This window comes from Mus musculus, chromosome 13, assembly GCF_000001635.26.
Source record: "Mus musculus strain C57BL/6J chromosome 13, GRCm38.p6 C57BL/6J".
NCBI lineage: Eukaryota > Metazoa > Chordata > Mammalia > Rodentia > Muridae > Mus > Mus musculus.
This window is the reverse complement of record NC_000079.6, coordinates 46,659,643-46,802,929: the sequence shown is the minus strand read 5'-3', so window position 1 is coordinate 46,802,929 and position 143,287 is coordinate 46,659,643. Positions and strand designations below refer to the sequence as shown.

Below are 143,287 nucleotides of genomic sequence, written 5' to 3'. Positions count from 1 at the left end.
TTACAGTTAGCTCAAGTGTTACCCAAAGGCAAACCAGGAATTCCCTGTGAGCCCTCAGGCCTGTCACAGGAAGCAGAGGACCAGGCAAGATTCTGAGGCAGGACATGTTTCTTCCTGGAAGAGGCCCCGAAAGGCACCTGTGTAGACTCCCGTCCCTATCAGCCACTTACAACCTCTTGCCTCTTCTCTTGGCTCCCCAGATCCAGTTCAAAATGTGGTTCAGGTCCTGGAGAAGCAGTACCTGGAAGAGAAGCGGACCGCCCTGGAGGAACAGCGGCTCATGTACGAACGCGAGCTGGAGCAGCTTCGCCAGCAGCTCTCTCCCGAGAGGCAGCCGCCCAGCAGCGCCTCAGACCGTCTGGCCTACAGCAGCCAGACAGCCCAGCAGAAGGTGACCCAGTGGGCCGAGGAGAGGTAAGGATAGGCACAGACCCCAAGTCGGGAATGAGGGCTGCAGGCCTGGAGAGGCCTGTGAAGGGAGGAGAGACCTGGAAAAATGAGATTGGTGGCCCGGATCTAGTTTGGCTCTTGGTGTTTTGTTTCAGAGATACTACCCCATCCTAAGTTGTTCGCAGTAATGCCAGCTGCCACAGACCGCCCCTCCCCCCAGGCCCCTAATCTTTTACCCTTTGGTAAAGTGCCAAAGGAGAGGGCCTAGATTGGTGGGCCCTGAGACAGCTGAAGTGTGAGTGACTCTTCAACAACAATCTGAAGACGCAGACAGAAAGCAGGGAGGTTGGCTGGTTGGTTTCTTTGCCTTTTTCTTTCAGAAGGAGGTTTTGGTGGTTGAAAGCCTGGCCTTTTCCCAAGCTAGATGCCCACTGCCACTGAGAACACCCCCAGTTCCAGGGTAGCAGAAACAGGAAGCTGGAGAGGAGAGGAAAGTGTGTTTGGAAGCCTGTGAGCAGGCTGTTTTGTTGACTCTGGAAGTGACTTACAGAGGAGCTGGAAGGGTTCTGTCTAAGCCTGAGATTGAGCGTGTAGGAGATGACAAGCAGGGCCTGTCAAAAATGACCAGGGATGCTTGGAAGGCAGAAAGACTGTCAGGAAGGAAGGAAGGAAGGAAGGAAGGAAGGAAGGAAGGAAGGAAGGAAGGAAGGAAGGAAGGAAGGGGAAGGAGAGGAACAAAATATTGTGGCAGCCCTGGCTGGTCTGGAACTGGCTATGTAAACCAGGCTGGCCTTGAATTCACAGAGCTCTGCCTGTCTCTGCTGCCAAACGTCCTAGGATTAAAGACATGCACCACAATACCCAGTGCCTAGGTTTGTGTCTTTGTTTAACACCAACCCTCAACCCCTCAATGTTTTCCCCAACTTTAGTTCTCAGTGAGTGACCTATCTGTGGACAGGAGGGAAAACTTCCTAAAAGTAGTTTTGTAATTGTCAATGGTATTGGTTACCGTTTCCTGGCAGTCCCGCACGCTGAGAAAGGAACGGAACTCCGGCTCACTTCGCCTGTGCGTGCTTTCTTTTCTTCAACGTTGCAGGGATGAACTCTTTAGGCAGAGCTTGGCCAAGCTTCGAGAGCAGCTGGTGAAAGCCAACACTTTGGTGAGGGAAGCCAACTTCCTAGCCGAGGAGATGAGCAAGCTCACTGACTACCAAGTGACTCTGCAGATCCCTGCGGCCAACCTCAGTGCCAACAGGAAGGTAGGCATGGCCCTAGGGAATGGGACCACATGATGGAGGCTGGTAAATGCTGCGGATCGGAATCTATAGATCACCTCTGTGGGCAGGTCCTAAGGGGGTCCGGGGGGGCGGGGGTTGGTATTTACCCATGGGTAAGCATACTGGGTAAACACCCTTAGAAGGGACAGAAACAGAAGGCTAGGAGGTGGTGTGCATGCCTTTAACCCAGGCTCTCAGGAGGAAGAGGCAGGCAGATCTCTGAGTTCGAGGCCAGCCTGAGCTACAGAGGAAGTTCCAGGACAGCCAAAGCTATAAGAGAAACCCTGTTTTGAGAAGAATGAGGAGGGCAAGGGGGAAGAAAAGGATGGAAGCATAATTTGGTGGCAGAAGGACTTTCTGACTTAGTCACTTCCTTGAAAAGATTGAAACTAGGGACTCAGAAGATAGCTTCGCTCACAAGCTTGATGACCTGGGTTCAATTCCTGGCTCCCGTGTAAGAATGGAATGCGACACAGAGTTGTCCTCAGACCTCCACAGGCTCATAGTGCCCAACCACATCCATCCACCCACAGTAATAATCGAAGTTTCAAAAGAGTGAAGTTAGGCATACATGTGTGTTTATGCATGGACATACATACATGTGTAAGTATCATGCCTGCCTTCCTTCATGCAAGCACCCCTTCTGCTGTGAGGGTGTGTGGGTGTGCTTGCTTGTCCCACCTTTCTCTGAGTGGACTCTGAGAAGGAGAAACATCTTGGAAACCTGCTAGCACGCACACAGAACTCCTTAGAGCCATCTGGAGGTCTCCTATCATTACAACATCAAGAGTTGACTGTAAAAGAGTAACCTGGAAGAAAATGAATTTTCATCTTTTTTTTTTCCTGCCCAGACAGCAAGTTAAAAGGAAAGTTGTGTGTGGGGAGTGGAGAGAGAGGGCTCACTCAGGTAACCACTTACTACTCTGCCAGAGGACCCAAGTTTGGTTCTTAGCACACACATGGTAGCTCACCATTATCTGGAACTCCAGTTGCAGGGGATCCAATACCCTCTCCTGGCTCTGAGGCACCAGGGACACATGTGCACATACATGCATGCAGGCAAAACACACTTGTACCATAAAATAAAGTCTTTTTTTAAAATTTTAAGAAAGTGAGTTAGGGAGTATCTTATTGGTCTTTAGAGTTCTACATCCACAGACAGAGGCATGTGTGTACCTTCTTTCTGTATATGAGAATTTTTTATAGTCCTTTTCTTCTTTAAGACTGATTGATTGATTGATTGATTGACTGATTGATTGATGTGTGTACCTTCTTTCTGTATATGAGAATTTTTTAATAGTCCTTTTCTTCTTTAAGACTGATTGGTTGGTTGGTTGGTTGATTGATTGATTGATTGATTGATTGATTGATTGAGACAGGGTCTCATAATCGCCTGCTGCCCTCAAACTTACTAAGTAACTAAGGGTGACCTTGAACTTCTGCTCCTCCTGTCTTTACCTCCCAAATGTGGTCATGATGAGCATGCACTACCACATCTGTTTTAGATGAAGCTGGGGCTGTAACCCAGGGCTTTGTGCTAGATAAGCCACCTGAGCTAAGCCAGTGTGCTAAGTAAGTCACCTGAGCCACTCCAGCCCTCACGGTTGAATCTGTGTAACAAAAACTTGAAGTCCCCTTGCAATTGAATAGTAGTCAGAATATGATAAATCTGTGTGATGAATTCCTATGTTGCTATTGGAAAGCAAGATTATGAAGAATATCCAATGAAAGGAATTGTGAGGTAAATATACATAGATCTATAGATACATAGATATATGTAGAAAAGAAAGGCCAGGGCATTCCCTAGGTGGTAAAGTTTTACTGTCTTTTGTAAACTTAGAACCTCACAATAGTATATACAGTCTTTAACTGTGGGGGGGGAGGCGGGGTGTTGGAGTCATGTCCGCTCTGTCTTCCATCACAATACAGAGAGGCGCAATCGTCAGCGAGCCCGCCATCCAAGCCAGGAGGAAAGGGAAGGGCACCCAGGTCTGGACCATTGAGAAGCTGGAGAATAAGCTAATTGATATGAGAGACCTTTACCAAGAATGGAAAGAAAATGTTCCTGAGGTAAGAGAAACAGAGCATGAAGGAGACTTGGCCGAATGAAGACCACAGGTATAATGGTTTGGTCATTTACACTAGGGAGATAAAATGTGATCTTTAAGGGCCAATCGCACGTGATTCAGTCCGGTGGACACGGAATCCAGGAAAGCCAGGCGGGACTTAGTTTGCGTTGTGCTCTTTGACTTTCAAGGGAAAAGAGGAGAAAAGAAGTCGCTCCAGGCATGCGCAGTCGCTCCGTGCTATCAGTCCGTGTCCTGGAAAATTACACCGGCCGAAGCCAGTGTGGATTTCATCTTCATCCCCGTCTGCGCATGTGCCCCTAATTGTCTGTGCCCCTAGCTGTGCTCAGGGCTGGGTAGATTTCTGAAGTCATCATAGCGAATGTAATGTTAAGCTTTGCTTTTAATATTTGATGTTAGTAATAAAAAGGAAAATCTGGTGAAGGAATTGGTGTAAGTCACAGGGCATGACGTAAAGCAGGCTTCAGGCGTGGGGTGAGTGAAGCTGGGGCTCCTCTGCGTGAGCGTCCCCTAGCAAACACGCCCCGCTCGTGTGCTGGGTCTCTGTGGGCACGATTCTGATTGCACTTGCTTATTTTTACGAATGCTTCCTCTAAACGTTTTTAGTGCTAATTTGAAATAACATCATTTAAGTTGATGCGTTGTTTCCTGACTTCTCACCCAATGACCTATTCTTTTTCTCAGGCCAAGAGGCTCTATGGGAAGCGAGGTGACCCTTTTTATGAAGCGCAGGAGAATCACAACCTCATTGGTGTGGCTAATGTGTTTTTGGAATGTCTCTTCTGTGATGTGAAGCTTCAATATGCAGTACCCATCATCAGCCAGCAGGGGGAGGTAAGGACACGCCAGCCCCTAGGAAATGACAGAATAGGAAATTTTGTTTAATCTCTTGCCTTGAGAGAGATCAAGAAGAGGTGTGTGTGTGTGTGTGTGTGTGTGTGTGTGTTGCTCTTCTTTTGTTTTATCCCTCTTAATATAAGTCAGGATTAAGCCATGATCTTAAAAGATAACACATTTCATATTTGTGGTTCAAAAATTTTTTTCTGTTTTAATTTTGGTAATAAGTTTTGCTCTTTGCTCCATATTAATTTTTTCTTTTAAAAACCACCTCCAATGATAGCCATCCACGCCAGTTCCTTCCTGGATCATAGATGTCCTTTACAAGGTATTGCTTAGATTCAGGAGTGGTGGTGTCTTCCTTTGACCCTAACACTTAGGACAGAGGCAGGCAGATCTCTGTGCCAGCCTGTTCTACCAAGTGAGTCTGAGGACAGCCAGGGCTGCACAGTGAGAACCTGTAAACAAAGAAATGAGAAAATAAAATAAAAAATAAAAAACCTCAGAAGATTATTCTGAAGCCCTAAGTAACAAAGAAGGCAGCCTTTGTTAGTCTCCTTTAGACAGCCGTATTTCAACAGTGTGAGTGTATTTGCCCTTTGTGGGCCTTGGACACGTTAGAAGACATTCATGTGAAATTTTTAATTTTTCCTTAGGTCCATTTTTACTTTGACAACTTTATTATTTGATTATACTGTGGCTACAGAAAGACTCAAATAAAATGAAATTCACCCAGTACCCCTCTGACCGACAGCATAATAAGATTGTCTATAGTCTCTTCTCGTCTCTTTGTACGTTTGCACTGCTCTTAAACCAAACCAACCTTGCAAACTTACCCATTTTTCCCATTTCGTATTCTGGAGCGGCCATTTTATTATGTGAAAATGTGCTCTTCAGTTTATTGGTTCCCAACCCAATTGTAGTGGAAACATACCTTAGCTCTAACTTTTGGATATTCAGTTGCTTGGACTATCTTCTGTCATAGTTAGCACTATACGGCTCTGATCTTGTTAAAGAAAATGTCCTGGAGCACCCAGGTGCATCTGTCTATTTAAGCTTGTGGTGTGTTCCAGCATACGGCCCTCCAGAAAGAGTCCATTTCTCTTTGTATTTGTTGGCAGCATAGGGGATGATCACTTCTTGTGCCCCCCTCCCCCCCCCCACACACACACACTACAGTATAAGATTTTCCCCAGAACCCACTGGCTGTTTGCTGGTCTCCTGTATTCTGCAGTCTTAGACACCATCTTCTATGGGTAAAGGCATGAAAGCTATGTGTCTTAGATTCAGACTTCTATCCAACTCATCAACTGGTGTTTTTCTCTTTAGTCTCAATCTTTAACTCCCTAGTTTGTTTTATATAACGTATAAACTTGAACTACAAAGTTATTCCAAGCTGGGCATGGTGGCACACGCCTTTAGTCCCAGTACTTGGGAGGCAGAGGTAGGTGGATTTCTGAGTTTGAGGCCAGCCTGGTCTACAAAGTGAGTTCCAGGACAGCCAGGGCTATACAGAGAAACCCTGTCTCGAAAAACCAGAAGAAAAAAAGTTATTCCTTGGGATTCTTAGAATAAGATATGGTTTACAAAGGGTAGCTGGGAATAAACCTGGGTTCCCAGGGTGGGATATAAGTGTGTGTGTGTGTGTGTGTATGTGTGTGTGTGTGTGTGTGTGTAGGAGCTGGGACCTTCTGGATAATTCTGCCCCAGTGACCACCAATGCATCTCTCATGCTAAAAATATAACTTAAGTGACCAGTGTAGCCTGTGACTGAGGCCCTCTTTAAGGGCCTCTTAATCTAGAGTCCTGGGCAGGCTCTGGGTATCTGAAATTATATCACAATGTACTCAGGGGGCCCATAGATGGCTCAGCAGGGTAAAAGCGCTTAGCCATGCAAGCCTAATGACCTGAGTTCAGTCTCCAGTTCTCAGATTGGAAAGAGAGAAAGGACTTCTAAGTGTTTCCCTCTGACCATCACTGTGGCACGCTTACACCTGTAAGCACACACACGCGTAAATACATAAACACGTGTTCAGTCCTCAGACGAGCACCGTATGAAGCACTGCACTGTGCTTCTGCCCCTCGGTACTTCTACCTCTGAATATCGCTTGTCAGATATCACCAGCTGATTTCTCTCAGATCCTTGGCCCTGGTGCCAGTTGGTATGTGGAAGTCTGAGCATTAAACATAACCCTTAGCCTGGGGTGGTGGCTTATCTCTGCAATCCTAGTATTCAGAAGTTAAGGCAGAAAGATTGTGCATTTGAGCAGACTGAGTCATTTCCAAAAGAAGGAAGGAAGGCTACCATACCGGACCTGCTCCAGTGAAACGCTACCATGATCAGAAATATAAACATCCTAATGGCAAATGGAGAGCAGTTATTTAGGGGTAGGGAGAATGTCTCAGCAGTTCAGAGTGGCTTGCTGCTCTTAGTAAGGGCCCAAGTTCAAGTCCAAGCTCCCCAGTCAGATGGTTCACAGCTGCCTATGACTCCAGTTCCAGGGGCATCTGATAACCTTTGGCCTCTTTGGACACCAGCACACAAGTGCACAGACCTACACACATACGCATAATTAAACAATAAGTTGAACAAAAGAATCGTTACGCAGAGTGGACATTGGGGGGAGACCTGCCTATCATTGAAGCACTCTAGAGGCTGAAGCAGGAGGATTCCACAGTGAGGTCAACCTGGGCTATAATAGTGAGACCCTGTCTCAACAAATCAAAACCTTGAACAAACAAAGGAACAAACAAACAAACAAACAAACAACTTTCCCATGCTGGATGGCTTTGTTCCTGCCATCTCTTCTGGTAAGAGCCTGGTACCACCCCACAAGTCCGTTTTCATGCAGCTCCATGTTACACCCCATCCTCCCTCCTTGAGCCGGGGACCATGTCTGCCTAGTGCACTGTGGGAAGCCCAGTGCTTGGCAGTTTCTGCCCCCATCCATCCTGGGTAAATACTCGCTACACGCATGCGCACACATTTGTCCTATGCACACCCAGTACCTACACCTTTCTGTTATGTCGACTGCTCCATCCTGTCATTGGCTCTCGTTTCTCGTTCTCTTTCTGCATTTAACCATGAGTTCACTAGCAAGAGAGCCCACTCCCTGGAGTTCCAAGATTACCCAAGCACGGTATCAAAGAAATGCATGCGCAACTATGTAAACAAGCACGAAACCGAATGTTTCAGTTAGAGTATGATAACTCCCTGGAAGCTGCTCCTTGCCTGAGCTGAGGAAAATGGATACACCTAAGGAGAGTTCTAGAAAGCAAGTTGGGAGGAGCAGATTTGGTTCAGAGTAAGAAAGGAGGGATGCGGTTATCATCCTGAGTGAAGTAACCCAATCACAAAGGAACTCGCACAATATGTACTCACTAATAAGTGGATATTAGCCCAGAAACTTAGGATACCCAAGATATAAGATACAACTTGCCAAACACATGAAATTCAAGAAGAACGAAGACCAAAGTGTGGACACTTTACCCTTTCTTAGAAATGGGAACAAAACACCCATAGAAGGAGTTACAGAGACAAAATTTGGAGCTGTGACGAAAGGATGGACCATCTAGTGATTGCCATATGCAGGGATCCATCCCATAATCAGCTTCCAAATGCTTACACCATTGCCTACACTAGCAAGATTTTGCTGAAAGGACCCAGATATAGCTCTCACTTGTGAGACCATGCCGGGGCCTAGCAAACACAGAAGTGGATGATCACAGTCAGCTATTGGATGGGTCACACGGCCCCCAATGGAGGAGCTAGAGAAAGTACCCAAGGAGCTAAAGGGAACTGCAACCCTATAGGTGGAACAACAATATGAACTAACCAGTACCCAGGAGCTCTTGTCTTTAGCTGCATATGTATCAAAAGATGGCCTAGTCGGCCATCACTGCAAAGAGAGGCCCATTGGACTTGCAAACTTTATATGCCCCAGTACAGGGGAACGCCAGGGCCAAAAAGGGGGAGTGGGTGAGTAGGGGGTTGTGGGGGTGGTTATGGGGGACCTTTGGGATAGCATTGAAAATGTAAATGAGGAAAATACCTAATTAAAAAAAAAGAAAAAAAAAAAAAAAGAAAGAAAGGAGGGATGCAAGGGCAAGCGTGGGCTTGCCAGGCTCTGGGTGGGTGGGTTTGGGGTCTCCTTCCTGGAAGTGGCTTAGGAGGGAGCGTCTCCCACTGCCGGAGATGGACAGCCAGAGCTGTAGAGTGAATTTCTGTCTCCTGCTAGCATTGCCCAGGGTATACCTTTGAACTATGCTCCTGTTCCTTGACCCAGGTTGCCGGGCGCCTCCATGTGGAGGTGACGCGCATTACAGGAACCATTCCAGAACGCATGGCGGAGGATGACTCTTCAGAGAACTCTAGTGAGAGCGGGAGTCTTGAAGTGGTCGACAGCAGCGGCGAAGTCATTCACCGGGTCAAAAAGCTGACATGCAGGGTGAGAGAGCAGTGATTGGGGCTCATGTAGACCCTGGTAATGCCAGGTGAGAGGGCATTCATCAGGGGGCTCAGATTGCTGGGTGAGATGGCAGTGATCTGGACTCATGTAGACCCTGGCAATGCCAAGTGAGAAGGCGGTGATCAAGGCTCAGGTAGCCAGGTGAAACGGCAGTGATCTGGGCTAATGTAGACCCTGGCAGTGTTTGATGAGAGGGACTCTCGTAGACCTTGGAAATACCGGATGAGAGGGCAGTGGTCTGAGCTCCCGTAGAACCTGGTGGGTGAGGGGGGCGGTGATCAGGGCTCATGTAGACACTGGCAATGCTAGGCTATACCCACAAAGTTTGATAAGATTTCATTTAGTACTATGCAAGTTTAACTGTCTGACAGGAGATGTGGCTGTGAGCAGCACTTCTAGAATTCTGTCGTGACAATTGTTTGAAATCCCCCCCCTAAAATCCCCTCTCTGCATTTTGTATCTAGACAAAAGTGATTTCATGATGCCTTTCACATACCCAAATCCTCTCAAATCCCTTATGCCCTGTGCTTTCGTATATTCTATCTATACACATCCTATCTACACACTTCAAATTATCTCCAATAGAACAGCATGCAGCGTGGTACAAATGTGGTGTGTGTGTTACATCACAGTACCAGTTACCTTTGATTTTAAGATTTTATGTAGTCCTGGCTATCCTGAAGTTTACCATGTAGACCATGCTTGCCTCCAATTCAACAGAGATCTGCCTATTTCTGCCTACTTCTGCCTCCTGAGTGCTGGAATACTCACCACCACACCCAGCATCAGTTGGTTCTAATTTTCTGACACAGCCTAGAGTCACCTGATAGAGAAATTACATCAGACAAATTGTCTGGTGGGCCTGTCTGTAGGAGATTGTCTTAATTGTTAATTCCTAGAAGAGAGCCCAGCCCACTGTGGGAGGCACCATTCCCTTGGCAGGTGGTTCTGAGCTAAACGAGAAAGCTAGCTAAGCATGAGCCAGCCAGCCAGCAATATTCCTCCATGGATTCTCCAAGTTCCTGCCTGGACTTCCCTCAGTGACAGTCTGTGTCCGATCAGCTTGAAATTAATTCTTTCTCCCCCTTAATTGCTTTCGGTTATGGATTGTACCACATCAACAGAAAGCAAACCATAAGTTGCTTAAAGAGTAATGACAAGAAAAAGTCTACATGCTGTCACGACAGTGTAGTTGTTTTGGGTGTATCTGGTCTGTTGGTTAAACCACAGCTGTCAAATCTATAAATACAGAAGGCCGTGTGTATGGCTGCATGGAGAATTTATTAGTGAGTTGTGGTTTTTTTCTAATAAAAGTCAAATCTGTATCAGAAACTAAGTCACGAGTAAATTAGACAGGAATGTGTTTGGGGTTCCTTTTTTTCTTACTAAGTTTGTATTTTGTCGTTAGAAAACTGTGGTACAGGTTTTGTTTTAGATGGAACACTCAGGATGGTGGGGTGACTCATCAGGAAAAGAGGCTTGCTGCCTAGCCCAAGAACCTGAGTTTAGTCTCCAGAACCCACATGGGAAAGGAAGGAATCGACTCCCGTAGGTCCCTCCACCACACACACGGCACATGTGTGCACATAGCAAGGCGAATATAATACAATACAATACAATACGGAACTATATTATTTTCCTTACAATTTCTAGTGGATAGGTTCATACACTAGACATGACGGTACATACCTTTAGTCCCAGCACTCAAGAGACAGAACTGGGCAGATATCTATGAGCTAAGGAGTCCATGGTTTATAGTTTTAAAAAAAGGCTGAGCTGGGATTACAGCTCAGTCTGTGTGAGGCTCTAAGTTCTCTGCAAGATAGATGGATGGATGGATAGATTAGATAGATAGATAGATAGATAGATAGATAGATAGATAGATAGATAGATAGATAGATGATAGATGATAAATAGATGATAGGTAGACAGAAGATAGATGATAGGTAGATGATTGATAGACAGTAGATGATAGAAGATAGGTAGATGATACATAGATAGATAGATAGATAGATAGATAGATAGATAGATAGATAGATGATTGGTAGATAATAGATAGATGATAGAGAGGTAGACAGAAGATAGATAGAAGATAGGTAAACAGATAGATGATTGATAGACAGCAGATAGATGATAGATAGATAGATAGATAGATAGATGATAGATTGATAGGTAGGTAGATAGATCAATAACAATGAATGGTCTCAAATATTTCCAAATGATGGCTCAATTATGTAGTCCTGGCTGTCCTGGTATTGATCCCCTGATTTGATCCCCTCTTAGAGATGACTGAACTATGGACAGATAAATATTTTTGTGTTTCTTTTTAAAGATGCATAATTTATTTTTAAAATCTCTTCAGGTGATAATTAAAGAGGCAACCGGGCTACCCATAAGCCTCTCAAATTTCGTCTTCTGTCAGTACACGTTCTGGGACCAGTGTGAGTCTACAGTGGCTGCTCCAGTGGTGGACCCAGATGTGCCCTCCCCGCAGTCCAAGGACGCACAGTACACGGTGACCTTCTCTCACTGTAAGGTACGGAGACAATTACAAAGTGAGGTACCAGGCCAGGGATGACACTCTACAGTGACATGTGAGCTGAGGCCCCTCCGTCAGTCCCCAGTAGCAGAAACGCCCACCACAGAGCCACTGTCAGCTGCATGATGGGGCAGTGGAATTGGGCACGGTCTTTTAAAAATCTGCTTTTTATTTATAAATAAAGAATAAAATGTGTAGTTTTTGCAGTGAACTCCACAGCATTGTGTGTAATTCTGGGGTTTGAACAGGACACCTTCCAAGTGTTTTTTGATTTCTTGATTGTTTTCAAGGACCAAAACTTCCTCATTAACTTAAAAAAATAGGAGAATTTTTATTATTACCCGGCAGCTTCAGCATTTTAGTCCTTTTCTCACTCAGCTCCTTTTCCTTGCTCCTCCCCCTCACACAGAAGCCCTTCTTCCCAGCAGGTCCCTCAGATTTCACACCATCTCTTGCTGTGTCTGTCGGCCACTGAGTCCAGAGGTTCATGCCTGAGCGTGAGTGGAAAGTTATGGGCTGACACATGGGCAACCTCCTGTTGTCTACACCGCTGAAGGAAATAACACCCCTTCTCCCCAGATTTGTTAGATCACTACAGAGTCCTGCTCTGTAGCTCAAGCAGGCCTAGGACTCGATATGTAGCCTACTCCATCCTTCAGCTCATGATGGTCCTCCTTCCTCAGCATCCCGAGTGCTGGGGTTACAGGCAGGAGCCCCAGGCCTGGCTAAGATCTACTTCTAACTTGTAAGTTCTCTCCATATGTGGTGGCACAAGAGAGCTGAGACAGCCAGATCACAAGCTCAGAGGCAGGAGAGCCTATTGCAAAAAGAAAAGTTTGCCCTATAAGTTTTTTTGGTTTTGGTTTTGCTTTTCTTCTTCTTTTAAATATAATATACCTTATTGGGCTTTGTACAGCTCAACTGTTCTGCATTACAAATTGAAATAATATGGGAACATATAAAAGGAAATCTGAAAGATCCCATCTTCCAGTCTTACTCTGCCCAGGTGTAACCATCAATGATATTTCTCCTTGTAGTATATTACCTTTGGTTTCATTGTATTTTATGTTTTCTGGGATGGAGTCTGCTGAACTGCCATGTCAGCCTTGAGCTCCTGGGCCTGCTCTATCCTCCTGAGTAGCTCAAACATCGCATGCATGACCCTGGGTTCTGCCACATATTTTAATAAGCTATTTCCTGAGTCCCTGCATCACCTTTCTGGCTTCTGCTGGGCACTGTCACCTAATGAGTTCTTAAAAACAGACTCTGCCCTCTGGTAAGGCTCCTCCCAGATGGCCTGACCACACTGCCTCTCCGAACACTGTAGCTGTTCTTTCTGGCTCCAACTTAGAAAACAAATCCCTGTTACCACCTGCAAAATGTCCGACATACAAGACTCTCAGGTCTTTCTTTTTTTCTTAAATAAGGTTTGCTTACCTACTCACTCAGTGTATATGAGTGTTTGGCCTGTGAGTCTGTATGCATGCCATACCCACGGCCAGTGTTCCCAGAGGCTGGAAGAGGTGTCAGCCTGTAGAGCTAGTAACCATCGAGCCATCCTCCCTCACCCCGAGCCTGCTTGTCTCAACCTGCATTTGCCACACCACATTCTCAGAAATCTTTAGTGAGAATGTTGACCTGCAATATTTATTTCTTAATACTTAAATTAGCAAACAAGAGTTATAGGCCTTACAATGGCATTTTCTTTTTCTTTTCTAAGATTTATTTTACTTTTATGTGAGTACACTGTAGCTATCTTGAGACACACCAGAAGAGGGCATCAGATCCCATGACAGATGGTTGTGAGCCACCATGTGGTTGCTGGAATTTGAACTCAGGACCTTTGGAAGAGCAGTCAGTGCTCTTAACCACTAAGCCATCTCTTATTATGGCATTTTCATATGCCTGAGTCCTTTTACCTTGTTCTGTTTCACCCCCTCTCCAACTTTGCCTTCACCCATACCCTTCCCCCACACACTGGTTCCTTTCTTCTCCTAAGTAGAATCCTCACCAACACACACACACACACACACACACACACACACACACTTCTGTTGTTGTTTTCCTAATAGTCTTTTAAATCGTCGCATTCCTTCTTTTTATCCACTGGGCTGTTTACATCAGTAAGACAAAGGCTAGATTTTAACTGTGTGCTGTTTAACAACTGTTTAAATACCCAGGGATCTCAAAGCCCCTGGGCTAGTGTGTGGTTTTAGAGGCTGTTGGATTTTTGGGTTTTGGTTTTTTTAAAGATTTATTTATTTTATGTATATGAGTGCATTGTTGCTATCTTCAGACACACCAGAAGAGGGCATCGGATGGTTGTGAGCCACCATGTGGTTGCTGGGAATTGAACTCAGAACCTCTGGAAGAGCAGTCAATGCTCTTAACCACAGAGCCATCTCTCCAGCCCTGGATTTTTGTTTTGTTTGTTTTTCTTTTTTTTTTACTTCTAAAGTATGTAGCTTGGACTAATTGACCGTCACGTTTCTTTTCCTTCTAAAATTCTGGGTCTGTCTCCAGATGAAATAAGAAAGTAGGCAGTATAAGTTCAGTCAACTTAATAGCTGTTTCTGGAAATGAGTCAGGCAGAACTGCACCTGAGACTCCGCTCGGGCACCCCAGGAGGCCCATGGCAAGGAAAGTGGCTTGGCTTTGAGCCTGCGGAATGTTCCAGGTGACCTGCCACCGTTCTCAGGGAACTCTGCAAATCTGCACGATTGTAGGTTGGTTTTGTAGAGTGAGAAACTGCAGTGAGACACTCAGGGGCAAGAGCCTACACCATGGAGGAATCAGATAGTTGGGAGTCCCTTACTCAGTAAGTCTCCAAGTGCAGCAAGGGTCACCTGGAGGTCAGAGTGGCTCATGGGAAATGACCGTGAGCCAACGGAAGAGAACGTAAATCCTGGCTTTGCACCAAAAGCCAGAAGTTGGAATTCAGACAAGTTGCTTTCTTCATTAGACCCAAGTCACCTCCTAGGTCCCTTCCAGATCTAACACCCTGTGGCCCTTCATACTTTTCTACAGAGACAGAAAAGATGGGGTTTACGTTCGAGAGCAGGTAAGTGGGTACCACTATGTCTGACTCTCAGTGTGCTCTCCTGCCTTCTGCTTGTCCCAGGACTATGTGGTGACTGTCACAGAAGAGTTCCTGGAGTTCATTTCTGATGGTGCGCTGGCGATTGAAGTGTGGGGCCACAGGTGTGCTGGGAACGGAAGCCCCATCTGGGAGGTGGACTCGCTCCATGCGAAGACAAGGACATTGCATGACAGGTGTGTTCTTGCTGTGAGCATGAGACCCGGGAGTCAGGACCAGCTCATGACCATAAGTGAGATGAGAGGCTTCAAATCCTGGGGCTTCGAACAAGTTGCTCCTCCTTTGAGGCCATTTCCTCCTTTTTAAATTAGAATTCAAGGAGGAGCAGGCAAGCATCAAAAAACACTGTGCAAAGTGAGTCATGGCAACAGGAAACTGAAATAAATGTTGTTTATATGGGAAAAAAATCCTTTATTTCACTTTACATCATATACAAAAATTGCTATGAGACAATCATATATTGATTTTTAAAGTTATTACATTATTTATTTGTGTGTGTGTATGTATGTATCTGTGTGTGTGTCTATGTATCTGTTTGTGTGTGTCTGTGTGTGTGTCTGTGTGTGTGTGTGTGTGTGTGTGTGTGTGTCTTTGCATCCCAGTGTGTGTCTGTGTACTCACAGGTAGAGGTCAAAGGATACCTTGCAGGAGTCTGTTACCAACTTCTACCATTTGGTTCCCAGGACTTGAATTCAGGTTATCTGGGTTGAAGGCACGCCTCTTTACCTACAGGGCTATCTTGTTGACCCAAATCACAAATTTAGATGTGAAGCAAAACCCTATAAAACTGGCAGAAGAAAATAGGATATCTTTTTTTGTTGGTTTTTTTGTTGTTTTGTTTTGTTTTTTACGAGACAAGGTTTCTCTGTGTAGCCCTGGCAGTCCTAGAACTCACTCTGTAGACCAGGCTGGCCTCGAACTCAGAGATCCAGAGATAGATAGATGGATGGGTGGGTGGGTGGGTGGGTGGGTGGGTGGGTAGATGGATGGATGGATAGACAGACAGACAGACGTATGCCATCTGTTTGTCTGTCTATCTATCTATCTATCTATCTATCTATCTATCTATCTATCTATCTATCTATAGGGCTAAGCATATGGGGCCCTGCATAGTGGCTTATGCCTTTATGAGTCACAGCACTCAGGAAACAGGCAGCAGATAACTGTGAGTTCAAGGGAAGCTAAGGCTATCTAGAGAGACCCTGTCAGAAAAAGAAAGAACCATTCATCCATTGTGTCAATGTGATATAAACCAGACTCAAGAGTCCATACCACATGGTTTTGGTTTTAGGACATTTTAAAACAGGCAGAGCTAACTTGAGTTTGCCAAAGCCCCTGGGATTCTATACCCAATCTGTGTTCGTCACTTAAATGTAAGGTCTGGTTTGGTTAAATAGCCTAAGAATCCATACCACAGGGTCTCTCGAGTGTGAAACGAGGAAGGAACCTGCGAGGCATCCCTGGCACAGCGCCTCCCTCTCAGTACGTGCTCAGTACGTGCTCAGTACGTGCTCCGTGGTTGGGTTCGTGACTGTTGCCCGTGGTGCCCCTGGATGATACATTGCCTGCTGGGATGTGGTTTCTGCAGGTGGAATGAAGTGACCCGGAGAATAGAGGTGTGGATCTCCATTCTGGAGCTGAATGAGCTCGGGGATTATGCCGCTGTGGAGCTTCACCAGGCGAAAGACGTCAACACCGGCGGCGTCTTCCAACTCAGACAGGTATGAAGTTTGTCTGAGGGTTTCCACTGCTGTGAAGGGACACCATAACCAAGGCAGTTCCTACAACGGCGAACAATTCTTTGGTGCTGGCTTACAGTTCCAGAGGTTCAGTCCATTATCATCGTGGCAGTCTGTGGGCAGACATGATGATGGGGAAGCCAAGAGTTCTACGTCCTACATCCTGGTCTGAAGGCAGCCAGGAGGAGACTGTGTCACACTGGCCATGACCTCAAAATCCCACCTCCACAATGACACATTTCCTCTAACAAGGCCACACTTCCTATTAGTGTCACTTCCCATGGGCTAAGCATATTCAAAGTATTATGAAGTATTTCTTGGGGTTTTTTTGTTTTTCTTTACTTTTTTTTTTTAAGATTTATTTATTTTATGTATGTGAGTACACTATAGCAGTACCGATGGTTGTGAGCCTTCATATGGTTGTTGGGAATTGAATTTTTAGGACCTCTGCTCTCTCTGGTCAGCCTGCTTGCTCAGTCCCTGCTTGCTCTGGCCCAGAGATTTATTTATTATTATACATACATACACTGTAGCTGTCTTCTGACATACCAGAACAGGGCGTTAGATCTCATTACAGGTGGTTGTGACCCACCATGTGGTTGCTAGGATTTGAACTCAGGACCTCTGGAAGAGCAGTCAGTGCTCTTACCCGCTGAGCCATCTCGCCAGCCCCCTGTTTATTTATTTTTTATTAGATATTTTCCTTATTTATGTTTCAAATGTTATCTACCACGAAGTCTTTTGATGGTTTGTTTTTCATGTCTCTTTTCTACTCCACCCTTTTTTTGTTGTTTTGGTTTGGTTTGGTTTGATTTTTTATGGTTTTTCGAGACAGGGTTTTTCTGTATAGCTCTGGCTGTCCTGGAACTCACTTGGTAGATAGACCAGGCTGGTCTCGAACTCAAAAATCCACCTGCCTCTGCCTCTGCCTCCCGAGTGCTGGGATTAAAGGCGTATGCCACCACGCCCAGCTCTACTCCACTCTTAGAGTTCCTGGGAATACCCTAATTATTTGTATGTCTGTTCTCAAACCATTTCCCCTTGTTTCCTTCCTCTTTCCCCATCCCTATTCCTGACATCTTCGCTTCCTTCACCTCTGCAGGGTCACTCCCGTAGAGTGCAGGTCACAGTGAAACCTGTACAGCACTCAGGGACACTGCCACTCATGGTTGAAGCCATCCTATCAGTATCCATTGGCTGCGTGACCGCCAGGTCCACCAAGCTGCAGAGAGGGCTGGACAGCTACCAGGTAAGACACGTGTCTGAAGTACTATGTACCGGAGTCTGTCTGGGGGTGTGGCTTGCTTGGAGAGTGCTTACTGAGCTGGAATCTGTACCCAGTATTTTAGAAAATGTTATATATATATATTTTTTTAATTTTAAAAAAGATCAACGGATTACAGCGATGGCTCATTGGTTAAGAATGCATACTGCTCTTACAGAGGACCCAAACTCAATTCCCAACACCTATGTTAGACAGCCCATAACCCCCTGTAACTCCAGCTCCTGTGGGTCTAACACCTTCTGGCCTCCAAGGGCTCCTGCACATACATACACGTATCTACACTCAGACATATATACATACACATGTTAAAAAATACAATATATCAATTAGAAAATGAATAATTAAAATCAGTGCAGACAAAAATTGATGTACAATAGAAATCCTATTTGGGAGGACAAGAACCTGGACTGCGCACCTTCCTCCGGGTCTTATCTCCAACTTTTGCCTTCCCCTGGATAAAATGCTGTGTTTGACTAGTGTGGTTAGTAAGGTTCACTTCTCAGCACTCCAGTGGTCACCTGCTTTGAGCTGCTTCCATTTTAGACCCTGCTCAGTATATGTGAATGTTACCGCTGCCCCAATCCTCTTGCACTGGTACCAGAAAATTGAACCTGTATACCGTCACGTTAAACCAATCTTTTTTTTTTAATTAAATATTTTCCTCATTTACATTTCCAATGCTATCCCAAAAGTCCCCCATACCCTCCCCCCCCACTCCCCTACCCACCCACTCCCACTTTTTGGCCCTGGCGTTCCCCTGTACTGGGGCATATAAAGTTTGCATGTCCAATCTTACTGCTCTCTTTTTGTTACTATAAAAACTATGCACGGGGGCTGGAGAGATGGCTCAGCGGTTGAAAGCACCGGCTGCTCTTCCAGAGGTCCTGAGTTCAATTCCCAGCAACCATCTGTAATTGGATCCGATGCCCTTTTCTGGTCTGTCTGAAGACAGCTTCAGTGTACTCATATAAATAAAATAAATAAATCTTAAAAAAAAAAAAAACAAAAACCCTAGGCACGTGATCGCTTTGTCCATTAAATCTCCATTCCTAAAGTCCATTGTTCTCATTAAGAAATGAAAAGATGCTGGGTATGGTGTGACGTGCCTGTCATCCCAGCACTTGGAACGTGGAGGTTCCTTCTCAACTGCAGCTACATAGTTTGGGGCTAGCCTGAGCTACATGAGACACTGGAGGGTGGGCAGTGCAGAAAGCTAGTCTGTATGTATCCCAGGAGAAAAAACTCTTTCTACTATGGTTTGGACAAATGTATGGGATCCAAAGGACTGGGCACAATTGGACTGGGGTCCCCTCTTGTCACATGTGATAAAGAACATCTCTCTGACTTGCAAGAAAATATCTCCCTCTGTTTTTCTAAGGAGTCTGGGTACCAGCTTGGCCGATCCTGAAAAATGGTTATCTTCTTCTATGGTTTCTCTTTGGTTTTGTCGTTGGTGTTGGGACAGATTTTCTGAGAGCTGGAGATCATTCAGAGTCCTGGGGCTTTGTTAGACTCTGCTCTCTTCCCTTTATACCAAACATCTCTGCAGCTCAGGGTCTACATGCGCCCTTCAGATAGAACAAAGGTACAAGGAGATGGGGTCTGTGGTCTGAGGCACTTCTCTACCAAGCTTGTGTGTTTATAGCCTATGAGTAAGGAATTAAATTGTCCTTATCCGTGCTCTAGGGCATAGCCAGTCCCTAGCAGAGCCAGGGACTCCTAGAGTGGCCACAGGAGTGGGTAGTTGGGGTGAGCACAAGACTCAGAGTCAGGAGACCCAGGTCCTCCATCCACTTCTGGTTCACTTAAACACCGAATTCTTCCTCATCTAAAATGATGAAGTAGACTCTAATTCTCAGAGTTTCTTCCTGCAATAAAACTGTGGCTCTGTCCACCTCCAGTGTCAGATAAAACATGGAGTTCAGGTAACTTAAGTTTGACTTCCACAAAGAAAATCATCAGCTTTGCTAAACAGTCCCGATTTCGAGAGTTTTATAAGAATTCTTTGCAGTTTTTAAATTTGTTATTATTTCACATTATGTGTATGGGTGTTCTGATTATGTGTATGTCTGTGCAGCATGGTGTGCCTGGTGCCCGTGGAAGCCAGAAAAAGATTCTTGAATCACCTTTTGAGTGCTGGGAATCAAACCTGGGTCCTCTGGAAGAACAACCAGTATTCTCAACCACTGAGCCATGTCTCTAGCCCTTGTTTATAGTTTTTTTAAAATAGCTTTACCTGTTGAGTTAAAACTGATTTAGGGTGGGGATGGTGGAGGGAGCTGGGCATAGTGGTGTACACCTCTGGAGAGCAGAAGTATTCAGATTTCTCATGTAAATTCAAGGCTGGCCTGGTCTACACATTGAATTCCAGGCAAGCTGGGGGGATGTAGAGAGGCCCTGTATAAAAAAATAAACAACAACAAAAGAACTGATGTTTTGTTAAAAATGTGGATTTGAAAGAATGAGCTGTAGCCCCGGAGCTGCAGGTATCTTAGGAGCATCCTTCCCTAGGCTGGATGGTAAGACACATGCTTATGATAAACATGCGTGAGATCCTGGCCTCAGTCCTCCGCACCTCAAGAGAAAAGCTGGTGCTTGTCACACAGAATCAAGCTGTGGTCATGTTCCTTCTCTTACCATGTTCAAGGTCATATCTAGAGACTGCCGTGGGCTCGGTACTTTACGAGCTTGCTTGCTGAAGCCAATGCACTATACAACAGTGTTGTTGCCTGAAAGCTCAGGCTAGGTTTGGGTTGATGAAATTAGCTTTTTAGTCTAAAATGTGATGCTAGGTTATAGTTGTCCGTTCTTTGGCACAAAGAAAATCAGTTCATGATAAATTCGTTCAGCCTTCAGCTACCTCTTAATACATTCATCTTGGAACTGCTAGTGATAATATAACAGGCTTTAAAAGACATATATTCTGGTGTGCATGTGAAAATGACTGTTACTACATTTTAATGACTCTAATATCTTCTCATGCCACTAAAAAAGGTTGTTATAAGTTTAAATAAAAGATTTCACTGGGACTCTAGCTGCATATGTATCAAAAGATGGCCTAGTCGGCCATCAGTGGAAAGAGAGGCCCATTGGACAGGCAAACTTTATATGCCCCAGTACAGGGGAATGCCAGGGCCAAAAAATGGGAATGGGTGGGGAGGGGAGTGGGGGGGGAGGGTGTGGGGGACTTTTGGGATAGCACTGGAAATGTAATTGAGGAAAATACGTAATAATTTAAAAAAAAAAAAAGATTTCACTGGGCATAGCAAAACATTCCTGTTATCCCAGAATTTGGAAGACAGAGGCAAGGGGACCAGTGTGTAAGTTCAAGGCTAACCTGGTCTACATAGTAAGTTCCAGTCCAACCAAGGCTGCATAGTGAGACCCAGTCTCTAATGTGATGATAATAATGATGAAGAGGAAGAGGAGGAGGGAGGGGAAGAAGAAGGAAGAGGAGGAAGAGGAAAAGGAGGAAGAGAAGAAGGAGGAGAAGAAGGAGGAGGAGAAGCAACAGCAGCAATCATCATCATCATCATCTTCTTCTTCATCATCATCATCTTCATCATCGTCATCATCATCATCATCCAGGATTTCTGTAGTTTCCTTTCTAAGGAAAATTGTCTCTACCCAAACTCCTGGTTTCAGCTCGGTTCTTTATCTTGCCTAATGTTTTTACCAAAATTGTTACTTTGGTTAATTATTGTGAAAGTCAGCCATGCCTTTGGGGCAGTTGTGGTCCAGCCACCATGGACACTGATAGCAGGTACATTCCAGTGGCTCAGCTGCCCCTGCAGGCGCCAGCATAGGACATTGTGTGCCCTTAGTCTCAGGTCCTCAGGCATTCCTGTGGCAACTTCATCCCTGAGTGATGGACTCCAAGGAATGGCTGCCGGGGATGGAGACTAGAGTCCCAGCTTCTGTCCTGAGCGGCCACCATCTGTAAGATCCTTGGATTCATTGTTTCATCCTGTAGGGTCTCAGTGAGAAGAGAATCTCTAAGTGGGCACAGTAGGTTTTCTGTCTTGCTAAGATCATCCCAAACTTCACCCGTGACAGCCTGCCTGGAATACATGTCACCCATGACAGCAGCACAAGGGCTGGCCCAGTGAAGTCACTTTCAATCCTTTTCTAAGAGAATTTTCTTTTAAAATATTTGTTTTCCTTACTTTAAAAAAATAATAATTCTTAGGGTGTTAAAATGATTCAATGGGAAAGGCACTTGCTTCCAAAGCTCCCAACCTGAGTGTGAGCCCACCCAGAACCCACACTCACAGACAGACAGATACACAGACACAGAGACAGACACACAGGGACAGACAGATAACAGAAGACAGACTGAGAGATAGACAGAAAGACAAACAGACACAGAGACAGACAGACAGACAGACAGAAGAATTTAATCCTACCTAATCTTTTGGGATTCAGTGAAATGCTTTATGGTGCTAATGTTGTGTGAGGCCTCCGTTGTAATGTGTTAAATTATTCTCCCCGTGCTGTTTGAGAGAACGAAATGCATGTCCTTTCTGTTTATGTTTTCCCCACCAGAGAGATGAGGAGGATGGCGGTGATATGGATAGTTATCAGGTATTGCCACCGCTGTCAATCCCGTGCATGGGGCACAGCTCTCGCTAATCATCAGCCTTCGCAAAGCAGAGGCCAGGGAGGTGGGGACAGGGCCACAGAGTGAGAGCATGTGGTTTCTCACTTGCTTTTGGTTTGCTTCTTATGTGATCAAGGACACAATATTATTCTCCCGATTTTCCAGTTCCAAATCTGTAAGCAGACGCTGCACTGTTCACTCTGCCGGCTCCAGTGCCCAGCTAGTAGAGCCTTGCCAAGCGAGACTGTGTGGCTGTATTATGATGAATGACCTCAAAAAGCACACTGCTTCCTGTTCACAGCCTCCTGGTCCACTCTTGTCTGTCCTCCATAAAGTCCACTTTGCCTCTCCCTTCTGGAAGATGAACGTTACTCTGAATGCCAGTTGACCTTTAAAAAGCACTTTTATTGGGCACCAGGCTTGGAGACTACGTACAGACCTTTGTTTTGTTTTATTAACCAGTTTCCTCTCGTTGGGGTCAAGCTTAGTTCACCATGTTGAGAGTTTAAATAGCAGCTTTCTCTTGTTGGACGTAGAAAAGAGGTGGGTGAGCAGATGTGACATAGATAATATACCCAGGCAGCCTCAGCTAGCCCGGCAACCACAGAGGATGGTGGGGGCGTGATCAAAGCAGCTGGCAGAGATGAAAGTTTCAGGCATGATTTCCCAGTCTTTGTACTGCCTTCCCACTCGGGTGGAAAGAACGGGTTCTCGGTGAGCCTTCCTGTGTGCCGGCTGTGGGGACTCTGCAGGCACGGCTTCTGAGTTCCATCTATCTACTCTTAACTATCAGGATATCCTTCTTAGAGTTAGGCCAAGGAGCATTAGGGATAAACTGATGAGTTTTCCTCCCCTACTTAAAATTTTACTAAAAAAAGGCTGAAAGTGGACAAAGCCAGACCTTGCAGGCAGAAGGTCAGCATCCTCTCGGGTCTCAGCTGTGCCACCAACTAACACCTTCCAGCTTTGGGCATGCTTCCTGCCGTGTTCACAGTGGAGTCCGGCGGCTGCTTCTGGGATCTCTTCTAGCATGGCTTCCCGCATGGGAGATGTTTGATTAGCCTTGTGGTGACGGTTGGCTGTGAAATCTTTGCAGCGAGTTCTGGAGGTTTTCTGCTGACCTATTCATTGCCTTTCGGGGGAAAAAATCATGTATTAATAATAAGGCTATTGAACTGTGAGCTCCATAAATGCCTGTCACTCCCTACCTACCATTTGATGTTCTGCGCTTTGGGCTTTGCTTATGGTATCCTGCTTGAAATCACACGTCTTTCAGTGAATCCCTATCATACAAATGCACACCGGCATGGCTGTGCATACATATAGCAAAAAATCATCCCGCAGTGTAAAAGCATCCTGTTTTAGCATCCTTTGAGCCTGTCTTGTCTTCCAGTGTAACTTCTGAAGATCCAGGGGCTCTGGTTTCTGGGTACCAGCATCCTTGGTCAGCATGGAGCATTGAACCTCTGCTTTCTCACATATCAATTAATCACTGTGACATTCAATGGCTTTTCCTAATGAAAAGTTCCCCAATCTATTTAAATGTCTTCTTTAAACAAAACAAGCCATCGTCTTCATGTTCTATAGAGAAAAAAAATCTCCCCTCTCATTGTCAGGAAGAAGACTTGAATTGTGTAAGAGAGAGATGGTCCGATGCACTCATTAAACGACGGGAATACTTAGACGAACAGATTAAAAAAGTCAGCAATAAAAAAGGTATGTGATGGGGTTCACAAGATGGCTCAGCAGCTGATGGGACTTGCCACCAAGCCTCACAACAGGAGTTCAATCCCCAAAGCCCAACTGGTAGAAGGTGGGAACTGACTCACAGCCACCCTCTCATGTGCACATGTGCTATGATGTGCTTGTCCCATCCCCCACACTAAATAAATGTTAAAAAAAAAAAAGTACATGGGAATAAACTCTTCCAGGAGAAGGGTTTTTTTCAGTATTTTACAGTAGCCAAGAGGAAGAAAAAAAATGAAAAAAGAATCCTTGTGAGTCATGTGTGTGGTAGCTTATCCCTTTAATCCCAGCTTTTGGGAGACAGAGGCAGATGGATCTATGTGAGCTGAAGGTGATCATGGTCTCCATAGTGAGTTCCAAACCAGCCAAGGCTGCATAATGAAACCCCTGTCTTCAATGAATGAATGACCAAGCCAACCTTGTGCTCTGGCTTTTACTTCATGGTCACTCATGTTATAAGCACATATGCACGCTGCTCCATTTCACGTCGATAAAATTCTCCTTGGAAAACCATTCTTAGCTCAGTGAGTGGCGTATGGTTATGTTTGTGTGCCTTGTCCACTGATGAAAATTCAGTGAGTGTACCTAGGTGTCTTAGTCAGGGTTTCTATTCCTGCACAAACATCATGACCAAGAAGCAAGTTGGGGAGGAAAGGGTTTATTCAGTTTACACTTCCACATTGCTGTTCATCACCAGGGAAGTCAGGACTGGAACTAAAGCAGGTCAGGAAGCAGGAGCTGATGCAGAGGCCATGGAGGGATGTTCTTTACTGGTTTGCCTCCCCAGGCTTGCTCAGCCTGGTCTCTTATAGAACCCAAGACTACCAGCCCAGAGATGGTCCCACCCACAAGGGGCCTTTCCCCTTGATCACTAATTGAGAAAATGCCTTACAGCTGGATCTCATGGAGGCATTTCCCTAACTGAAGCTCCTTTCTCTGTGATAACTCCAGCCTGTATCAAATTGATACAAAACTAGCCAGTACACTAGGCAACCCCAGAATTGAGTTAGGAGCATGAAGGTTTAAAAATGTATCCAGTAAATCCTTTTCACAATGAGCATGAAGGAAAACAAGAGTTTTACAGAGCGAGGTATCTGAGACTTTGAAATTGTCTATCTTTTTAACGTGGCTTCTCACCTTATAAGCCACGCCACACCACACCCAGTAATGAACTGAAACATTCTAGCAAGTGTGTAAAGTAGATATGGTGTGTATTTCTATTCCCCCCCCCAGATACAGCTCAAGTAACCCCCTACACACATACACTTATACACAGAGACACATATACACACACCCAAATTCAACACACACACAGACACACATCCACACATACTCTCACTCACACATAACACTCACAGACACACACTCACACAGACACACTCACACATATATACACTCATACACATATATACACACATACATATATACACACACTCACACGTACCTCCTAGTCACTGCCCCTGTTCTGTGCATTTCTTCTGGCCTCTGCTCCCTAGAGCTGGTGCCCCATCCTATCTCAGGCTTTCTTCTGGAACATGATAGACATATAAACCATTCCAGACGTCCCAGAGTGAAAATCTAGCTGTGTTAAATGTGGCAGTTGCCCTTTCTCTTGCTGGCTGTTAGTCATGATCTTCTGTCACTCTACAGAGAAAACAGAAGACGACATGGAGCGGGAAGCCAGGCTGGTGGAGCAGTGGGTGGGGCTGACAGAGGAGAGGAATGCTGTGCTGGTGCCCGCCCCTGGCAGCGGAATCCCCGGGGCACCTGCTGACTGGTAAGGCCGCTCACCCTTCTCTGTGCAGGCTGGCAGGGTGCTGGGCATTGCCTGTGACCAGAGCGTGCAGATAGCTTTTCAGGATCGACTAGCTGCAGCTGAGGGAAGGGCCGCCCTTCTCCAGCACTGACTCTTCTCTTTCTAACTTCTCTGTCTCCTTCCAAAGGCCATCTGACTGGGAGTAAAGTTCCGTTTGCATTCCCCTGTTCTTTTGCATAAACAACTTGGATCCTGTCTCCTCCCTCTAGACTGAGAAGGAGGTGTCAGGACATACCGGAAGAACACAGGAAATAGGTCCTGTTTGCCCTGGCCTGTGCTTAATGTGACCAGTATTAATGTGACAGTGACCAGTATTAATGTGACAGTGCGATGCTTCTCATGCTTCCTAAGCCTGGGACACTTTTCCAGTTCCTCGGGCTGTGGTGACCCCAGCCATAACATTATCTCATTGCTACTTCCTGACTGTAGTTTTGCTACGGTTAAGGATGGTAAGGTGGGTGTTTTTGGAGATAGAGGTTTGCCATGGGGGTCGAGACCCACGGGTTGAGAACCACTGCTATAGAGTAAGCACTGAAGCATGATGGGATAGGTCAGTGACCTGAGCACCCAGCCAGTACTTGGTCTGCTCCTAAGAAACAGCCCGTTGTCTGTCCTCCAGTCTAGAATGAAACACGTGGCCTGGCTACAGTGTCCAGCTTCAGCCCTTGTTTGTTTTGAGTGGGTACGGAGTTAGGGTCTCGCATATCCCGTGTAGCCTCAAACTTGATAGGTAACCAAGGATGGCCTTAAACCTCTGATCCCTCTGCCTCCACCTCCCAAGTGCTGGAGTTGTAGGTATTCACCACCACACCCATTTTATACAGCTCTGGAGATTTCATCCAGGGCTCTGTGCGTGCTAGGCAAGTCCTCTGCCAACGTAGTCACGGCCTCTTAGTTGTGTTTCTCAGACTCCTTTCTGCCTTTAATCCTGATATGTAAGTGGGGCTGTTTGTGTACTGTCATGAGACTTAGAGAGAATACATAAAGAGGTTTGTTCCCTTGATATAGCATATATATTGTAGTGCATATTGTACATCTACAGTACCTCTTGTGCATACTTATGTAATGGTAGCTAACTCTCATTCTCACAGCAGAATCATGCCCTAAACATTCACTTACATACTATAGGGGTGACAACCTTATCCCTCACTTGATGCCCGGTCTTTCTGCTGGAGGTGGGCTCTACAGGTTCCCTGTCCCCACTGTAGGGCATCTCATCTAAGGTCCTTCCCTTTGAGTCTTGAGAGTCTCTCACCTCACAGGTCTCTGGTATATTCTGAAGGATTCTCCCACCTCCTACTTCCCAAAGTTGCCTGTTCCCATTCTTTCTGCAGGCCCTCGGGGCTTCAGTCCTTTTCCTACACCCAATACCTGATCATGTCCCCTCTTCCTCTCCCTGTTCCCTTACCTACCCAGGTCCCTCTCTCCCTCCCCCCTTCTGATTGCTTTGTTCTCCCTCCCAAGTGGAACTGAGGTATCCTCACTTGGGCCCTTCGGCTTGTTAACCTTTTTGGGTTCTGTGGACTTTATTAATCAGCAGAATACATAACACACTTATTCTTACGCTTAAACTTTGCTGTTGAATTTAGGGTCCCACCTCCTGGCATGGAAACACACATCCCGGTTCTCTTCCTGGATCTGAACGGTAAGTAGGCAGGCACTCACCCATCCCACGATTGTCGAACTCAGCTAAGATGGTTGTCTCCTCAGACTTGGGGTATTTTGGTCATAAATTGCTTTGGCAGCTACTGATAAGACAAACTAGGTGACAGTGTGGCTTTGGTCACATGTATCAGCATGGCCCGTGGTCACTGGAGGACAGATGCTCACAGGAAGCAGCCAGGACTTTGAAAACAGGAACACAAAGCGTGTGGTCTGATATATCAGTGACCAGTTTAACCAGAGATTCTGTGTCATGCTTGACAAGGGCTAAGGGATTGCATGTCTGCCTAGTGCCCTCAGCCCTCAACCCCCAGCAGTTTGAGGACCATAAATGACCTTGGTCTCACCTTGAACTGAGGGTATAGCTCATTAATAGATCGCTAGCCCAGCATGCAGAAGTCCGTAAGTTCAGACTATTCTCCACCACCACCCTGTACAGTTTTGAGGTCTGGCATCCTCCAAGCTACTTGAGAAGCCAAGACAAAGAAGATAAAAGCTTCCAGGCCAGCCAGGGTAACTTAGAGTCTGTCTCACAGTAAAAGTGTCTGTGTTTATGTGTGGAGGTGGGGTTCAGTGTAGCTCAGCAGGTAGAAACACAGGAGCCTGACTACCTGAGCTTGACCCCAGATGTTACCCAGTAGGAGAGAACTAACTCCCAAGAGCTGTCCATGAACCTGCAAGTAGACAGTAGCCTTCGTGTAAATAAATAAGCTCTTAAGGGGACAGGTTGGGTATTTAGCTTGGTGGTAGAGCAGTTGCCTAGTGAGCTCAGCCTCCAAGGCTGAGAAGGGTAACAGTTGCTCTTGAATGTGGAAGGGACAGTGGTCTTCAGGGTGCGTTAGAAGCGAAGTCCCGTCTGTATGAACTCTTAGGTAGAATTCACAGGTGGGAAAGAAAGCAGGCACGGTAGCACACACTTTTAATCCCAGCACTCAGGAGGCAGAGGGAGGTGGATCTCTAGCAGTTTGAGGCCTGCCTGGTCTGCATAGTGAATTCCAGGATGGCCAGAGCTGCATAGCCCTTGTCACAAAAATAATTGGATGGATAGATGATAGATAGATAGATAGATAGATAGATAGATAGATAGATAGGTAGATGCATTTAATATGAGTTTAAGTTTAGGGAATGTATTTGGGTAGTTCGAGGGTAATAAGACTACACATGGGAGATGCTCTATCTTAGAGGGTGCTCCCAAGGGAACTTTTTGACTAATGTGGTTATATTTTAAAACAATAATAGCTATTGAGAATCTTTGAGAATCTATTTCAGTTTCAGGATATGAAATAAAAGAATAAACAAAACCAGAAGTGTCCTTTATCTACCTTATGAGTATTTCGAGGCTGGGGTGTAGCTCAGTGATGGAGTGTCTTTAACCTGCATAAGTTTGAATTCAGTCCCTGAACCATCACAATTTTATAAATCATAGTGTGTGAAGTAAAGGGGGGTGGGGCAGGGGCTAGAAGAAGAGATCTCAAGGTAGGATGCAGAAGAGAGGGTAATGGACTACATGTCATGTGAAACCTATTGATTTTTAGGCTGATTTTTTTTCAACTAATAAAAAAACAATAAAGTACAATGTGGAAAAATAAATTTAAAAGGCATATTTTCCAATGTCACTATTGCTTAAAAGCTGAGTTTCTTTGCTCTGTTTTCATCCCGTGCCTTGACCTTGGTCAGCGGATGACCTCAGTGCCAATGAGCAGCTGGTGGGCCCCCATGCGTCCGGTGTGAACTCCATCCTGCCCAAGGAACACGGCAGTCAGTTTTTCTACCTGCCCATCATAAAGCACAGTGATGACGAGGTAACTTACCCCGGGCTCTCTCGGGTCTTCACATGAGCGCAGGAGCCCCACCAGCCTGATAAACGGCTGTGGTCAGCTCTGGGAGAAGGGGATGCAGGGCATTGAACAAATACCACCATTCCAAAGAGACAAAGGAAGACATCTGCATGACAACAGCAAGTAGGGTTGTCTTAGTCAGGGTTTCTATTCCTGCACAAACATCATGACCAAGAAGCAAGTTGGGGAGGAAAGGGTTTATTCGGCTTACACTTCCACATTGCTGTTCATCACCAAAGGAAGTCAGGACTGGAACTCAAGCAGGGCAGGAAGCAGGAGCTGATGCAGAGGCCATGGAGGGATGGTACTTACTGGCTTGCTTCCCCTGGCTTGCTCAGTTGCTCTCTTATAGAACCCAAGACTACCAGCCCAGAGATGGTCCCACCCACAAGGGGCCTTTCCCCTTTGATCACTAATTGAGAAAATGCCTTACAGTTGGATCTCATGGAGGCACTTCCTCAACTGAAGCTCCGTTTTCTGTGATAACTCCAGCTGTGTCAAGTTGACACAAAACTAGCCAGCACAAGGGTTGCTTGACTTTCTCTGGGATGTCCACTGAAGAGGCTTTACTTCTGTCCCCCAACTTTCTGCTACTCCAAGGTTTCAGCCACAGCCTCCTGGGACTCCTCTGTGCACGACTCTCTTCACCTGAATCGGGTCACACCGCAGAATGAAAGGATCTACCTGATCGTGAAGACCACCGTGCAGCTCAGCCACCCGGCCGCCATGGAGCTAGTGTTGCGGAAGCGGATCGCGGCCAATATTTATAACAAGCAGGTAGTGATGGGACTGACTGGCCATAGAGCATCCAAAGGCACAGTTTGTCTCCTCTGGGTCACGTCATGTTTTGTAACCTTGGTAGACAGCAGTGACCATGGTGGCCAGATGTAGACCGCAGAAGGAAACTCTAGCCCCAGACTCTAATCTTATCACATTCACTGGTTAGGATATCCAGTCTTTGGGGCTCAGCAGGTAAGAGCCCTCGCTGCCCATATAAAGAATTTGCTTCCCAGTACCCGTGTCAGGTGACTTACATCCAGCTCCAGGGGATCTGACACCCCCTTCTGTCCTCCTCAGGTACCCCACACACGTGTACACACTCACACACAGACAGACACACATACAAATAAAATGGACCTTTTCTTGAAAAAGAACTACAGTATTTGCAGGCAGCAGCTATAGCTAACTGTGCTGGTAGCAGCTGATATGGGAGGCCCAGTCATGTCAATGGCAAGGCAGATTTCTATTGCTTTGCCAAACTCCACGATAGAGGTGCTGTCTACAAACTGACCTCTCAGTGTTCTTCACACTGTCCTAGGACAGCTGAATAAAGTGCCCCTGAGTGCTGGGACAAAAGGTGTGTGTCACTACACCAAGTGGGGACAAGGTGTTTTAAAAGAGGTTTATCACTTTTATATATCTTTTTTGCACTTGGATACTGTGAGGCCTGTGTGTGGAGGTCAGAGGTCAGTAGGCTCCTCCCACTATGTGGGTCCCAGGGATCAAACTCCAGATGCCTCTATTCACACAACCATCTTGCCAACCAGAGTCGGATTTCTAGGTTTAATGTTTGGTTTAGGTTTTTTGTTTGTTTTCTGCCCTTTTCTTTTTCTTTTATTTAGTAAGTTACTTGAGACAGGGTCTCATCAAGTAGTGCAGCCTTGGCCTCAAGCCAGTGCATTCACTGTGTGACCAGATGAACTTTGAAATGGAAAAAGGACCCTCCTGCCTCAACCCCTCACATACTGGGATTTTTAGATGTGAGCCGCCATGCCCAGCTTTTTTTAAGTTCAGGGGTTTTGTTTTTTTTTGTTTTTTTTTTTCTGTTTTGTTGAAAATATCTATTCTATTTGAATAATTTATAATACTTTTCCAGTTGGCAGAATATGAAGTGTTCATCTTAGATTTGTCACACAGTTTAACCCAGCTTGCCTTTCCTTTTCTACCAGAGTTTCACCCAGAGTTTGAAGAGACGAATATCACTGATCAATATATGTTACTCCTGCGGCGTGACCTATGAGATAGTATCCAATATCCCAAAGGTAACACCTGCTGCTGTTTCAGATGCCACTGTGCGAGTGTAAGGGGAGCGGTAGCTCTCAACGCTTTGAGAGCACGTGGAGACACTTCCGGAAACACCATTCACAGAAAAACAGTCGCCTCCTTTCTGTGCCTTAGGCGACCGAGGAGATTGAGGACCGGGAAACCCTGGCCCTCCTGGCAGCGCGGAGTGAGAACGAGGGCACTTTGGATGGGGAGACATACATCGAGAAGTACACGCGGGGCGTGCTGCAGGTGGAGAATATCCTGAGCCTGGAGCGGCTCCGGCAGGTGCGTAGCTGACTGTCTAGCCCTGAGGATGCCATTGCCAGCTTTCCCCAGCTATGGGCAGAGATGAAGCAGACACCTCTCAGAGTTGCTCAGAGAAGGAGTGCGTGGGTAGCCATTTCCTCAGTGAAAGGACTCTGACAAGTATGTGTGTGTGTGTGGTACATGTGGGTGTTTGTGTGTTATGTGTTGTATGTATATAATCTGTGTTGTACATGTGTGGTGTTTGTGTATGTGGTGTGGTGTATGTTGTACATGTGTACTGAATGTACGTGTATGTTTGTGTATGTGTATGTGCTATGAGTGTCTGTGTGCATGTGTGTCTGTGTGTGTGGTACCTATGTGTGTTTTGTGTGTGATGTATATATGTTGTACATGTGTCTGTTTGTGTGTAATGTGATGTATGTGTATAGTGTATGTTGTACATGTGTGTTGTTTGTAATATGTGGGGTGTGGTGTACATGTGTGTTGAGTTTATGTGTATGTTATGTGTATTGTATGTGTGAGAGCTTTGAGGTATGTGGGTGTGGGTGTGTGATGTGTGTTGTATGTGTTTGTTTCTTTGTTTTGATAAAAGGATCTTGTCCTAGAGACCTGCCTGCATTAGGACTCAATATGTATACTAGTTGGGTCTCCAGCATGTAGCTGTCCTCCTGCCTCTGCTCTCAAGTGCTGGATTATACATCTGTGTTGCCACACTAATAAGCCCCCAAGTACTAGGTTCAAATGATGTAAGTACATTCATTATATGACTTAATGGTCAAGATTACCTTGGGTGGAAGTTCTGTTGTAACTTCTTTTTCCAAAGAGAAAATTGAGGCCATAAGAAGTTACCCAGCAAGGCAGTGGCCTATAGCCCAAGTAGATGGGCTCCCAAATCCTTATGTTAAGCCGTATTTTGTTACTTTATTCTTAATATTTAGGCATTTAAGTTGCCAGACTGATGTGTGATTTAAAGAAACTCATCAGAGTTGGTGGTGTGCTTGCCCAGCATGCTTGAGAACCTGGGTCTGAACTCTACACGACCTGGGCATGGTGGTCATGTACACTTGGAATCCCAGCATGTTCGAGGTGGAGGCAGGAGGCTCACAAGTTCAGTTATTTTTGGCTACATGAGTCTAGCCTGACCTAGGCTGCATGAGATCCTCCATATTAGGAAATAATAATAATAATAAATAGTGCACTAGCAGCAGAGCTGAGACAGATGTATAGCGTGTGCATGATCCTTTGGGACCAGAGCTCACCTGACTGTGCTCTGGGTGACTAGAGAGGTGCAGTTGGTATTTTTCTTTTTCTTTTTCTTTTTCTCTTTCTTTTTCTTTTTCCTTTTTTGAAAAAGATTTTTTAATTTATTTTATGTGACTACAATGTAGCTGTCTTCAGACACACCAGAAGAGGGAGTCAGATCCCATTACGGATGGTTGTGAGCCACCATGTGGTTGCTGGGAATTGAACTCAAGACCTCTGGAAGAGCAGCCAGTGCTCTTAACTGCTGAGCCATCTCTCCAGTCCTTTGGTGTTTTTCAAAACAATCTCCTTTTAGTGTAGAACATACTGAAATCTGGACACAAAAACCCAACAGCATCACTTCCTAGGGTGTTATTTCCTTCTTTTTCTGCACACTTGCATCAATTTATAGCATGTCTTCTGCTCAGCAGCTTTTCTGGTTTGTGTTTTGAATTTTTAATGTATTTGAAAGATTGGATCTTTTTTCCTTCCTTCCTCCCTCCCTCCCTCCCTCCCTCCCTCCCTCCCTCCCTCCCTTCCTTCCTTCCTTCCTTCCTTCCTTTTTTGTTTTGTTGTTGTTTTGAACACATTTGGTCACAGTAGCAGTCTTAGAAATATTGATTTCTCTGTGTGTGTAGCATTGAAGTGGTTTTTACATTTGTGTTTTCTGAATCTTCTAAAGTAAACACGTGTCTGTCCAGTTTATAGCCATACGAGACAGTCTAGATATCTGTTATCTCTGCTTTGCTGTGTATTTACAGGCTGTCACGGTGAAGGAAGCGCTTTCCACCAAAGCGAGGCACATTCGGAGAAGCCTCAGTACACCGAACGTTCACAACGTGAGTACACGCTGCCAGGGTCCGGCTGCTCAGGGGACTTACCCCAAGATTTGGGGGTGGAGGATCTGAGACCACAGGGGGTTGGCGCTTACATGGTGGGAACAGAGTACACAGTACTAGAGGTGGGGCACCCCAGAGGGCAGAGCCTCTTCTAGCGGCAGGGAGGTGAAAGCAGATTAGTGTAAAGACCACTTTACAGCAGTGTCTTCCTGGGCACAGCAGTGTCTTCCTGGGCGCAGCAGTGTGAAGGAAGACCCTTCCCTTCCTAATGTGAGGACTGGCCAAAACGTCACGCGGCACTCACTACCCAGCAGGTCCTGAACACAATACAAACATTAGAAGCAAATAAGAAGAGGTTGGATGAAGCCTTAGACCAGGGGTTCTCAGCCTTCCTAATACTGCGACCCTTTAATACACTTCCTCATGCTGTGCTGACCCCCAACTGCACAATTTATTTCTGCTGCCACTTCATACTGTAATTTTGCTACTGTTATAAATCATAGTGTAAATACCTAGTATGCAGGATATCTGATATGTGGCCCCTGTGAGAGGGCCATTCAACCTTAAAGGGGTTCTATCAAACAAAAGGAAATCCCAGGCCCCAGCAACCACAGGCTGAGAGCCACCACTGCGTTAGTGTGTACGGTGTTTGCCACACAAGCCTGTGTTTGGATTCCTGGCATTCCTGGATAAAAACCTGACATGGTGGTGTGCTCTTGTAAACCCAGTGATGGGGTGCAGAGACAGGGAGATCTCTGGAGTGTGCAGGCCAGCCAGACTAGCCACAGTGGCGCATTGTGAGTTCAAAGACCCTGTCTCAGAAAAGTAAGGCAGAAAGCAACAGAAGGCACCTGAGGTCAACCTCCGTCCTCTACGTGGGTGAGCGTAGGCACACACGCACATGTACACTCACTGCACTATACTGACAACGTAAAATAGGCAGCGAGAGACTCGTGAGTTATAAACTGAAAGCATTCTCCCAGGCTGAGGGTGTAGGTCAGTGTAGGTCACTTGCCTATCGTCCGCATGCCCAGCCACCATCTTCAGGACTACAGAGGAAGAAAAGAAGAGATACCTGCACGCTTGTGTGCGCAAACACATGCATACCATTTTGTCTTCTTGGGTGTCTTGTTTTGTTTTGAAATAGGGTCCCATTATCTAGCCTTGGATAGTCTCAAACTCACAGAGATCACCAGACTTTACCACCTAAGTACTGGGACTAGAGGTATGCACCACTATGCCTAGCTAATTGAAAAAAAAAATTTTTTTAAGGCACTCTACCAATTAACTGATTTATCAAGGAAGACCTTATAATACAGCTTAAACGTATATAGAAGTAACTGATAATAAAAATATATATAACCAACAGTTGCGGAATATAAATATTGGTACTTAAATGGAAATCATTAGCTCTAAAATGCCTACTTCACTACATCCCAGTGAGAATTCTAGACAGTACAAGAAATGAAAGAACAAGAATATTATTAAGAAACCTAAGAGCACTGCACTAAATCTTTCCCAGGCCTGCTGCTTGGTGCCGGTCTGGGGACAGACAGTGCTATACTAGAGCAGAGGAAATCCAGACAGGTCGTTTCCATCTGCCTGGGGCCTGTCTCTACAACTCTGCCACACTCCCTGAGAATGGAGACAGTTTTGAAGATGCTGAAGCTAGGGGTGGGAACTTAGAACAGAAGATATGTCTGGACCAGCAACTCCAATGCTAACTCCACTTCCCACAGGAGTGTGGGATTATAGTGTAGCTTCAGAGGTCGAATAACGCAGATGATCAGTCCAGCGGGGAATGTTTTTCTTGGTGTTCTGGACTCTGCTCCAGAAGACGACTATGTCTCTGCATTATATATGTCTTCATTAAAGATTTAAAAAGAAAGAAAGAAAGAAAGAAACATAAGTGCAGGAGAGATGGCTCCGTAGTTAAGAGCACTGGCTGCTCTTCCAGAGGAACTGGGATCAATTCCCAGCAACCACATGGTGGCTCACAACTGTCTATAACTCCAGTTTCAGGGGATCTGGCACCTTCTCAGAGATATACATGCACCAGTGTGCATAAAATAAAAATAAATAAATCATTAAAAAAAATAACAGTGTAAGGGGCTTGTGAGATGGCTCAGCAGAAAAAAGCACAGGCTGGCTAACAACCAGAGATCAATTCCTGGGACCCACAAGGTAGAAAGAAAATACCAACTCCTACAAGTTGTCCTCTGGACACACACACACACAGACACACACACACACACGCGCGCGCGCGCGCGCGCTCGTGCACTCATGCACGCATGCACAGCCACAGCCACACAGTACTTGCACAATAAAATGTAGTGAAAATGTTCAGAAATGTATATAACTTAAGAAGAAGAGTTTACAAATAGATCTGGGTGCAGCGGTACACTCTGTAACCACAGCACTCAGTGGGCCAAGTCAAGCCAGCCAGGGCTGTGTAGAAGTCTAAAATAAAAAAGGAGCGCCGGGAAAGTTTGGCACATGCCTTTAATCCCAAGGCAGGCAGATTTCTGGGTTCGAGGTCTACAGAGTGAGTTCCAGGACAGCCAGGGCTAGACAGAGAAACCCTGTCTCGAAAAAACAAAAGTAAATAAAAAGGGAGGAAGCATCCTGATCAATGGTTCGACATTTATTTGATGTACATGTACCCCGGAACCAGAGCATAAAATAAGACACTTGTAAAGCTATTGTTCAAGGGCTGAGTATGTGTCAAAGCTCTAGCTTTAGATAATAATATTAAAGGAGAATGCCTTCCCCACCAAAAGAAATGCTAAGCTGGGTGGTGGTGGCGCACACCTTTAATTCCAGCACTTGGGAGGCAGAGGCAGGCAGATCTCTGTGAGTCTGAGGCCAACCTGGTCTACAGAGTGAGTTCCAGAAGAGCCAGGGCTACGCAGAGAAACCCTGTTTTGAGAAAGACCAAAAAAAAAAAAAAAAAAAAAAAAAGGAAAGGAAAAGAAATACAGCAGTGTCCCAAATGTGGAAAACTTTACAGGAAAAATGTCACCAAAGAGAAGCAACTAACATAGAGTCTAGGAAATAAACTTTAAAAAGCAAGAACAGGGCTGGAGAGATGGCTCAGTGGTTAAGAGCACTGACTGATATTCTAGAGGGTCTGAGTTCAATTCCCAGCAACCACATGGTGGCTCATAACCATCTATAATGGGATCTGATGCCCTCTTCTGGTGTGTCTGAAGAAGCTACAGTAGTATACTCATATATATAAAATAAATAAATACTTCTTTTTAAAAAAAAAACACAAACAAACTCAAAAAAAATTTTTTTCTTGATAGGACTTTTTAAGATCGTCCTAAACTCTTCATGTATTTTTTTTTAAGGCAGGAGCGGCTAGCAGCTTGAGGCCAGCCCAGTCTACCTTAGTGAGAGGCTGTCCCATAAAACAAAAACAGAACAGAAAGAGAGTAATAATCTTGAGCCCAGGATGTGAGGACGCAGCCTCAGTGGACAGAGATAGCAGAGGACCTGTCTCAACATGCTGTCTCTGGGTTTCTAGTCAGTCTCACCAAGTAACCAAGAGAGGGTGACCTCAAATTCGTAATCCTCTTGCCTCAGCCTCCCTAAGAACTAGGATCATAGGTTTATGCCACCACACCTATTTCATCATACTTTGTAACTGAAAACACAAGTTAACAAGACAGATAACAAGATGGATCAGCTGATAAGGGCACTTGCTGCCAAGCCTCATGACCCAGGATCAGTCCCAGGACCCAGAGGGTGGAAGGAGAAAACTCATTTCTGAATTATCTTCTCTGACTTGCACATGCATGCCATGGTCTACACAGACAGACACAGACACACACTCATACACAAATGTCAAATAAAAAAGCATTTTAAAATATTAGAAGCAGGGCTGGAGAGATGGCTCAGCAGTTAAGAGCACTGATTGCTCTTCCAAAGGTTGCGAGTTCAAATCCCAGCAACCACATGATGGCTCACAACCATCGTAATAAGATCTGATGCCTTCTGGGGCATCTGAAGATAACTACAGTGTACTTGCATATCTTAAATAAATAAATCTTTAAAAACTATATTAGAAGCAGCCTCGATAGCCATCTGTAGAAAAATGGAACCAGAATCATTACGCAATAAAGCACCATGAATACTAAATAACATAGCACCTACAATGTGTAAAATATGCAAATTAGTACTATTTAGTATTTATCTGCATATGTCCTCATGTAATTATAGAGATGTGTGTGAAAGTAATAAGCCCCAGTTTGAGAGCAGTTGTGGTGCCTTGTGAGAGAAAGCAGGAGCAAGGGAAGATGGTCCAAGTCTCCTATCCATGCCAATATATTTATAAAGTAAAAAGAAAATTAATAGGCATATGTGGTGCACGCCTGTGCAGGAGGCAGAGGCAGGAACACTGCAAGTCCAAGGCTAGCAAGGGCCAGGGTGAAACCTGTCTCAGAAGAACCAGATGATCATTAGATACGTGAGACATGTTGGTAAAATGTTCGTCTCTCGCAGGTCTCCTCTAGCCGGCCAGATCTCTCTGGCTTCGATGAAGACGATAAGGTACGTATATAGTGCATATCAACACCAAAGTTCTTGAGAAGATACTGTGTGTCCAGGTGTGTGTATGTGTGTTAAAGATTTTATCTTATGTATGTGTTTGTCTCCATGTATGTCTGTGCCGTGCTTTCATGCAGTGCCCATGGAGGGCAGAAGAGGACCTTGGGTCCCCTAGAGTGGGGGTGACAGACGGTTGAGAGTCTATTTGTGGGTAGAGCAGAACCCAGGTCTCGCGTTTAGCCACTGAGCCACCCCTCCAGCCCCTGTGCTTACAGCCTTTGCTGACGTACTTGAGAAACTTAAACTTCAGTCCTTAAAGTCAGCGCCAACCCCTCAGAAGGTGAATGAGTTTCAAGGAGAGATTTCCCTGTTAGAGTCAGCGTCTGTCAGCCGTGTGTCAAATAAGCACACCCTCCAGCTTGCTGTAGACAGCCCCAACTTGTGCTGCTTTCCAGGCAGGATTAGGACGAGAAAGGTCACCTTCATTAAAAAGTGTTTTAGTCTGGTCTTGAGTTAGAGGGCATGGTGTCTAGTCCTTTAAACCCGGCCCTCAGCAGGCAGAGGCAGGCAGATCTCTACATAGTGAGAGCCTATCTCCTAAAAACAAAACAAAACAAAATTTCATTACTGTGTACAATTCTATTAAATCTTAAACTAGAATGAAATGCTAACAATTTGTTCGCTCTGGTTTTAGTGGTATTTGTTTTAATCATGGTATAATCATCATTAGATACATTTGAGATGTTTTGCAGTAAAAGTAGTTTTAAAAAATAATTACAGGGAGGGGGCAGTGAGCAGGATGAAAAGTGAACAAGTAAAAATAAAGAAATAAAATATATTTAATATGTTATGTTAATATATTTAGTAATATATACTTCATATATTAATTTTATAACATATATATATATTAGAGTAGAGTTGGGTATAGTAGCACACGCCTTTAATCCCAGCACTTGGGCGGCAAAGGCATATGGATCTCTGAGTTTGAGGTCAGAAAGGACTACACAACCAGACTCTGTCTCAAAAAAGAAGGAGAAGGAGAAGGAGAAAGAAAGGGGAGAAAAGTGAAAAGAAACTGAAATCCAGGCTGCTTTTCACATTTTTTTTAGAGTGACTTCATCGAAGTTGACCTATATTTTTACTTTGCAGGGCTGGCCCGAGAACCAGTTAGACGTGTCTGACTACAGCTCCAGCTACCAAGACGTCGCGTGCTATGGGACTTTACCCAGGGACTCACCTCGCAGGAGCAAGGAAGGTAGTGATGGCAAGATTGCTCTTGGTGGTATTCCTTTTTAGCTGGACTGTGAAGCCAAATTCCACTTACGCAGATGCTCAAAAACTCTCATCTTAACCAGAGTTAACCCATGTCCACTCACGGGATTTCTTTTTGCTGGGTGTCCAACATATAAAAATAATAGTTGTGTGTATGCATATGTGGTGCCAGGAATCAAAGCGTGAGCCTCAGGTATGCTCAGCACGCTCTCTACTGCTGAGTTCTCTCTCCAGCCGAAAAGAATACTTTCTGTATGGGATTTGAAATTCTCAGGCTCATTATTCAGTTCCCCGTGTTCTGACCTTGTTCTGAGACATACGTGATTCACATTCAATTTTCTTAACCCGAGGAGTATTGACCTATCTCATCTTTTTTATACTCAAATGTTTGAAGGAAACTTGAGTCCAACACCTATCACAGGGTCATGACTGAAAGCAGCAATGAGTTAGATCAGGGGGCATCATTACTATGTAAACACACAGTCTCCCCGGGCAATAGAGAGTCCCACAGTCGATAGAAACGGGGGTCAGTGATTAGCTTCTGTCTTACACTTTACCAAGAATCAAGAATCAGTTAGCAGGAACTGGAAAGAGAACAGAAGGAGACAGAGGCCAAACAAGGCATGAGATCAGTATAGTCTTACATAGCCACGTAGCCCAAGGAAAAAGGGATCTAAGAGAAAGTGTATATAATATTCGTTCGAATTCGTGATAAATGTCAGAATATACACGAATATTATAAAGATCTTAGGAATTCAGAGGTGGAAAGTCGTCGTCGTGAGCTGGAATTAGTCTGATCAGAGGAGCTTCAGCTGGATCTTGCAAAGAGTTACGGGGCTGGAGCGGCAGCTTGGTGGTTAGAGCACAGACTCTGTCGCAGAAGACCCAGGTTTGATTCCCAGCACCAGCATGGCTCCTTAAAACCATTTAAAACTCCAGTCCCCGGGGATCTGACACCCTTTCCTGACCTCCCTGGGCATCAGACATGTATATTGTGCATGGACATACATGCAGATAAAGCACCCATGTGCATAAAATAGATAAATCATAATATTTTTTTAGAAAGAAGGTTTGGTTTCTTGTTGCTGATTCTCTCTCACTCAGCAGCCCTTTAATACTTCTTTGTGGCTATAGATTTTATTGACTCTACTTTATCATTGCATTTATTTCGCTTATATTGCATAAGTGTGAGGGAGTTGGGGGTGTATGTCACAGCACACATGTTGAGGTCACAGGACAATTTGGGGGAGTCAATTCTCTCTTTCCATCACCTGGATTAAAATCCACTCAGGTTGTCAGGTTTGGTAGCAAGCCTTATCCATCTCTCTAACCTGATTACTCCCTCGTCCCTCAGCCGTTGGGAGGCTGAACTAAATGCGCGCACACACATACTGTTTTTGCTGTTGTATCTGATAGCATCATGGCTGCGGGTGCTTACTTTCCATGGCTAGGACAAACTACCTTAGAAAAACTCACCTGAGAAAGGTTTGTTTGGACTCACGACTTCAAAGGTTTTGATCAAGGGTCGGCTTGCTTCATGCTTTGGAGCAGAGGCAGAGCAGAACACCAGAGTGGTAAGGGGCTATAATGGTGAATGCTTCACACCTCAAGAAAGAAGGGAGAGGGCTGGAGAGATGGCTCAGCCATTAAATATAAGAAAGAAGGGAGAGAGGAGAATCCTCGGACAAAAGCTCACCATTCAGAGGCATACGCCTAGTGACCCTGTTCCCTGCAGCTCAGCCCAGTCAGCCATCTGTCTGCATTGATGAAGCTAGCCCCCTCCTGATACCATCAGTATAAAAGTGGAATTGAGCTGGGGACCAAGCCTGTGTAATGGCCTGGCTCCCTGTGCGCCTGCGACCATGCTCGGCTATCTGAAAACTCATGCCCTCTTTGTATTCCTCAGGTTGTCCATCAGAGAATCCTCATGCCTTAACAGTCAGCCCTTTTAAAGCGTTCTCTCCTCAGCCACCAAAGTTCTTCAAACCCCTCATGCCTGTAAAAGAGGAGCATAAGAAAAGGTTGGCCCTGGAAGCCAGACCTCTCCTAAGCCAAGAGGTAAATGTTCGACTTCTCTCTACTGTGTAGCACTGCTTGGAATGGTGCAGTCTTCAGAGAGCAGTGGTTGGCAGTCGAGTGTTGGATGCTGCATGGAATTGTGCATGCATTAAGCCCCTTCTCAGAAGCCTTTCTCTCAAGCATGCAGGGCTGTGACAGGAGGTTTTAATTATTGTTGCCACGGTTGGCTTCTCTGTAGCAATGACGTTTTGGTCTTTTGTATCCTTCCAGAGAGAAGGAGGTGCCCGAAAGGCATTTTGAAACTGTAACAGGCCTTTATGTGTCCCCTTGTTGATAAAACTAATGTCTTGCCTTGCCACAGAGTATGTGCACGCCTTTAAGACTTTACCTGTAGTTTAACTCTGACCCGTAACATTGGCTGCTGTGTCCTTCACATGTAATAAAAGTGTTGTTGTTGCTCTTTCTAACATGCATGTACTTGGTAGACATGTTGGCTGTGACCGTCTCCTGTGTGTGATGCATCTGTGTGTCTTAACCTTTGCAGAGCATGCCTCCATCCCAGGCACATAACCCTGGCTGCATTGTAACCCCAGGAAGCAATGGCAGCAGCATGCCAGTAGAACACAGTAGCAAACCCGAGAAGAAGATTGTAAGTTCTGCAATGTTTCTATCATATCACCTGGTGGTGGGTCTGAAGCCCTTTCCCAATCCGCCATCCAAATGCTTTCAAAGAAATTAAGACAGGTGCTGAGTCCTGACTTTACAAATGAAGTGTTGCTCTTGGTAATGCCGTTTTTGCATGAGTGCAACCTTGAACTGTGATTTTTTCCCCCTCTCTCTCTCTAAGTGTGCTATTTTATTTAACTCCTTTCCACATCATCTTAAGTTTCGTAGCTAGTGGGGGGAAGCACCTTTGATGGCTCTGGTCATTATAAAGAAAAGTGTAACAGCAAGATCAGTTTAAATAATACCAAAATCTCTCTAATGTGTCTACGCACATTGCCCAGATTCTGAAGTTAATCTACCTAGAGGAATTGCATTTACTTGGCGTAAGTAATCCCGCACTTAGTTGTGGGTGTGTTTGAAAGCTTTCTTGTGTGGCTGCTACCAAGATACCTGTGTAGTTTGTAGCTGCTCTGCCCAGTCATCCTTCCTCAGCTCGATCCCCCCAGCACCAGCAGCTTCTGTTTACCTACCTGACAAAACATTCCAACCTGGTTCTTCTTGGCCTGGCTTTTAGATTGGTGAATCTGTGTTACTCAGCACAAGTAAGGTAGACCTCTGCCTGCAAAACCTTGGTCTCCAGCATGGTTCCAAAGCTGCACGTTCTAAGTGCTGGGAGGGGCGGCTCACACCTGAGATCACACGTTCAAGGCCGGCCTGGTCTGTAGAGTGAGCAGTCTCCAAATAAATGAATAAAGTGAAACAAAACCTATGAAATGCCAGTTTTTCAAACACCATGGTTCCTGGTTACTTTTCGTTATAAGATACACCTCAATTTAAAACCAATTTTTTTTTCTAAACCTGTAGGTGTGGAAGTCTGGGAAGAATCATGTGATGTGATTTCATGGTTTTCACTCTCCTGTGCCTTCCTAGGCTTGAGCAGGGGGTGGGGGGAAACCCAGCCTGGGCAAGAGGAAGCTGTTTGATGTTTGCTGCTGCCTATGACCCGCTGTCTTAAGCAGTGTGGGGAGTCTTATTCCCAGGGTCAGGCCCACTCATGGTGCATCAGTGTGAGACCGTTAGTTGCGCCATGCGCTGTGCAGACACTAACTGCATCTTCAGCTGATGCTGCAGCAGGCCACTCATCTGCATTCAGCTGATGCTGCAGGGGGCCGCTCATCTGCATTCAGAGAGGCAGTTAGATCATGAAGCAGTGACTACTGATCCTAACCGAGGGGAGGAAGAGCAGCCATTCCCTTCCTTAGCCACTCGTGTTCCTAAGTTCTGTTTGCCTGCTCTATCTAGCTCCTCATGGGGAAGAGGGTAGCATGCCAGAGACTGTTCCTTCACCTGCGTGGATGTTAAAGAGCCATCCCCACTTAACCTCACCATCCCCTCTCTGAGTGTAGAAAATCACTGGGTGCACTAAAAGGGCCAGTGGCTGTGCCTTTACCCTTCAGCTTGTCAGGATGTGTGTCTGATAGAGCCATTTATTTTGCTCCAATACCCTCCAGAGGCTGCCAGGAGCACCTTCTAGTGCTATCCAGCACGCAGATGTGCAGTTCACACAGCTTGCCCCACAGTTACTCTCCTGCCTTTCCTTTAAAGAGCTTAAAACGAAGCCCATCTCAGCAGGCAGAGTAGAGGACCGCACCAGATTCTTTTGACCCAAGACATCTTGAGCAGTACTTGGGCACTGTGTGACCAAATGCATCATGTACGGCTGCTGAGCAGGGTTGACTGGTATCTTTTTGTTCCGGGAACAAGACTAGAGAAGGCTGCCTCTGCTGGCCTTAGAGGCATAACTGCTGCGCATGCCTACTACGCATGCGCACTGCGCTTGGGGCGGTTGCACTATGTTCTCTTTGGCGGGTCTTCCGGAATGTTTTGGTAGTCTACGTGGCTCGCTTGTTTGAGCTGGGGGCTTTTATTTTCTTGGGAAAGCTTTTATTTTATTTCCCCTCTCATAAATTGACATAAGCTATTCCCTTCCTTTTTGTCATCGTTGTTGTTGTTTTATTTTGTTTCTTTGTTTTCTGAGACGGGGTCTCAGTATGGAGCCCAGGATGGTCTTTAACTTGCAACCCTCCTGCCTCAGCCACTTGAGTACAGGATGGCAGGTTTATGCCACCAAACTTGGCTATGACTGACTCTTGTAGCTTGTGTCTGATCACTTAAAAAGATATACAGGCATATGCCTTATCCTGTATAAATAAGATTTAAAAGGGGGGGGGGGGAGAACAAAAAACAAACAAACAAAAAAACCCAGCATTTTTCCCCCCAGGCTTTTATTTTTATCTCATATCGCGGTACAGGGTATTAGACCCAGGGCTTCTGCCAGGCGAGCTCTCTGTCCCTGAGCCATATCCTTTGCGCTTTATTTTTTTAATTGTTTTGAAACAAATTCTTGCTAAATTTCCCAGGCTGTCTCACTGTGTAGCCAAGGCAGTCCCCAGACTTAAAATTCTCTTGCCACAACCTCCCAAGTAGTTGGGATATCACACGGGCACCACTAGGAGCAGCTTTGAGCTCGTCTTTTCTGAAGTCATGAGGCCTAGGGAATAGGAATAAGAAAGTTGACCCTTTCCCCTGTATCCACAGTCCCCATCTCTGGTCCTGCAGGCAACGTGGCTTTCTCCTCTCATTTCACTGAAGAAACAAAGGTCTGGGATGATTGAGCAATTTGCCCCAAGTCCTGGTTACTGGAAGCATAAGACAGAGAGATTCACATCCTGAGTGCAGGTCTGCGCTCTGCCTCAGAGCCCCCCGGGGGTGAGGGGGATGCATAGCTGTGCTGGTAGCCATTTCTGGTAACCCTCCACAAGCCGACTATAGTGACCGCAGAAATTACATTCCCTGTGGAACGCTCCCTACCAAGGGTCCCTCTCTTTAAAAAAATCAAAGTACTTTGTCTATGGATAAATATCACCTTCATACGTTAAATGGGGCAAAAAATAAACGCGCAAAGATGAGAGCTTCAGAGAAGCCGAGCGTTTGACCCGGTGTTCCGCCTTTGGGTCAGGCTCTAAGGGTTGTAACCTTTCTTTTGCTCGTAAGCCATCTGTAGTAAGTAAGGGACTCAGTTCAGTGCCCTTTAAGATCTGGTGTTAAATGAGCACACTGTGCTATATGCTATCTAACTAAAGTCCCCACTGTGCACTGTGAGCCAGAAACCTTTTTTTTTTTTCCCTCCTTGAAAACATTTCTCAAGCAAACTTTTAGTCTCCTTTTAAATGTTAGAAGACATTGAATACTTACTGAGGATTTTGGTTTTATTTCCTGGCATAAGTTGTCCTTATCCCGTTAGCCTGATTCCTATTTATTTATTTACTTATTTATCTCCTAGAGTTCATGGGTGCTTCATGTTTCCCAACTCATTCTCAGCCTTTAGGAATAATTTTTACTTCCCAAGTTTGCCACATTTCTACCCATTTCTACACATTAAACTAATGGTCGCTTATGTCATCGGCAAACAATACTTTAGAAAGATGCAAGTTCCCCAGACCCTTAATCCTCATTTGCAAAATTGCTTTTTCTTGTACAACAAATTTTTTTGGTGACCAATTATATTGGGTACTCTTGGGCTTGGAAAATTACATTTTTTTAAGCTTAAATTAAAAAAAAAAGGAGTAGTAAAACTTGAAATTCAACTTTCAGTCTAAGTATAATGAATACAAAAAAATCTAAAAAATACAGGAAAGGGTGGGTGTTTGAGATAATCTGTCCAGCCTCTGTTTTTTGTTTTGTTTTGTTTTGTTTTCTTGTTTTTGTTTTTTATCAGCATCACAGCCCAGAGGAAGAACACGCCATCCCATATACATGGCTTTTTTTTTTTTGGTTTTGCTTGCTTTATGTCTTCATAATGCTAGTGAACAAACTAGGTGCCTTGTGTATGCCAACTAGTCCTTTACCAAGAGAGAGACACTCCTCCCAGCCTGTACTGGTCACTTTTCTGTTGCTATGATAGAGAACCAGGACCCAGGGAACTTATAAAAGAAATCCTTGACTTGGGTTTACAATTTTAGAGAGTTAGGATCCATACTGGCAAGACAAGACAGATGGGCAGGAAGAGCTGAGAGCTCACATCCCAGACCCCAGGCAGGAGGCAGAGAGAACTTGCTTCAGGTATCATGAGTCTTTTGAAACCTCAGAGTTGGCCCCTGGTGACACACTACCTCCTCCACAAAGCCACACCCCCAGCCCTTCCCACACAGTCTCACCAACTGAGGATCAGGCATTCAGTTGGATGAACCTATGGGGACTGTTGACATTCAAACTACAACACGGCTGTTTTCAAACTACAAAGTCATTCAAACTACAACCACCAGTTTTTAAAATACAAATGCATGATATTGATTTAGTTGTGTGTGCAAGCCTGTGTGTGGTGTGTACATGCCACAGCACACGTGTGTGTGTGTGTGTGTGTGTGTGTGTGTGTGTGTGTGTGTGTGTGTGTGTAGATGAGAGGACAGCTTGCAGGGATTAGTTCTCTCTTCACCTTGTGCACCCCAGGGATTGAATTTAGGTCCTCAGGCTTGGCAGCAAGCACCTTTACCTACTGAGCCATGTCATTGGCCCTACTTTGAAAGAAAGAAATACAGATAGGAAGGAAGAAAGGAAGGAAGGAAGCAAGCAAGCTACCTAATTTTAAAAGCATCTAACAATTGGGATACAAGGGTAATAGCTGAGTCTGATGGCACACACCTTTAATCTCTTCCTTGGGGAAGTAGAGTCAGGCTGATCTCCATGAGTTCCAGACCAACCTGGTCTATGTAGCAATTTCAGGCCAGCCAGGGCTAGACAGTCAAACTTGTCTCAAAAGAAAACAAACAAAGAAGATACAAGGACAAAACGAGTATGCCCTTGTCAAAAATTTTGTTTTGTTAATTTCAAAAACTTTTATCATGTGATATTTGATACTTATCTTTAAGACTGGTAATTTTTTTCAAGTAATTTATACTCACTTTTTTTGTTTGTATTTTGTTTGTTTTTGTTTTTTGAGACAGGGTTTCTCTGTATAGCCCTGGCTGTCCTGGAACTCACTCTGTAGACCAGGCTGGCCTCGAACTCAGAAACCCGCCTGCCTCTGCCTCCGGAGTGCTGGGATTAAAGGCGTGCGCCACCACGCCCGGCTTCTGCTCACTTTTCCTTTCTTTGGAAGGGTCCTAAAATTAAACTGAGGGCCTTGCGTGCCCTGAACATGTGTCACTGAGTGCACCTCCTACTAAATGCTTTAAGCCTTTAAAATTGATTTGCAAGTTGAAGCAGCAATAGAGAGTATTAATTTTTTTTTTTTGAACTGGAGTTTCACGTAGCCCAGGCTGTTCTCGAACTCACTATGCAGCCCAGGCTGATTTCAGCCTCACTGTCTAGCTGCGGATGCCCTTTGACTTCTGATCTTCTAATCTCCAGACCTCTGAGTGCTTCGTAGTTATGTGCCACCAAGCCTGATTTATGCAATGCTAGAGATCTATGCTAGGCCCTCACTCTATCAACTGAGCTATCTCCCCAGCCCTATTCAACTATTTCTGAGGTATTTAAGTCTCGTAAAATTATGAGATGCAAAAGAAAACATTACTATAAAGTCCAACAGATGAAGTTTATATTTATTTATGAATAGCTGTCTGCCACATTTTTTTGCTACCTCCCCCTTTTCTAGTCTAAATAATAGACCCACCACCTATGCATTCTTAATGAGGAAGGCGGATGTTTGGGTTCTGGCTCGCTACAGTTATCTAGTTGTTAAGGTTGCAGTGACTTTTTGAGGAAGGGGAGGAAATAGAGCTATTTTTGAGGTTTCTAAGTTAGAGTTCAGGACTGTCCTTAGAACAAGGTCTCAAAGGCGTACCTTGCTAAGGGAAAAACCGTGAAACCATGTCCCTTATCACTCAGCATCAGTATTCCCAACCCTCAGGACAAAGAGGCATGTAGAAAGAGCTTGTTGGTTAGTCCTTAAATAAAAATCATCTCTTAATTTTTGCATGATGATCGTGGTGGCTCATACCTGTAATCTAAGCATTCAACCCGCTAAGGCAAAAGGATCGCCACAGTGTCAAGGCCAGGGGTGGGCTACATAGTGATTTCTAGGGTTGGAGAGATGGCTCAGTGGTTAAGAGCACTGACTGCTCTTGTAAAGGCCTTGAGTTCAAATCCCAGCAACCACATGATGGCTCACAACCATCCATAATGAGATCTGATGCCCTCTTCTGGTGTGTCTGAAGACAGCTACAGTGTACTTACATATAATAATAAATAAATCTAAAAAAAAAAAAAAAAGAATAGTGATTTCTAGGTCAGTCTGGCAACAAAGTAAGACCTGGTTTCAAAAATCTAAGTGTGTGTACATTTTTAAATAAAAGTGATATCTGTTGGGTTTGGGGGTATGTAGGAGATTAGTTTTAAATTATTTAAAAAGTGTCAGTTATTTTTCTACTTCATATAAAAAAGTACCAGGCTGACAGGGAGGCTCAACAGGTGAGGTGCAGGCTGTCGAGGCTGACAGCATGAGTTTGATTCCTGTGACTCAATGCAGAAGAGAAAACCAACTTCCTCAACTTGTCCTTTGACCTTCATACATGTGCAGGGACATGCAAGTGTAAACACACACATACACACACACACACACACACACTCTAAATACATACATGCATGCATAACTATATCCACAGATACATTAATTAGTTAATAAATAATGCCTTTTAAAGTATCATTCACAATAGTTGTAAAATACCAGGCTGGAGAGACGGTTCAGCAGTTCAGAACACTTGTGGCTCTTATGGGAGACCCACGCTCAGTTCCCATATGGCAGCTCACACCCACCCATGACCCCAGGGCAGTCAACGTCCTCTTCGGGCCTCCCCAGGCAGCAAGCACTCACAAGGTATACAGATACACTTGCAGGCATACATATACTCATATAACGTGAAATCAATAGATTTAAACAAACAAATTTTAAATATTTATAAAAAGCATTTTTAAAACCAAATAAATGTATCACTTGCTGGCAGAGGCTGAGTTGACACTTTTGAATTTACCCCAATCTTTGCCAAGTTCCCAACTACGTAACACTGGAGAACTCTCTTTATCTTCACTTTCTATCGTCCATGGGTTCCAGCCAAACCTCTGCTTCTCATAGACTAAGGGAAGCAGTAATTGATGAGCTGTTAGCATGTTATAGTGGTACAGTATTTAGTGCAACGCTGAGTGCAGAGTTCTGGGCCTTTCACCAGCCTCATAAACAATTTCAGAAATAGTCCCAGATGACCTGAATCTCTGCACTCTGCTTCGGAAGGTTAAAGATTGTCAGAGGAAACTAAGAAGCCCACTCCACTGCCTCGGGCCATGCCTCCCTGGCTGAGGAGGATGTGTGCCCTTCAGTCTAGTTCCTAGATGGCCTGCTGATGAGTGTTGAGTGAACCCGGAAGAAATAAACACGGCCCTACTAGGCAACAGTGTGTTCCTAATCACCAGTCTCTGAGAATAAGATAACTTATTGCCAAAGATGACGAGAGCTGACCAGACTTAAGAAAGAGAGGCTGGGTCTGGTGGTACATACCCATAATTCCCTGTTCTGAGAAGTAGAGGGAGGAGCTTCCGGCAGTCAAGGCCTATCCCCCTAACAGGTTCAAAGCCAGCCATGAACTACATAAACAGAAAGAAGGAAGGGGGAAGGGAAGGAACAGGGGCATAGGATGCCTTTCCTAACAGAGTGAAATATGTCTCAATCAGACTGTGGCTCTAAGGAGCTAATGGCTGGCTCTGGCTTCCTTTCTGTAGGACTCGGAAGAGGAGGAAAACGAGCTGGAAGCTCTCAGCAGGAAGCTGATGCTTACACAGCCTTATGTGCCCGTGGAGTTCGCTGACTTCAGTGTTTACAATGCCAGCTTGGAGAACAGGGAGTGGTCCTCTTCTAAGGCGGACCTGACAGACTCGAGAGCCTTGGAGAAAGCAGTGTCCCGTAGCCCTACCACCAGCAGCCTCACCAGTGGCTACTTCTCCCACAGTGCCTCCAATGCCACTCTGTCTGACATGGCAGTCCCCTCCAGCGACAGCTCAGACCAGCTTGCCGTCTCGACAAAGGAGGTCGAGTGCGCCGAGCCCCCGGGACCATCACTTGCACCGGATGTCAGACCAGCTTCGAATCAGGAGCTTACAGAAGTAGGAAGAGGCTCAGGGAAGGATGAGACAATCGCTGTGCCGCTGGAGGAAAACAGTGCCTTACCCAAGGGGACCCCGTCACCCCAGAGCATCCCTGAGGAAAGTTCCAGAATGCCATGCAGGACTGCTTCATGTTCAGAACTGGATGTCGGCCCCAGCAAAGATGGCCACCAAGCCAGAGAATTCTGCCCAGGAGAGGTGACGATAGAACACACTACAAACATTTTGGAGGACCATTCCTTCACAGAGTTCATGGGTGTTTCTGATGGCAAAGACTTTGATGGTTTGGCAGATTGTTCTGTAGGGGAGCCCTCCAGGAGGAGGGCTCTAACAAACGAAACAGACCATAAAGGTATCCCAGAAAGACCTCCAGATGCCGACCGGCTGCATCCCAAGATAGAGAACGACCAGGTAATCACTCCCAGAGGCAGCCGTTTTCAGTCCCGCTTTCTCAGTGAGCACAGCTCACCGGATACCAGCCCACCGGAAACTTCTCATCTCAGTGAGATTTGCAGGAGAGCTTCCTCTGATGTCTGTAGTTAGCAAACCAGTCCGCTGCAGAGCAAGCTCAGCCGTGCTGCTTAGCTGCTGGGGGAGAACGGCTCTGCTGTGGGAGTCACGGCAGATGTATAATTGACAGACGAGTCGGTATGAGACTCAAGTGGATGAGGAGCGGTTGGTCCTCTCCGGTGATCCTCTCCGGTGTTTAATTTTTGGCTAACTCAAAGCAGTCTGGTCTAACATCTACCATATTTTATCAACTCGTGGTTCCTCTGCTTATTATAGGCCCCATTAGTTTTGTATCACGAGAACCTGAGTTCAGGTCTACCACGCCCATGTAAAAGCCACACGTAGTGGTTTGTCTCTGGCACTCCAGTTCTTGGCAGGGAGGCGGAGGAGAGCAGAGAGAGGCATTGGACCTAGGGCCTCTTGAATGCCAGGCAACCATTCTAACCATAAGCTACAATTCCCTTGTCCATATGTTGATTTTAAGAAGTTGCCTTGAAGGACTGGAGAGATGGCTTAGTGGTTAAGACCACTGACTGCTCTTTCAGACGTCCTGAGTTCAAATCCCAGCAACCACATAGTGGCTCACAATCATCTGTAATATGACCTGATGCCCTCTTCTGGGGTGTCTGAAGTCAGCTATAGTGTACTTATATAAAATAAATAAATAAATTTTAAAAATTAAAAAAAAAAAAAGAAGTTGTCTTGACACTACAAGTCTATCTGAGAGCTGGTGACATGGCTGAGGGTAAAAACTCCTGATCTCTAAACATGAGTGTTGGAACTTGAATCCCCAGCACCCATAAAAAAGCTGGGTATGGCCACGTGGGGCCTTAATCCCAGTGTTCACAGGAAGAGACTGGATGTCCCTGGAGTTTGCTGGCCAGCTGACCTGTCTGAACTGGTGAGCTTCAAGTTCACTTCTTAAGGCCTGGGGGTCAGTGTCCTCCTCTGGCTTCCTCATGCCCAGGCACAGGAAGAACACATGCATATATACATATATACCGCAAAGACTCATACACAATAATAGCTGTGTGAAGGGCTAAGAGTGGAGCTCCTGTGGTATAGTGTTTGCCTAGCATGCATGAGGTCTGAGGTTCAGTTCCAAGTACTTGGGGGAAACAAAGGAAATCAGAAGTCAATTTGGAAATGTCTTCTATGGTTTTCTTTTTAATCCTGGAATGACTCAGAACAAGGGTTACTTCCCACAGAACTTCCACCCACTCTCTGAGATTCCATAATGAATTCAGTCTGGTCTGACCCTTCAGAAAGCCCCCTGGAAGGTAGGCCCTATGTGGGGGTGGAGGGGTGGGGACATGGGGACAAGGAGCTTAGACTCACTGATCTCTGTATTCCAGGAAGCCACAGCCACTCGGTAAGGGACAGCCATGCCTCTCCAGGTCACAGCTTGGCAGCTTCGTTCATCAATCCCACCCTGGGACAGTCCATGCTCCATCTTCAGACAGCTGTGACCCAGCTCGACCTCAGACCAGCATAGGGGAGCCCTGCACTTCCCCTCCCCAGTGGGAGAAGCAGCACTTTGTTCCATGGCGAATCACAGCTCCCTGCTCTTTCCAGAAAGGAAGAGAATCTCGGCTTACCTACGTGGCAGTATTTTCGTACAAGCCCCCTCTGTGCAAAGACCTCCACAGACTCAAACTTTATTCTTGTACATTTTTAATCAGTTCTTCCCGCAGACTCTGGAGTCAGTGCTCTGATCTCTTTTTATAAATAATATATATTATGTATATGAATTGTGTATCTACGGTATGTCTGTCCGGAGACATATCTGCACACTGAAAGGCAGATAGATGATTTGTCAAAAATCCCAAGGTACTGGACTTTGTTACAAAGTGACCCAGTTGACTGCTTTGACAGGAGCAGATGAGAAGCATATCTTATGTTCTGTAAGAATGAGGCTCTGAATCCCTCTCTATAGAAAAGGTTACAGGCACTGTTCTTTATAACCAAAGAACTTCCAGGAGACTGAACGTCTTTGCTGTCCACTCTTGTTTTGTGTGAGTATATAATCTCACTCCAATCTGGTGCCATACTTCCCTTGGCTACCAAGCCACGTGCTGCCCTTGGTCCCTGTCCCCTTTCCTAAGCACACTGAGAAATCGCACAGCTGTAACCTTCAGTCTTCCACATAGCCTGGTACCTACTGACTCGATATTGACCACTGACATGGTTGAGTGGCTGGGACTCCTACTCCACCCTAGCAGTTCTCACATCCTGTCCACCTATCCAAGCAGGTGGAGTGCACAGGGAAGTGTTACTGCACACAACGCAGCGATGTACCAAGAGTTGGGGTACAGCCTTGCTGGCGGCTTCTTTATCAGTCTATTTCAGGTCGCTAGATTCTCTTGTGGTGTGGGTTTGCTGTTTTTGCCTGACTCTGGAAAAATGCTGAAGAGAAGGACTAAGCTATCAAGTTCGTAGGTTTGCACGTCACCTTGTCTGAGGGGGATTAAACATCAGACTGCTCCATTGTCATTTTTTTTCCCCCGTTTTGGTTTTCAAAGTATCCTGCAAGGAGAGACACTGTAGGATCGTGGTGTGGAAAATTTTACAGATATATTTTATGTCCTTACTCTGTAGATGCCTGTACAGTGGACCTCTATGTACAGCTACACGTGTGTTGTGAGGAAGTGAGAGAGCATGTGTGCAGTCTGCTGTACTTTTCTGGTTTTTAAGTTCTTAGCATTGGTGAGGGAGATATGGGAGACTCTCTTGACAAGCTGCTGTTTGTGTGTATAGTGAGCTGACCGGTAGTATTTTACTACCATCTGTTTAAAACAAAAGCTGTAATTTATATTCCCTATCAACTTTATTGTATTTAATTGGTACAGATCTGTGTGTGTTTTAGAATACAAACTGTCTAATTCAGAGTCCAAAGTGTTGATCGTCTGTTCTTTGTTGTTGTTGTTGTTGTTTTTTTTTTTCGAGACAGGGTTTCTCTGTACAGTCCTGGCTATCCTGGAACTCACTTTGTAGACCAGGTTGGCCTCGAACTCAGAAATCCACCTGCCTCTGCCTCCCGAGTACTGGGACTAAAGGTGTGCGCCACCACACCCAGCTTGATCATCTGTTCTTAATAATGCTACCATGGGGTGGGATCAGAACTCAGTGGCTAAAATGACGACCTGGGTTTGAATCACAGGACCCATATTTCTTAAAGGAAAAGGAAAAGGAAAAGAAAGAGAGAAAGCAAGCCAGCCAGTCTAGTATAGTGGTACATGCAGAGAGGTGGATCCTAAGGCTCATGGGCCAGCAAGCTTAGTCTAATCAGTGAATCCCAGACCTGTGAGAGAGTCTGTCTCAAAATCAAAGTGAACAATGTCTGAGGAATGATATGACGTTGTCCTGTAGGCTGCATACCCTCACATGACCATTAGGTTCAGGTCCAGTTCACTGTCTTGTGTGCATATATACACCTATGCTGTGAAAAAGCCTGCTAACATTTATCAATTTATTGAGGGCTTCACGTCAGCCAGACACTGCCCTGGGTACATTTGACGTTCACTTTGGATAATCTGATGGCACAGGTTGATAATGGAGTCTCAGCAAGGCTGGGTTTCAGCCCACATATCTGGCTGGTCGATTCCCTCTGTCTTCTGCCAGGAAGTATGATCTGGAAGGGCTGTACTTGGCAGAGGGCAGATACAGGACACAGCAGTGTGTGGTGTGATAATGACAGGCTGCTGATGTAAGAACAAGCCAGGGGCCTTTTTGTCTCCAAGTAAACCTTGGACCTGTGGACCTATGCTGAAGATGCCCTTGCAGAGTCTTTGTAGGAAAACAGCTTTTTTGAAGTCTCCAGGAAATGGAGCCCAACAACAAGTGCTTTATGTGAGTTTCCAGGAGCAAATAGACCAAGGAAATGGGAAACTCACTTAAATGTGTATAGCTAAACAGTGATAACTCAACGGTCTACTGGTCTACTCGATTGGGAGATAGCTCACTCAGGAAGTACTTGCTGTCAAAGCACAAAGACCCAAGTTCAGATTCCCAGTATCCCTGTAAAAAGTCGAGCATAGCAGCATTTACTTATGGGGGAAATAATTGTTTATAAAAATATCTTTAGGGCTGGAGGGATGGCTCAGTGGTTAAGAGCACCGACTGCTCTTCCAGAGGTCCTGAGTTCAATCCCAGCGGTGGCTCACAACCATCTGTAATGGGATCTGACGCCCTCTTCTGGTGTGTCTGAAGACAACTACTTTGTACTCATATACATAAAATAAATAAATATATCTTTAAAATATATATATCCTTAAAATTCATTAAGGGCAGACACTATCTTATAAATTATACCACCCCAAGTCATATAGAGAACCTCTTGTGTACCATATGGAAGTATAACCTGTCAATAAAAATCTGACAGCCATCCGGGCGTGGTGGCGCACACCTTTAATCCCAGCACTTGGGAGGCAGAGGCAGGTGGATTTCTGAGTTCGAGGCCAGCCTGGTCTACAGAGTGAGTTCCAGGACAGCCAGGGCAACACAGAGAAACCCTGTCTCGGAAAAAAAAAAAAAAAAAAAAAAAATCTGACAGCCTGTTAGCTAAGGCAGAAAATAGGAGGTGGGAGTTCTGATAGGAAGAGAGGAACTCTGGGATAGAGTCAGGCTCAGGAAAAGATCTACCCCTAACTTTGAGGAGACAGACCAATATCTGAGGAGATTCATGAAACTTAGCAGAGGTAACCAGCCATGTAGCACTCATAGAATAGAAGAAATGGGTTAATTAAGTTGTGAACTAGTCAGGGAATGAACCAAAACTTGTAGCGTAGGCATTTCAGGAGTTGTTGTTTCAGGAGCTGTGGTGCAGGTGGGAAAGCCTGCCAATACACCAAACAATAATGAATTTTAAAAGGCACTGTTCAAGCCTCAGAACACTAAGGAGACAACTAACCACGTATTTATGTGATTAAACTGTATTTAAAACGTAAAGCTTTGGGATAGAGAGATGGCTCAGGGGTTAAGAGCACTGACTGCTCTTCCGAAGGTCCTGAGTTCAAATCCCAGCAACCAGCCGGGCATGGTGGCACACACCTTTAATCCCAGCACTCCGGAGGCAGAGGCAGGTGGATCTCTGAGTTTGAGGCCAGCCTGGTCTACAGAGTGAGTTCCAGGACAGCCAGGGCTACACAGAAAAACCCTGTCTCGAAACAAAACAAAACAAAACAAAACAAAACAAAACAAACACCACCAACAAGAACAACAACAATAAAACAAATCCCAACAACCACAGGGTGGCTCACAACCATCCATAACAAGATCTGACGCTCTCTTCTGGAGTATCTGAAGACAGCTACAGTGTACTTACATATAATAAATAAATAAATCTTAAAAAAAAAGTGGGGGGGAGAGTATGGGGAACTTCTGGGATAGCATTGGAAATGTAAACGAAGAAAATACCTAATCAAAATTTTTTAAAAAGTAAAGCTTTCTGGCTGTATAATGAAAGGGTCTTGAAAGAAGATGTGATTGAGCAAGAATTCTTACTGCCTTTTGGACTCAACAAGAGTATGATTCTGGCACACAATTGGATAAGAAACGTTTCTGCTGTTTCAGCCCAAGCTTCCTATAGTATCGGTGACACGCATCTTTCTGTAACATACAGCTCATCTCCCAGACTAAGATCCAAGAAGAAGAAGCTAAAGCATCCATAGTGTCACATGTGCATAATCTTGGAGCTTGGGAAGCAGGGGCAGGGGATCACAGCAACTTTAGAGTCACCCAGGACTGCGTAGGAAGACATCTCCAAACCAAACCCTACTAAATCTGCAATATACACAGTTCGTGTCAGGTTTTTGCCTAGCCAAAAGAAAGCCAGCCAGTTCCAACAGCAAGAGCACCTTCAGCAGAGGTCCAAAGCTTACCCTCCCCTCTTGCCCGTAGGGAGACAAATCCAGGTGTCAGGAAAGAGCAGGGGCACATCTGCCCTTCCGTAGAGCCGGGGCCTGAGTGAAAGCAAAAGCCCAAAGATTAAATTGAACCTGCTTGTCCTTGTCTCTAATCCTCTGAGAGCAGGGAAAGGGGAGTAGAGGTTTGAGATCCAATTGTTTCCGGAGTAAGACGTGTACAGGTGTGATCTAACTTCTTTACACACATGCTAGTGCGCACACCCTCAGATCTGAGACTACCACTGTGTGTTCTTGGTAAAACAATTCTTTCCCACCTGGAGGTTCAGTGGCTGCTTGTATCCTTGCAGACTGTCCTCATGTAGAAGACTGTAGGTTCCAGAGTCCAGGCTGTGCCTCAGTCATTATAACCGGAACCACAGGCAATAGCTGCCATCTTGGAGGGAATCTCATGCTAGGAACGGAACTCTGGGATACTAATTAATAGAAAAATTGTATTGTATATAGAATATTGTATTGATGGGGAAAAAATCCAGCTCTCATCTTAAAGGGAATAAGGGATAGTGTATTCTGGAGCCATTTGAGTGACTGTGGCCTGGGAGCACAGATTTAGATTACCCCAAATCCCATGTTCCAGCCTGAAAGTCCTTTTGTGAAGTTTTACAGAACAGAGAAAGCTATCAATCAAGGTAAGTTTAAAATACTTTAGTGAGTGAACCAAAGAGTCAGGTACAGCAAGATGGGGGAGCTTTTCTGTCAATGCAAGGTGCTCTCCGATGACATTCTTAGCTTCTGGGAGGGTAGACGCCAGTGGTCTGTTAATAGATTTCTAGAAAGTTTTCTGTTAGTCACGGGATGTTGGTTCAGACTCAGAGGTGGACAAGGACTGCCTGTGCCAGAGGGCTATCACTAGCCCGAGATAAGGCAACTAGCCTTTGGCCTGGCCTTAGGAATGTTGGTAACTGCAACATTCCTAAAATTCTGATCAGTCATCCAGTCTCTGTAGGCACAGCTTCTTTAGGAATTCTCACCCGAGCTTGTAAGAAGTAAAGGTTAAAAAGGGGAGTTCCGAAAGAGTTTCTGAGAAACGATATAAGCACCTTGGCGATTAAAAACTTGGTTTGGCGTTAGACAGAGCTCATGGAGTCTTGTGGAAGAGTCGGGGGATGGACTGAGGACCTGAAGGGACAGGGACTCCACAGGAAGAACAACAGAGTCAACTACCCTGGACCCTTGGGGGGCTCCCAGAGACTGAACCACCAACCAAAGAGAATACATGGGCTGGACCTACACCCCCTCCCACACACACACATATGTAGCAGATGTACAGCTTGGTCTTCATGTGGGTCCCCCAACAACTGGAACAGGGTCTGTTCCTCACTCTGTTGCCTGCCTGTAGATCCTGTTTCTCCTAATGGGGCTGCTTTGTGTGGCCTCAGTGGGAAAGGATGTGCCTAGTCCTGCAATGAAATGAGTGCCAGAGAGGGCCTCCCCCTTCTCAGAGGAGGAGGGGAGGGGAGGATGGAGAAAGGAACTGGGAGTATGGGCTGGGAGGAAAGGGGTGGGCTGTGGTCAGGATGTTAAGTGAATTTTTAAGAAGTTGGGTTTGGTTTATCATAATATTAACCAACTGACCTTACAGTACCCCTAATTCCTTGAATTGTTTAGATTTTTGTTTGTTTGTTTGTTTGTTTGATACAGGGTCTCCCTATGTAGTCCTGGTTGTCCTGGAACTCACAGATCCTCCCACATCTCTCTCCCCTGGGATTAAAGATTTGAACACCTGGAAATGGTGTGCATGACAGTTTAAGCAGTTATTTGGAGGGTCATCTCCTGAACCCCTGCCCAAATCAAGTTGTGGAGATATTGGTTTCCTTTTTATATTTATATGTGTTTGTGTCTGCATGTATGCCACAGTCTATGTGTGGAAGTCTGAGAACAGCTTGTGGGAGGTCACTTTTCTCCTTCTACCCCGGGTGTTCTGGGTTCAAGCGCAGGTCCTCAGTCTTGGTGACAAATGCCTTTACACACCGAGCCTGCTTACTTGCCTGAGATTTTCCTGAAAACGAGCCAGGCACGATGGCTTGTGCTTGTAATACTCACACTGAGATGCTGAGGTAGAAAGAGCGCCGTGAGTTGTCAGCCTGGGATACACATGAGCCTCGGGAGAGCTAGGGCTACAGAATGAGACCTTGTTTTAAGTGACAAGAGACAAGTGACAAGCTGGTGTGTGCCAGCTATGGTGGCACACACCTTTCATCTCAGCACTCAGGCACAGGCAGGCTGATCTCTGAGTTTGAGGCCAGCTTGGTCTACTGAGCACATTCCAGGACAGCTAGGGTAGGCTACATAGAGAAACCCTTTCTCAAAGACAAGAATGGGGTGTGGGGAGGGGGATTGCATCACTGATATCCTAGTCCAGTAGGAAGTTTGAGGATTGATAGATCTAATTTCCTGGAGTCTTTTTGTTTGTTTGCTTGCTTTTTTGTGGGTTTCTCTGTGTAGCCCTGGCTGTCTCAGAACATGCCCCATAGACCAAGCTGGCCTCAAATGCAGAGGTGCTTCTGCCTCTCTGCCTCTCCTCTGCCTCTCTGCCTCTGCCTCTGCCTCAAGTGCTGGGATTAAAGGTGTGTGCCACCATTGCCTGCCCCGTTTCCTGGATTTATAATCATTGTTTTAAGTGAACAAATAAAGCTACAGGCCTATGTGATTGGTTAAACTAACCCTCCCTCATTGAATCTGCATGATCTATGCGGCCTGTGGTTAACTGCAAATAAGACAAGCTTGCTTAGTTAACACCAGAGTTAGAATATTGAGCTACAAGTGCCAAGCTGAGAGAAACTGCCCAGTAATGGAGGATGTGAAAGCTAACTTCCCTACCACTTGATCTCTGGGCTATCTTGATAGGATATGCCAATTTACCCACATTTTCTGCTAGTCCATGTGTGTGCTGTGTTATATACATTTGTAACCACTGTAGAATATTAGTGAATTATCCTTAGGTTATTGGCTCGATGTAACAATTAACATCATCTTACACTACTTATTTTGTGTTTGAAACAAGGTTTCATGTACCTAGGCTGCCTCCAAACTCACTGTGAAGCCACGGATGGTCTTGATCTTCTCTGATCCTCCTGCCTCCACCCACCAAGTGCTGGACTTATGGGCATATCCCACCACCTCCTGCGCTTCAGGTGCTGGAGCTCAAAGCCAGGGCATCATGCGTAGTGCAAACACTCGATTCTCAACCCAGCCTCATCTTACACAGTTTTTATAGATCTAGAATTCAGAGATCTGTAAGTCTGAGAAGTTCTGAGTCCAGTACCTCCCGAGGTTACGATTGACATTAGTTTTCTGGAGGAATGTGTAGGAGGAGGAGGATCTACTTTTAGAATGGTCCACCCACGTGGCTGGCAAGCTGTGTTTCCTCACCATGCAGACCTCTGCCTAGTGCTTAGGTGTCCTCACACCACAGAGGTGACTTCAGCACAATGACTGAGTAGCTTAAGAGAGTACACAGAAGTCTAGGGTGCCTTTTGTGACCTTATGTTAGAAGGCACATGTGGTGGTTTGGATATGCCCAGGGAGTGGCACTATTAGGAGGCCCTGTAGAAGTAGGTGTGGCCTTGTTGGAGTAGGTGTGTCACTGTGGGCGTGGGCTTTAAGACCCTCATCCTAGCTGCCTGGGAGTCAGTCTTCTACTAACAGCCTTCAGATGAAGATGTAGAACTTTCAGCTCCTCCTGCACCATGCCTGCCTAGATGCTGCCATGTTCCTGCCTTGATGATAATGGACTGAACCTCTGAACCTGTAAGCCAGCCCCAATTAAATGTTGTCCTTATAAGAGTTGCCTTAGTCATGGTGTCTGTTCACAGCAGTAAAATCCTAACTAATGGGCTGGAGAGATGGCTCAGCGGGTAAGAGCACTGACTGCTCTTCTGAAAACCCTGAGTTCAAATCCCAGAAACCACATGGTGGCTCACAACCATCCGTAATGAGATCTGATGCCCTCTTCTGGTGTGTCTGAAGACAGCTACAGTGTACTTATATATAATAATAAATAATATAATAATAAATAAATCTTTAAAAAAAATCCTAACTAAGATAGCATATGTCCAAGACAGTCCTGATTAGAAGTAAGATTCTTAGGTCTGTCTCTGCTGATGGGGAAGACTAGTGGACTCTTCCTTTTGAAGACTGTAAAGAACCTGGAGACATTTTATTATATGTAAGTACACTGTAGCTGTCTTCAGACACTCCAGAAGAGGGCGTCAGATCTTGTTACAGATGGTTGTGAGCCACCATGTGGTTGCTGGGATTTGAACTCCGGACCTTCGGAAGAGCAGTCGGGTGCTCTTACCCACTGAGCCATCTCACCAGCCCCCCTGGAGACATTTTAAAGCCACCATCTACAACACTCAGGGTTGCCCTCTGGCATGTACATACAAACACATACAGACACACAGACACAAACACAGAGAGAGACAGAGGCAGAAAGATACAGAGAAAGACAGAAAGGAGAGACAGAGAGACACACAGAGAAAGATAGAGAGAAGAGACAGAGAGATACTGAAAGAAGAGAGACAGACAGAAAGACACACACACACACACACACACACACACACACACACACAGAGAGAGAGAGAGAGAGAGAGAGAGAGAGAGAGAGAGAGAGAGAGAGAGAGAGAGGCCTAAAACAGCACAGTTTTTAACCAAGAGCTCACTGGGTGAGATCTACTGATAAAATCTCGTGGAAGTGAAAATCCCTGGAGGCTAGAGGTACCCCCGGCTCACCAGGGAGTAGTAGTAGTAGCCCAAAGTGGACTGTCTGGTGTGACCTTCTTTTGTCCTGTTAGCAACAGGGTTTATACATACACACACCCCACCAACAGCAACAGGATCAAACATCTCCATCTCCAGGTGGAATAAAGCTCAATCAACATGCCTTTTACTTAGAGGGGAAGTGCAGAGACCCATCCGCAGGTCCAGGGCTGGCCTAAGAGAGCTCCATCACTCCTTTCAACCTGTCAAGTCCACAATTTCTTTAGTACCTCCTTCATCTCTATACTAAGCTTTCAGAGAAATAAAAGCCACGGCACTCCACTTAGGAGGACGCTCTTTATTTATAACATGCAGGAGAGTGCTCTGTAGACAGCCGGCATCAGTTCCAACACTTCCTGATCAATCAATCATCTTGCCAGAGGCACTGGCACTTTATCTGTGTTAAAGGAAAAGATGAGGCACAAGCCTAGAGCCAAATAGTTCTTCAAATATAGGAAGACATTAGCCTATGTCTCCACCTCCACCTCCCACTGAGCCTGACCACCTCCTGTCACCCCAACCTTGGCTTTGTTAATGTGCAGTATTCTGATGTCACAATAACACTCCCTGGGCGGCAAAAACAAGTCAATAGACACAACTGGCCTCTGTCAATATCAACAACCATCCCCAGGGATGAGTCTGCCCAGCCAGGGCTTGGGAATGGTTTTCAGTTGGTGTATCCAGCATCCATTTAGATGGGCTCTTACGGGTTCCAAAACAGCACAAGTTTCCCAACCTCCTTTGGACTAAAACAGGTGGTGTGGGGAGGAGACACAGACAGCCTGGCATACCCTACTTAGCTAGAGTCCCAGGAGACTGGTGGGCTCAAAGTGAGGAGGGCTGATACAACCTTAAGCAAATTAATACAAGTAGTCTAAAAACTATCTTACTTTGAAACTGAGCACTTTGGGTCCATATATAATTTGCTAGAGTCATTTTTTTTAAGTGTTACCAAAGCTGGAGTAAACGGGTCATTTATACCTATCCAGGTAATTTTCTCTAAGAATGAAACAATGTGTGTGTCTCTGGGGAATAGTTTCACATTTGACATTCGTTCTGGGATGGTCTTGGGATGCTGAGCCATAGGTAATATTCATATTTGGCTCAGGGAGTCAATGTGGTGCCACATATCTATACTCCCAGTGGGTTTATGAGGCTGATCAGGAGGTTCAAGGTTTACCCAGGCTACACAGCAAATTCAAGGCCTGCCTCAAAACCAAAAGTAAAAGGGGAGTTCAGAGGACTCTGAGTTTGGATTGCCTGCCACTATGTGAAAAGCTAGGAGCAGTGGCATGTGCCCATTAACCTAGCGGGGACACACACACACACACACACACACACACACACACAGAAGGGGGCCTGGGGCTCACTGGTCAGCTAATCTGTCTGAATCAATGAGTCCAGACCCTGTGAAGAATCCCTGTCTCAAGACATAAGGTAGGAAGCCCTAGAGGAGGAGAACTCTACGCACTTGTGCAGGCACACATACAAACACAGGCACACGCCATGGAGGCCAGTGGGATGGCTCAGTGGGCAGAAGTTACTCCTGCCGAGTCTGACAGCCTAAGTTTGATCATCAGGACACCCACGGTGGAGAGAGCTGATGCCACAAGTCAACCTCTGACCTTTATACATGTTCCAAGGTGCATCATAACACACACACACACACACAATTTAAAATGTGATACTCTTGGAACACGGACAGGAGACTAAGGGATGATCTAATAAGGACTGGAAAAAAACAGCTAATTATAGCCAGCTCTGCCCACATTCGTTTGGCCTGAGTTGTCCTTTCTTTGAAAGATGGAGACAGACGTCTCAAGATTCTGATCCCGCTTAGGGATTTTTTTTTTCCCCTGGATGCTACCCCTTAGGAAGGAATGGATGAGGGGATGAAGGAGTGAAAGGCAAAAAAGACAGAGGATGTGACAGAGAAGGGAGATCTGCTGGAGCCATACCCGTAACGAGGCCAGAGGACCCGGGGAACAGAGTATATGAGCAAAAACATTCGAGAGGTTTGTTAAAAAACAGATCTCCTGGAGTTAGTGAGGTGGTTCATTTGGCAGAGTACCTTCCTCATAAGCATGAAGACCTGAGTTCAATCCCAGGACCAATAGGAAGGAGAAAGAAAAGAAAACTAAGCAGGGCGGTGGTGGTGCACGCCTTTAATCCCAGCACTTGGGAGGCAGAGGCAGGTGGATTTCTGAGTTTGAGGCCAGCCTGGTCTACAAAGTGAGTTCCAGGACAGTCGGGGCATGTGAAAAACCAAAAATAAATAAAAATAAATAAATAAATAAATAAATAAAATAAAAACATGGATCCCTAGCCAGTCTCGTCAAATGGGTGAGCCACAGCTCAGGGAGAGATTCTGTCTCAAAACACAAGGTAGAGGGGCTAGACAGATGGCTCTGTGGTAAAGAACATTGGTTGCTCTCAAGGAGGACCCTGTTTCAATGGCCAGTACCCACGTGGTACCCACGCTTACAAACATCTGTAAGTCCACTTCTATGGATGCAGTGTACTCTTCTGACTTTTGAGGACATGCATGTAGGATATATGTGGCACACGTATGTACATGCAGGAGGGAAGCATTCATATGCATAAAATAAAACATGTAAAGCTAAAATATTCACAGAACAAAACAGTAACAGCAACAACAAAAAGGTTGACTGTCTCCTTAGCACCTGCTATGGTGGCTCCCAATTGTCTGTGACTCCAGGGCATCTGGTGCCCCTTTCTAGCCTTTGTGGGCACGAGGTATGCACATGGTACACAGATATAAATGCAATCAAACCCTCGTATAATATGAAGTAAAATAAATCACTGTTTGAAAGATAGGGTCTCTGGGACTGGAGAGATGGTTCAGTGGTTACGAGCCCTGGCTGCTCTTCCAGAGGTCCTGAGTTCAATTCCCAGCAACCACATGGTGGCTCACAACCATCTGTAATGGGATCTGATGCGTGTGTCTGTCTGAGACAGCTACAGTTCTCATATACATAAAATAAATAAATAAATCTTAAAAAACAAACAAACAGGGTCTCTCTATATCGCCCTGGCTGTTTTGGAAAAAATAAATATTAAATCATCTTTTAAAATGATAAAAATAGAGAATATGCACAGAAAAAGTCACGGAACTTATGTGTTTACATCCTGTGCTTACTCTGCAAGCACGATACTATCAGAGTATATCCCCAGCCCCAAACTATGTTTTCAAGTACGGAACATATATTTCTGCCTTTAGAGTACAGTTGTTACTGTGGTATAATCACTCAGGGAAAGCGGTGTTGATCTGATTACAAAAATGGAGGGGGCATTTACTGTTTGCCACTGACACAGCAATTAGTACACAGCCTTGGGACATTTGTGTTTCCAAGGAAAGGGTGGCAATGGAGGTGTGGCTCAGTACTGTAGCATTTACCTTGTATGTACAAGGCCCTGTGTTTGAGCCCTAGCACCATGTGTGAATGTGTGTCTGTGTGTGTGCCCATGTGCACATATGGAAGAGGGATTAAAATATCAAATGTTCTAACAATGAAAGATAATCTTGCCAACTTTAATGCTGAGTCGTCTTTCAAAATACACAGGAAAATGTTGCGCGTAAAACAGGAAGCTGGGCATTGTTGCTCACATTTATAATCTCAGAGCTCAGTGAGCTGAGGCAGTAGGGTTGTTGTTAAGTTTGAAAACTAGCCTGGGCGACACAATGAGTTCTAGGCCATCCCTGGGAGACCTTGTCTCAGGGAAAACAAATTGCCAGGTGGTGGTGGCACATGCCTTTGATCCCAGCAGGGCAGGCTGCTCTCTGAGGTCTAGGCCAGCCTGGTCTACAGAGTGAGTTCCAGGACAGACAAGTATACACAGAGAAAGCATGTCTTGAAAACAAATAAACAAACAAACAAATGGAAATAAACAAAGCTTGCAGAAGGAAATAAGTAAATAAAACACTTTTGTATAAATATAGATTCATCTATTCAATAAATGTGTGAGCCAGGGAGATAGGTTAGAGGGTAAAGGAGCTTGCTGCCAAGCCTGACTATTTGAGTTCAATCCCACCTGGCAAGTTGTCCTCTGACTTCTACATGAGTCCCTTGCCATACACACACACACACACACACACACACACACACACACACACACACACTAAATAAATAAATAATCATATAGTAAAAGTAAACTAAATAAATGTATAGTCAAAAGTAAATGTAAATAAAATTAAATCCTCACTTAATTTATCCAATTTACATCTGGCACCATGGTTGTAAAAAGCTGGGAAATACGAGGTGACAATAGGAGGGTCCTTTCTTTGCAATGGATTATTTATCAATCCTTCATTATTGATGAGGCTGGTAAGTGACACCCAGCCTGCGGGGAACACCATTGCTGCCACAGTTCACTCCTGGTTCCTTTCGTTTGTTTGCTCAGCAGGCAGCTTTTGAATCTCGGTCACCAAGCAGCCAACCTGGACAGCCAAGACTGACTTAAGGAGGAGTAGCTGCGACCTACGGTGAGTCAGGGTTCCCGAAGACCCGGCACAGTTTGAGGGTGCGTTTTTCAGAATGGCTAGTGAGGACTCTGTCAGAATTCAGAGTTTTCTCGTCAGCCTTCCTCTCTGCTCTCTCCCATCACTCCGGAAGCCTTTCTGTATTGCTTGCAGCCGGAGGGAGATTTCCTCCAAAACTTGCCAAAGACACTTAACCGCAGGAGCCAGCCTCTCTGGTGTGGCTCTGAGGCAGATCTGCAGTGCTTTGTGTTGTTGTTTTACCTTGCAGCCCGCACAGAAAGTTTCCAGAAACTTCTCCGTTTCATTTTTAAGTACTTCTTCAAACGACCTTCTATTCAAGTTAGCGATAGGAAAAATGAAGTGGGGGAACCCAAACCAAGCCTTGAGAGCAGGAGCAGAGGACGGGGACACAGAGCTGAGTAGGGCGGACCCACCTGCGGAGGAACAGAGGGAGACACACACTCACTCGCAGACAAGCAGGAAAACCAGAGTGGGACCCCGCCCTGGTGACCTCTCGGGTGCCCTTTTACAAAGTTGCCTCCTATGTCTTGGGCACAGATCACTGCATCTTTGTAGAAACCACTCAGTTTAGACTCTGGAGTAGGGCGGAGAACGGCAATCACACTCAGGTATTAGCAAGCACGGAGCAAAATTCAGCGATGCTGGCAGTGCCTCCGCTGAGGGGTGTTTAACTTACAGCAGTTGCTCACGTGCTTCTCCTGGGGGAACCCTTACAAGTCACTGCTGATTCCCGGAGGGGGGCGACATTTTATAGCCAAGCGTATGAACAAGACCTAGTTGTTTATGTTTTCAAGTCTGTTTAGGGGCTGGGAAGTGTCTGTGGTGTGGTAGGGTGTCTGGTGTGCTTGGATGTTTTTACTTTCTGTTTCCTGTTCATGTGTGGTTTAAAGACATCTCTCCCCTTAACGGGGGCGGGGTGTTTACCTCGCTTCCTCTCAGGGGCTGTCTTTGCCTTTAATCTGCTTGGGAATACTGATCCTGCCTGCTGAACACTGAGTGCAGGATCCCAGTTTCACCCCACTTTGCTTTGGTTTGGAAAGTTCTTTCTGTGTTCTGCTCCTTGATTTTGAAGGACCATGCTTTTGGTAGCTCGCGATCTCCTACTGCGGCGTCGAAGCTCCAGGGACACACGAGTGATAGGTGTTGGGTTAAACTCCTCTTACTTGGCTGTCACGTGTAGACAGCTGTTGGAGTTGATCAATGATAGCAGAGAATGCCCTAAGCACCCTAATCCCAAATTTCATCTCAGCCCATTCACTGTGTATTTGCTTTTGAAGAAAGAATCCATGGAAAAGAACTAAGACGTGGGTCAGTTTCTGCTTACTCTGTGCAAAGGGGAAACTTACCAAATAGGAAGTAAAGAGGAAAAACAGCGCACCACTTTTTTAGCTGTGGGCTAACATCCTAAAGCCTGCCTTAGGATGAGGTAACTCTTGTTATCTCATTATATTGGCATTTTCCTAAGTGTTCTTTCTTATACGCAAACATGTTTATTCTCGGCCTAAATAAGGGGAGATGTAGATGGGCCCTTTAATAAGGTTTCTTCCTTCCTTCTTTCCAGTCTTTCTTTCTTTGTTTATTTATTTCTTCTTTCTCTTTTCTTTTTCTTTTTCTTTTTGGAGTGTGTGTTCAACAGCTTCTTAGGTGTCTCCTGTTCAAGAGTCCAAGAGCTGTAGGTGCATTGTAGAAAGAATATTTAACTTTTAAATTGTATTTACTTATGTGTGTGTAACTGTGCATATATGAACATGGGCTCATGCATGCTATAGCATATGTGGGTGATTCAAATGTGGGTCCTGGGAACTGAACTTAAAGCCTCAGGTTTGGCAACAAGTGCCTTATTCGTAGATGACCAGTTTCAGGGAATTTTTAAGCCATGGAGCCTATTACAGTTATAATGGATTCTAGAATTTTTCCAGAAGTAATTTTTGGAGAAAATTCTGTCTCTGCATATTGACGACTTCATAATCTCTATAAGGAGTCAAGCTATTATCTGGCCTTCTGATTTGTCCAGTAGAAAGCTACTGCCAATCTCTTGTTATTATAGTCTGAAAAGAGAATCCTGTAGATTTTGTTCCAAGTGGTCAGACTTCTCAGCTAGCATTCTGGATATTAGATGCTAATTCAACCCCAAGCCTGTTCTCTTCTAAAGTGCCTGCTCGCTGGCTTTCCTTAAAAATGAGAGTTAGGGAGAGAGTAGTGCACACCTTTAAGCCCAGCACTCAGAAAGCAGAGGAAGGCAGATCTGAGTTTGAAGCCAGCCTACTCTACAGGAGTTCCAGAACGGCCAGAGATACAAAGAGAAACCCTGTCTCAAAAAATTGAGGAGTGGTTAAGAGCATGGACTGCTTTTCTAGGGGACTCAAGTTTAATCTCTAGCACCCACCGCAGGTGGCTCACAAGACCCTGTAACTCCAGCCCCAGGACATCCAATACCTCTGGCTTTTATCGGTACTTGTGCTTAGGTGCACCCCTCCCCACAGATGTAAACACATAATTTAAAATAATAAACAAACATTTAAAGAGTGACATTGTCCCGGTGTCAGACAGAGGAAGCTCTGAGCCCTGCTCTGCTGTTCCTTTTCGAGTTTCTCTTTGCTTGGTGTTTTTGTTTAGGGTTTAGTTTATCTCCATTGTTTCCTGTGTCATAACGTAAAGAAACTTTTTTTTTTTTTTAATAATAAAGAAGGGTACTTGGGGACTAGTAAAGTGTTCTTTAAATACCTAGGCTTCAAGAGCTGGGGAATGTAGTTGGTAGAGTGCTTGCTGAGGAAGTGTGAGGCTGTGGGTTAAATCCCTGCCATCTTTACCCGAGCTTATTTTGCTGATAGAGCTTATTTCTAAAATAGTAGTTTGTGTGAGTGTGTTTACTTTAAAGACAGGTTCTTACTTGGGAGTAGCCCAGGCTGGCCTCCATATTGAATCAACCCCTTTCCTCTGTAATCTGAATGCTGGGATTGCAGAGGTGACCACCAACCCTGACTTAAACAATGCTTTGCGGACTCACTGTACTATAAGATATCTGATCCTGTCAAAATGATTCTGGCTGAGTGGACTCTGGATGGGCAGCTGGGGTTAGCCCAGCATATTTACCAGTGTTTTGATCAGTAGGCAAGGTCCAAGAGGGCCAAACTCACCGTTGAAGCTGAATGAATGGTTTCCAATGGTTTTGTTTGGGTGGTGATGGTGATGTGTGCTGTGGATTCACTGCCATACCCATATGTAAAATGATCTTGAAAAGAAAGAGCTTGAGCTAAGCATGGCAGTGAACATCTCTGGTCTCACTCCAGAGGCTGAGGCAGGAAGAGGATGGTGAACTCTAGCCAAGCCTGGGCAGGTGACCTAGGAAGAGACTGTCTCAGAAAGTAAAGTAGCGGACAGGACAACTTAAGAGCACTTGCTGCTCTTGCAAAGGACCCAAGTACAATCCCCACTTCCTACTTTGGGCAACTCAACAACTGCCTGTAAGTCTGTGTTCAGGAGCGCTGATGCCCTCTTCTGGCCTCTATAGCCCCCCCCCCAAACCCCCCAACAAATACTTGGTCAAACAAAATTTGTTTGTAAACTTATAAGATGAAACAATCACAAAAGACAGTAGCTGGGCAGCCCTGAGGACCAGAGTTTCATCTCAGAAGCTATGGGGAGGTGGAAGGAAAGAAGTGACTCCACAAGGTTGTTCTCTGACCTCCCCATGCACGGTGATGTGCTTGTACCTTCTACCTACTCTAACCCTGTATTATACACATACAACATTTTAAACAGTCTCCTAGGGCTGGGGTGGAGCCTAGTAGTAAAGGGCTTGCCTAGCATGCTGGATTTAACCTAAGCACCAACCTAACCTAACCCCTGCCCCCCCCAAAAATCGAGAACCTTGGTATCTTAGTGTTGGCAGACTGAAATCTGGAAATGATATAGATTTCTACTCCCAATGTTAATGATGAATCCAGTTTTCTAATATAGCTGATGATTAGTGTTTTATAGACAGTAAAATTGAACCGAGCCAGGAGACAGTTTGTCTATTGGCATGGAACCCATACTGTGTTAGTATTTATAGGTGATTAGTGTTTTAGTGTTAAGTGCTAGTGACTGGTATAGTGCATCACATTAAACTTTTAGAGAATTCTGGCAGTGCTAAGTTTCAGCACATTGTGTGGACAGAGGCTGTTTTACAAGTTTATGGATGAGCATAGCAATCGCTAAGACTAAAAGAACCTATGGGTTCTCATGAGTTTTTTTTTTTTAATTAGATTCATTCATTTTGTTTTATGAGTGTTTTACATACATGTATGTATGTGCACCGCATGTGTGCCTGGTGCCCACAAAGGTCAGAGAGGTCATTGGAGCCCCTCGAAATAAAGTTAGAGATGGTCATAAGCTGTCAGGTGGTTGCTGGGAATTGAACCTGTGTCCTCTGCAAAAGCAGGAGCTGCTCTTAACCGCTGAGCTATCTCCTAGCCCCAATAAATCACTTAGTCCCAGCTGGTGATTCAATACCTGCCTTCAGCATCAGGATAAAATTGGTATTGTACATTTGGTCATTATTTCATCTACTAGAGCTGAATTTCCATTAAACATGCAAAATATCCATACATTAAACACCTTATTGATAATTCCAAGTCACCAGTAATGCACCTGTGTCACATTAAGGAAAGAAATACAAATACTTAGTCATTTAACTAAGAGCAAGTTGAGATCTGAATTCTCTACTGCCTGTTCCTTGTGTCTCGCCTTCTGACAAAGGGCTCTCTACTCATTAAACTGCACAAAAAGCATCACATGGTGGGTGGGTGGGGGGATGGAATGGCACACTCTTCAGAAATCTTTAACAGAGTCTTACAAGGGATTAAGTCACGGGGTCCAGCTGACCCACCTGAGCCGGATAACAAACAGTATTACAAAGGTCACTCTCTATCAACCAATACCCATGAATGGATATTCGTTCACAGTCAGCTATTGGATGGATCACAGGGCTCCTAATGGAGGACCTAGAGAAAGTACCCAAGGAGCTAAAGGGATCTGCAACCCTATAGGTGGAACAACATTATGAACTAACCAGTACCCCGGAGCTCTTGACTCTAGCTGCATATGTATCAAAAGATGGCCTAATTGGCCATCACTGGAAAGAGAGGCCCATTGGACTTGCAAACTTTATATGCCCCAGTACAGGGGAACGCCAGGGCCAAAAGGTGGGAGTGGGTGGGTAGGGGAGTGGGGGGGGAGGGTATGGGGGACTTTTGGGATAGCATTGGAAATGTAATTGAGGAAAATATGTAATAAAAAATATTAAAAATAAAAAAAAGGAAAAAAAAGATTGCTTTCAACTTCTGGACTTGCTGCCTTCAGCAAATGATACATGTGTATAACTGTGGGTCAGGGGCATGGAAGAGTCCATGATTTAAGATTACAGCTATGGATTAGTTTAGGTTGTAAAAGGTGATTATGTGGGGAAAATCCATGACAAGTAAGGTTGTTTGTTACATTGTTCTTTTAAAGGTGGGTTAAATAAACAGGTTAAATAAACACACAAGGATTGCTGTCTTCAGTGACCCCAAGGCACACTATTAACCTCTGGCTGTGAGGTCCAGCAGAAGTTGCAGCCTCTCAGAATGTAAGAGATGTTTTTATTTTAATGCATTGCCACAAAAAGATGTATCACATTCTATAGTTGTTGATTCAATTCATGATAGACTGTAGCCTAGCCAGACACTAATATATGGGGTTGGGAAGAGGAACAAATTCATGACATTTTTGCAATCATGAGATAGGTAAAATTAATTAAAACTTGACTATAGTCTAGTTAATTCAGTCAGTCTTAGGTATTACTTTATTCCCCAAAGGCAGAGACCTTAGTAAGTTAATGAGAGTATAATGATGTATATCTTTAACTACTTTCCCATCACCATTGACTTTCTTACCCTAATATCCAACACAGGACAGACACACACACACACATACACACACACACACACACACACACACACACACACACACACACACACAGGATACACACACACACAGACATACACATACACACACACACAGACATACACACACACACACACAGGACACACACACACAGGACACACACAGGACACACACACACACATACACACACACCACGCATAGTTCTTTGTGTTGATTATTTGCTTATTTACTTTTTTGAGTCAGGGCTTCACTATGTAGCCCAGGTTGGCCCTAAATTTCTTAATCTTTCTGTTTGTACCTCCCACGTGCTGGAATTATAGTTGTACACCACCAGACGGGCTTCTTTTTATTTCTCTATTTACTGAAGTACATGGTAGTAATTATCACATGAAAAGGTGGGCAGAACATTATGGTGATGTAACAATAATCTGATGGAAATTATTTGCATGAATAGACATTATAGTCCAGACCTTATTTTTTTGTGTTTAGAGGGTAAAATAAATACATAAAACTTCATAATTTCCTGTATTTGCCATCTCTGAATATTCTATTGGCTGGAGCTTTTTTTTTTTTTTTTTTTTTTTACCTTTTTGAAAAAAAATAAATGAAGACTAATTTGAGTCCAGATTGGGGTTTGAGGAAACTGTATTTCACTTTTAATTACTAGTAATCCTTCATCTGCCAGATGAAGGTCAGCTGCTTATTTGCTGATTTGTAGTTGGCAAACGGTTTCCATGTTAAACTGGAAAAATACTGGGTCTCTATTGGCAGAGAGACCCCAGCAGTAATCGTCTTTTCATGAATTGAGACATATTGTTTTGGCTCTAGAGAGCAGTCTAGATATAATGTGGACTTTTTGGATGTCATTGTTTTCCTGCCACAGCCTGCAACAAACCAACCACACAAATATGAGAGCATTGTATTTTTTTTCCTCTCTATGTAAATATATGCAGGAAATGAATGAAATAACTGCGATCAAGCCCAAAAGGGATGTGGACTTTTTCATGAATTCTGTGAAGACTGTCCCTTCCAGGAATGAGCTGCTAGCCTCTGCTGGAAACTTAATTCTGTTGGGCCGAGAAGGGACCAGAGAGGAACAGTTCTGCTTGTTTTGTAGCCCTGGGGGAGAGAACACACTCAGAGTGAAGGCAGGTTGGGAAGGGAGGACACAGAAAGAGAGGAAATGAATTCTTTTCATCAACTTTGGTAACTTGTCTCAGGGGTTAAGGTCAGACACAGACTGTACCAACTGGTTACAGCAGGGTCTTTGATGTTCTGAAAGGTACTATAAGTTCAAAGGTACTGTAAGTTTTGTTTTATTAATTTGATTTCAATAGTGATTTGAATTGTACACTTTGGGGGTGGGCTGGTGCAAGAGATCACTTTTGGTAGTGGATTTCTGGTTGGCACTAAGTGCTTTCTGTCTGTACAGCTATTATAAGCAGAATCGTGTCCCTGTTGAGGTAAATATTCATTCTATTTGCAGATGAGGAAAGTGAAGCTTAGAAAGAAGATCACTAATCTCCCCAAGGCTACACAGCTAGTAAGTGACAGATTCAAACAATCTATTTGATTTTATAGTTATAAACTTTAGAACGCTGTTCTCTAATAGAACATTAAGTCTATGATTCTCCATAATCGATTCTTTTTCCTAATCATAGTTACTTATTTCATAAAAACAAAAAACAAAAAAACCCTGGGTTATAGTCCTGGCTTTGAGTGCCCAATTAGATATCCACCCTCTTTTATTTTTTTCCAAGTCAGTTCTCTATGCAGCCCTAGCTGTCTTGGAAAACGCTTTGTAGACCAGGCTGGCCTTGAAGTCACAGAGATCCATCTACATCTGACTCCTGAGTGCTGGGATCAAAGATGTCTGTCACCAGCCAGGCTCTAAATCGATACCCTTAATGGTGCCCCTTAAATTTTCTTGGTTTCCATATAGTCCATTGAATGACTAGGCTGGACCACATGATCACACAGACCTTTTGTCTAATGCCTGCATCTTTAACACGGTGTATCCGGTCTTTGAGGATACATTGTTTAGTCACCTAACTATAATATTAACTGAAGCAAATATATGTTTACTAGGGATATATGAGTCACCCTTAATGTGTGTTGATTGCATAGGTCATAATTGCAACCATTTACTGCGTTTCTTGTATACCAGGAAATCTACTGGGTGCTCTCTACACAGACGACCGCACTAGCTCCCCACAACTTTATAAGGTAGATTTAAATAGTAGAGTCATCCAAGGTCAAGTTTGTAAGTAGTGAAGCAACTCAGAATGCCAGCACGGTGTGTGTTGACAACAAAGCCCTTATATGTTTAATGAAACAGTAATGAAGTTGTATTTTTTGCTTTCGTTGAGACAGAATCTCACTATGAAGCTGAGGGTAATGTGTAACTAGCCATTCCCCTGTGTCTGCCTCCCAAGTGCCAAATGCCTTTCCTACTTTGTTTTTGGCCTGGGGATCGCGGCCACGGTTAATTTCAACGCGGTCTCCCCCCCCCCCCCCCCGGATTGTGATGCATTATGGTTCTTTGATTTTACTGTTTACTTCCATTCGGCTTATAATTGATGAATGGGAGATTACAGTATTCGTGTCGAGTGCCCTTCTGAATCTAAACAAGCAGCCAACCGCCGCCAAATGACCCGGGCTTTGTGCCTCTGCGGTGCTCCGTGGGTGTCCTTCCGCTATAGCCTGCCTTTCCGAGAATCCGCGTTCTGGCCAGAAAAACTACATTTCCCAGAGGCTCCCACGACAGGGAGCGCGGGCTCGGCCAACCCTTCCTTCCTTCACCCATCCCCCCCCGCATTGTCGCAGCGTGATGACGCAAAGCGTCGGTCGCGGAGGAGTGACGGTGTTCTGGCTCGCGACCGGGGCGGCCGCCTCAACAGCGGTAATAGGCGCAAGAGCGGCGGCGGCGGCGACGACTGCAGGGACGACGACGGCGGCGGCGGCGGTGGGGCGGGCGCAGCGCGCACAGGGGGAGGGGTTGGCGGGCGGCGCCAGCGGCCTGGACTGCGGCAGCGACGGCCAGGGCGACTGAAGAGGAGCCTCTAGCAGCGGGCGGTCGAGCTAGGCCTCAGCGGCGCCCGGAGCTGCTCGCGCCGGCCTCGGCGGGAGATCTCCATAGAGACGGTGACAAACACAGACGCGGGGGTCCGCACGCGGCCGGCGCTCCTCAGCCACCTCGGGGCCCTCAGCCGCCGCCACCGCCTTCCTCGCCGCCGCGCGCACTCTCAGTTCCCGCTCGCTCCCTCGCGGTTCTCGCTGTGTCTGTGTGTCGCCTAGGGCCGGGCGGGGGAGGCCCTCAGGCCGCCGCCTCTGCCTCTCCCGCCCGGGAGCGGTAGTGGGAGGCCGCCCAGGCTCCGCCATGGCCTCGGAAGCCGGAGGCATAGGAGGGGGCGGCGGCGGCGGCAAGATCCGGACTCGTCGTTGCCACCAGGGGCCGGTGAAGCCTTACCAACAGGGGCGACCCCAACACCAGGTACGGGACCGGTACGCCGTGGCGACTGGGCGGCTCCGGGCGGTCTCTTTGGGGGGCGGTGCGAGGACCCGGCGGCCCCACGTGGAGGGGACCAGAGGGCCTGAGGCTGGACCCGGGTGGCGACGGGAAGTGGGTAGAGCCTGGCCGGGCCTGGCGGCAGACACGTGGGATGCGAGCGGCCTCTCCCAGCCCTCCCGCCCAAGGGCTTTCCCTGGCGGGCACAGGGCGGGAAAAGAAATCTCAGGCTTCGGATATTCGGGCTGCTGCTGCTGCTGCTGCTTCTTCTTTTTTTTTTTTTTTTTTGGCGGGTTTTTGGGGGTTAAATGGTATTCCTCACGACCTCACGAAGGGAACAAGGGAAAGATGTGGCAACAGGCCCATCCGCTGGCAGGCTTTTTCTTTCTTGTGTTCCCGGGTTCAGGGTGCGCGGGGAGATTAATCTGCCACCGCGGCCCGGAGAGACTTGGGGAGGGGGCGCTGTTACCCATATCGTGGAATAATTTCGGTTTTAGACGCGTTAAATCATTAATGGTAGTCCGGTCCCCTCGTCTGTCTGCTTGGCCTTTCCAGATCGGAACACACTGGTTTAGCTTCTCATCCTTTCCTCTCTTAACTGAGTTATAGTTATGTGGCACTGAGGCGTTTTGAAAGTCCCTCGCCGCTCTTACGTCTGGTCTCTGATGCGTGGTTCTTCCCTCTCTTCTCTCCACCCCGCTCTATATACTGAAGACCAGAATCATCCACTCTCTACAGTTGACCAGTTCTTCAGCTCTGATCTCATACACCAAATATTTTTAATACTGGGCGTTTTCTAGAAGTTTAAGGTATTTCGGGCTCACCAGGGGTGTTACTTAAGCCACCGTATGCCTTCTTTGGGTGTTTATAAAAATGTCGATTCTTGTTGTAAACGAGATAGTTGGTTCAGAGAACACTTTCAGTTATTAAAAATTGTGAGAATTAAAACGTTAAAAACTCACTTTAACGAAGCCACTTTTTAAAAGTAGGAAGTGTATATTTTAAGCTTACTGAAGAAGGGCTAATATATAACTTGTTGCATACTCTTAAATGTAGACTTTTTGTTTATTCTGGCTAGTGCTAAAATTGAATACTTGTTGGTAATGTTAAATTATATCACTTTTGAGATTTTTAAAATAAAGATAGGGAAAGTTTTGAATAGAAACAGCTGTGTTTTATGTACTAAGAAGTTATTTGTCATTGCTTGGAAGCCTTGCAATATTACCATTTTCCCTGAATGCTGAGGAGCCCGGGGTCTTCAGAAGCAGACTTTAAGATTAAAATCAGGTCACAAGCCTGGCCGTTTTACTTTGCCTAATACTGTACAATGGACATTAAGGCAAACATACTCTTATACTAAGAGTAATGAACCACCTCTGATTGCTTGAAAACAGTTTGAGCAAAGAAATGGATGGCTTGGATAGAGTTTAAAAAGAAGCCAATATTATGTATGATATTATGATAGAATTTAGAAAGAAGCCAAAGTTATGATCACAGCTTATTTTAAAATGTATTTAGGTTAAAAAAAAAAACCAAACTAATTTGAGAGAGAAGTGCATTCAACTAAAACCAAACATGTTTTAGAGCTGGTACAGATTTCAAGCTGTATGGTTTTAGAGCTCAGTAGTTCTAAGACATGTTAGCTTCTTGCCTCAGTCATTTAATTTAAAATGTAAGTACATCTTAATTTGAACTGGAATTAAAGATAACTCTTTTTTGGTTAGCAGATTTAATTTTGGCAGAATTGACCAAAGAAAAAAGTGTTTAGGCTTATATAAAAGTATGCAGCTCAGCTTTTGTTTCTGTCTTAAAGTAAGTAACTAGTCTTACCTCGGACTTAGTGGATGTCATTGTCCTCTACTAGCCGAGCTTGTCAACTGGTTGTTTTGCAGCAACTGCTGAGTCATCATCTTGGATATATCAAGGAGTTTCATGACATGGCATGTTTCATACTAATGCTTGATAAGTGTCCATGGCCTCTTGGCAGACTGAAGAGTTGTGTTAGACTCAGAGTAAGCAGGCTGGTGCTTATTGGTGAATGCAGGACAGCAAATGTCAGGCCAAGGAGCTAGCTACTGCAGTCACCCAGTACCTGTGACTCCTGTATCATGTTCAGTTGATTTCTGATTTCCTGTTTTGACTTCTGGTTTAGGTCTTCTGGGAAATGTTTAAACTTTAGCATTTTTCTACTTTTAACTTTCTTCCTTTTTCTTTTTCTTTTTTTTTTTAAAGCCACCTTGCTTGAAGTTGTGGAGCTAGAAAGATATTGTCTTGATCAACCAGATAAAGGTCAAACAGTTACAAGTAGACATAGTTGGGCAAAGAGGTACATACCTGAAATCACAGCTGCTAAGGGGCTGAGAGGCCAGGGGACTCGGAATTTGAGGCCAGTCTGGGCTTCATAGTGACACTAGGCTAGTCTGAACTGTAGAGTGTCTCAAGAAGTGTAGAAGCAAATGAACAATGCAGGATGGTTATTTTCACCATTAACCAACTACTCAACTACTTTGTACTTTTTTTGGAGGGTGGGGACAGCGTCCTGGGTAGCTCAGGCTGGCCTTAAACCAGAGACCATCCTGCTTAAATCTATTGATAACTAACCCAGATACTTTTAAAATTGATTATTTTTCTAGTTGGGAGTTCTTTTCTCCTGTTGAGTCTCCTTTCCCATTTTCATTGTGTGTAGCAAGGCCTGGAGGATAAGCTGGTTGCATTTCCTAATACACTTGATCTCATGAGCAGAACTTCTGGAAGAATCTGTTGCCACCTCCTGGTGAGACAGAACCATTTGCTTTTTTCCCTCCCCTCTTTTGGTGCTAAAAGACTTTCTGGCTTGGAGCTAAGGGAATCTACCTTTCATCCTTACAGAAACAGGCTGGCTGATAGATAGCCTGAACATCCTGGGTTACTCACAACATTCAATTGCTTAAAAAGCTGAGGTAGAGGAGGGATTCTCCTTTCATCAATATTTTAGATGTTGATGAATCCTTTTTATAAAGAAACAAAGCTGTTTTGAGGCTCTGTGGCTGTAGTTTTTTTTTGTTGTTGTTTTTTGTTTTTTTTTGTTTTTTTTTAAGAATCTTTGGCAAATGTTAAAACCATTTTTCCCTTTAAGATCGGGTCAAAGGCCCACAGTCAACTGAGTTTGTAGAACTGGGTTTATGTGATAGGATACTTTTTTTATTTTGGTACTTTGTGATTTTTTTTTTTTTTTTGACACCAATAAGTGTGTCCTTCGTAACATTTGTCTAAAGAGTATTCTCAGCTTTGAAAAGAGTAATATTTCTCAATATTTTATTCATTCCAGATACTCAAGTTTTATTCTTTCTATCTCAGATGATTATAGAAATAATTGCTTTAAAAATATTCTGATGAAATTAGAATAAGTTTGAATCCTTGTTCTGCCTGAAGAGTTGAATGATGAAAAATTCTGCTTAATTTTGTCATCTATAAATGGAAGATTACCAAGAGTTAAATGACATAAAAATGCCTCAGATGGTATAGAACTCACATGAAGTTATGATTAAATAGAGCCTTGACTTTAACATTTTTAAAGTGGTCTATGCATTTTGCTGTCTTTTAGAATTAGCGGTATTTTTTCTTCCTCTGGTTACTTTTCCAAAATTCAAAATTTCAAAATTCTTTTCCAAAATCATACTAAACTTAAGGTCTTTTTGGTTTTTTGAGACAGGATTTCTCTGTGTAGCCCTGGCTGTCTTGGAACTCACTATGTAGACCAGGCTGGCCTTGAACTTAGAAATTCACCTGCCTCTGCCTCCCAAGTGCTGGGTTTAAAGATGTGTGCCTGCCTGTCTTTGTTTATTTACCAAGTGAAAGTTAAACTAAAGTGATCTAAACTATTGATTGATGGATAGGGATTCCTCCCTTTCCCTACCTTGTTAAACAGTTGAATGTGGTCACTGACTTAAGTGAGGAAGGATAGACTATGAGTCATCCTGTTTTCTAAGAAGATAGATTACCTTAGTCCCAAACTAGAAAACCTAGCACCAAAACTTTATCACAAAATTTGATAAAAGTCTAGCTTTATCACAACTTTTTAAAGGACTTTGTCTTTTTCTTGAGAAGTACCAGTCACTTAAGTATGTAGGTAGAAAGTTCCGGCTTGACTGATAAATAGAAAGTGGATTCTTTTTGTCTGTCTGTCTGTCCATCCATCCATCCATCCATCCATCCATCTATTTATCTATTTATCTATTTATCGATGAGCGATATCAGCTTATCTTAACCACTTAGCACTTTTCCTTACCAGTTTTTTTTTAAAGATTTATTTATTATTATATCTTTAAGTTTGCTGTAGCTATCTTCAGATGCACTAGAAGAGGGCTTCAGATCCCATTACAGATGGTTGTGAGCCACCATGTGGTTGCTGGGATTTGAACTTAGGACCTTTGGAAGAGCAGTCAGTGCTCTTAACCGCTGAGCCATCTCTCCAGCCCCCTTACCATGTTTTTAATATGACACCAAAAAAGCTCCATTTATGTCTCCATTTCTTGGAAAGTCCTAATGATACAAGTGTCTAGCTTGAAGAAAAATGAAGTGTTGGGTCAGATGCCACTAAAGATAGCCATCTTATTATGTGCAGGATATTGAGAACATTGTAATAATTCTGTATTTTCAACTTTATATTTCTGATATAGAGCTTCCTTTAATATGTCTGGCCTTGGTCTGGTTCTGTCTGTGGTCAAAAAGCAAGAAAGTATATTTGCGGTCTTGATGTCAGACACAATTTATTGTTAGAAAAAGGGTAATAAAACACCTTTCTCAACTATAAATCTATTTATTTGATTGTGCTTTATCTTTTTCATAGTGTGGCTTGAGAAATTCTTAGTCTCAGTATTAAAATGTGAGATATGAGATAGCTCTTATGGGAGTTTAACTGCTATGGACTTAATGGGTTGTGCTTCTTGTTACATTTTAAGTTTTTTTCTTATTATTTTCAAGAGGCTTGCTTTTACTATCTTCTTACATATGAGTCTATATATGTGTGCGCGCATTTGTGTGCTGGTGCCTGTGAAGGCCCAAAGAGGGTATCAGCCTCTGGAGCTAGAGTTATGGGCAGTTGTGAGCACCCTGACAGACTGCTGGAAACTGAACTTGAGACTTCTGAAAAACAGCAAGTACTCTTAAACACTGAGCCATTTCTCCAGGCCCTTATTTTTACTTTTGAGGCAGGGTCTTCCTATAGTCTAGTCTGGCTTGAACTCACTATATAGCCCAAGCTGGTCTTGATCTTTAGATCTTTCTACCTCAGCCTCTTGAGTGCTAGGAGTGCTAGATTTAACAAGCATATGAATGTTACTGCCCAGCCAGTGTTGTAAGTTTTGAAGGGGGTGAAAATAGGCTACTTGGGAATATTTAATTCTTTAGCCAGAAGAATATTTTTAAGTGACTGGAGAACTTGGACTGGGCAGATCGGGTAAGTTTAACAGTTTATAAAATATGGCAGTGCCTGAGATTTGTAGTTTAATTTGGATGAAGGGGCCTTGAAGAAGACTCAGGTCAGAATGAGGTATTAATGTAATATAGGGGTCTGAAAGGACTAGTGGAAATCGAAATGGAGTAATTTGGAAGAGTAAGGCTTGGTAAACTGGTGCTGGACTTAGTTTGTTGTCATGGTCACGGAGCCAGTGAAGTTATGAAAGATTGTAGTATTGAATGCTATTTTATAAGGATAATGTGAATGGAGTTGAGTGAACTTAAGTAGAATGGAGTAGAGAAACAAGATACTGACCTGGAGAAGAGACTTGTGTGTGAAGAATCAGACTGAGGAGTTGGTCAAATTGAGAAGTTGCCTTCTGGTGAAAAGAAAGTGACTCTAGGCTAAATCGTTCTCTCCCTCCACCCCCAGAGTCTCTTGTGAACTAAGGTTAAATAGAATATGAAGTACTGTGTTCAAAACTGCTGTGACTTGTATATGGGATTGGGCACTGAATTACTTTTACTATCTTTTGCCAAATGAAGAAACTAATCCTTAAGGCAAGAACACCAGTGGATTTATAGTTTAAATCTGAGGATTTTCTCCTTTCAGTTTCAATTTAACTTCATTATTTTTAACTACTTAGTGTAGCCCTTGCTTATAGTGCCACAGGTAAAATCAGCTCTATTTTTAATGCACTATGAATTTTGCATAGGGGACTTTTGCTTTTTATGTAGTTGGCTTTGTCATCACTGTAGAGGGTGTTTCTGTTTACTCTGCTGTAAGATGGTTTTTCACCTCTTTGAGGGGAAGAAATATACAGAACAGTAGAAGTTGTTAAAATGGATAAAACTGGAAGTCTTAAATACAGTACTTATGTGTTTTTATTGGATTTTATTTGGATGGTGGTTCTTTGCAATTTTAGAGTTTTTTTTTTTTAATTAAATTTTAAAACATTGTCAGATTGTATCCTCTTCCTAGGGAAACTCTTCAGTGAAAACCTGGAGAACTTTCCTCTTTTCCTAGCTCTCTTCTTGAGGGTCTTCTGTAGCTAAGGCTGGCCTCTTAATTCTCGCCTTCATTCTCCATGTATTCATTATGTACCATGTGTGTAGAGTGCCCTTGGAGGCCACTCATGGAAGCAAGAGCACCACTCTCCATACATAGAAGGGAGTGATTGCCCTAGGCTGGAAGTTTCAGAGATGTTCTGATGGAAAACTTTCATTCTTATTTAGTGTAGAAGTTGATTTGGTTAAGTAGGAGTTGTATGAAGTCTTTGTTCTGTGTTTTCTCTCTCTCTTTCTTTCTCTCTTTCTTTCTCTCTTTCTTCCTCTCTTTCTTTCTTCCTTCCTTTCTTTCTTCCTTCCTTCCTTTCTTTCTTTCTTTCTTTCTTTCTTTCTTTCTTTCTTTCTTTCTGTAATTTAATTTAACTTTTCTTTTTTTCCTTAAAATTCTAAAGTGTCTTTACTCTGTAGCCTTTCCTGTTCAACTGTGGCCCTTTTCCATCCTTATGCTAGGACTACTGGTGTGCACCACTGTGTCCACCTTGTAAAGCCTTTTTTTTTGTTTTTTGTTTTTTGTTTTTTGTTTTTTGTTTTTCAAGACAGGCTTTCTCTGTATAGCCCTGGCTGTCCTGGAACTCACTTTGTAGTCCAGGCTGGCCTAGAACTCAGAAATCCACCTGCTTCTGCCTCCCGAGTGCTGGGATTAAAGGCATGCGCCACCATGCCCTATGTGAAGCATTCTTCCATCAAGATTGATCCATTTCTATGAAGACCTGAAAAACTCTTTTTGGCACGGAGCCTTCTTCCTGCACAAGGATATTTTTTTTCTCTTTTCTCGTTCCTTTCATCCCTCTCCTACTTCTCTCAGGTCTCGGAGCCCAGGCTGGAGTCTAGCTCTTTAACTCAGCCCAGGCTGGAGTCTAGATCTTTAACTCAGCTTTTCATTAGGAGCTGTCAGTTGATGTGTAAGTTTTTGAAATATGTATGATTTTATTCATATACTATAGGAGGGGCTTTTCCTGAAATGTACCTTGGTTCGTGTACCATTTTTTGTTGTTCTTTGTTTTTTCAAGACAGGGTTTCTCTTTGTAACCCTGGCTGTCCTGGAACTTGATCTGTAGACCAGACTGGCCTGGAGCTCACAGAGATTGGCTTGCCTCTGCCACTCAACTGATAGGATTAAAGATGTGCTCTGCCACCACCTCCTCAGCCACCACTTCCACATCCACTGCCTGGCTCTAAAATGTATCTTAATTTCCTGTGATGTATCTGAGTTCCTAATCCCTTCAAATAGAGTGGTTTTCTAACTTGATCATGAATCAGTCACTTGGGAGGAGGGATTAAACCAGCCCTACCTTGAAAGTTCATGCTTTAGTATTGTGGAGGACTTGAGGCCTTTGCTCATCCTGTAACTAAAGTTAGAACATGTTAGACCAGAGTTTATTTTTTTCTTCATGACTTTCAGTCATTCAACCTAAGATTTATGTTTGGCTGCTGAAATTTAAGGATGTAAGTTTTAATGGCTACAGGTCAGTTCGCGTTATACCCTTCTCTTTTATTCTTTGAGCTGTCATTCATTGTGAGTCCTGTTGTGCTGAGGCTAGATACGATGGTTAAGCTTCCCTTCCTCCCGTGTGCGTGCATGTGTGTGTGTGGGGTGTTGTGTTGGGTTGTATTGTGGTTTTTGAGGCAGGGTTTCCTATGTGGAGCCCTGGCTGTCCTGGAGCCCACTAGGCTGGCCTTAAACTCACAGAGATCCATCTGCCTCTGCTTCCCAAAGTGCTGGGGTTAAAGGTGTACACCATTACTGCCTGACTGGCTTTCAGTTTTGTTTTCTGATCATTGAGGTACTTAATGGTGTTGTATGTGACTTGGATAGACAAAATGCTGTTTCTAAGCATAGTATAGTTTATTTTGTAAGTACTTTTAAGTCTTTTGTAATAGGAGGGTGTTAGCTGTTACTTTGTCTGCTTAATAAACATTAGGTTTAGCTCCACAGTCATTTCTCTCTAAAGTAATTAATACTATGCATTGAAATAGAAAAAGGGAAACAATGAATTTGTTCTTTAGAATGAATATTCTAGAACCATTGCCTTTATGTTTGATAGTTTACCATATAGATCTGTATTTTTGTTGGGAGACCACATAGAAGAATAATTTTATGTTATACTTATCGATTGTTATTTTATACCTTTCCAAATAAAGCAATTTGGTATTCAAGAATCTGTTGCAGAAAGATCTCCCATCTTTTCTCTTGATAGAAATTTTAAAGCCTTAATTCTTTTGGACTTGCTTCCAAAGTAGAATTATATATTATGCCTTTGACTTTAATTTCTTTTTTAATCTGCTAAGTCCCCCTTTTCTTTCTGTGATTCTCTGAAGCCTAATTAATGCTTCTTCATGAGTGAAATTTATGCCTGAAAATTGAGTATTCCAGCTTGCTTGTGCTAGCTCTTTCCCTTATTAGTAGAATTACCAGCACATGTTTCCTTGAGAAGTACTTTCATGTTATTTCATTTGATATTTATCGTTGTTCCAATGGGCAATAGTAGGCAGGAATATTCTTAGAGCAAATCAAAGGGAAGTTGGTATTCAAGTTCTGCCATAGGTTCCTGGATGCCATGGCTCATGCTGTTACTCCATTCTGAATACACATAGAACTGCTTGTGCATACTACTTAGTGGCATTGCATTGACTTCATCCATGCCTTGCTTTTCTTATGGAACTGGAGATTGGGCTATATGTTCCTGACTCTTCATTCATAAAGTGCCTTATTCTCACTACAGAAAGTGATTTTTGAGTATTTAGTTGACCAATATGTGAAAATTACTTAGAAGAGTGCCCAGATTTCCACTGCAGCGGCAGTGAAAGTCGGCTGCAGCATTACACCAAATTGTTTTTTCCTTTAGTTTTGCCAAGATGAAGCTAATTCTTCAGATTTTTTTCCCCCCGAGACAGGGTTTCTCTGCCCTGGCTGACCTGGAACTCACTCTGTAGACCAGGCTGGCCTCGAATTCAGACATCCATCTGCCTCTGCCTCCCGAGTGCTGGGATTAAAGGTGTGCACTACCACACCTGGCTCAGATTTTTAAAGGAAAGATTTTATAATATAAAATTTTATTACCCAAAAGAGGTCTTAGGTTACTTCTTGAGTTTGATTTATGTTGAATTAGTTATCTTCCTATTTTGTGGGGGATTTCTTCTAGTCTTCTTTGCTTAATTGTTATTTTTTCCTAACTTTTGTAGTGCTGAAGAATAAACAAGGCCTCAAGCTTGAAAAGCAAGCACTCCACCAGCTGCACTAACCATATTTCTAGCTCTTTGTCTTCCTTAAAGAATGTGACACAAAATAATTGTTGAAATGACTTACAGTGTGTCTTTTAATGTATTAAGATCCAGAAGGATGAAAACATGTACTACCTACCACTAAATCTAGATCTTGGTATAATGACATACCATTCACAAACTGAATCTTAGTAATTTTGCTGGAAACAGTTGTGATTTGCTTGGCATGACTTTCTGTAAGTACTTACAAAGATAAGTTTTCTAAAGTAGTCTTAATGTATGTTTTCTCCAACAGGGCATTCTTAGCAGGGTTACAGAATCTGTTAAGAATATTGTACCAGGGTGGCTACAAAGATACTTCAACAAGAGTGAAAATGCTTGCAGCTGTTCACCAGATGCAGATGAAGTTCCACCCTGGCCAGAAAATAGAGAAGATGAGCATGCGATTTATGCGGATGAGAACACAAACACTGATGATGGGAGAATCACCCCTGACCCTGCAGGCAGTAACACAGAAGGTAAATACTGTGGATATTTGGTTACAAAGCGTAGATCTTCCTAATTTAAATATCTTTATATTACCTGAGTGTGATAGCATCTGACCAAGTAATATATAAATCCTGTATGGAACATTTGGAATGAAGTTCACACTGAGTATGTTTATTGAGTAGTTTTTAAAAATATTTGTGTGTATATGCACATGGGCTGGCATGCCACAGTGTGTTGTGTGGAGATAAAGATCAACACGTGTGTGATGGAGTCCTCTCTTTCTTCTACATGAGTCCCCAGGCATTGACCTTGGGTCACTAGGCTTGCCAGTCCCCTTTATCTGCTGTGGGTTTTGACAGATGTAGTTAAAATGTTTTTTGAATAAATAACTGACATAGAGTAATCAGTGTTGATGTAGTTAGTAATGTATATTCCTATCTAGTTAGCCTATAAAGATAAATAGTAAAATGGGCTTGAAAGAATGGTTACTTAAAAGAAAATGTTAAGTCTAGTGTCCATAGTGTCATAGTTAGGGTTTCCATTGCTGTGATACCCAAAATCAATTTGGAGAAAGGGTTGCTTTCATTTTATAGCTTATATTATCCAGGAAAGTTAAGGCAGGAACCATGGAGAAATACTCCTTACTGGCTTGCTCCCCATGGCTTGCTCAGCCTGCTATCTTATATACCCAGGACCTCCATTTCCAGACATGACACTTCCCATAGTGATCTGAGCCCTTCCATGCCATCAACTGAGCAGATGCAGTGAGCACCCAGTTTGGTGGCACATACCTTTAATCTGAGCTCTCTGAAAGCAGAGGCAGATGACTCTGTCTTGACCTGTTGTGGATAGCTCTGAGGCTGTTTGTTATTTGATGCTAATTCCTTTCTCCTGCGAGGGGTTGTGAAGAGGAATGAGTCAGCACTCAGGGGATTCCTGTAAAGCTGCTTCTCAACTTAAGAGTGATTGGGCAGAAAGAGGGAAGGTGGAGCTGAAAGTGGGGAGAGAGAGAAGAAAGAGAGGGAGAGAGAACGATAGAAGGAGGTGGAAGGAAAGCAGAACAGAAAGAACCAGGTGGCCTGGAGAGACCGCAAGTTCTAAGGGGTCTCATACATGGGGAAGATGGTAGTGTAGTGGTAGATCTGCCCAATCTAGGTGCACAGCTTGTATTCATATTGAGCTGTGTTTTCATTGCGGGGCATATTTGGGTTGGAGAATTACTGCAACATTAAACCCTCCCCTCCACCCTTACCCCTTCACCCTCCCCCCCACCCCCCAAAAAGGAATAAAAGGTACCATAGGGTTCCCCATAGGCTAGGCTACTCTGGTGGGTGAGTTTTCTTAGTTAAGGTTCCCCTCTTCTCCAATGACTCTAGCTTCGGTCAAGTTGACATATACCAGAGCACTGTAGTAATACTCGGTTTCACATAGTCCTTGAATTTTGCTGTCTCTACTTTTCATATTTTTTTTCCAATGTTACCAGCAACACTATTGAGGCTTTATCTGGTAGATCTCTAAGGAGGTTGCTTCCATTGTGCTTCCTGGTCAGCCAGATGGGGCCCAGGCTTTCTGTTTTTTGATAAAGAGATTTTGGTGAGCACTAGTGTGCCCATAGTAGCAGAAGCCCCATTCCCAGTTTGATGAGCTTACTAGTAAGGATTAAGTAACCTGCATTTCTTATATATATATATATATATATATATATGTAAAATTAATGTGTGTTTTCATGATCACAGTGGAATTAATTAGAACTTATATTTTATTAAGTTACTACATTTTTTGGTAAATTGTAACATGTGACTTGTATATCTTTGTAAATTTTAAATGCAAATTATGGGGGTTAAAAACTAGAAGATGCTACTACAGTATGCTTAATATTGCCTCTTAATATTGGTAAGGTTTCATACATACTAGTCCAATAAGGGAAATCTCGAGAATGTCCATGTTTCCTCTGAGATAAGGCAGACTACTATGCTAAGGATAGCCTTTGCCGATGCTAGACAAGCACTCTAACACTGAGCCGTAGTTCTGGCCATTTTGAAGCAGATAGACAGCTTTTGATTTCTATGCAAACTTAGCAGCATTGTTTCCTCTCTTTTACTTAGATTTGCTCTTGCTCTTGTCTTAACAGTCCCAGATAGTTCTTACAATGCTCCCTGCTCTTTCTCAAGGCATTTATTTACTTGATTCTGCAGTCAGTGTATATGGAGTCAAGTACCACTGGTAACTTTTTTTTTAACACAAGGGTGAATATAGACCTTGCTAGATAGAGCCAAACATCTGTTTGTATTTATTAATGTGAAACATTTAAATATAGTGTGTTTTCAAAATAACTTTAGAAACATTACTGTTCAATTAGTGTCAAAATGTAGAAAACTAAAAATAGCTCACATGTGGTAGTCCTGAATGTTGTATCCTAAAATGAAGTTTTACAAATAATTTATTAATAATAAAAATAGGGCTGGAGAGTATTAAACATTCAGGTAGCTCAGCAACAACAGAATTGTGGCCATTGCAAGTTTCTTCTTTATAGCATTCTGCCCATATACCTCCTTGTGTTGGCTTGTGAATATGTTGTGTGGGTGTGTACATGTTTGTGTAATACCTGTGCATATGCATGTGCAGGTTAGAGGTCAATGTTGTGTGTCTTTTTCAGTTGCTCTTCACCATTTTTTAAAAAAGATTAGATTGGTTATTTAGCAAGCTCTAGGAATAGATTCCTTTTTTTTTGTCTAGCCTGGTATGGAGGGGAAAGAGTTATTTTAAGCAGCAAAAACTATATACACTAAATGTAGTAGATTCTGCTGGTGCACTAAGTGGTCCTGTTGCTCTGGATTCAGACACCAGGAAAGCCAAAGCACAAACATGACATCTCATTTGAGAAGAAAGTGAGCGTATTTAAGAGATTATTTTAGAACATAATAAACACTAGCTTTTTGGAAAGTAGTAAAGCTTAATACTTCACTCTTTTGTATCCTAACTGATTGCTGTAAAGATTAGTATTGTATTAAGAGTAACCTCACTCAAGAAATACAAACGTGAATAGGTTTATTCACTGGGGGAAAAAATAGTTGTATTTCAGCTTTCATTCTTCACATTGTCCTGAACGATAAACAAGTCTGTCTCTTGAAGAAAGTATGTTACTTGCTTTGTAGTCCAGATTGGCATTGAAAATGCAAATGTGGTAAAGACTTTTATTGTACTAGTGCCCTGCCCTTTCTTGGTTTTTATTCATAATGTTAACTATTCATTCTTTTAAGAACCATCAACAACCAGTACTGCTTCAAATTATCCAGATGTGTTAACAAGACCTTCTCTTCATCGGAGTCATCTGAATTTCTCTGTGTTGGAATCCCCTGCTTTGCACTGTCAGCCGTCCACATCCTCTGCGTTCCCAATCGGCAGTTCTGGATTTTCCCTTGTGAAGGAGATTAAAGATTCTACCTCTCAGCATGATGATGATAACATCTCAACTACCAGTGGGTTCTCTTCAAGAGCTTCTGAGAAAGGTACTCAAAGGTCTTTGTAACCATGGCTACCTAGAACTTGCTATGAATACTAAACTGTCCTTGCACTGATAGACATATACTTGCCTCAGCCTGTTAAATATTAGGATTAAGGGCGTAGAGACCATCCTAATTTAGGTGTTTTTTGTTTGTTTGTTTTAAGATTTATTTTTTTTATGTGTATGTGTTTGTCTGCAAGAGCTTTTGTACATCATATGTGTGCAGGTACCCAGAGAGGCCAGAGGAGGACATTGGATTTCCTATTACTGGAATTCCAAGTGATGGTGGGTGGGTGCTGAGAACTGAATCCAGCTTTTCTACATGAGTAGTAAATGTTAATTGCTGCGCCATCTTTCCAGCCCTCCTTTATTTGATTGTTTGCTTTTGTTTTTAGAGTCAGGGTTTCTCTGTGTAGCCCTGGCTGTCCTGGAACTCATTCTATAAATCAGGCTGGCCTCAAAACTCAGAGACATCCATCTGCCTCTTGCCTTCCAAGTGTTGGGATTAAGGCTTTGTGTTTCCACTACTTGCCTTTTATTTTAGTTTTTAATTTTGATTTTTATTTATAAATATATGATAAAAATCTGGGCCTTAGGGTTTTAAGATTGACACTATTACTACAAATTATAAATTTTTATTTTAGATATAGCTGTTTCAAAGAACACTTCCCTGCCACCTTTGTGGTCCCCTGAAGCAGAACGTTCTCATTCACTCTCACAGCATACTGCCATCAGCTCCAAAAAACCAGCATTCAACTTGTCTGCCTTTGGAACACTTTCCACCGTGAGTACTAACTATAATGGGTATAATCACAAAAGGTTAAGTCGTTTTGCATATAATTTATCACTGTTTTTCTATGCAGTCACTTGGGAATTCTTCAATTCTTAAAACAAGTCAGCTTGGAGACTCTCCTTTTTATCCTGGCAAAACAACATATGGAGGGGCAGCTGCTGCTGTAAGACAGAATAAAGTACGAAGTACACCTTACCAGGTTAGTTTGAGTAGAATTGTTGATAAACTTTCTCATTACTAGAGACTGACTACGAAAACCCAACCGACTTTAATTATATGAATCTTGAATTACATAAATCTTAAGAATTAAAGAACTGTGAGGCTTTTAAAAATTCAGGGTATGAGAACATTTTAATTGCAGTGAACATACTGATTAATATATGTGTATGTTTCTAGGCAGTATGACAATTTCATTTTTTAAAATCTTGTAAAAATTACACATAGTAATTGCCTTAATTTTATCATATTTGAATTGTGATAGAGCAGTATTGTCACTACTGCTATTCAAATGTTGAAAAAATCATTTTCATGGCAACAAAACATCTTAGATATTCCCACCATCAGTGTATATAGTCACTCCCTGGGAGCCATTTACCTGTCTGTATTTAGGGCTTTGTCGTATGTTGTGATGTTAAATGAATTTTGTCATACAGTATGTATGTAGCCTTTTGAATTGGGCTGATACGATATATTTGTATCACTGTGACTTAGTTTGCACACTTTGGTTCCTTTTTGTTGTTGGTATTAAGCTGTTATTGAAAAGATATTTTCAGTTTCAACATTCATTTTCTTCTGTCTTGGACATATACTCAGGAGTTTAGATTGTTAAGTCTATAGTAAACAAGACAGGTATTTTCTGTTGAGTACCACCTTGTTACCTGTAATGTTACTACAGCTGCACTTGCACACTTTGAATTGTCAGGTTTTTGTTTTAGTCATTCTAATAGGGACACAGTGGTAATTTCGGTTTATGGTTTTAATTGGGTTGTCCTCAATAACTAATGATGTTGAATGTCTTTTTATGTTTTGAAGTTTTTTATCTTGCCCTGTTTTGTTTGTTTGTTTGTTGTTTTTTTCCAGACAGGGTTTCTCTGTGTAACAGAGCCCTGGCTGTCCTGGACTTGCTTTGTAGACCATGCTGGCCTTGAACTCAGAGATCTGCCTGCCTCTGCCTCCTGAGTATACCATGTGGCACCACTCCTGTCCCAGAAGTTTTTTTTATATTTTTAAAAAAATTTTACAAATCTTGTTCATTATAAAATTGGGTTGTGTTCTTGATGAATTTTGAGGGTTTACTTTTAGTGGTCTAGTTATTTAATTTTTTTAATGAGATGTGTGTTTTATAGGTGATTAGTTGGTATATTTTATTTTTCTTCTGTTTATGCTTTTGATATCCTATGTATAGCTCGATGTCACAGTAGTTTTGTAGAAATTTCGTAGTTTTTTAGGCTTTAATTTAGAGCTGTCATTTATTTTGAGTTGATTTATGTCTGGTATAAGGTGTGTCAGCATTGATTTGTTTTACATTTGAGCATTTGTTATAAGTACCATTTGTTGAAGACTCCTTTCTCCATTTGTGTTGATTGCACGAGGTCAATTTCACAACTTGGCTTTTTTCTATGGTATAGAAGTTCTGTTATAGCAGTATCAGTAGGGACTGGGCTCCACAAGTGTACATTTTGATCAGTTGTAGTGGTGTGTAATGGTGTCTGTTACAAAGGAAAGTTTCCTTAATGAGAGATGAGAACTGCATTTACCTATAGGTATAAGTACGTATACCCTTGGGTAGTTGCCTAGGTTTCCAGTATGAGGCATAGTTTCCCTCTTGTTGAGTGAGCCTTAAGTCCAGTTAGAGAGCTCTTGGCTATAAGGTTAGCAGTTGGGGTTACTCTATACTGGTAGTTGTATAGTTCATAGTCGTCATAGTTGGACTGATAGCTTCTCTCCTTTGGAAGCTGTCCTCAGGGAGAAAGCTTTCACATCAGAGCTAAAGCTCTTCAAGAAATAATCTATTTGAAGATGTCTTTGTTGTACTAGTTATGGTAAATCAAAGTCATTTATAAAATGTAAAATTTCTATTACTTTAAAAATCTTCAATCTTTTTGCTAGTTATTTGAGTTCTAATGAAATATTATTTAATACTCAGCCTTACAGATGTCTTGATTTGTCAGTGTGTTTTTGTTTTTTATTGAATATCTGGGTTAAGGTATTGCTAGAAATTTTTATGGATTATCCTATTCTCATCTTAGAACACATGGATAGAATTTTCTTTAGGACAGTGCTGTGGTGTTTTGAATAAAATGGCCCCCAAAGCCCCATAGGAAATGCCACTATTAGGAGATGTGGCCTTTTGGAGTAGTTGTGGATTTATTGGAGGAAGTAAGTCACTTTTACCTGCTCCTGCCTGACGATTCAGATATAGAGCTCTGCTCCTTCTCCGGCATCATGTCTGCCTTCAAGCAGTCATGCTTTCTGCCATGAACATAATGGATTAAACTTCTGAAACTGTAAGCCAGCCCTACTTAAATGTTTTCCTTTATAAGAGTTGCTATGATGATGTCTCTTCACAGCAATAAAACCCTAAAACAAGTGCATTTTGTTTTTTTTTTTCCACTTCTGATTTTTAAATTAATTCAATTGTCAAGAGAATTAGGTTTCAGTAATTGCATAGCCTATGTCCTCTCTGATAAGTAGGTCACTGTTAACATAATCTTATTTTATTTTGAATATTTGTTTTTCATTGCATGACATACGTACCTTGGAGTATATGTTGCAGCAAGTAACACAGACTTTTATTTTCTAGGCTCCAGTTAGAAGACAGATGAAAGCTAAGCAGCTCAATGCACAGTCTTATGGTGTGACCAGCTCAACAGCACGGCGGATACTGCAGTCATTAGAAAAGATGTCGAGCCCTCTTGCGGTAAAGTTTGAAATCATGAGATGTAATGCAGCAAAATTTGAATTTAGTGAAAAAGTCTTAATTTTGTTGCTAACTTTTTTTTGTTATTGTAATGTTAACAGGATGCAAAAAGAATTCCATCTGCAGTTTCTTCTCCTCTGAATTCTGTACGTTCACTTTTAAATCTTACATGACATAGCTGTTTCTCAGTTTCCTACCTATTTTAACACTATTTCTCTCCTTTTTTCAGCCTCTTGATAGGAGTGGGATAGATAACACAGTTTTTCAGGCAAAAAAAGAAAAGGTAAGCTGTGTAAAATGTCAGCAGCTTTGTTGTGTTTACAGTTAGCAAGTACATAGATTGATTCACAGTCACTAGGGAACGTGTTTGAAAAAGGGACTGTTTTTACTTTGAGCTTTGTAGCTTTTCTGGCAGCCGGGATGGTCAGTAAAGGAAGCACATTCAGTGTTTTCTGGGATTTTTTTCACCCTCATGTTGATGACAGTCTTTGTGGCTTACTCTAATCATAGGTAAATAAAGCTAGGAGTGAAAAAGGCTCAGATGTTTAGTCATTTGAGTACAGTATACTTATGCTTTCATTGAAATAGCATGTTCAATCTTGTGCATAATAGATCTTCAGTTTTGGTTTTACAAGACTGGTTTTCTGTCACTCTTCTGGGACTAGCTCTGTTGGCTAGGCTGGCCTTGAAACTCAGAGGTCTGGCTTCCTCTGCCTCTGAGTGCTGGGATTAAAGGCATCTGCTGGCCTGAGCTTCATTTTTAATAAGTATTTCATCATCTAGTTCCTCTGCCCCCCCCCCCCCCCCCCCCGTGAGTGAATTTCTAGGGTTACCTAGATATTTGTAGTTAGGTAAGAAGAATCTACTATGAACCACTGTCACGGTGTTAATTTATAAAGCACCTCAGACCCGGATTTAAATCATATAAGTAAAAATATAAGATTATGCTGTAATATAAATTGTCAATAAAAATACTATAAGTGGTTGAATATAGTTTAAGTGTGAGTTGCTAGAAATCAGAAAGCTGGAGTGCAGTATTATTCATGTGTCACATGTGACAATTTCCTCATTGGGGAAGGAGAGAGCTATAGAGGCCTCACAGAAGGCTTTTTTCCTGGAAACCAGCATTCTTGGCAGCTGTGACTGAGTAAAGACCATCCATGGTATGACAGTTCATGGACACAGTGGGTGTTTTTGACTTTATAATAGTTTCACACCTACGGGATTTCAGGGTAGCAAAGGACTATTAGCAAACCACCAGTTCATGTCTCAGTCTGGAAGTCTTAATATAATGCTTTATCAGTTAGACTCAACTTATAAGGCCTTTGGTTTTATTTGTAAAATAATGGTAAACTGCTTTGAAGAATTTGCATGTGTTTAGGAATTAGAAAAATTTTTATAGCTAGTTTAAAAATATTTAATTTTTTAATAAATGATTTTATTTGTTTGTATTTTTCTGCATGTATTGCATGCATGTGCACCATTACATGCCTGGTATTCTTGGAGGCCAGAAGAGGGCCCCAGACTCCTAGGAACCTGAGGTATAGATGATTATAAGCTGCCACAGAGGCGCTGGGAACTGAACCCACCACTAGTCATCTGTCTAGTCCTTGTAAAAAAAAAAATCATTTTAATTCTTGATTAGAAAAATATAAAAAGTGGTTTGAGAAGATGGAGAAAAATAAATTTTAACCATGTTCAAAATTCATCTTACCTAAAGTTGTTCAGTTGTCTTGAATATTGTATAGTTTCATGTTATGTTGGTATAAATGTTCTTGTGTGTGAAAAGCCATGGACATGAGCTATAGAGGCCTGGTTTAACATGACATGGCTAAAATGTCAGTTTGTCTGCAAAATACTTTAGAATTTTATATATATTTGCATATTAATAGATTTAATGTCTTTGGTTTGTCAGCTTTTTTCTGTTTATTTGCATCTATCTATTTCTCAAGGAAGTGGTCTCTAGGTCACATTAACTATTTTGAAAATGTTTGTTTTGATTTCTGTTTTCTTTTAAGGTGGACTCTCAGTATCCCCCTGTTCAGAGACTAATGACCCCAAAGCCAGTTTCCATAGCAACAAATAGAACTGTCTATTTTAAACCATCTCTGACCCCATCTGGTGACTTAAGGAAGACTAATCAAAGGATAGATAAAAAGAACAGTGTGAGTTTGTTTGTTTATTCTGTTTTCTTAAGACAGTGTCATGTATCTGGTCTGGAAATCAGTAGATAACAGGGTTAACCTCACATTCATGTCAGTTACATTGCTTCTATCTTTCAAGTGCTGGGTTATATAGGTGCGCATCAAGCACCACATCTGTCTGAGAATATTTATTTTTAATCAGTCTATTTTTTCTTCTTTAACCAATCTTTGAATATTGCCTGGAGTGAATAAAAAAAAAGCAAAGTAGAGGACCTGGTGTCATCTGGCAACTGTATGGTGTATGATGCCTGTAAACTAGTAAAGAGAATTGGTATCCCTTCAAAAATAGCCTTTAGCTTGATCAAACCCTAAATTGGTGTGTGTAAATTTCATATATTCATTGTCTAGATAAGTTTTTACTTATCTGTGAGTTTTATTTGTGTGACTGATTTCTAAAAGGTTTCAGATGTCATCTCCTTTGATGATATTTAACTGTATTAACTCAACTTAAAAAGACAAAACTTACACATTTTATCTGCTTCTCTAAAGGAGAACCCAAAGTTTAGATACTGCTTTTGATTTTTTTCTCCCCCAGATCACATAAAAATTTATTTTTTTGAGATAATTTCTGTACCATAAAATTAAGTTTTTGATGTTTATTCTTAAGTGGTTTAACATCCGTAGGGCCATAGGTGTTAAGCCAATACTTCGTTAAATTTTAGAACATTTTCATCACCATTTCCTTCCTAAAGTTGTGTAATACCTGTGTCTTCAGGGTACAGCTGATGATTATTTACCTGCAGCAGATATGGCTGCTTTTAAAAGCTGGACACTATTTCATAAAATGGGTTATGGAACTGTACTCATTACTTGGGAACTTTCGGGTCTTTTCACTGTTTGCTCTAATGTATGATGCTGCTATAGACTTATATAGGTGTACTTTTGTGAGTACAGATTTTTATTTTTCTTAGATGTTTGCCTAGGAGTGGAAAAGACAAGGCCATTTGTCAAAAGGGCTCACATTTCGGGTTACTTGTGTCATACTTTAAATAAAGTGTTTTGAGTTTATTGTTTTACTGTTTGTCCTACACTCTTTTTCCATTCTCAAAACAGTTTCTTGAAAATCTTAAGTTTTTTGATCAACTTTACACTTGGTAGACTAGTGTAGCGATTGCCCAGGTACTAACTTATCTTAGCTTATTAGTCATTAATGTTTTGCCACATTAAGATATCTTTATTCAAGAGTGAAAATTATTATTATTAATTATTATTATTATTATGATGATGATGATGTCAAGCCTAATTACTTAGGGCTTGTGAGGCAAGTGCTTTACCACAGAGCTACATCTCAGCTTATAAGAAAAGTACTAGTATTTTACTATATTTGTTTTTTTTTTTTCTGTTTATTCTACAAATTAGGTCTTCCTCTATGTAATAGGTAATAATGTTCAAATGCAAGAACAGAATCTTGGTGCAGCACAAAACTACAAATTTTATTTAGATAGATGTTAAATAGTGACAGACATCTCCCAAGAGAAATCTCCCAAGACTGTGACTTGTAGTTGTCATCTGTCTTTGTCTCCATTAATCTAGAATATGTTTGAAAAGACGGGTTAGTTACTGTATAGAATATATAGCAACACTAGATTGTCCCTGGTAGTATTATATTCTGGTTATTCTTGGTTAAACCTGAAGGAGGGCTGCGCTCTTCTCAGGGCTCAGGTAGAACATATACTACCTATTTTTGATCCCATTTAGCATTATTGAGAATTTTTGCCTCAAACTGTTTGTTGATGCACTGTGGTAGATTTATAATTATGTTGTTTTTCTATGTATAATTGATCCTTACTGTAGAGAGTTTTCTGTGTTTAAGTGAATCCTTAATTTTAGAGTTGGTTACTTTGATGCTTGTCTTCCCCTGTACTTACTTGACTTTGAATGAACTCTTTTTCTACACCCCATCATTTTGAGCATCTTATTTTTTATATTCCGACTCTTGTATATTTCTGGCTCTCTGATCCTGTAATTGGCCATTTCTATAGGGCACCTCAGTTCTGCTCAGTTGGGAGTACTTTACATCTCAGATTCTGTTCTTGTAAAGTTGTCTGTCATTTAGTGTGGCAAAAAGAAGTTGTTCCCTAAAACTCAGTATGAACTTTGTACTAGTAGATGTGTGTGACATTTTGTATATATGCTCATATTACAGTGTACAGTACAGTTGTAACTTTTGGTTAACATTCAAAGACTATCTAAATTACATATACTAAGGCTCATTAAAAATTAAATTTCTAATTCCAAATATTAAAATTTATAGATAAAAGGATGTTATTAAGAGGTTGGATCTGTGAGTGTAGCTTTCAGTGGTAGAAGTACTTGCTTTGCATATGTTAAGGCTGAGTCAATCCCAGCACTTGATGGATGGAGGCAACAGGGGAACTATATTTCAAGTTCAGTCTCAGCTACATACTGAGTTTGAGGCATGCCTCTCATTGATACCTCACTCCCCAAATAATTATTTTAAATAAAATTCTTATACTGTTTTTTTCTTTCAGACTGTAGATGAAAAAAGTATCTCAAGACAAAATAGAGAGCAAGAAAGGTAATGATATCTCATATGCTGCAACTGGATGTTTTTATATTTAGTTTGTAAGGTCCATATTTATAATGGCCTTGAAGATGAAGAAAATTAAAAGTATATTTATGTTGTTAGTGAGATGGCTCAGCATGTCTAGGTACTTTCTACCAAACCTGAAAACCTGTGTTTAATAACTAGAACACACATAGTGGTAAGAGAAAATTGACTGCCAAGAGCTTTCCCGTTAACCTTCACAAGCTGTCCGTGGCAAGACCATGTGTGCTTACGTGCCCGTGGATGTATAGATACATAAATGTAGAAAAAAATCTAAAGTATATTTGGCTGTACCCTGATTGTTTTAATATTTATTTAACAGTTTCTGGGACAAAATAATATAATTGTTCTAATTTTCTTTTTATTTGCTAGTGGCTTTTCATACCCCAATTTCAGTATTCCTGCAGCCAATGGTTTATCTTCTGGAGTAGGTGGTGGAGGTGGCAAGATGAGAAGAGAGAGAACACATTTTGTTGCTCCTAAACCTCCAGAGAATGAGGTAGGCTATATTTTATAGAACTGAAATGGCGGGGGTTAAGTGAGACCTATGGCAATGGGGCGTGGAGATTACCTACCATTGAAACCATCCTTTAGACTGTGTTGGTCTAACACCTGACCTAGAAGCCTCAACTTCATGAATTGCATAAAATAGCCTTTAAAAACTCACTTTTAAAAAAATTATTTATTTATTTATTTATTTATTTATTTATTTATTTATTATATGTGAGGTAATCCCATTGAAATTATTGGATTCTCTGGTTATTGCCTTAGGGTTTTGCCTATTTCTCAATTGTACATATGATTAACACTATGTACTCTCTCTGTAATATTTCATGTAAAATGGAACAATGGGATTTAAATTTCTCTGCTATTTATCCTTTGTGCAGATTTACTACAATTAATCCATTCTCTCATCAGGGTACATTTGGGCTGATTCCCAGTATGTGCTAAGGTGAATATTTATACACTTCTCCTTTGCCATGTGCAGTTTGGTCTGGAGGATATTTACCAGGAATGGGATTGTTGGACTATAGGGGCTGACACGTCTTTAAATGTGTTTGACTTTGCTATCATTCTCTTCACAACACTCCACATGATCATAGATGAATATTTAAACATTTTTTTTTTCTTTGCTAGCACTTGGTTTTGTTTTGGTCCGTTCAGTGTGATAGCTAAAAAAAATGACATGGGACTTTATTTGCATCTTGTTTACTGGGAAGGAGGAGTCTTTTGTATGTGTTCTGTGACCATTTAGGTTTTCCGTCATTATTTTCCTATGGGATTGATTAATTAGGATTAGTTCTTTTTGGACTGGTGAGATAGCTCAGTGGGTAGAGGTGCTTGCTGCCAGATCTGCTGACCTTAGTTCCAGCCATTCCCATGGCACAAGATCTGAGTTTTATGGGTTATTGTTTAACTATACCACATGTGTGTTTGTGTGGATGTGTGGAGACACACACATACAAATACAGTTAATCTTAAAAAGAATTGATATTTAGGTATTGCTTGGACATACAGACTAGTTAATTGAAGGTTGGTTAAACTGACTTTCTGTCTAGAGTTTGCTCGTTTTTTTTTTTAACTACTTTTTGAGTTGGAACAGCTTGTTTCAGGCTTTTTTAAAATTGATTTCATCCGAGCTAAATCATTTAAGGCCTTCACCACCCTTTACTTGCTCCTTTAAGTTTTGGAATGTAGGGCTTTTTAAACTTATGTGTAGAGGTGCTTTGAGCGCATATTATTTCTTCACACCATGTGCTTGCAATGCCCATGGAGGTTGGAAGAGGGCACCAGTGTCCTTCAAACTGGAGTCATGGGCAGTGAACCACCATCGGTTGTGTTGGGAGCTTACTGACTGAACTCAGGCCCCCGTAACAGCAGCGGATGCTTTTAACAACAGAACCACAGGGTCTAGGACTTTCCAGCTCTAGGGACTTTAATGCTTTGACTTTACTTGTTTCTGATTACAATTTCTCTTTATGCTTATTGATCTATAGTGTTCTAGAAGTGTATTTTAAAGTTTAAAACTTACATTTCATTGATAGTGAATTTTTTTCTGGTATGTGTGATTGTGGTCACATGTATAGAGATCTAGGACATGGCATTGATCTTTGCCTTCCACTTTGTTTGATGGGTTCTTTGTTGTTTGATGCTGTTCATGCCAGGCTAGCTGGCTGGTAAATTTCTAGGAATTCCCATCTCTGCCTCCCATTTTGTTATGGGAGCAGTGGGAATACAGACAGTCTACTGCCTGTGGTTTTATGAATTCAGGTCAAACGTGCTTTTTCTCACTGAGTTATCTTCCCTAGCTCAGATTATATCATTTGAAGTTGGATTTAATATCTGTTGGTGTTTGATTTTTGTAGATTGTTGTGGGAATGACAGTTTTTTCACTCACTATTTTTTTTCCTGGTTAGTTATATTTCTTGAGTACCAGAATGAAAGCATGAGCAGTGTAACATATTGTTGGGATTATGCTGAGAGCTTAGTTGCTGGTCTGGGGATTGTTTCTGCTTGGTACTGGAGTGTTGTGAAGGGACAACATGTCCCTGCCTTTTTGAAAGAAAACTTGAGGTTTGAATGCCCTTTGACCATAAAATATGTACATTTTTTTTAGCTTGTCATACTAATTTGCTATTTTTCTAAAAGGTATTTATTTTTATGTATATGAGTATACTGTAGCTGTCTTGAGACACACCAGAAGAGGGCATCAGATACCATTACAGATGGTTGTGAGCCACTATGTGGTTGCTGGGAGTTGAAGTCAGGACAGGACCCCTGGAAGAGCAGTCAGTGTTCTTAACTGCTGAGCCATCTCTCTAGCCCCTGATTTGCTTTTCTAAACATTTTTTATGTGTTTATATATGGGGAGTGTGTATGTGGTTGTACTACTAAGACTATGTATGGCTTTGTTTCATAGTAGAACCTTAAATGTAATACAAAGGAAGACATTTTCCCCCTTTAAAAAATACTTATTATTTGTGTGTGTGTGTGTGAGTGAGTGAGTGAGTGAGTGAGTGTGTGTGTGTAGGCAGTCAGTGTTTGCCATGTGCATGAAATTTAGAGGACAACTTCTAGGAGGTGGTTTTCTTCCACTTTGGGTTCTGGGGATAGAACTTGGGTTGTCAGTATGCAATTTTACCCACTCAGCCAACTCGCTGGCTCTCTTATTTTTATAAGATTAGAAATTGGTGCTGAAATTAGGTTACATGGCAGTTGGTGGCACAACTGGGAATTCAAGCCTTCTTTAGGTTTTAATTCAAGAGCTCTTGTTAATTTTGCATGGGGCCTACTTTCTTCCTATTTAAACTTGATCATAGCTACATCAGTTCTCTTTGAAAGTAGTAAATAAAAGCATGACATGAAAGATGACATCCTTACAAAACATGCTGTGTTTTAGGAAGTGGAAGCACCATTGTTACCGCAAATCTCTCTACCAATCAGCAGTTCTTCACTGCCCACCTTCAGTTTTAGTTCCCCTGTGACCTCGGCTTCTCCTTCACCAGTCAGCTCTTCTCAGCCATTACCAAACAAGGTATAGAACCACTGTATAAGTGAGGTGATTCCTGTTTTTATTCTTTAATCCAATTCTTTTTTTAAAGTGGTTTTCACTATAAAAATCACTAACTCTAAGGAAAAAAATGGAAAAAATACTGGGGAGTTGGTGCTGGGATTGATTCTAGGGCTTTTCTCATGTTGAAGAAGCCCATCTTCCACATGCTAAGAAGTGTGAACGATGTTTTATTTTTTTAAATGTATAAATATACACAGGGAATATTTGCATCTCATATAGTCTACACTAGACCAAAGTGAGAAAGTTGTTCTCTAAACAGTATTTCCAGTTCTGGGGTGGTCGGGTGGGGCACTTACTAGTCAATGTTTTGTTTTAAATCAAAGTGATTTTTAAAGTTAAATGGAAAAAGAGTACTATTATTTCTTTGAGATAATCTTCTTAAAGTCTGTTTTATTGTTCATTCTTCTAAAGAGCTTTTTCTCTGTGTGTCATTTTTTTACCACTCAAAAAAAAAAAAAAAAAAAAAACCCAAACCAGGTACAGATGACCTCTCTGGGCAGCACGGGCAGTCCTGTGTTCACATTCTCATCTCCCATTGTAAAATCCACGCAGGCAGCTGTGCTCCCTCCAGCATCTGTAAGTACCAAACAAGAGCAGACAGCTCGTGATTGACTTCAGAGCCATAGTGTATTTTTAAAAATCTTTTTTTACTACCATTTCATTGGTAGTAAAACAACTTCTCCAACTTTAAAAACAGATAGTGTTACAGGAAACAAATGTTTTATACTTTTTAGTACATAGTTAGATAATGTGTGTGTGCGTTCTCTTCTGTGTAAGTTGGGCAGTTAAAGTGAAGATATTCTGTTATTACCAAAAAGTACATTTACTTGCATTCATTTATATATTCTAGAAATTTAACATGACATACATATGTATGTCCATATTCAGAGTTCTTCATAGTTTCAGACTGTCCTATAATGCTGATTAATTTCTGTCTGTTGTAGATGAGAAGACCTTGGCAGCTATATCATATTATATTTAAGTCATCTCTAAATAATCAAATGAACAGGGTCTATTTTGAGTATTGTTACATAATATATTTTTTCTTGTTATTGGGAAATATTTGGGTAAGAATAATAAACAATGTTCATATTTTGTAAACTTCCACTAACATATCATCTTTATATGTTGCTTTTAGATTTTTTTGTTTTGCTTTGTTTCTTTGAGACGAGGTCTCACTGTGTAGCCCTGGCTGGCTGGGAGCTCATTGTGTAGGCTCATTATGTAGGGTAGTCTTGACCTGGAAGAGCTCTACCTACCTTTGCTTCCCAAGTGCTCAGATTAGGCCACACCTGGCTTGTTTTCAGGTTTTGGATGTATGCTTGTTTCTTTTGTTCTTGTTGTTTTGGTTTTTGTCATAGGTAGGTAATAAAGATGATTTTTTTTTTTATTTTTAAATCTCTGAAGTCCATTTCTTGTTCCTCTAACCTCATATATTTATAAGGTATTGTTCATAATTCAGGAGGTGGGGTATTAGAGTTTTATGAGTATTTTATGTAATGTTTTGAAAGAAGAAAATGTATAAAGAATGAAAAATGCTGTCAGAGACATGCCATACTGTTAATACCTTTTTTCATTCATTTATTCAAGATAGAATCTGGCTGTGTTGCCCAGGCTGACTTCAAACTGGGCTCAAGTACTTTTGTCTCCCTTAGCTTCCCTGATTAGGTACTTGGTTCATGAATTTTAAATCTAGGAATTGAAAAATAGGAAAAGCTCTTTACTTATAATTGATGAAATTTACTATACTTTTTGACTTAATCTAAAACTAAGTTCTGTTATTTGTTTCACAATTACTCTGACACGTGAAAATTACCTTTTCTTGTTATAGATTGGATTTACATTTAGTGTGCCTCTTGCAAAAACTGAATTTTCTGGCTCTAATAGTTCTTCAGAAACAGTTTTAAGTAGTTCAGGTAAGTGAAAAAATATTTCACATTCTTTACAAAACAAAATCCAAGCCTATGTTAGAGTAGCACTTCAAGTTCTCCTCTGTTTATTCTTAAAAGTGCCTTCAGTGAAAGCCATAGTAACAGTTTGGTTTACAGTGAGCTGGTCATAATAGTATATTTATTCACTTAGTCAGAATAAGGTACTAAGTTTTTTGTCATTGATGTCTTATTACAGCTATGGGCTTGTCTTATAGTTATGGTGGATCTAGTCTTTGTTTTCTTTGTACTTTATAGAAGCATTTTTGTTTATGTATTATGCTGGATTCAACAGATTAGTGATATATAGTTTCTGAACTGAAGAAACATCATTAAGTGCATAAAATAATCAAATCATTAAAACAGACTTTTGGAGTGGTGGTGGGTTTTGGTGTTTGGGAAATACAAAAACATTGAGTTTTAGGTCAAGAATTTTGAGCAAGGGTATTTTACAGGAGAAGGAAAGGGAAACAGGGCAGGAACAGACTTACACTTAGACTTGCACATGCTTTGTCATGAGGCTGGAGAAGAAGCTAAGTCCTAAAAGCCCTCTCTCTCTTCCATTGCTGAAGAACTGGCTTAATTGACTAGGCATGCACCCCACCCTAGTATAGTCCCTGCTTACGTTAAGAAGGTACTCTAGCCCTAGGTTTTATTCTGAGAGGGCTGGTCTGTTTTGTTTTGCAAGAGAGTCTAAACATCTCTGGCTATCCTGGAAATGTGCTAGCTCCTGAATCAGAGATCTTTCTGTGTCTGACCTGAATGCTGGGATTAAAGGTGTGCATTGCCACATTGGTTTTATATGGGAGTAAGTGAAGAAGTGGATATGGAGTGACAGTGGGGTACCGAGGAAGAGTATCTGTAATGTTGTACATTGTGTATAGAATGTTGTAAAGTGGGGATATCTGTTGGGGACTCGTGCCCTGCCTTAAGTTTTTGTTTTTTTTTTTTTCAAATACCTACTAAAAGGCCTAAAAAAAAAAATCTAGATCCTTTAAAGAATGTATACTATTAAACCAAAAAGAAACTAGAATTTTCTAGTGATCTAAACAGTAAGAACCATAGACCACAGAAAGGTTCTAGAAAAAAGTTTGGTCTCCCCTACCTCACCCTTTCTATGTCTAATTGTCTATATCAACAATTACAATTTCAGTTGTAATTCTTACCATTAGTTATTTTCTTGAATGTTGTTTTGGAAAAACATTGAATTGAGCAATCTCAAGACTATTTTCAACCAAAGAAAATCCTTTCAGAATGTTCTAATGGTGTTGACTGACTAGTAATTGTTTAGAGAAGCTTTGCATTTTATTGTGTCTTGATACTACCTAGATTTTTTTTAGAAGTTGATGTGGATACATTTATGAGTGGAATCTGTAGAAGCATATGTTCCTGAAACATTACCATTTCTCACAACTTCTGCCATTTAAAGAAACTGAAAATGTGGAATTAGGAAGTGATGCATGCCTGTCACTCAGGAGAAAAGATGGTTGCAAGTTTGGGACCAGTCTAGTCTGTGTAGCATCCCCATTTCAAGCAAAACAACAAAACAAACATGTGGAAGTCATGATTAATTACTTAGTGATGAGATAATTTTTTGATTAATTCCCTTCTGTCACATTGAATACATTTCAGGTTGTCCTTAAAATTTTGTGTTTGGAAGCACTGGGGAGACTGAGGCAGGAGGAATGAAAGTTCAAGGCATATCACTATTGGCATATCACTGTGTTAAAGGTAGCTTTGGCCACATGCATCTCAAGTCCTTGCCTAAAAATATTTTTAATTACAAAGCAAAATTAGGTGATTGGAGAGTGGCTCAGCAGTTGAGATCACTGGCTTCAGAGAACCTGGGTTCAATTCCCAGCAATTACATGGCTGTTTTCTAACTCCCTTTTTGGCCTCCATGGGCACCAGGCATATCCATATGTGCAGGCAAAGTGTACACATAAAATAAAAATAGATCTTGAAAAAAAAACTAATAAAAATTACTTTGCCTTATGTTTATGAAAATCAATGGAGCGTTGATTATAAAATATGAAAACAAAGTATGGCAATCACTCATCCAACCATTATCAGCGGCTGCTAATTTCTAGATATAAACCTTATTTTCTAACCTGCTTTACCAGTTATGCTTTATGAATAATCTTTGTGCATAGCATTCTGTTGTCTTATATTTTATGTAACAAGATCTTTATTATTAGTGTTTTTTAGTACTATAACTGAAGGATAGTTTTAATCATAGTACAGATTACTAAATGTGAAACCAGTTGAAAATTACTTGGCTTGTCTTTTTAAGTTGCTATATGATTAGATATATTACTTCAGGCATTGGACAGACTTTTCCCATTTGTCATCTGAATAGTGCTTTAGTTTATTTTCTAGAGAACTCATTTGTTGGGGAAACCCTGCTATTTAAGGTCACAGTCTATTATGTCCATATAGCTCCTCTGAACTCAGTGTAAAATGGAGTCCTTTTGCAGCAGGGTTTCTCTTCTCTGCTGACTTTACTGATGAGCCAGACCCCGCCACAGCCTCTACCTGAGGATGTCACATAGTTCTTGGTAAACCAACAATTCAACTTCCCCTTTCCTCATAAGAACCTGCCCAGCAAGTACTGAGATTCCTGGAATGCCTCTCAATGCAAACCTGGCATTCACTGAGAGAGAAAGGTGAACAGGAAGCCACACTCATTGGCTGACAGTTGTTGACTCAGTTCCCTATTTTCTGTGGGGGTTGGAGAAGGAATGCACAATGTAAGAGTGTTTTTATCTTTTGCAGTGGCAGATTAACTGCGCTTTGTTACTTGTCCATTATTTTAGAGTTTTAGAAACTGATCAAAAAGTTATCTCTTTTATAATTTAAAAATTACAGCCCAAGATATCACTGCAGTGAATAGTTCAAGCTATAAGAAGCGAAGTGCTCCTTGTGAGGACCCCTTTACACCTGCAAAGATCCTGAGAGAAGGAAGTGTTCTAGACATTCTGAAAACACCTGGTAAGTGAACAGCTGCCCTTGTGATAGTGAAAGCTTCTATTGTAAACTCATGTAGTCATAAATGTTGCTACAATATACATTTAAATATGCAAATAAATACAAACGGGAAAGTGACTCTTGAATGTAGATATAATGTGATATAAATTCTTTTATGAGAGCTATCTTAGAAATCTTCATTTCTTTGTCATTCAAGGATTGCATTAATTGACAAATCTATCTCAAGAGGTGAATATAGAACATGATTCACTTTTACTGTCTTTTATTGTCATGCCTTTCACTGATAGGATCATTGAACTACCACCATCTCACATTTTCCTCCAGTTTTAATATGTACCACTAGGCTAAGTTAGCTTAAGTGTAGCATATTTGAAGGATAGTAGTGCAGTATTTGTCTTATTTATTTATTTATTTATTTATTTATTTATTTATTTATTTATTTAAATTAGGGTGGTGGTGGTCAGGTGTTCTGTGTAGCCTTAGTCTTCCTGGAGTTTGCTATCTAAACAGGCTGACTTTGAACTCATCCTGCCTCTGCCCCCTGAGCATTAAAGGTGTGTGTCACCACCACTCAGCATGATCAAAGTTTTTTATGTACTCAGGTGTAGTATACTTTGACACATCTCTTAAAAAATCTGTAATAATCCGGTTAGAGTAACATGTAACAAACTTGAAGAGGATGACTAGAAATTAAGTAGGGATACATTTTCAATTTGAATCAGAAGAGAATGTTCATAGTTTGAATTATAATGAATAGTTTGAATTATAATGAATAGTTCTGAATATCAAGTTGTTTATAAGCTAACCTAATAGACCTCATAGCAGATTTACTCAGCAGATGTGTTCAGTATACACTGGGTTAAGGTTTAAAATATAACCTTATTGGCTTCTTTAACAAGGTCCAAAGGGTTAGGTGGTTTGGTCTTAGTTTCTTCCCTTTAGAGATAGTAAGTACATGCTGCTTACACAGGAGCTGTAACTAAACTCCAAAGTACATGGACTAGAATTACCAATTAGCAGGTGGGGCCATTCATTTATTTGGAGACAGGGTTTCTCTTTTAACTTTGACTGTCCTGGGATTCACTCTGTAGAATCCCGCCTCTGCCTCCCAAGTACCACCTCCCAGCAATCTTGTTAACTTTAAACAGAAAAAAAAATAGACTTCATTTGCATGGAATTTGGAAAATCTGACAATGGAAGGAAAAGAACCCTTCAGTGGCTCCCAGGGAACATTGCTTTTGGGATTATGCCAGCCTGACTGATAGGGAACTGCTAATAATCATGAGCAGCATATGAAAGCTCATGGCTTGTTGTCCCTTTAAGCTAAAAGTAATTCACTGAATTCTTTGATTTATTATTATTTCTTATTTTTTGAATAAAGGTTCTAACTGTAACCCTGGCTGGCCTGGAAGCTCAGTGTTATGTTAATTAAGCAGTTCTTAAACAATGGTCTGCCTGTTTTGCCTCCTGAGTGTTAGGATTAAAGGAGTGCCCTCCTATGCCTAGCTGGAAAATATATTGACAACACCAGAAAGACTATACCAGTTTCTTTTCTGTGGTACTAAAGGCTGGAGAACCAGATTCCTGATGGTGTTGGTGTATATTATATGGAATGTAGCTTGTTTCAAATAAAGACGTTTCCTAGGCATTGAGTCAGTAGTACATTGAGTTTAATTAGACTCCCTACTTCCACACCATAGTTCCATGTGAATATTTTTGTTAAAATAAACCTTCAGTTTTTACAAAATTCGAGAAGTACTCCAAAGTGTGGTATTGATGACAGATGTATTTGACTTGGGTTTTTGTCACTAAAATTCCTCCTTTGTGAGGACAGACAGGGTCTTTATTTTTTGACAGACAGGGTCTTAATCACTTAGTTTTTAGGCATGTCTAGAGGGTTTGCCACATTTTTGTTGGGAATTTATTATCAAACTATGCAGTTTTAAAGCTTACTAATTAAAGCTAATCCTTGATCTAGGCTTAGGTGGTATACACTTAAGAGATTGAGGCAAGTGGTGATGAACTCAAGGTTGACCTCAGCTAGCTAGTAAATATCCAATCCTGGAGAGATGGCGGAGATATACATCAAACAATTAATGCCTGTTTTACACTGGCCTTCAGCCAGACTTAATGTAGAAGATAACAGTGGATTTTGACTAGGCAGTACTTAATGATCATAGATATTAAAGTCATTTGACATAGCAGTGGGAATACCTGGAAGAGAGAATGGATGAGGAGGAAGACATGAGTATTAAGCTCATTGTGTAGGGAGGCAGAATAAAGTGTGGATTAGCAGTGGTGTCTGACAGTAAATTAGAGAAAGGGATGTGTTATGTGAAGATGACCTGTTTCTATATTTATAGAATTTTAATTGTATAGGTTAATTTTAAAAGAACATTAACCATTCTCAGATTGTATTAACCCTTGATAATAATGTAAACCCCCACCCCACCCCATAATGTTGTAGTTAATGATTTGATTAGCTTCACTTCTTTGTTTTAAAGGAACATTCTTTTCTTTCTTCACTGTAGGTTTCGCATCACCAAAGGTTGATTCTCCTGCTCTTCAACCCACTACCACAAGCTCAATAGTTTATACAAGACCAGCAATAAGTACTTTTTCTTCTAGTGGAATTGAGTATGGAGAAAGTTTAAAAGCTGGATCATCATGGCAGTGTGACACATGTCTCCTCCAGAACAAAGTCACAGACAATAAGTGTATAGCCTGCCAAGCAGCAAAACTGCCCCTGAAAGAAACTGCTAAACAGACTGGGACTGGGACACCAAGCAAAAGTGACAAACCAGCCTCTACATCAGGGACAGGCTTTGGAGATAAATTTAAACCAGCAATAGGAACTTGGGATTGTGATACCTGTTTAGTGCAAAATAAGCCCGAAGCAGTAAAATGTGTAGCCTGTGAGACACCTAAGCCTGGCACTGGTGTGAAGCGAGCCCTTACATTGACAGTGGCTTCAGAAAGTCCTGTGACTGCTTCCTCTTCTACCACTGTGACAACTGGTACACTAGGATTTGGAGATAAATTCAAAAGGCCTGTGGGCTCTTGGGAGTGTCCAGTCTGCTGTGTTTGTAATAAGGCAGAAGACAACAGATGTGTTTCCTGTACATCTGAGAAACCAGGTACGTTTTATGTCTATATGAAATAGTTTTACTCATTACTTTGGTAGAACATTTAACTATGAAACGGCTAAGAGGAATCCTGGTGTTTTTTTTAAATGGCTCCAGATGAACATTTTCTTATGTCTTAATTTTTAAAAAAACTATCTTGTGATTTACAGCTCTTGATTAGACTTAAGACTTACTTGTTCTCTTAGACTAGGTTGTGAACTAATTCTATGTCTTCTTTTTCTGTGTAGTGTTAGAATTATTTTTGTGATAATTAATATTAACAAATGAAGTGCTGAAAGCTTGCAGTGGTTCAGCCTTTCTCAGGCTTTCATACTGTGTCTCCTTTTGTCTATGTAGAAATGATGGTGGTTATTTACAGGGGGTTCTTTAAGGCGTAGGCACTCATGCTTTAAGCTAGTGTCTGTTTCTGAGGATTATTGGTGCCATCTGTAGCCATGTGCTGTCCACCAGATTGTTAATGACTATATACATACATACATACATACATACATACATACATACATACATACAATTAATTTTTGGTGAAAAACTCTTAACTTGGTTACAAAAATGGAATTTGGATTAAAATTTTTTTAAAAGAAGAATTATGGCAGATTTATTTTTAAATTCTTTTTGGAAGTGTATAGTAATACAGATAGCAAATAACAGGTATATCTTAGTTTTTGTTGCATTAGCTGTGGGTATGCAGGTGTTTCTGTAATGTGAGACTTACTGGCTGGATTTCTTTCCTGAGCTTTTAGATCTTGTCTTCCTATTTCTAATTTGCTCTGGAATTAAAAGTGAGCTGTAAGAATCCTCATTCCAAAATATTTGACTTTTTCCATCTGGCACTGTTTCCTCACCCCAGGAAAAAAGCATGGAGGAACTAGAATTCTTAGTTGACAGATGTGAAATGAAATTTTGAATCGGGAAGTAAATTACTCGGGAGCAAAGGAATTCTATGAATTAATATTAAAAAGCTACTAGCTTTCTTCTGGGCATAATGCCCTGTCAGCAAATGGATGATTTGGCCAAAATTTATCTATCTATCTATCTATCTATCTATCTATCTATCTATCTATCTATCTATCTATCTCTATCTATCTCTATCTATCTCTGTCTGTCTGTCTGTCTGTCTGTCTGTCTATCTATCTATCTATCTATAGTTTTCAGTAAGGGTCTAGCCTTGTGGCCATGGAAGTTGGTAGATATAAATACATAGTATAGAAAATTATACCAAACTTGGTCTGGAACCAGAAGTCACCTGCCCCTCCTCCAGCTATCATTTTACTTTTGAGTGGAAAAAGTGTTTTTGGTATGTGTATGTGTATCTGTCTGTGTATGAGCACATGTGTGTTAGCCTGTAGAAGCCAGAATGATGGTATTAGGTTCCTTAGAACTGGAGTTAGATTGTATTTTGAAACTAATAATCTAATCTGCAAGAGCCATGTTTCTAAGCTCAGAGTACTTATTTTTTTCAAGTTTATTTATTCATTTAATGCATGAGTGTTTTGCCTGTATGTACCTGTAGTATGTATGTTACCCTAAGTGTGCTTGACACCTATGAAGGTCAGACGAGGGCATCAGATCCCCTAGAATTAGAATTAGGAATGATTCTGAACAATGTAGCAGAATTCAAAGCAGCAGAATTTGGAAGGACAGCTTTGGAAGTTTGTGTAATATAAATGGCAGATAATGGTGATAAAGAATCAGATGGAGTTGAATAATGAGGGAGGATTTAGAACTATGTGTTGTTAATGACAAATTTCTAATTGCTAAAGTTGAAATTTAGATATACAGTTGAGGCATTTGGATACATCATAGAGACTGGACTTACAGGTTTTAGGTGATCACAGGACATAGTTTGATATTTGAAGTCATAGAAGTAGATATGAGTTGAGTGAATTGAGGAAAGCATTCCAAACTGAGTTCTGCTATCATAAGGGTCTGGACAGAGTCAAACATTGATCTTGGATTAACCAGACTGGAATAACAACTGTGACAGAATAACACTTGAAGAAAGTGATTAGAATAAGACTAAGTATTTCAGACAAAAAATGACTGGGCAGAATACCGTAAAATAGTTTCTTCTGGATGTGATAGAGAAGTTGCACTCATGACCTTTCATTGCTATGTCTGCTTGTTTAAGTAAGACCTGCTCAGGACCACACATACCAGTCAACCTTTCCAACACAAATGAGAAAAGTTAACAGGGCTTACAAGGTCCCACCCCTGGGAGACTTAAGTTTTCTTCAGGTATGAACTTCCTGATGGGTTACTCTTGCCCAATTGGCTACAGTCATGTACATGTGAGTACATACATCTATATAGCAACTAGAGAAGAAGACATGAAGTTTAAAAGATAGGTGGGGGTCATGGGAGGAATTGGAGTGGAAGGAGAGATGGATATGATGAAAATACATTGTTCTCATGAGATTCTCAAAAAAGGAAATGAGAAGACTCAAAAATAGCAGAAGGATTGATTGATATAGATAAGCTTCTAAAGAGCAGGAAAGCGTGGGTGGCAGGAAATGATTGCACTGGTACTTACAGCCATCACAAAGGTGCTACCTTGTCAGATTGGGTAATGGACCAACAACAGACACCACCAGACACAAAATTTGCTAGCAAAATAAAAGAGAACATACTTAAAATGCAGAGATTGTTCCTGTAACTATGAGAGGAATGGAGCGGGCAGTGGAACCCAAGAATAAATGGCTCTATCTGAACCCTGCTTCACACAGCACACCTTGCTGACTCATCCTGTCTGCCTGCTCCTCCACACCCGCTGGTTCTGCCTACAGAGTCATCACCTTGCTTTCTTCTTGTGCCTTTCTGTGTTCCTTTCTCCTTTGCATGCTTAAAGTCAGTCACTTGCTGATATGCTGCCATCAGTTCGTTTTTATTTTTCCCCCTTTAGACCAGGAACATATATGTTTCACATCTTAGTAATCTTAATGTAATATAAAGTCTAGCAGGAATGTGTAAAACTAGTAAGTATGGGGCTGGATTATAAAGTAGATTATGTCTGCAGAAAAATAAATTTCTAAGACAGAGGTATGTGCTTTGAAATTGATAATATATATGGCTGCATATTTTCCGTTTTACCTGAAATTTACATCTTATATTTTAGAATTCTGTAGTAGTTGAAGAAATTAGGACATTGATAAGGACAATTTAGCCATTCTTTAAGAAAGGTCCTACCGTGTGGCCCTGGCTGGCCTGAAACTTGTTACATAGGTCAGACTGGCCTTGAAACTCAGAGAAATCTGCTCACTTCTGTCTCCTACAGTGCTCAGAATAAAGGCTATGTTCCTCCAAACTCAGCAACAATTTAGTCTTACAACCCCTAATTTTTCAAATTTTCTTTTTAAATGTGGCTGCTGGACTTAGTGAGCCGTTTCCACAGCCTCAGTTTGTGAGAATGATATCCCACCTCCCTCCAACCCCCCTTTCCATGTGTATGTATGTGTGTGGGGGTGTATGCATGAACATGGGCTTGTGTGTTTGTGGAGGCCTGCTGTTAAAGGACTATTTATTGGCTCTACCTTGTATTTTGGCACAGGATCTTAGGGAAATCCAGTGCTTGCTGATGATGCTTCTACCTAAAGACTGAGTCGTTACCTTGATTGCTTGCTAGACAGCTTACTCTAAGGAGTCCTTGTCTCCCCTTCACCTTCCAAGGCTAGAATTGTAGATGGACTGTGTCCACCCAGCGTTTATCTGAGTTCTCAGGGATCTGGGATGTGCTCCTCTTTTGTTTTTTGTTTTGGTTTTTCGAGACAGGGTTTCTCTGTGTAGCCCTGGCTATCCTGGAACTCACTCTGCAGACCAGGCTGACCTCAAATTTAGAAATCCGCCTGCCTCTGCCTCCAAAATGCTGGGATTAAATGCTGGTGTGAGCCCCCACGCCAGGCTTGAATGTGCTCCTCTTGTTTGTTAATGCAAGCACTTGAACGACCAAGCCATCTCGGCCACAAGCAACACACACACAATTGGGAATAGTTCATACTTAAGAATAAGCTCACCATTGAGAAAAGTTAGAGTGAGATGTTTATTTGCAATGATAAATTAAATCTGAGAAGTCCTATTTATAACACTGTAAGGCTTATTTTCTGGTTCACTCTGGTTCTCGCTCTCTCTTCGTGTGTGTGTGTGTGTGTGTGTGTGTGTGTGTGTAGAAAGGGTTAATGAAATTTGAAAATGTTCAGTTGGTGGTGTCATTAAGATGGTAATAAATTTAAAACTTGCCTCCATTTCCCAATTCTTTTAGGTTTGGTATCTGCCTCAAGCAGCAGCCCTGCCCCTGTCTCTCTGTCTTCTGGAGGCTGTTTAGGATTGGACAAGTTTAAAAAGCCCGAGGGAAGCTGGGACTGTGAAGTGTGCCTAGTGCAAAATAAAGCAGACTCTGCCAAGTGCATAGCTTGTGAAAGTGCAAAGCCAGGCACAAAGTCTGAGTTTAAAGGTGAGGCTATGGTAAAGAACCCCTTTAGTTCCTAGCTAAAGTAAAATGTGTGTGGGCGGGCAGGTTTGGTTTTTAAGGTACCCATTCTCTGGATAATTATATAAAATGAAACCCAGTCCTTGGTTTTTTGTTTTTGTGGGTTTTTTTTTTTTTTTTTAAATTTGTGAATGATGGTAAAAATCAAATTAGGCATTCCTCAGGATGCCATCTATGTATCTGGATAAGGAACTTCTTTGTGTTACTCAGTTTCCAGGTTTAAGTATGAACTTGACTCTTACTTGACTGAGAACTTACACTCTTAGGGCCTTATTGTAAAAGCCATCTAGCTTCTGAGTGTGGCTGAGCAAAAGAGAGCACTTAGCAAGCACGGCTGAGTAAGCTTTTATGCTATCCATTTTACTATATGAATATAAAGGAAGACTCTCACACGGTTATTAATGCTAAATAGATGTAGGCTGGTATTTCCGAATCTTGACAACCCCATTTGAGTTCTTTTAACCACTGGAAAACTTAGGAAGTGGAAATAGAAATTTTTAGATTTGAAGATCAGAAATCTCTGAACGAAATTAGCCTTCAAGATGAGAACATGGAAGAACTATATACTAAGCTTTATTTTATAATTTACCCCAGTCTTAAGTGATTTTAATCTTTACAAATCACAAATCAAACACTTATAAGTTTGACCTGTCACACTGGCTTTGATAGTCTACATGACTGATGTGATTGACGTTTCATCTGAGGAGGAAAGTTCATTGAAAAGCTTGGCTGTTCTTTGCTTTCATTCATGGGCGAGTAACATGGGTCTGTCTTCCCGTCATTGTCTAATAGTCCTTGGCTTGAACCAGTCAGATGCTTCATACTCAATTTCTTTGGTTTTAATCACTGTAATGTTTATTTTTATAAATATTGCTTCATTTCTTTAATGCTAAATACTTTTAAATGCTTCTTACAATGCAGTCACAATATTTAAAAATGAGTTGTGTTTCTCTCCTGTTCCCCCATCCCCCCTACACACACACACACACACACACACAGAGGCAGTAACCATGGTTAGTATATGGTACACCCTCCGAAGGTATTTTATGCCTGACCTAAGCAAACACACTGCCATTCTCAGTATTCTGATTTCTTTCTTTCTTATCAGGAACGGTGTCAATCACCTCATCTATCCTTTCTGTTCTGTTATTGTGGACTATTTTTGTCATATTTTTCTTTTTTATTCTTTGTTTATAGCTACCTGGATCTCATTATTTTGTGTGTCTGAATTTATCTTAAGACATATCTGGGTTCTAAAATTGCAGAGTCATAGTCTATGTATGTGACTTAGATTTTTTTTAAAAAGTATGACTGTATCCCAACAGTTTTGATGCTGATTTAGATTTCCATCTACAGGATAGGGAAGTGACTACTGCTCCCAGTATCCTTACAACACATGTTCCAGTCTAATGAGGAGTCTATAGTGGGTTTAGGCCCTATGAGCTGTAACTTGCAGGGGTTAAATTTGTAACAAGGATAAGCACATTAATTTGATATCATTTTGTGTGTTGTCTGTTTTTGAAGGCTTCGGGACATCTTCATCTTTAAATCCAGCACCCTCAGCCTTCAAATTTGGTATTCCATCGTCCTCTTCTGGGCTTTCTCAAACTTTGACAAGCACTGGAAATTTTAAATTTGGAGATCAGGGAGGATTCAAATTAGGCACTTCATCTGACTCTGGGTCTACAAACACCATGAATACAAACTTTAAATTTTCTAAACCAACTGGAGACTTTAAATTTGGAGTGTTATCTGATTCTAAACCTGAAGAAGTTAAAAACGACAACAAGAATGATAATTTTCAGTTTGGATCTTCTTCTGGCTTAACCAACCCAGCTTCTTCAGCTCCGTTTCAGTTTGGGGTATCTACTCTTGGGCAACAAGAAAAGAAAGAGGAGCTGCCTAAATCTTCACCTGCAGGCTTTAGCTTTGGTGCAGGTGTTAATAACCCCCCTAATGCTGCTATTGACACCACAGCGACCTCAGAGAACAAGAGCGGCTTCAACTTTGGAACCCTAGACACAAAGAGTGTCTCAGTGACTCCTTTCACATACAAGACAACAGAAGCAAAGAAAGAAGACGCACCTGCTACCAAGGGTGGGTTCACATTTGGTAAAGTGGGCTCCTCTTCTTTGCCATCTTCCTCAATGTTTGTTTTGGGAAGGACAGAGGAGAAACAGCAAGAACCTGTTACTTCTACTTCTCTGGTGTTTGGGAAGAAAGCCGACAGTGAGGAGCCAAAGTGTCAGCCAGTATTTTCCTTTGGGAATTCAGAGCAAACCAAAGATGAGAGCTCCAAGCCGACATTCAGCTTCAGTGTGGCAAAACCATCTGGGAAGGAGTCTGAGCAGCTAGCCAAGGCTACTTTTGCATTTGGAAATCAAACCAATACAACAACTGGTAAATAGTAAAAGACTTTTTTTCTCAAGTTGTATTTGATACCTTGACAAATGCAGGAAGTCAAGGAGTTGCTGCCTGAAAATAATGGAGAGTATTTGTTTCAAAGTTTTTAAGAGCTCACTCAGGCTTTTCTGTTTTAACTGAAAGAAATTCCCATGATTCTGATGAAATATCTACAGACCCAATTTTGAGAAATGCAGCTGTAACAGAAAGTACACAATGGGGCATATTATATATGTCTTTCTGTCCTTTGGACATTTTATAATTAGAATTGATGCATACTGTCAGGGAAAATAAGTTTTAGGTAAATTTTTATTTACAAATTATGGATAATGAGTCATCAAACATGTAAGGAACATTGGCAGTGAATATAATTCAATTCTAAGAAAACAGGATCATTTGAAAACTAAAATAGAGGTGGGGAACAACCTCATTAAAAAGAAGTTGGTTGACATAAAGCTGTTTGGTTGATGGAGTGGTGGGATGAGCATTGTCTGGTCTGATTATTGTAATGAGGTTTCCCAGAGCAGTGTCACCTGAAAAGTGCTTTTGAAATTGAATTCACTTAGATAATGAGAGTGGTATAGGGAAACATTAGAAAATTTAGAGGAAGATTTTCTGCATATAAAATAAGACACTGAGGCTGGAGAGATGGGCCCAGCAGTTATGCATACTGCTCTTTGAAGAGGACACAGGTTTTGAGTCCCAACACCTATTTTAGGTGGTTCACAACTGCCTATAATTCCAGCTCCAGGGGTATTTGATTCCTACACACATTCAGGTAAAAATTAAATTTAAAAAGACACTGGTTTCAAAATAAAAACGACTGAGCTGGGCATTAGTCCAGTGATAGAGAAAACATTCTGCAAGGCTTGTGCAAAGCCCTGGATTTGATCCTCAGTACCAAACAGTGCCCCATAAAATGAAATCATCTTGAACCATTTTGTAGCTAGAAAATTTTGATCAGACATAAAAGCAAATGTAGCTATTTTCAGACATGCAAAGTTTGTAACTTTGACACTTTTTTATTAAACACCTTTGAAGCACTCAGGGAACCCCCACATGGGAAATTCACATAACCATGAGTAGTTTTTTCATATTCGATGTTTACGTGTAAATTTGAAAACAACCTACAAAAAAAAAAAGAATTAAAACTGCCTATTATTTGAAATGGGGAGAAATGAAATATTGTAACCAGCTTTGATCATGAAATCTTATCACCTGTAGAAAGCAGTCGCCCATCCTGTCTAGTGTGTAGCTTCAGAGCTGAAATACTGAGAAAGTAGAAGTTTGATTCAGGTGGTATAAGAAATCAGAAGCTTTTCTTCAAGTCACCAATCAGTAGTTATACAGCATAAACAAGTCCTGTGTTTTCTAAGCTTTCTAATTATTTATCTAATTTTAAGACTTATTTATTTTATGTATGAGTACACTGAAGCTGTACAGATGGTTGTGGTTGCTGGGAATTGAATTCAGGACCTCTGCTTGCACTGGTCAGCTCCGCTTGCTCTGGCCCAAAGATTCATTCTATCTAAATACACTGTAGCTGTCTTTAGACATATCAGAATAGGGTGCCAGATCTCATTACTAATGGTTGTGAACCACCATGTGGTTGCTGGGATTTGAACTCAGGACCATTGGAAGAGCATTCATTGTGCTTAACCGCTGAGCCATCTCACTAGCCCAGCTTTCTAATTTATAATGGCTGCAGTGATAAGTGTAAGAGCATAGAAAAACCTCATTCCTGGGGGAAAACATTTCTTTTGTTCCTTTCATTTCAGTTATTAGTTTTTGTGGAGTTTGTCAAGCTCTAAGCTGCCTATGAAATTTGTAGGGGAAAGTAAACGCACAAGGAATGTGAGAAGAAAGGCAGGCACTAATCAATAACAGTCTAATAATAATGACAGTGACCACGAAGGGAAATACGTATAGATTAGGAGATTTAGGGTGCCACCAAGGTGACATTGTGTATTAATTATTAGCAGGAGTTAGCAAATACTCAAGTGCAGTCAGTATGATGAGATTTTGTTGATTTGTTCATGTGGATAAATGGAAGTCAGGGTGCTGCTATTGTAATATGACATAAACCACAGCACAGACAGACACGTACAAATGTACCCAGCTTCTACTATCTGATTTGGTTTCTGAATATAATACCAAGTTAGATTTGGATGTGAGACAGTGTATTTTACATTAAATTTATGCACATAGTAGCAGGACTTTTTATTTGAATGCTAAGGGTCTTTGAGTAAAGAGAAAATCTGTAGACCATAAAAGATAAGTACTTTTGACATTTCAAAGAATTGATGTTTACTTGATGAGACTATATTAGGTGATTTGTTCCTCCTTAAGGATTTATGTTTGTTTCTCAATCATTGTTTTGCAGATCAAGGTGCAGCAAAGCCAGTTTTTAGCTTCTTGAACAGCAGTTCCTCTAGTTCAAGTGCACCAGCCACTTCATCTAGTGGTGGCATATTTGGTAGTTCCACCTCTTCCTCCAACCCACCTGTGGCAGCCTTTGTGTTTGGACAGGCCAGCAATCCTGTCAGCAGCTCTGCCTTCGGTAACGCTGCTGAATCCAGTACATCTCAGTCTTTGCTATTTCCTCAAGAGAGCGAGCCAGCCACCACGTCCAGCACTGCCCCAGCTGCCTCTCCCTTTGTATTTGGGACAGGAGCCAGCAGTAATAGTGTGTCTTCTGGGTTCACTTTTGGGGCTACAACCACGTCAAGCTCTTCAGGTACTTCTGTGCTAGGAGAGAAAAATGGGGTTTGTAGTTGGATTGGTTCTGCTGAATTGCCAGCTGCAGTGTGCCTCCAATTCATGTAAGGTCTAAGGTCTCACCTGTGGAAAAATGGGCACTTCAGGTGGAATAGATCTAATTCTTAAGAACAGTATTTTCTAATTTTAGGAAGAATATATAACATTTCCAAGTTGCCTTTTTGAAATGTCAGATTTATAAGCGACCAGATAGTAATAGTGGTTGTATGGGATGTGTGTTTATACAGTGACTCAGAGCAAGTCTTTGAGATAAACCATTATAGAAAAAATTGTTGAGCCTAAGCTACTCAGTTCCAGGCCAGCCCCAGGAATACTATAAGACCTTGTCTGACAGGCACACCCCTCTTACTAGTAAATGATTGTTGGTTGCAAAGGGGGAAGGTTGTGTTAATTGAAGCTTTTGTTAAACCAGTGTATGTTTAGTAAACAGTGTCATTCATTGTTCTAATCTAATTGTAATCAAGGTAAGAGTGTGAAAGTAGCTTGAAATTTGTGGATTTACAAATGTTTCTCAAGGGTTATCTTATTATATATAAACCTTGATGTTGATTTAACTATTTCTTGGCCTCCAGGATCCTCCTTTGTATTTGGCACTGGACATTCAGCACCATCTGCCAGTCCAGCATTTGGTGCTAACCAGACTCCAACATTTGGACAAAGTCAAGGTGCCAGCCAGCCTAACCCGCCAAGCTTTGGCTCTATCTCGTCTTCAACAGCATTATTTTCTGCTGGTTCTCAGCCTGTACCACCACCTATATTTGGGACAGTGTCAAGCAGCAGCCAACCTCCTGTGTTTGGACAGCAGCCTAGTCAGTCTGCATTTGGCTCTGGGACAGCTAATGCCAGTAAGTTTGTATGATAGTTGACATCTATACTTACAGTCTGGTGTTTTAAAATAGTGTTTTTTCTTTGTACTTTGAAACTATGTGTGTGTTTTAATTTTTAATGTTTTATACTTAACAATGAATTGTGTTTCACATTTACGTATAAACATTACAGAGTTTTAGTCAACTTTATTTGATGGCTTTAAACTGTATTTAAAATGTTTCTTACTCTGATTTATGTATGGGTTGTGATCAACCCCGTTTCACTCTAGGCTGCTGTGGAGTGGGTTTTTTTTTTAATTTTTTTCTTCCCTAAAGTTAGACTTTATGCTGAGTTCTCACAGCACTTGGATAATGCTGCTAATCTTCCCTCTCTGTATATCTTATAAAAAGGTGTTATGACTTGAAATGCAACTGATAGTACTATATTTTAGTACTGTGTTCTCTCAGAATTTACTATTGTTCTAGTAGAATTATGGACTCATGAAAAGATCACAAAACACGAAGGAGTGGACGTTTGGGTGTGTACAGACAGCTGGAGGCTGTACGTGATCAGAGGCCCACCATTTTCATCACAGTGCTCTTTGTTCTCTCTATTGGGTTCCACTGTTCTGTCTATTGGACTCTAATGTTTACTGATACCTCTAGAAAATAAAGTTTTGAGTGATACATAAGTAGGCTCTTGCTATTATACAACCCTGTTTCTTATGTTTTTGTCACTGCACAGAGTGAGTCACTGAATGGCAGCCTATCCATTTGCTTGTATTTAAGTTAGTTTTGGCTGTTTGGAAATGCTGTCTTGCATGTTACTGAGTTGAGTGAGCTTTGGGAGGGAAGATTTTCTGTTGGTCATGTATTCTGCTGTGGGATCACTGAATGGAAAGGTATGCCCTCACTTTTTAGAAGTTATTTATTACAAACTTTTCTTGCTGGTATATACCACATGCTGTCACTGCTGGATGACAATTTGCTTATTTGGATACTATGTATTTTCCTTTTTTGTGAATTATTTTTAAGTATTTTGTTCCTTAGTTTTGTTTCATCATTGGTTTGTAAGGTTTATCTTCTATTCTTGTGTTTGTATTTAGCCATGTGTACTCCAAAATTTCTCCTGTTTTGTGGCAGCCCTGGCTAGCCTGAAATGGTCTGTAGACCTAGACTGGCCAGGAACTCTTTAGTCTCTGCATCCTGAGTGTTGGGACTAGAGGTGTGCTCCACCATGCCTGGCCAAGGTCTTCTACCCACGTTTAATATTTCCAGGTCAGAGTGAATCCTAAACAACATTTTGTGTCACCAATGGGATATTTTCTGCTTAATTTGTATAGGTTCGGTTTTCCAATTTGGTAGCAGCACTACGAATTTCAACTTCACAAACAATAATCCATCAGGAGTGTTCACATTTGGTGCAAGTCCCAGCACGCCTGCAGCCTCAGCCCAGCCCTCAGGTTCAGGGGTCTTTTCATTCAGCCAGTCTCCAGCATCATTTACAGTGGGGTAAGATTATTTCATTGAGAATTTACATTGGTAAAGAGGTGTATCTGTCTGTTTCTAAAATTAAATCAGGATGCAGTAATATAGTTTGGATAATAGTGATACCCAGTATCAGTTTATAACATTGTAAATAGGGGGATTATGTTATAATCTGAAACAAAAGCAGCAAGTTATAGTAACATTTTCCTCACTGTCCTCTCCACTTTGTTGTAGGTCATTTTAAATGGTATGAGTCCTCTGTCTTGGGCATTGTGTCACATTGTAATGTTTTTATTTTTTCACAGGTCAAATGGGAAAAATATGTTCTCTTCTTCCGGAACTTCAGTTTCTGGTCGCAAGATAAAGACTGCTGTTAGACGCAAGAAATAAAAGTCACAAAGGTGTTATACCCAACAGTTTTATCAACAGCTGGTGCCCTGCTTTCAGATACTGGATTGTACTACATGCTGGGCTTATCTGAAGTCAGATCTGCCTAAGGACTTCTTTAATTTTGGAATTGTCCTCTTTTTTTTCTTTATGGAAGTCCTGTCCCCATAACCCATTCTCTTTTTGAAAATAATAGCTAGACTGGTGACTGACTGATTCTTCAGCAGAAACATTTTATGATCCAGCACATTATTCACTGATTGGCATAGTCTGGCTGTACCCAGGAATAGAGCCTGCACGGTGAATGGCTTTGTATAGAACCTGTCTGCACCGCTATGTGCATTGATAAAGCGTTAATGGAGCGTGTTGAAATTGTAATTATATCTGGGGAATTCTGTATAGATTAGAATCCTGTATAGATTAGAGGACGTTGAAATGAATGATTTCTATGCGGAGTTTGTGGTGGTGTATGTGTGAAGTGAGTAAGTGGGACGTATTGTGCACAGAAAAATTCTGATAGAGAAAACCTGATTAAAGAACGGTCCATCCTAAGGACTTGTTAGATCTAGTTCATTCTCCACTTAATAAGTATATGCTATTTCTATATTTTCATTCTATCAACTGTCTTGCCTTTTTCATTATTTTATTATGAGACTTCTGTAAATACAATTTTGTTTCTGTACCTTTTTGGCATAACATAAATCTGTGAACTTGAAATTTTAATTTTATGTTAGACATATTTTTGTTGTTTGTTTAGTCTTGTCTCAGATTTTATTATGTAAATCCCATTATTCAAAGTTGCCTAAATCCATTTGGAAATCTTTAAAAAAAATTGGGGATTCTTAAAGTTGAATTTATTGGCTTTTCTGATCCAGTTTTGTTTGGACCAAAAACCAGTATTGTACAAAGTATTAAGCATATATTTTTATATTTACTGAAATGGACTGTGGTGACTTTGGATAATAAGGAAAAAGTTTAATATTAAAGCCATGTTTATTACAGTATAATTAACATGTTAAACCATGGGATAAATGCCATCAATAAAACTTTATGAAGCAAATTTGTTAACAGTTTTCATAGTGAAGGCACACAATATTAATGGGAAGGGTGGTTGATTAGAAACCCCAAAGGGTATGTATCAGGTAAGGCCCAAGAGTTACTGGCGTTTGCAGAACACAGAAGATCCCCTCCTTTCTGCCTGCTGCTGTCTTTACTTAATTTGCACGTATATTTTCTCATTAAATTTTGAAAATAAACGTACAACCCTTTCTGTTTGTACTTCTAGCTTCCTTGCTAGGTGCCTAGACAATGTTTATTGCTCACATTCTTGGAGATAATATGCCTCAGGCACTCCAACAGTTTCTAGAACTAATGGGCCTTTTACTATGTTATTTGTATGATTAGACTTTTAGCTCTCTTCAGGTCCAGGAAAGAACTTGGAGCAGTACTTTATACTTTTGTCCTTCATTAGGATTGGCATTTGTTAGTGGTGTTTTTCTGTTTTGTTTTGTTTGCAACTACAGGCTGGTTGAATTTACATGGAGAATTTCTAAAGCTTTGTTCTTATGAAAAGGTATTTTTCTTACTATCTTAGGCTATCATTACATTGATCTGAGGGCAGAGCTTTTTATGTTTCTAATATTTTATTTAATAATATATACCTGACCTGTTTGGAGTCTGGTGAATGCTGGTATCAAATGCTGGAAACCTGACTTTACCCACTTTGTCGGCCAGTCCTTCACCATTTTCTATGTCCAAATAATTGGGGCTTAATAGAGCATATGCCTTTTCTGTAAACTGTAGAAAATAATTTTGCTTCATTTTAGTATTCCTTTGTTTAGAGTAGGTTACTACAGTTATAACTAGTGCTGGTTCATATTAAAATTGGTGACCTTTTGGTTCTCTAGAGTCTGTAAGACTATTCAGATTTTGAGACTTGATTCTTGGGCACACTTCTAGCTTCCTTGCTAGGTGTGCGTGGCTTTCCGGTCATGGTGGCAGCCCCATCTCTTGGTCTGTCCTTCCTCAAGCCCAGCAGAGGTAACTAACTCTACATTGGATTGAGTGGGCTTGAGTGCTTACTAGTGGAATGTATAAATGTTCTAGGACATATACCCAGAGACTGACAGACTGGTTTTGGATAGCATTCAAGACTGCATCATTAAAGGTACCTCAAGTCACTTAATGCTGTCAGGTCTGGTTATATCATTTTAAGCATTAAGTGCTAGGTTGGTTGTAGTGATTACAGTATCAGGCCTTAAGGAAAAAGTATAATTCAGACAGCTAAAGGCCTTTTTTGTTGTTGCAAATGGTGAAAGTTATTAATATAAATATCATTTTACCACCTGAAGTTAAACTGATTTTTAACAGTAAAGATTTAGCCTAGGAAGAGTGTTTTCATAGTTAGCATATGCTGCCCAGGACTTGTATAAAACTTAAAATTATTGAGGGTAAGAACTGATGCTACACTTGATATAAACACCAAGAAGTGATTCAGCAGAAATCTTATACATGGTAGCTTGTTTAATGGAAACTAATTTGCTATAGTAGTAACAGTGAGAAATAAGGATCTTATAGATAGCAAATATATGACCAAGTAGACATAACCCTCATTTCTTTGTGATATGGAGTGGTATTCCCTCCCACTTTGACTTTTATTCCTCTAAAATCCACTGTCCCCAAATATGTAGTTGGTAGCTTGGCTTAGACTATTCAATTGTTCAGAGCAACACTCAGGTCAGGCTGTATTAAATACAGTTTGCATACACATGGTTTAATTCCTAAAGATAGGATCTTATACTGTAGTCTAGGCTGGCATTAAATTTGCAGCAATATTCCTATGTCAGCCTCCTGAGTTCTGGCTTTACACAGTTAACATTACCACAGTCAGATAACTGCCCTTGAGGAAAGGCAGTCCACTGTGGACTGGTTTAACATGAAGCTGAGCTCATGTGCAGGTAACTTTTACTTAGGTATTTGGATATGCAGGGTTTTACATGTGCTAGGCAAGGTATTCTTATCACTGAACTCCAGCCCTGTTAAAGAACATGGTTTAATACACTGCTGTAGCTGTAGAAATAGGCACAGACAACACTGTTGACATTGACGTATTTATTGAGACACAAAATACAAACTGGTGACATACAAATATTAAAAATAGAGTGCTGTTTTCAGGGTAAGCCCTACTATAGTGAACTACAAGGAAATCTACACATACCAGCCAAAATGAGGAACTTCACCCAGGCACGAGTAAGGACTTTGGTCTTTGGTTATGTGGATGGTGGTGGCAAGGAGCTGAACCAGTACTTGTTTAGGAATACTGTTGATCTAGGAACCGTCCTCAGAGATGAGAAAGCTTAATGCCCCATCTTCCTTCAGAACTACTTCCCTTGGCCAGAAACGGGTGTGATTGTTTCATTTAAAGTTAAAATGCTTTTAAAGATACTTTGAAGACTCAATTTTGAGGCTTGGGCAATTAGGTAAATGCTTTGTAGGCAGAGTCAAGCAATGAACACTGTCAAAAGTGGCATGTGTTTATAGTCACGAATACTCAGTAAGGTTTGTCGTCATGCTGTTACCTAGAGTGTAGAACATCCCTAGTGATGAGTACTGAGAGACTATCACTTGCCAGTTGTTTAGCCTGAATGGCAATGCAGCAACAAGACTCCAGGCTTAGGGCATGCTCATTAAAGATCTTCATTTTGCCCCTTCAGGATACAGCTTCGGCATGGAAAAATGTGCCAGATTCCCTTTTCTCCTTATAACTGAGGTTCTATTGTGGAGGCAAAGCAATACTTTTATCTTACATCCTATATGGCACAACTTGAATTCACAGCTAGATCTAAAGAACTTGTCGAGTTAACTGGTATTTAAACTATAACAAATTTTAACTACTTATTTACCGTATAAATAAAAATATCCTCAGTGAAGACCTCAATACTCGCAGTAGAAACAATAATTAAATACTCCAGAGCTGTGTGGGTGAAGCACATTTCAACTTGAATTCTCTCATCAATGGCGATTGTCCACACCAAGCTTCCCAATTTGTAGTGTTTGAAGAGCTTTAAAATCTTGCCAGAGCCACAAGCACATGCTCTATGTACTGCTTTTGACAAATAAGACTTCCTGTGAAGTTGTATTTAATTTAAATAAAATTATTCTGAGAAACCATGGTTGATGAACAATGAGCTCTTAGGAGATTCTTAAAGTATCTGTAGATATTAAATGCATTTCACAGTTTTAAATGTCAAGATTGCTCTCTTGTGCAATATGATTTAGTGTTTCTCAGGAAAATCCTACACAAGAATGAGTAAGAAGTAAAGTTTTAAACTAACATTTTGGTACAGCTAGCTAACTGACACAACAAAAGCACACAGACATAAATCCAATGTTTCACCAACAGAGCAAAGTACAATGACACATCCCCACCCCCCTCCAAATTTCATCTCTAACAGGCCAAAATGAGCTTAAACTAGAATAAAGTCCGAAGATTATATGCTGCCTTGCTTTAGAGAGAACAATTCATAATAGGAAAACTGCTAATATTTCACAGGCTGCTAGTACAAGTTATTCACAAAATACACTCTTAACACCTTGATGTCTTGACAGTTTTGGAATTGTATAGAATACACAGTGCCTTAGGAATTTACTGTACATAAATAGAATCTACAGGTACATTCAGAACACTGGAGAGCACATACTGGGAATGTTTGGATATTCCTCCTGCATATTTATAGTTGGATTTTTGGGCACATGAATTCTAAACTGAATTTACAATGGAAATCCCCACTCCAATCCCCACTCCCACCCCCAGTCCCTACAGAAGGCAACTAACTTACCTTTTAAAAATATCAATGATATGCTCAGTACATTTTCATCATCATGAAAATCTTGCCTCCAAATACATAAGCAGTAAGAAGCTGAAACATCCCACCACTACTGCAGCAAGCTCTAGACTACCCTGCAAGTGTGGGGTGAGGGGACTCTCAGGCCTTCCTCACTAGCCCTTTTCTCCCAACACCTGCCATGGAGTAAGTGGGTTGTTGAGTTGATGATTTCTCAATGCTCACAAAAAGCAGCTTCCATAAGAAGAGCTGTGGGAGTTCTGTAGGTGTTTATAAAACACAATTGGATATTTCTCAGTCACTCTAGGATAAGCCAAAATAAAACTTTAAAGTAAAACTTGATTTAGAGAATTTAAAGCTGAAAATGCTTCCAGCAAATTTTGGTTATCTTAAATGTTAAAGTATGTATTTGCTTATATCGATTATGAAATTTGCTTTGTTGTCCTATAAATATTTTAACACTTAAATTTAATAGTTTTTCCTTCTGAAGAAGTTCCTTGACATTCAAGTACAGTCAACACTTTGAGAACAGACCCCTGATCACACCGGAATGACTGCTTTAATTTTTAAATCATCAATGTAACCCATAGATAATGATGGCCTTGATACATAATTTAGTCTTGTCGTTATTCCTTAGAGTGGGATTCAGGGTTCTGGACATCATCTGACCCCATTTCTCTTTACCACAATGGTTCCTGCTACAATGTCATAGGCTGTTCGATTATGCTGAAAAAACAGCAGTGTGATGAAAGCAGGGAAAAAAGAAGCAATAGAAAAATTCTTGATCAAAGCTCGTATGGTGGACCTAAAGGAAACAAGCAGAAGTAGCAAGTCAGGCTGTGTCAGTCATGGGTGACTAGGTAGCTTGTCCTGACATTTTCAAACAATATAGTTGAACTACCTGTTCTAAAGAAAGCTACATACAAGACTAGAACTTTGATATGCATGGCAGTTAGGAACATCTAAAAACACCAATGAGGAAACAGTGTAACAGTACTCTCTATTTTGTCAGAAGAAAAGAACATCTCTTTGCTTACCTTTTCCATAGTCATGGCTTTCTAGAATCTTCTGAATTGAGTATGTTTACTGCAGTCCTACTTTCTATCTTACCGGAAACAATCAGTTCCTGTATGGGCTCCAGTAATTAAAAGAAGTCCTAAGAAGCTTTCAACACGAGAACTACCCTAACACTGTTAGATTCTTGCCTGTCAGTGGCTAGCTGTGTGGACTCTGAATCCACAACTATGAAAATGAGATCAAAATGCTGTGTTACTAAAGTGCCTGGATTCTGAGAAATGCTCAATGAACACTAACCACTATTGCCTTATTAAAAGAAATAGCCAGAATTAAAACACCAAAGTTGTAAGGCAATCTGCATGTCACAACATCTAGCCTGCTTCTTGCTTTCCTTCATCTGAATGAGTCGGTCCTGTACCATTTATAGCTAATTCCTGTTTGACTCAGCTGCTCACTGCTCACTGGCCTTCCCAGCTCCACCAAGACCAGCAATCAACTGTGGGTACTGGCTGGAGGCCAGGGAGTCAGTCCACAGTGCCAGAGAATAAAGCTAGGCAGAGCACTGAGAATACCCAAATATCTTATCATTCTAACGTATTTCATAAAAATCATTTTGAAAATGTTTGTCAAAGGTAACAAGGGAAAAACAGGCTCATAAACTTTCATCTAAGTTGATATGATTACAGTGTATGCTGTGATGAAAAAAAAGTATTTTAAAACACTGTATCAGACCTGCAATCTTGCATATTGAACACAATCCTGTGCCACTTAATACAGGACTCATTCTGAGCCCAAGAATGCAAAGAAAATCAGTTCACTTCCACAAACATAAACAGCATGCAGCAGAAGGTGACAACTATAATGGTTTTGCAAGTATAAAGTAGATTAAGCTAAGCAAAGGACTTACGTAGTGATGCTAACATTTGAGGAAGGAATTACTAAAACCCGACTTGGAGCAATGAGTACTGATGTATCACATGTCACAACTCGAAGCCCTAGCAGGAACTTTCCTGGGGTAGCTCCCCCTGCTCCCCAAATGCAAATTATCTAAGGAAAAAAGGATAATTGGAAAACAGTTTACTAATTTTTCTAGTAAGTTACTTCATGCTTTATAAGAATGACATGTTGGAGGGCCAGGTATGGTGGCACACATCTTTTTTTAGTTCCAGTACTTGGGATTTCTGTGAGTTTAAAGTCAGCCTGGGATACACAGTTTCAAGCCAAACAGGGCTATAGAAAAAGGTACATCGGATGTGCTAATTACATAGAATACTAGAAACTTATCCATTTAAGCTGGCTTAGCACATGCCATCTCGGAACTCCAGAGGATGTGGAAAGATGACTGACATATTTGATACACAACACACACACACACGTCCGTAATATGTATATCTCTGAACTAAAATCTGCTTATGAATGAAATGTTATTTCTAAAACTGAAATGTATAACAAGGCATCTTTTTTCCAAAATTTAGTATTTAGGGTTTTTTTTTTTACTTGAAAGTGTTAATTTTAAAAATTATGAAAACTCAATGACAAATATTTACGAAATTTGTAAATTGTCATTTTTTTCCTAGTAGATAATTTAAAATACCATTAAAACGGTTACTTGCTCCAGTTAGCAGCTTACCTCATAGAAACAAACTAACAACCTGTATATAAGCGCCACAATCATCATTTTCTGCAGGTCTTCCATTGATGTGTCTTCATCAATCTCTTCTATTATATAGTGCATGGCAAACTTAGAGATGTCCCTGCACAAAAAGAAGGGTTTGGGGTTAGAAGGAATTAGCTCCTAAGTCAGTTTTGTACCATTTTCCCATAATTAGGTCATAAAATTTAAGTGAAATTCTATGCTATTAGGTTCTCACCAACAAAGTGCATAAAATACCCATTACTTTATTCAAAAAAATAACAAATACCTAAGTAAATTAAAGCAAAAGCATGGTTGTGATTGTGGGGTAGTTTGTACCTCAGTGGTAGAGCACTGCAGAGCAAATAAGATGCCAGCCCTGATGATAGGGCAGTGACTGGTTTGTAAACTCAAACTTAATTGGGAAACCTCAGTTAAGAAAATGCCTCCATCAGATTGGCCTGTAGCAAGTCTATGTGACATTTTCTTGATTAATGATGGATGTGGGAAGGGCCTAGCACACTGTGAGTGGTGCCACCCCTGCGCTGGTGGTCCTGGGTGCTATAAGAAAAGCAAAAGCAGGCTGAGTAAGCCATGAAGAGCAGCATTTTTCCATGGCTTCCGAATCAGTTCCTGTCTCCAGGTTCCTGCCCTGACTTCCTTCAGTGATGGACTACAAGCTGTAAAATGGAATAAACTCTTTCCTTTCAAAGTTGCTTTTGATCATGGTATTTATCACTGCATCAGAGGGCACACTGGCACAGCAAGGGATACTAAAAGTATCTCCTCAGCTTTCACAGAGATTCTAACCAAGCAAGGGAAATAGAACAAAAATAAACTGGGATGCCAACCAGAACACCACAGAAAACAGACCAGTCTTCTCAGAAATGACATTTCTAAGTGCACAATACAATACAAAGAATGAAGAGAAGCCAGCCAGACTAAGAAGCAGGAAGAAGCTCCAGGCAGGAGAGAAAGCCTTGGAACAAGTGATAGGGCTCAATTTCATGGTGTAAGGAGACTGAGGAGAATGTGGGCATGTTAAACCATGTAATGAAATTCAGACTTTATCTTGTCGGTAGAAACTACAGCAGCATGTTAAGGCTGGAGAGGTTAAGTTCTGCAGCTTTTTTCTGCCCTCCAAATAAATAAATGTAAACAATAATAATAAAGGCTGTGTTAGGGGACAGGCAGGAGCTACCCAACACCTGTCGGGGGCCCAAGGTTAACACTACTTTGTATCTTGACTTTTCTATCTTCTTTTCAATTCTGACATCGTCTCATAAACGTAAATAAGTGTCTCATAGAAAATGCTTAGCAATTGGGAGCAGGCATTATCCTAAAACTTGAGTTTCTCAAGTAAATGCCATACTTTGCATTGAATCTGCTCAACTGAAAACAACCCCACTGAAATTGATTACTAAGTCCACCTACCACAAGCTCTTTGTGCTCTGAAAATTGTGTGTGTGTATGTGTATACAAATGTATGCCATGTGTATACATGAGGCTGGAGCTGGAGTTAGAGGCAGTGATAAGCTGCCTGACATGGAAACTGAACTTGGAGCCTCGGGACAAGCAGTGAGCACTCTTAACCCCTGACCACCGACCCAGCCCCTCTGTGCTTTCATGGCAGAGCCTTCATAGGCCAATAAGAAGGAAACTAACACATTCCTGGCCCAAGAGAATGGTTAATAAAAAAAACAAGCCAGGTCTGAAGGCTTCTTTAACCTATTAAAATCTTTTTTGAGATAGGATTTAACTCTGGCTGGCCTTGAACTCACGGAGATCTGCCTGCCTCTGCCTCCTGAGTGCTGGAATTAAAGGAACATGCCACCAAAGCCTCCCTCCTTTTCCCTCAGATTTTAAACAACATACTGAAGTTCTTTGTTTCTTTCTTAAAACCAAGGGGCTTGTGGTGATAGCTCAGTGGGTAAAGTGTTTATATAAAATGTCAGGACCTGAGTGCATCCCCAGAATCCATCTAAAGCCCAGGACACCTATATACCTATGTAGCACTGAGAGGGAGGACCAGTGATCTTAGGGACTTGCTGGCCAGCTGGTCCAGCTGAGATGACAAGCCCCAAGTCAAGTGAGAGATCCCACCTCAAAAAAATATAGGAGAGATTAGAAGATAACCAAAGTAGACCTCTTGGTTACATATAAACACACTTAAAAACAACCAATAGGGAAACAAATAGAACTGGTAAAGATTTCATAGAGAAGTCTTGGTCTTGGACATCCATCCATTACCCAGAGTTACTCATGAGCATGTACAGAATTTACAAAACAAGATCCCTAAATGACAGCTCCAGAATTTTCTGACTGTTCTTAACTTACTTTATTCCACTGAGATGCATGATGCTCAAGACAATGGTTGCTTTTATAAAGAAGAGAATAAAGAAATCCACCATCTCTGCCATAAATCTGTGGGCCAAGGATGGAATGACATACTCTCTACCTGGAAATTGGGAAGAAGAAGAAAAAAAATGAGTTACACAAGTTTAAGAACCAAGCCAGATAAGAAAGCGGCAAAGTAAAGTCAAGGTCCAACTAAACTTTTTAAGATTATAGCTTTGCATCAGCCAACGGCAATGATCCCATCAAGAGATCCTGTTTCTAAAATATCTAATAATGAGCTGGACATGGTGAGCTATGCCTGTAATCCCAGCATTCCAGCCCCAGACTCAGAAGACTGGCTGCAAACTTTCCTACGGTTTGCTAAGACCAGTGACTACACATCATTTACTAGATGATATTCATGACCAATAGGCTTGAGGCCAGTCAAAGCTCTCTAGACTCGTTTTGTAATCATGTCAATCGCCTTTCAGTTCCACTGTCTTTACACGGCCCAAGTCTTGGTGATTTCTAGTATTCTAATCTCGAGCCTCCCAACAGCGGGCTTGCCACCCAAGGCTAGCTTTGGATCTTTCCAGAGCCTGAAGATTACAGAGAGGATGGTTTGATAAGCATACGTCTCTACACACAAGAAGGGCTAGTGTCAGGAGTAAGGGAACCTACTAGCCGTGCCAGGTCTTAAGGGAAGGACAATCAACATTGCTTCACAGTACGTTTTTAGAATTTAGGGCCTGGGCAAACCATAGCTGATGTATGTGGGAACTATCAATGGTAGCAGCAGCTCCCCGGTTATATTTTTTCAGGAGCGAGCATACTTGTTCAATGATCCTTCAAGAGACCCCTCTGGCTAGTACAGACCTGTCTTATTCCAAGTTTGAGGCTAGCCTGGCCTACATACTGTGTTAGCCTACACCACAGGGTGAGATCCTTCCAAAATGTTAGTGGTAGGAATGGCAGTGATTTTTTTTTTTTTTTTTTAAAAAGGACCTCGACTCTATCCCTCCTCCATCCTACCCAACACCCCCCACCCCACCCCCGCGCCAACCCCGATCTCACCTGCCTGCCGCCCGGTGTCGCTGGCAGTCCGCGCAGGGGCTGCAGAACCCACCCTGGTCCCGGGGGCCGCCCGGGCCGATGGCTGCACGTGCGGGGCCCGGGCCGTGAGGCCCGCGACAGCCGTCGGGGTGGCGCCGCCCGTGGCCGCCCCCGGCCCGGGCCCCGCAGCGCTCAGGAAGTAGAAGGGGTTGTAGTACGCCAGCTGCGGCGGCGGCGGTGGCGGCGGGGACGACGGCGTCGGCGGGGACGACGGCGAGGGGACGGCGGGCTGCGGGGCGGTGGCGGCGGGTGGTGGCGGGCCGCAGTAGGCGGGCAGGGCGGCCAGGCCGCTGTGCCAGGTCAGGTAGCCGCAGTAGGACTGCCACAGCCATTCGTGCACCTGCCGCGAGTACTCGCGCGCGCTCAGCCGCCCCGGGCCGTCCGACGCCTCGCAGTCTCCCGCCTCCGGAGGCTCCGCGCCCGTCTCCCGGCGCTTGCGGAGCTCGCACTGCGGCTCGGGCTCCGACACTGCCGAGGCGACGCTCGCGAGGGCCGGGGACCGGGGGGCGGCGGCGGTGGCGGCGACGGTGGTGGTGGGAGAGCCTGGCTCGGAAGGGACCGGCTCGTGGTCCCCGCCACTGCCATCCTGCTCCGGAGGGCGGCTCCGGGCTTCCTCGGGCCCCTCTGCCATCGTCGCCCCGGAGGCCCCCTCCGCGCTGCCTGTCAAGGCGCCGTCGCCCGCCCTCGGCGGCCCCTCCCCAACCGCTCGCTCGCTCGCCACCACAGCAGCAGTGGGCGTCAACAATCCGCCTCCGGAAGCGGAAACCCCACCTCTCCGGCGCGCCAGGCTTGGGGAGCCGGGCGGGCGGTTGGTGGTGCTTTGTGAGTTGGTTCCTGGGCTACGCGATGTTTCTCGGGGGTCCTCTGTGGTACGTTTTAATCATAAATTGTGGCATATTCGGTAACGTAACGCGTCGCGGCATCGCACAACCACGTGTGCGATGCCGAGGACGTGGTCCTGGACACTGTGAACGCATCCATTTAGGCTTACGTCTGTGAGGCATTCGCCACCACTCTTGAGAATTCTAATGAACTCCATTACCAAGGTCCCTAGAGAAGATCCTGTGGGGTTAGGACATGATTGTCCCTTGTGAAACTGCATCTGACTCACCAGAATTTCCACTCCTTCAACCACAGTATTTGTTTCTTGCTTAGCACCTTAGTCTGTGTATGGTTTCGTCTTCTTTTCATCTATATGCAGCCTCCCAGATACTGATAACCTTAATACACTTTGCTATGTTAATAAGCCCAGTTAGGGGTAGTTGTGTGACTTTGAATTCCCAGGACCATATAAGGAATCTACAAGAGCCAAATACTATGAGAATATTGAACGATTATTGTGCTGGCTAATTTTATGTCAACTTGATAGAGTCTAGAGTCATTTGAGAGGAGGCAAGACCAATTGAGAAAATGCCTCTGTAAGATTGGGCTGTAGGCAAACCTGTAGAGCATTTTAAATTAGTGATTGATGTGGAAGGGCCCAGCCCACTGTGGGTGGTACAACTCCAGGCTGCTGTTCTGGGTTCTATAAGAAGGAAGACAAGCCATGGGATGAGCATCAGCTCCTGCCTCCAGGTTCCTGCCCATTTGAGTTCCTGTCCTGACTTCCCTCAGTGATGGACTACAATGTAGAATTGGAAGCCAAATAAACTCTTCCCCAACTTGCTTTTGGTCCTGGTGTTCACCACAGCATGCCGCACCTAATGGCTTGAACATGACAGTGATGCCGAGAGTCAATCCTGTCTTTCCTCTGGGAGACAGAAAAGACATCACTTTTGGCCTTTAAGAAATTCATCTGCTTCAAGGGAAAATCTTCCATGAAACACTTGAACACCTATTCACGATCATCACTAGCAGCAGGAAACATAGCTCAACACCACCAGCTCTGCAACCTGCGACACTCCTTTCCCAGCTTCAGAGACCCTTATTTAGGTACAGACCAGATTCATTCATTCATTCTCTTCCTTTCTCCCTGTCTCTTTCTCTCTTCCCCTTTCTTTCCTTCCCTCCTTCCTTCCTTCTTTTTTATTTTTTATTTTTATTTTTTGAGACAGGGTTTTTCCATGTAGCTCTGGCTGTCCTGAAACTCATTCTGTAGACCAGGCTGGCCTCAAACTCACAGAGATCTTCCTGTCTCTGTCTTCTGAGTGCTGGGAGACACTCAGTAAAGGCACGTGCCACCACGGCCAGGCTGCAACCCAGATTCTTAAACTGTGCTGAAAAAAATAATCATAATGAGTTAGAGTCAAAGTTAGCTTATTCATAGGGGAAAGGACAGGCAATGGGGAACAAGTGTGGCCACTCAGGGAGGAATGCTGCACCTAATGGCTTTACCAGCAGCAGCTGGGGAGTGTCTTGGGGAATTTGACATTAGTTGGTAAAGCACTTGATCTATAAAGTTGAGAGAAAAATGGGCTATTGAAGGGGCACCAACTTCTCAAGACAAAGGTGATTTTATTACCCCAGAGAGGACAAGCAGGGGTAGGGTTGCGGTTGTCTCTGGATCAGGCAAAGACAGCAGTAGATGTCTCTGCAGGAGTGATCTTTTTAAGGAAAAAGGGGGAAATCTGTGCCAGGATGAGTTGTTAAGTCCCGAATGGACACATCAGCCAGTGTAGCTGAATAATGAATTTTGATTGCTGGACCTTGGTGTTTTAGTCAGGCATAAAGAAATAGCCAAATAAGGGAATGGACCTTGGTGGCTATCTTTAGGAATGTAACCTAACGGCTTAGTAAAGGAGAGGGAAGGGGAGAGGGCAAGACCTGCAGGTGCCATGCTTACAACACTTGGGCCTGTTAGAGAGCCCTTCAGTTATATTCATTTCCTTATGGAAAGGGGTTTCATACCTATGTGAGAATTTAAGATGGCCTATGACTGTACTAGCAGGCTTCTATGTAAGAAAGAAACATCTAAGACAAAACCATGGGTCATTCCAGGCCTATTAGTACAGGCATGTACTTCCAGTTACTCAAGAGCTTGAGGTAGGAGATCATAAACTCACAGCCAGCTCAGGTAACTTGCAGAGACTTCACACACACACACACACACACACACACACACAAGGTTAGTGACATAGCTCTTGAATATAGCTTACTTGCTGTGTACACTTTTCGTATAATGAAATCCTCAGACATTTAGGTCAAAACTCTTGTCTCTGACAGCAAGAGACATGACAATTCAGTGGGGAGAGGGAGGGTCCTTCTTCTTTCCCCCGTGTGTTCCGTGTGTTCCTTTCATATGGTTTACCTCGGACAACTTGGTTTCAAAATCAATTCTGAGGAAAGATTTTGTTGTTGTTTTGATGCCAGAGATAAAATTCAGTACCTTATGCCTTCTAGGCAAATTAATTTAAAAAATGTTGTAACTGTACTTAATGTATAATAAGAATTGTACAATAATAATAATTGTACATATATGATGTATGTGTATGGATATGCACGTGCTATGGTGCATACATGGAGGCCAGAGGACAACTTCGTGGGTTCTGTTTTCTTCTTCTACCTTCCTGTGGGCTCCAGGGGTCAAACTCATGTTTCCAGGATTAGGTAGCAATTATCCACTGAACCATCTCTGCCAGACTGCGAGACAGATTCCGCATCACTGAACCATATCCTCAGCTACTCAGACATTTTAATACTTAAATTAGAAGTCGTGCCAGTAGGGAGGCAGGAACAGCAGGAGTGGATTTAGAAATGTCTAAAATGAGGGTGAAATACAGTGATTATTGGGGATATGGACTTTATATTTCCGTAGTATGTAGCAAAGTAAAGACATTAAGTGGCTGGAGAGATGGCTCAGCGGTCAAGAGCACTGACTGCTCTTCTGAAAACCCTGAGTTCAAATCCCAGCAACCACGTGGTGGCTCACAACCATCCATAACGAGATCTGATGCCCTCTTCTGGAGTGTCTGAAGACAGCTACAGTGTACTTGTTTATAATAATAAATAAATATTTAGACTGGAGCAAGCAGAGGTCCTGAATTTAATTTCCCAGCAACCACATGATGGGTCACAACCATCAGTACAGCTACAGTGTACTCACATACATAAAATAAATAAATAACCCCCTTAGAAGTGAAGCCACATAATCAGAGAATTAGAAACCAAATTTCGGAAAACCAGAAGTAGCAAAGCAAATAGAACACACTGTACCCAAAGAGATTGGACTGAAATCAAATATGAAATACCTTAAGTCAGAAGTAATGCAGAAGGGCTGGAGGTATGGCTCATCCATTCAGAGAGCTTGTTGCTCAGGCTTCAGGGCTGGAGTTCGAATCCAGCACCCACATAATAAGCTGAGTTGTTGTCCCAGCACAGGTGTAAGCCAGCACTGAGAGGGATGGAGACAAATGGTTTGCTGATTTGCAGCCTAGCCCCTTAAAGCACAAGTTCCAAGTTGAGAGGGAGATGGAGAGAGGGAGAGAGGGACAGAGGGACAGAGGGAGAGAGGGACAGAGGGAGAGAGGGACAGAGGGACAGAGGGGGAGAGGAGAGAGAGAGAGAGAGAGAGAGAGAGAGAGAGAGAGAGAGGGAGAGAGGGAGAGGGAGAGAGGAAGAGAGGGGGAGAGGGAGAGAGGAGGGACAGAGGGAGAGAGGGAGAGAGGGAGAGGGAGAGAGAGGAAGAGAGGGAGAGAGGGACAGAGGGAGAGAGGGACAGAGGGACAGAGGGACAGAGGGACAGAGGGAGAGAGGAGGGACAGAGGGAGAGAGGAGGGACAGAGGGAGAGAGAGGGGGAGAGGAGGGAGAGAGAGAGAGAGAGAGAGAGAGAGAGAGAGAGAGAGAGAGAGAGAGAGAGAGATCCTGCCTCAAAGGAATAAGGCAGAGTGATAGAGGAGGGCATAGGGTACCATTTAGGCAAAAGAGCCACACACAAAGTAAAGTAGTGTGTGTATGAGTATCTTAGCTGCACGTATGTCTGTGCACCTCATGTATGCCTGGTGCTCCCCGAGGAATCTGCATCAGAATCTGCATCAGATGCTCTGGAACTGAAGTTAGGATGGATACTATGTGGGTTCTTGAGAATTGAACCCCAGTCCTCCACAAGTGCACTGAGTGCTCTTAAACTGCACAGACTTCTCTCCAGCCCCATTGTCCACTTTTTAACATCACAAGTTGTTGTTGTTGTTTCAGAAGAGGTGATTATAGCAAGAGACTCAGTAACCCAAATGAGCAGTGGGCAATGTTAGGATAGTGTCTGGTAAACATGCAACATTCAGTTACTTGTGGAACGCAGACTACATGGGCATCAGTGCCAGTCAGCCGCCAACCAAGAGCCCATAACCACACAGTGGTTTGAACAGGGAGTCGGAAGGAATTCTAATGGGACTTAAGTCGAGGGGATATTGGCTAGCAAAAGGCTGAGAGAAAAGCGGAGCTTCCTGTAGAGCAGAATCTTCACAGCTAGGAGACGCTGGGAGAAGCCTTGTCTCTCGCTTGGGCACTCAAGTCTGGGTCCCAGCACAGATGATGGCCATTACGAAAGCTGTGAAATGGGGTCACCTCGGTTTCCCTTGGTGTGCAGTCTTTTGGTTTTTCTTTTCTTTTAAAGTCTCTTTTGAGATTATTTTCAATAGGGTCTTGCAGTGTAGCTTAGCCTTCTAACCCCTTGCCTCCACCTCCAGAATGTTAGGAGCGCAGGCATGAGGTACCACGACTAGGAAAATAGATAATTAATTTTTTACACATCTTGGAATTCATGCTTTGATAGAACTTAAAAAAAAAAAAACATTCTGGCTGGGTGGTGGTGGAGCATAGTTTTAATCCCAGAATCCTGGAAGTAGAGGCAGGAGGACCTCTGTGAGTTCGAGGACAGCCTGATCTACAGAATGAATTCCAGGACACCTAGGGCCACACAAAGAGAAACCCTGTTCTAAAAAACCAAACCAAACCAAACCAAACCAAACCAAAAAACAAACAAAAGCAAAGACAAAGCAAAAGAACGTTCTAGACATGTGGGTAGCCAAGCACCTGTTCTTTGACTATAGTCTTAGTGGGATAATCTAATTTTTAAATTTATTATTCTATTTGAGTAATACTTATCAATGACATTTAAGAAATAAGATGCCCAGTGCACTGAATAAAATATTTAATTTAAAAATAATTTGATTTCCATACTAATTTGTGGGAAAATATGTAACCCAAGCATTTTTTCCCTGTGTAACTAAACTTGGGTGATGTAATGCTGTATCAGGCGTTTCTTCCCCCAGGGCTCTCTCGCTAAGCAGCATAAGAAACATATCCATTACGGTAAGAATTTTATATAATAAAAATGATAATAATAATAATACTTTTCTTTATGATAGATTTCTTGATTATGGGAACTTGAGGTGATTGATATTTGTGTCCTCATTTATAGCAGGCTTTTTGTTAACTCTGAAAAAACCATGTCACATTCAAAGGATGGCCTGCTGCCTTGTGTAAAATAGACAGGACTTGAGGCAACCAGTAGGGGGAGGAATCTCCAAAGTTAATCGCTGTCTCCCAGCCTGACTTCAGAAGCTGAGAATCTTCAACAGGATTGACTTTAATTTCTCTGTTTTTTCCCCCCTCTCCTTTCTTCTCTCCTCTCCTCCCCTCTCCACAACCCTCTTTTGTTTGAGACAGGTCCCCACGTAGCTCAGGCAGGCCTTGAACTCACTATGTATTGAAGGATGACCTTTAACCTTTGCTCCTCCCACCTCTGTCTCTTGAGCACTAGGATTTGTGGCAGGCATCCCTAGAGCCGACTTAAGCGGTTCAAACCCAGCCCTCATCTCTATTTTGTTTGGACAGAACCCAAGGCTTGCTGGTTGGTTCCTGTAGCATCCATGAACGTTACCCACGAAATCTGGCACAAGGAAAGACTGTCGTAGGGTTAAGACTCGATCTCACTTGGAAATATGAGACTGGGGTGAAAGAAAAGCAAAGTCAGCTGAATGGGAGCAGGGTACGTGGAGAAAACGACTGTCACATAAAGGGAAAGTCTATTATGTTGGGTGGTGTTTGGTTGGGGCAAACATGTGAAGGAGTGTTTTCCTGAACTGGACACAGATTTAGGTAGAGTTGTGAGGGAACGCTTGACTAAAGTAGACCCAGGTGAACGGATGTTCTGCTAAAGCAAGCATGTGAAAGGACACGTGATGAAGGATTCTTTGCTAACGACACACATGTATTGGGCTGCCTTACATTGTGTAGCTGAGCTGCATTGGTGGGGACGCCATAGAGAGAAACCCAAAAACTTCTGGTGGTGTGCTGCAGTTTGTTGCCCCTTCCAAGAACTTAGGCTGATTGGCAGAGTGATGTCAGTCGAGACAGACATGCAGAGGACACGTGATATTTGGAGGGTTATAAATAGGACTCTACAGAGTGATGGAGACCGAGCTTGGCTTGCTGGTACAGCTAGCTGTACAATGCTTGTGTGTCTCATCTTCGCTGATCTTCACTTCTCTGAGAGGGACACCACAGGGAACTTTTCCTGGTGTCCCTCCAGGTCCCTCCTACTGACTCAAGCTGAGGCTGAGGCCTGGCTGTCTCTGCTAGGTCGTGTCACTGCTGCTGATTCACATTAGCTAACCTGACTCTACTGAGCTGGACTGCTGGAATCCATGAGGTGTTGGTGATTGGAAGGAGCTGCTGCTGCATGCTAACCTGTGAGCTGAACTGCCGATTTCCAGACAACACAGCTGGGAGTTGATCCAAAGAACCTTTCTAAACAGGTCTACTTCCCTCCCCCACTTCTTTCTTTCCCACTACTCCTGGTGGGTGTTGAGCTACAAGGGAGGTTAAAGCATTTAAGAACCATCATTAAAAATAGGCTTTGAAAAAAATTAAAGTTACAAGTATGACTTAGGCAGCAACAGAAAAATCAAAAGCTTTTGATGCAGACGGGGTACAGCTCAGCCTAAGAGTACTTGCGTAACATGAAGGAGACACTGGGTCCCCAACATGTTTCAGGAATCATTATGAAGGGCATATACTTGTAAAATAAAAGGGCTGGTTCAAATGAATGTGGAGTGTCGGGCAGGGAAATAAAGGGTGTGAGAGAGAACCCATGTCCCGCCAGAGCTCCAATGCTCTGGGCAGGGCACTGGTGCCTGCTCTCTACGTGGCCTGGGTGGGTGTCTGGTTGTGGGAAGCCACGGAACACCAGTCTGAGTGGGTAGAGAGGGAGCAGTCCAGGATTTCTGGGCCTTATGGAGGCCAGAGACAACAGGTTCTAGCTCTTGGACGTCGCAGGAGGTCTTTGGACACCAAGGAAGAGCTGAGAACAAAGTGAGGACCCCGGGGCAGGGGCAGCTCAGTCAGCTCCAGGGCCGAAGGGAGAAGGGGCAGGAGGGAGGTGCTGGGTGGTACCCACGAGGGCGAGAGTCCTTGGTCCGGTATGGTGGCTGGAAACGTTGGGAGGCCTTCTCTTGGGAGATTAGACATGGCTCTTTAGGGGAAGGCCTATTCCATCGTTCAAGCATGGCGGGTCTTGATGAGCAGAGACGGGCCATGGTTTTAGAGTTTTATTGTAGAAAGGCAGAGAGAAAGAGAGAAGATAGAAAAGAAAAGGCCAGCAATGGCCATGTGGAGGGGGAGGGAAGGGAGGGAGAGAAGGAGAGCTAGAGATGGGAGTAAGAAAGGTGAGAGCTTAAGAGATCAAGGAGGGGCCAAGCAGCCCCTTTTATAGTGGGCTGGGCTATCTTGCAGTTGCAGGGTATCTGTGAGGAGGAACATACCTGGTGTGCTGGCTAGTTTTGTGTCAACTTGACACAGCTGGAGTTATCACAGAGAAAGGAGCTTCAGTTGAGGAAATGCCTCTATGAGATCCAACTGTAAAGCATTTTCTCAATTAGAGATCAAGGGGGAAATGCCCCTTGTGGGTGGGACCATCTCTGGGCTGGTAGTCTTGGTTCTATAAGAGAGCAGGCTTTCCCTCCATGGCTTCTGCAGCAGCTCCTGCTTTCTGACCTGCTTGAGTTCCAGTCCTGTCTTTCTTTGGTGATAACAGCAGTGTGGAAATGTAAGCTGAATAAACCCTTTCCTCCTCAACTGCTTCTTGGTCATGATGTTTGTGCAGGAATAGAAACCCTGACTAAGACACCTGGCTACTGTCAGGTAACTGTGAGGGTGGAGTCTAGCCAGAATGCCAGGAGCTTGGGACATTGTCTGTGTGACTGATAATCACAGAATTATGGAGTTGGGGGCTCTGTGGTGTCAGGCACCTGACTCTGGGAATGTGGCTCACTGTTCCGTCCCTTGTAGAGTTTTCTACTGGGTCTCCGGAGTGAGCTTCGCTCATCCAAAACACAGGCTGCCTTTCACGGTCCCACAGTGGAGAACATGGACCTGTACCTCTTCTCTCCTTTACTCACACTGGAAGCAGGAAAAAACCCAAAGTTGCTGATCTCGTCTGATGGAGTCAGGCCATTCAGTCCTGTGCCTACTCAAATCTTTCCCTTGGAATTTTACCCTTGACAGTGGCTCCATCTCTCTTAAATTTCTTTCTAGCCTCCCTCTGAGGTGGAGTGCCCTAGCCTGAAGGTCACTCTCCCCTGCCTGGTTGTTATTATTTTATTTATTTATTTATTTATTTATTTATTTATTTATTTATTTATGTGTGTTGTGCTCAGATGGATCCCAGGGCTTCAAGCATAACTGGCACATACAGTGTCTCATGCTGTGGTTTCCCCAACCATAAAATTATTTTTATTACCACTTCATAACTGTAATTTTGCTACTGCTGTGAATCACAACATAAAGTAAATATCTTTATTTTCTGATGGTCTTAGGTGACCCCTGTGAAAGATTTGGGACTGCAAGCCACAGGTTGCTCTAGGCAACAAAATATCCGTTTGTGATCATGGCCCCACCTCCTAAGAGAGAAAGCATGCAGGAGAGAAGGCTGAGAGGCTAAGGACAGCCTGCTACAAAGAGGACTAGAGTTTGGCTCACAGAATCCACTCTGGCATCTCCTAACTGCCTGTAACTCCGGCTTCAGGGAATCTAATGCTCCCTTCTGACTGCCACAGACAACGACGCCCATGAGCCCCTATCCACATGCATACACATAAGTTAAGATGGAAATAAATATTTTGGGAAGGAAATGCAGTTCAATGGCAGAGCACAACACAGTTCAATGGCAGAGGAGGCAGAGGAGGCAGAGAGGAGGCAGAGGCAGGTGGACTTCTGTGAGTTAAAGGCCAGCCTGGTCTACATAGGAAGTTACAGGACAGCCAGAGCTACAGTGAGATCTTGTCTAAATATGTGTTTATTATAACAGACCTGAAAGGCAAGGAAAGAGTATGTATCTCTGTCTCCCACAGGATTAGTCCAAGGAAAATAGCTTCCACGTTTCTATTGTTTTTTCAAACATAAAATGACATCTGGCTTAATTTTCGCTTCATTAAAAGGAAAAACATTGCAGTGTAGGGGACAGAGCCCAGGTCATGGTTTAAGCTGGACACACACCCTGCCACACTGATTCACTCCCCAGCACAGACTTTTTTGTTTTTGTTTCATGTTTATTCATTTGCTCATCCTTTAAGCCTTAATCATGTTTGTCTCATTTCCCTAACTTTTGGGCTAAAATGCTCACTATCCTATAATCTCT

General features: G+C 42.5%; 3 protein-coding genes, 1 long non-coding RNA gene and 1 other non-coding gene across 15 annotated transcripts in view; 3 read left to right on the top strand and 2 right to left on the bottom strand.

Annotated features, from left to right (window-relative positions):
- Kif13a (kinesin family member 13A) overlaps window positions 1-53,843 on the top strand; it is a 180,831-nt gene extending 126,988 nt beyond the window's left edge. For 2 of the 9 annotated variants that reach the window (XM_006516861.4, XM_030247165.1), the window contains 25 exons: window positions 201-414; window positions 1,487-1,649; window positions 3,597-3,737; window positions 4,439-4,588; window positions 8,878-9,039; window positions 11,423-11,596; window positions 14,721-14,872; window positions 16,285-16,417; window positions 17,538-17,684; window positions 22,266-22,304; window positions 23,937-24,036; window positions 25,717-25,843; window positions 27,472-27,527; window positions 29,222-29,346; window positions 29,983-30,159; window positions 31,332-31,424; window positions 31,561-31,713; window positions 33,699-33,776; window positions 38,283-38,330; window positions 39,477-39,582; window positions 41,506-41,657; window positions 42,163-42,267; window positions 50,058-50,849; window positions 52,157-52,228; window positions 52,304-53,843. In XM_006516861.4, coding sequence (XP_006516924.1) covers window positions 201-414; window positions 1,487-1,649; window positions 3,597-3,737; window positions 4,439-4,588; window positions 8,878-9,039; window positions 11,423-11,596; window positions 14,721-14,872; window positions 16,285-16,417; window positions 17,538-17,684; window positions 22,266-22,304; window positions 23,937-24,036; window positions 25,717-25,843; window positions 27,472-27,527; window positions 29,222-29,346; window positions 29,983-30,159; window positions 31,332-31,424; window positions 31,561-31,713; window positions 33,699-33,776; window positions 38,283-38,330; window positions 39,477-39,582; window positions 41,506-41,657; window positions 42,163-42,267; window positions 50,058-50,849; window positions 52,157-52,186 — 3,617 coding nt within the window. In that variant the 3' untranslated portion in view covers window positions 52,187-52,228; window positions 52,304-53,843. The remainder of the gene's footprint in view (window positions 1-200; window positions 415-1,486; window positions 1,650-3,596; window positions 3,738-4,438; window positions 4,589-8,877; window positions 9,040-11,422; window positions 11,597-14,720; window positions 14,873-16,284; window positions 16,418-17,537; window positions 17,685-22,265; window positions 22,305-23,936; window positions 24,037-25,716; window positions 25,844-27,471; window positions 27,528-29,221; window positions 29,347-29,982; window positions 30,160-31,331; window positions 31,425-31,560; window positions 31,714-33,698; window positions 33,777-38,282; window positions 38,331-39,476; window positions 39,583-41,505; window positions 41,658-42,162; window positions 42,268-50,057; window positions 50,850-52,156; window positions 52,229-52,303) is intronic. The other 7 variants (XM_011244374.3, XM_011244375.3, XM_006516862.4 and 4 more) reach the window with 7 other exon arrangements.
- Window positions 35,281-35,410, top strand: Gm24620. Its single transcript, XR_003950728.1, has one exon. It is a non-coding gene; the product is annotated as a small nucleolar RNA SNORA55 (small nucleolar RNA).
- Window positions 53,844-65,827: 11,984 nt separating the features above from the next.
- Gm46412 lies at window positions 65,828-78,245 on the bottom strand. 2 transcript variants are annotated; one of them, XR_001780928.2, is made up of 2 exons: window positions 77,416-78,245; window positions 65,828-66,565 (listed from the first exon to the last, which is right to left on the bottom strand). It is a non-coding gene; the product is annotated as a predicted gene, 46412 (long non-coding RNA). The 2 variants fall into 2 exon arrangements; XR_001780929.2 differs by lacking the exon at window positions 77,416-78,245 and adding an exon at window positions 66,829-67,827.
- Nup153 (nucleoporin 153) lies at window positions 75,081-123,028 on the top strand. The gene is made up of 22 exons (NM_175749.2): window positions 75,081-75,570; window positions 85,607-85,829; window positions 89,061-89,309; window positions 89,950-90,089; window positions 90,169-90,297; window positions 92,902-93,018; window positions 93,120-93,164; window positions 93,248-93,301; window positions 95,037-95,183; window positions 97,715-97,761; window positions 98,164-98,290; window positions 101,192-101,326; window positions 101,843-101,941; window positions 103,197-103,281; window positions 106,162-106,284; window positions 108,813-109,418; window positions 113,680-113,871; window positions 115,432-116,307; window positions 118,694-119,047; window positions 119,661-119,933; window positions 121,238-121,406; window positions 121,688-123,028. Exons 1-22 carry the CDS (start codon window positions 75,457-75,459, stop codon window positions 121,770-121,772), a joined length of 4,389 nt encoding a protein of 1,462 aa, NP_786925.2. The 5' UTR covers window positions 75,081-75,456; the 3' UTR covers window positions 121,773-123,028.
- Window positions 123,029-124,865: 1,837 nt separating this feature from the next.
- Window positions 124,866-133,453, bottom strand: Fam8a1 (family with sequence similarity 8, member A1). 2 transcript variants are annotated; one of them, NM_001033192.3, is made up of 5 exons: window positions 132,675-133,453; window positions 131,601-131,721; window positions 129,261-129,384; window positions 128,538-128,677; window positions 124,866-127,418 (listed from the first exon to the last, which is right to left on the bottom strand). In NM_001033192.3, the coding sequence occupies exons 1-5, from the start codon at window positions 133,342-133,344 to the stop codon at window positions 127,274-127,276; spliced, it is 1,200 nt and encodes a 399-aa protein (NP_001028364.1). In that variant the 5' UTR covers window positions 133,345-133,453; the 3' UTR covers window positions 124,866-127,273. The 2 variants fall into 2 exon arrangements, with proteins under 2 accessions (NP_001028364.1, NP_001364038.1); NM_001377109.1 differs by lacking the exon at window positions 128,538-128,677.
- Between the last annotated feature and the right edge of the window lie 9,834 nt (window positions 133,454-143,287).

Coding starts and splice junctions, on each gene's coding strand:
- Nup153 (NM_175749.2), top strand. CDS start 75,457: ATGGCCTCGGAAGCCGGAGGCATAGGAGGGGGCGGCGGCGGCGGCAAG. Junction 93,302..95,036: donor TTCAGGCAAAAAAAGAAAAG/GTAAGCTGTGTA, acceptor TTTTCTTTTAAG/GTGGACTCTCAGTATCCCCC. Junction 121,407..121,687: donor CCAGCATCATTTACAGTGGG/GTAAGATTATTT, acceptor ATTTTTTCACAG/GTCAAATGGGAAAAATATGT.
- Fam8a1 (NM_001033192.3), bottom strand. CDS start 133,344: ATGGCAGAGGGGCCCGAGGAAGCCCGGAGCCGCCCTCCGGAGCAGGAT. Junction 129,385..131,600: donor ATGCATCTCAGTGGAATAAA/GTAAGTTAAGAA, acceptor CTTTTTGTGCAG/GGACATCTCTAAGTTTGCCA. Junction 128,678..129,260: donor TGTTAGTTTGTTTCTATGAG/GTAAGCTGCTAA, acceptor TTTTTTCCTTAG/ATAATTTGCATTTGGGGAGC.